This window comes from Phaenicophaeus curvirostris, chromosome 23 (assembly GCF_032191515.1).
Source record: "Phaenicophaeus curvirostris isolate KB17595 chromosome 23, BPBGC_Pcur_1.0, whole genome shotgun sequence".
Classification (NCBI taxonomy): Eukaryota; Metazoa; Chordata; class Aves; order Cuculiformes; family Cuculidae; genus Phaenicophaeus; species Phaenicophaeus curvirostris.
The window spans coordinates 2,936,193-3,072,466 of record NC_091414.1 but is presented as its reverse complement, the minus strand read 5'-3'; the positions used below and the strand labels follow the sequence as shown (position 1 = coordinate 3,072,466).

Below are 136,274 nucleotides of genomic sequence, written 5' to 3'. Positions count from 1 at the left end.
GCGCTGCAGCTGAGCTTCAAGAACATGTGCAAGCTCAAGCCCCTGCTCAACAAGTGGCTGGAGGAGACGGACTCCTCCACGGGCAGCCCCACCAACCTGGACAAGATCGCGGCGCAGGGGAGGAAGCGCAAGAAGCGCACCTCCATCGAGGTGGGCGTCAAGGGCGCCCTGGAGAGCCACTTCCTCAAGTGCCCCAAGCCCTCGGCCCACGAGATCACCTCCCTGGCGGACTCCCTGCAGCTGGAGAAGGAGGTGGTGCGGGTCTGGTTCTGCAACCGGCGGCAGAAGGAGAAGCGCATGACCCCCGCGGGGGTCCCGCACCCGCCCATGGACGACGTTTACGGACAGGCGGACGCGTCCCCGCTGCACCACGCGCTCCCCGTGCAGTGACCGCCCGGCCCCGACGGCCCCCGGGGGCCCCGGCGGAGCGGAGCGAGCAGCGGCGGGCGCGGAGCCTCCGCGCTTTAATTTATTCCTCCAGACTCGGGTCCCCCCCACCCCGCTCCGCCCGCGGCCGCAGCAGCACTAGCCAAAGGTTTGCCAGCTCTAATTTATTCCCTTCCTCGCGGGGCCCGCGGGGCAGCGGCTCCTCCGGCCCCGGGTCCGCCTGGAGGATGCTCCGGGGTCCCCCACTCCTCCATCCCCGGGTCCGCCTGGAGGATGCTCCGGGGTCCCTCCCCTTCTCCATCCCCGGGCCCGCCTGGAGGATGCTCCGGGGTCCCCCCCACTCCTCCATCCCCGGGTCCGCCTGGAGGATGCTCCGGGGTCCCCCCTTCTCCATCCCCAGGCCCTCCTGGAGGATGCTCCGGGGTCCCCCCCCTCTCCATCCCCGGGCCCGCCTGGAGGATGCTCCGGGGTCCCCCCCCTGCACCCCCCGGCCCGTCTCTATTTATTTTCTAACCGTGCGCGGAGCTCTGTCCCTCCCGTTTGGTGGGTTCGGTCCGGTCCCATCCCCTCCTTGGGGTTTTTCGGTTTTTTTTTTCGTTTTTTTTTTTTTTTTGTTTGTATCTTAATCGCAAAACCACTGTAGACTTGCGAGGGTTCGTTTCTATTTATGTTATAGTAAATATTTTATTACTTGCATAAAACCATTTACCCAGGAACCGGTCTCGTGTCGTCTTTGCGGGCGGCGGCGCCCGGCGGGAGCGGGACCGGGGCTGGAGCCGTCGGGGAGCGCGGCCGGGACCGGGATTATTAACGCTGGGAGCTCAGAAGGGACCGGAGCCGGTACCAGGGTTGTTAACGCCAAGAGCTCAGCAGGGACCGGGGCTGGAGCCGGTATCGGGATTGTTAACGCTGGGACTTAAGCAGGGACCGGGGCTGGAGCCGTCGGGGAGCGCAGCCGGTACCGGGAGCGGAGCCGGGACCAGGGTTGTTAACGATGGGAGCTCAGCAGGGACCGGGAGCGGAGCCGGTACCGGGGTTGTTAACGATGGGGAGCTCAGCAGGGACTGGGAGCGGAGCTGGAGCCGTCGGGGGGCGCAGCCGGTACCGGGAGCGGAGCCGGGACCAGGGTTGTTAACGATGGGACTTTAGCAGGGACCGGGAGCGGAGCCGGTACTGGGATTGTTAACGCCGGGACCTCAGCAGGTACCGGGACTGGGGTTGGCACCGTCGGGGAGCTCAGCCGGGACCGGAGTCGTTACCGGGGTTGTTAACGGTGGGAGCTCAGCAGGAACCGGGAGCGGAGCCGGTACCAGGATTGTTAACGATGGGAGCTCAGCAGGTACCGGGGTTGTTAACGATGGGAGCTCTGCAGGGACCAGGAGCGGAGTCGGTACCGGGATTGTAAACGATGGGAGCTCAGCAGGGACTGAGACCGGGGCTGGAGCCGTCGGGGAGCAGAGCCGGTACCAGGACCTAAGCTGGGACCGGAGCCGGTACCGGGGTTGTTAACGCTGGGAGCTCAGCGGGGACCGGGAGCAGAGCCGGTACCGGGATTGTTAATGATGGGAACTCGGCAGGGACTGGGAACGGAGCCGGTACCGGGATTGCTAACGATGGGAGCTCTACCGGGAGTGAGACCGCGGTTGGCACCGTCGGGCAGCTCTGTCGGGAGCGGGACCGGGGTTGTTAACACCGGGAGCAGAGCTGGGACCGGGGTTATTAACGCAGCCAGGACCGGCTCCATCCCCCGGCCGCCCCGTCGGTGCCGGCACCTCGGGGACCCCCGCGTGTCTCTGGGCTCGGCCGGAACCCGCAGCCAATTTTACCGCTTTTAACCCAACTTTGTGCGGTGGGAGCGGAAACCCTTCCTGACACAACTTTCTTATCGCAGAGGTAATTAATAAACGCGCTAACGCAGCCGAGGAGATCCCTTCTTTCCACTCGAACCACACTCTTGGGTTTTCTGATATCCCCAGTTTTCCCTTTCGTGGTTTCATCCCCAAATATTTTGTGGCGATGCCGAGAAAGGCTGAAAATTCTCTTGTTGCCGTCTCTATTTCTAGAAGAACCGGTTGCATCTCTGCTTTAAACCTCTTATTTTCCAGTGAGCATCAAGAAGAGCCGCATTTAAGGGTTGTGTTTGCAGGTCCTTTGGTGTTTTTCGTGTCGGGAGAACTTCTGAAACGTGTGTTTACACAGAGCTCTTGCGGGGATGAAACACCGGGTCAAAATCTAGTAGGAAAGCACCAAATTCTTTCTTTTTATTTGGCAGGGACCTTGCCGATGGTCCTGAACATCTGGCACTTGCTGCTTTCCCAACGTCGCTCTTGGTACGAGTTAAATGCTGTGAAAACAGCAGGCTGGAAAGGGATTTTTATAGCGGTAGCACTGCATCCTGCATAGGAATCCATATATTTATATTTATATATAAATGTTTAGCGTATCAAATATAACTTACGCTTTAATTTGTGCCTGAAAATTCTTATCTTCGCTGCGGTTTGATTTGGTTGCATTTTGTGCCGTTGGGGGGTGTGGAAAGTACTTGCCTAAGCAACAATGTGATAGATCATGTTATAAATTATCACATTCTCCACGTCTCTTAAAATGCAGCTATTCTGCATCATTGGATATGGAGCTATTCAGTTCTCACTCAAAATTCTAGTGAAGGGGGGGGTAAGGTTTTAAAATAAAGTCCCTTTGAGCAGTTATTTTGTTAAATACTGTGTTTTAAACTCGTAAGTATGTAAAGAAATGGTACAAACGCTGCGGTTTGGTGGATTAATAACTTTCCTTGGCATGCAGAGGAAAAATAAGGAATCTCACTTAAAGGTTTCAGCGCGTATTGTGTGTTTTGTTCAGCTTTTGTTGCAGACTTTGCCTCCTTTTCTGTGACGTGATTGGTGTTGCTACAAAAGCACAGAATCGGGCTGTCGTAGGGGTCCTGAATTCCTAAAGTTTCGCTGTTTTTACTGAATATTTACTCATTTCTAAGTAGTTGAGCGTATGCTGGAGCTGAGATGGTGCAAACCAGTAAGGAAGCAAAGGAGCGTGGTGATCCGAGGCTTTGACTCGATGTATCAGTAAAGCTTATAAATTAATTTTCAACTCTGCTATTCTTCTAGGCATTTCACACGCCACGTACCGTTGTGGTTAATGTTTGGTAACGCTGGAACTCTGCAGCCTTTACTTACGAATAATTTCTGTGCCACAGCCAGGCTTGAAGGGAAGAAGAAAAAATCAGAAATGAACAAAAGAGGTTTTATTTTATAAAGGAAACAGACTCTTGTTTGCATCGAAGGATTAATTGTACTGCTTTTCTCTCCCAGGAGGGATTTCGGTAGCCTCTTCGTTCTGGAGTAACCTGGCTGGCAAGCAGCGTTTCTCCTGATACTTGGATGGGAAGGGTCAGTTTTCACATCGCGTTCTCGTAACGGATGAGATGCGCCGCGAGTGCCGGGGAGCTCGAGCACCCTTGGGTTGTTCGCTTTGTCAGATTCTATAAGGCGCCGGCAGCCCCACCGCATTAGCTCTTTCATGCTAAAACCTAAAATACGCTTTATCTCTCTTATTTCTGCAGCGCTCAGCCGTTCTAAAAACCAAACGCCCCCAAGGTTTCCCACTCTTAGAAGAACGTGTTAGTTATCTTGGTCAAGGATTAAGTAGCAATTACTGGGGGGAGGCTGGAGGGGGTTTGTGTTTTTATTTATTTGGTGGTGGTTTCTCGCTGAAGTGACCACACGAGTTCGAAGCGCACCAGGCGGAAAGCAGGGTTGTGATGGTGCGTGAAAGAAAAGAAGGGGTGCAAACAGCTATTTAGCGGTGCACGAAGTGAATAGTGCGATATGCAAAGTAAGAAGTGGAGATGTGGAAAGGATTCGTGTGCATGGCCAGCGTTAGAGGGGTTTGTGCTGGCGCGGGAGCCGTATTTGGGACCCAGGGAAGAGGGAGCTGCTGCTGCTGGGCTGGGCTCGGGGTACTCGAGGGGCAGCTGCGCCTTCCAAGTGCTGCGATCTTTATGAATTGATTATCAGCACTGTTAGGAAATGCTTTTTTTTTTTCCTATAACTCAGCAGAGCATCACTTACTTTTTCTTTCTATGTTTAAAAAGGTGGATGCTGGCTGCTCGGCTTCCTTGTGTGCTCGGGAAAAGGCTGTGATGCTCCAGTATCCAACTTTCTTTTCAGATTTCTCCGAATATTATCGCAGCCACTTGCGAGAGCGGGGAGCGCTTGCTCTGTCACGACTGCTGAAGTGACTCCAGCGCAGCAGTTTTCCTCACTCGTAATTCTCGATGCCGTATTCATCTTCTGCTTCTGACAGACCCTGGTTTCATCTGCGAACTGCTGTCTGCTCGGAGCCCGATCCCAGCGTCCCGGCTGTTCCCGACTGGCTGGAGAAACGCTATAATAACCTCTTTTCATGTAAATTTGGAGCGCTGCTGGTAACACCTTGGAATCTCGTTCCTGCCTCTGCCCACCCTGCTTGCTCTCTCTCCCACAGGGAGCGATTTCAGACCGTCTGGCTGAGCCTATATTCTAATGCTACGCTAACGTTGTTTGCATATATTTTAATGTTATGCTAATGATATCGCTGGTCGGTTGGAGCTGGATCAGCTCGGGGAAAGCTCAGGGTTGTTATTTCGCAGGTATTGGAAACGGGCTTGGGTCATGCCCTTGGGGCAGGAGTCCACAGCTGGGGAATCGCTTCTCCTTAGCTGCCTTGTATTGTTTCTTACAGTTGAGTTGTTGAAAATGAGCACAGCCTGGCCAAGCAACTCCAAGCTCGCAGCTTGTCGCGTGTGCTCCGCGTTCGCTGCCTGCAGAGCCGCTGCCATCCTGGGAGCCACTCTGCTCATGCAGGGCAGGAGAAAGCTGAGATGTGGTGGGGCTGGTTTAATTTGGTTTTCAGATGCTGAAGTTCCGTAGATAAACAGGTCTGGTCTCACTAATATTGAAACTCTGCTACCTGAGGAGCGGCTGAGAGAGCTGGGGGTGTTCAGCCTGGAGAAGAGGAGGCTGAGGGGAGACCTCATTGCTCTCTCCAACTCCCTGAAAGGAGGTTGTGGAGAGGAGGGAGCTGGGCTCTTCTCCCAAGGGACAGGGGACAGGACGAGGGGGAATGGCCTCAAGCTCCACCAGGGGAGGTTCAGGCTGGACATCAGGAAAAAATATTTCACAGAAAGGGTCATTGGGCAGTGGCAGAGGCTGCCCAGGGAGGGGGTTGAGTCCCCTTCCCTGGAGGGGTTTAAGGGACGGGTGGACGAGGTGCTGAGGGACATGGGTTAGTGATTGATGGGAATGGTTGGACTCGATGATCCAGTGGGTCTCTTCCAACCTGGTGATTCTATGATTCTATAGAGAGACCTGGCCCAACAGACCCTCTTGAAACGGGCAGCTCCAAAGGACAGGGCTTCTCCAGCCTGACTACAACGTGGGCTCTGATCAGCGTCATCCCTCTGTTGCACACGTGTGTCGGAAGCCCACAGAAAAGGAGCTCATTAAGTCTCGTGTGAGCTCCCACTGCGCCTTGCAGAACTGATTTATGGGCGCTCAGCATCTCTCCCACTTGTTATTCGTTGGGGAGTGGAACCGTGCACGTGTGCACAGAGCTCTCACCTGGGCACGAAGGCAGAAATAGAATCGTAGGGGGGTTCTTCTGTCAAGCCACATAAATCTGACCCATGGAAGGTCCCCCCTGATTTCAGTTTGAACCAATAAGACCAGGCTTCTCCGCGGAACCCTCCTTCTCCCAAGTGACGGGGGACAGGACAAGAGGGAATGGCCTCAAGCTCCACCAGGGGAGGGTCAGGCTGGACATTAGGAAAAAATTCTTCACTGAAAGGGTCATTGGTCCCTGGCAGAGGCTGCCCAGGGAGGGGGTTGAGTCCCCTTCCCTGGAGGGGTTTAAGGGCCGGGTGGACGAGGTGCTGAGGGACATGGGTTAGTGATTGATGGGAATGGTTGGACTCGATGATCCGGTGGGTCTCTTCCAACCTGGTGATTCTATGACTCTATGATTCTATGCCACACATGGCAGTGACAAGGTTTTGAAGGCAGCGTTAAACCATAGGATGTTGTACACAGGATATAACATGCATGTTAGATCAGACCACATGAATATTTCATGTTCCTCGCTATCGCATTCTTTTCGGTGTTGCTTAAAATGAGCATTATTTCTTGTAAGCCTTGCAAAGGTGTTTTAGTTACACAGGTGCCCTGACTCGTAGGCTGCTGACGGCGCTTGCTGCAGAGGAGAATGCTGTCCGTGCCAAACTTTAAAGACGTTTTACATTTATTTTCCTCTTTACGACTCTTTTTTTCTGGAGGATTCTGCCCGATGAAGGCATCTGCATGACATCTCCAGCACCCGGATCGCGTTGCCTTGTGGACACGTTGACTTTTGCAGCTCCACCGAGGGCAACCGGCGTTTGATCGCTGTGCCAGATGATCGTTCTTCCCACTCTTCTTGCTGTTTATTCCCTCCAGCAGCTGCTTTAGGGCCAAAACAGACGGCAGGCACCACAGCCAGGGTAGAGTTTCTTCTATAATATTTCCAGGCTGGCTTTTCTGTCGCTCGGCTCCCCGGCTCAGGAGCTCTATGCAAGTGCCTTGGAAGTAAAGGAATGACCAAGAGCACAGAAATCATCATGTGGATGTCCTGTGTATGAACAACAGTTCTCAGATGCCCCGTGGAAGTGCCTGCTCCTCACCAGGGGATCGATGAAAGGTAGGAGAAAGCCAATGGGCACTTTGCTGTTTTTCTCTAGACATTTGTCCTGTGGTTTTTCATTCCGTGGTGTGTGTCAGAGCCTCTTGCTCTGAGATTACACTGGATTTTTTTTTGTAGCCAGCCTAAACTCTGAGAAATGAACTGGATTTTTATGTTTGCATCTTTTGCAGGGCTGCTTTGAAAGAGTCAGGCCATCGCTTCAGATCTCTTTATGTGTTTTTTTTTAATATATAATTAGCTTTAAGTTGGAGAAGCTTTTTGCAGTTGTGTCAAAGGCTCATCTGGAGACAGGCAAAAGCAGTGATGGCTTTTAAAATAAATAACAGGAGTATGAGCAGTGAGCGAGCTCTAGTACAGAAGAGCAGTTATCAGATTTACTGCAGTGGAGACTTTCCTCTAAAACATTATTGGACCTCCTGGATTTTGCTCCCCGATCTCCTGTTAAGTTTCTTGAGGACCATGATGAATGCTTTGGTTTTTCTTTCCAGCCTTTTTCCTTCTCATGAAGGGATGGAATCAGTCTTTCCTTAGGGTGGCAAGGGTTAATTTCTATGGAATGCTGGGAGGAACTCAGCAAAAAGAGCTACAGCTTGTGAGGTGCTCGCTGGCTTGAGATGCTCCCTGGCTAGAGGTTGAACCACTTTGGGCTTGGAGAGGGCCAGCTGGGTCTTGGAGAGGGCCAGTTTGGGCTTGGAGAGGGCCAGTTTGGGCTTGGAGAGGGCCAGTTTGGGCTTGGAGAGGGCTTGCTTGGTAACTCCAGTGGAAAGAATAATTCCATGGGCTGGACTCCAAGGCACAGAGCAGGCAGAGCCGTACTGCAGAGGTGCAAGAGCTGCTCTCCCGTTTCCCCCTCTCTCACCAAGCTGCATGTGGGGGTTTTCCTGGGCTGGGCACCGTGTTCCTGACCCTGCTGCCCCAGAGCAGTGGACAGCAGGACAGGCTTGCTGTGTGCTGTGCTTTGAGGTTAAGTGCTGTGGAAGGGCATCAGCCACTGCTGAAACGTCAGCCCAGGAGCCCCGTGGAGCTCCGGCTCGTGATGACAAGCGCAGCCGAGCGCTGGCTCTCCAGCTCCTGGCTGACTTGCATCAGCAGAGTGTTATTTTTACTTACGTTGCCTGTGGTGTGGATCTGTCTAGAGGAGCTCAGACGTGCCGTGGTGGCTGGTCCTTGTCCTCTGCCCCCTCCCAGCCAGGTGGGCATCGAGGTGCCAAATTTTGAATGTTCCTTCCTCAGGACCAAGAGCCGTGTCCCTTACACCTTTGTGTCCTCTGCAGAGCTCCCAAGTGCCAGGAGCTTGGGAATCCTTAGTGCTCAAAACAGCTTTAATCTCATGCCTTAGCGCCATCTCAGGTGTCGGAGCATTGTTCAGGAGTAAAGGGATGTGAACTGTTGCCAAGCCTGACCTTGCTGTCCCTCCACGGTGCTCTCCTGAGTGAGTCCAGAGCCTCGCAGGGTCCACTCGAGCGGTGAGGTCCAAGGGTCTGCTCCTCGGTCGCCTCAGAGAAGCTTGAGGAGCCTGTTAGAAGGTGCAGAATTGCAGGAGGTGTGGGAACGATCTAACTTCATCATCACAGAAGAGCCTTAGATCTTGTGGTTCTGGCTCCAAGTCACCACAGGGCCTGGGTTTTTTTGGTTTTTTTTCTTTCTTTAAACATTATAACTTCAGAGAATGGAGCTGGACTCATCTACAGCCATCTCGTTGGAGGAATGAGGGGTTTGCTGAGCCTCATGAAGAAGCAGCCTGCGTGTCAGCCAAACTTCGCAGTGAAGGACGTTGATTCTTCAGCGGATACGAGCAAGGAAAAAGCAGCAGCAGGTGGCCGTGGCGCTGGATTCATCCTGTCCTGTACTGCTCTCAGGTACGTGTGAGAATCCTCCTCTGCATTATAAGAGGGTTGTGGCACAAACAGGATTTGCTCCCGACAGGAGGACTCTTAGCTCTTTGTTTCTCTAAAGTGACTCCTTTGGCTCTCAGCAGCAACGTGCAATTTTATTTTCAAATGAGAATATATTTGCTCGTCGGAGCTTGCCATTTCCATGATAGCTTTTCTTCAACAAGCCTCTTACTGGTGTATCAAAGCAGAGGGTTTTCTCACCTTTGGAAGCATCCCACACCCTCAGCCTTACTGTTTCCTGCATTGTTCCGCTGCTTGCGTGGCACCAGGTGCTTTCCAGCCCCTGGGTTGTGAAGATCAGCGCAGGGCTGAGCCGTGGTGTTGTCCCACCCCTATCCCCTCTGCTCAAGGTGCCCAGTGGAAGCCTCTGCTGCAACCCCAGAAACGGCTGTGCACTCCAGAAATAAAACCCCTCAAACTGTCCCTGCAGAAACTGAGATGCTTTTCATAGAATCATAGAATAACCAGGTTGGAAGAGACCCAACGGATCATCAAGTCCAACCATTCCTATCAAACACAAGCTTTTGCTTGTCTCATGGAGTGTTCGCCTTAAATATGCTTTTAAAGTAAAAGAGAAATAGGCAGTATTTGATAGGAATGGTTGGACTTGATGATCCAATGGGTCTCTTCCAACCTGGTTATTCTATGATTCTATGATTCCATGATAGGTTTTCGCGGGCTTTGTGAGCCAGGGCACGGTGATCTAATGGGTTGCACAGTGGGTATCTGCACCCTGACACTTGCCCTTGCCTTTTCTGTCTTATCACTATTCATTTTCAGCTGTTTCTTGCTCGTGTAGATGGCAAACCCAAACCATTTGGCCATACTTTGAACGTGCTTGTTATCCAGCGTGCTCCCTGTCTGTGGGTCATAGAATCATGGAATGGTTTGGGCTGGAAGGGACCTTAAAACCCGTTCAGTTCCAACTCCTGCCGTGAGCAGGGACACCTCCCACTGGATCAGGGGCTCCAAGCCCCATCCAGCCTGGCCTTGAACCCCTCCAAGGATGGGGCAGCCACCGCTTCTTGGGACAACAAGTTCCAGTGCCCCTGGGACTGGCCAGCGTGGCCACATCTGTGAGCCGGGCTGGCTTTGATCAGCTTCTGGGAAGAAAGAGGTTGGAACCAGTAGCTTCCAGAGACCTTGGTGGTTCCGTTGCCCGGGCAAGGGCTGGCAGTGCCGGGGGAGCAGCCTGGCCCAGCCTCGTTGGTGCTGGGGACAAGCACAGGTCAGTGTCATTAAGAGGGAGAGCGTTGAATCGATAGCTGGAGTGTTTGATATTCTGCTTAGTGGAATGCTCGTTATGTCTTTAATTACTATTTCTAAAAGCACCACGGGATGGGAAGCAAAAGGCAGAAATAAATAGCAAGGGGTGATCAATTGGGCATGAAACCCTTGTTATTGATCACCTTTAACCTCTGCTTAAGCTAATGACAGAGCTACCATTTAACTGTCCCCAGGCGCAAAGAGCATCAATTGTACAAGTGCCACATAAATCACTGTGGGCTGTGGAGCATTGGGAGCCGTCCTGAGCCAGCCTGCCCAGCGGGGAGGGAGAGGGTCCCCTGGCTGTGCTGCTGGAGCACCCTCAGCCGCATTTCTCTGAGAAGCTGCTGCTCCGTGAACTGATACTTCACCCAGAGAGGCTCCCACGAGCAAAGCTGTGTCGCAACTCTGACTGCTGGGCTGCAGAAATAACAGTATTTCCCCTGCCTGTCTCTTTCCCCAAAGGGCTACAGTGAGATTTATGCTATTAACGATCCCATCGATGCCTGCTCCTGGCCTCCAGATGCAGGAGAAAGGACAGACAGGACTTAAATGCAACAATCATCCTGTATCTGAGCACACTTGATGATCTGATGGGTCTTTTCCAACCTGGTGATTCTATGATTCTCTGATTCTATATCCCATCCCATATCCTATCAAAGCAGCAGAGTTTGAGGAGGGAGTGACAAAGGCTGGACACAGGAAGGATGCCCTTTTCCCAAATGCCTTCCTTTGGTTTTCTGAATCATCAGCTGTGCTGGAATTGCCCTTTCTGTTTAGTACAGGGCTTAAAAAAAATTAAGATGTGCAATTGGCAGTGGAGCAAAGTCAGCGCAGCCTTTCCAGATAACAATAATATTCATTAACATTCAATCTACAAATTATCCCTTGAAACCCCAGCCTGGAGCTTTGCCAGTTCCCGACACAAAACGATGTTGTCTGTTAGGTTTCCAGCGTGGCAGCATTTCCAGGGCTGTGTCTGACATATGGCATCTCGGAGGGATCCGTCTGCCCTGCCAGGTAGAGCGCGAGGGGGGCACCCCGCCTTCTGAAGGGGATGTTGATGTTGCATTAAAACAGGAGGACTCTTCTGTAAATTCACTTCCCCAAAGAATTAGAATCGTGGAACAGTTTGGGTTGGAAGAGACCTCAAAGCCCATCCAGTCCCACCCCTGCCATGGGCAGGGACACCTCCCACTGGCTCAGGGGCTCCAAGCCCCATCCAACCTGGCCTTGAACCCCTCCAGGGATGGAGATCTTTTCCTTGATGGCCCCTACTCTTAGCTTTTAAAGCTGTGGGCTTTTGTGGCAGCTTTTGGAAAGCTATTTGTTTCCAGAAACTTTTATCAGCCTTCACCCTGAGCCCTGTTCAGGGAGGGTGAGGAAAAAAAACTCTGCTATTTGTAGAGTCCTGTTGGGCGTCTGGGTGCTCATCCCTCTCAGGATTCCTCCTGTCTCCATGGGGACAAGGAAAAAGGTCCCTTCTTGTCTGCTATTAAATGGGCCATCACAGCATGATGCTGAGCACATCCTCTGCCTGCGGCTGGCGTTGCTTTGCGCCTCCCTGGAGGGCTCCCTTCAGAGCCCCTGGATTAATTCACACTTTGCCTTTGTGTCGCCATTCAGAAGGTTTCTAGCGAAACCTTAAAAATCATTTGGGTGTCCTCATCCATCAGCTATTGGAAACATTATTGATAATACAATCATTCCTCCTTCGGTCCCCCCTGTTTCCCTTTTTTTCTCCGCTGCAGATGCTGTAATTTGTCACTGCTCGTCCCCCTGAAACGTTGGGAGATTGGAATCTGCCCAGATGCAGCGCGGGAGCATTGCAAATGCAGCTCAGCGAGGCTGCCTGCGTCTCTCACCACCCACATATACGAGCAGGGCTGCAGCGCACCTCTCCGCAGCTGAGGGAGAGTCTGAGATGGTCTTGGGGAGACCAGGCAGCCGTGTGTGCTCCAGTTGCTCTGTGCAAGTGGGACCCCACGCCAGGGTGTCACGGGTTTGGCTCTCTGAAGTGCCTTATCCTCTTGGCTCTGGGTGTTCCACAAGGATGTGGAAGGGATCTCAAAGCCCATCCAGTTCCACCCCTGCCATGGGCACCTCCCACTGGATCAGGGGCTCCAAGCCCCATCCAACCAGACCTTGAACATCTCCAGGGATGTGGCAGCTACAGCTTCTCTGAGCAACTTGTTCCAGTGCCTCACCCTGCTGCCTTTTTCCGTGAGGGTTGGTGTCGTGTCTAGCATGGATGTAGCCCTCACAGACCTGCTGCAGGTGCCTCCCTCCCCTGGGAAATCCTCCAGCTGGGCTGACGTTGCACCTTAGCGGTTGCTTGTGATGGATCTGAGGCTGCAGAGGCCCCTTTACTCAGTGTTTTGCTTTCTGGTTTTCCAGTAGTCATCCCTGGAAATATTCAGGATCAGGCTGGATGGGACTCTGAGCAACCTTATCGAGTTGAAGAGGTCCCTGCTCACTGCAGAGGGAGTAGACTAGATGACTTTTAAAGGTCCCCTCCAACCCAAACTCTTCTATGAAGCTGTCAGGGTTGGCTTGGAGGCATCACTGCCCTCTTGCTCGAGGCCCAGGGCTGCCCTCAGTGGGTGCTGGGAGGTCACCCTGGGGGCTGCTCCAGGTTCCCCAGAGCATCCCTGTTCTCTGCTGCTCTAATCACTGCAAACAGCTGTTGATACAGGCAGTGCTGCTGCTTCTCTTAGGGTCAGTGAAGGAATAAGCTGCAGGTGTCCTTAGCTTTGAGCAAGTACTTATTTTTACCCTCTATGGGCTTCTAAAGCCTGGGCATCTCAAAGCAGAGGGGCAGCCAGTGCCGTCCCGCTGCCAGGGAGGATTCATAGAATCATAGAATCACCAGGTTGGAAAAGACCCATCGGATCATTGCGTCCAACCATTCTTATCCCGTTTGCCTGTGGATGGCAGATGTGGACCACAGGGGACACCAGTGGCCGCGATCCCCGTGCAGCCAGCGGCTGCTGCTCTGGCAGAGGGAGCATCTCGGTGCACGATAAAATCTTCTTACATGTCAGTCCGGGGAGGGGGCAGAGCTCCCTGCTGACAGCAGCCGCACCGAGAGAGCTTGGCATGGATTTGCATAGATGAAATGATTTCTCCTGCCATTCATTCAGGCTTTCTGTCTGCTGGCTTCCCTGCTTCTCTGTGGAATCCGGGGTCCACACAGGGCGCATTCAGCTGGCCGCGAGCTCTTTGCTGCGCGTTGCTTTGCACAGATGTCCCCGAGCAATTCCATGAATTGTTGCTCTATAGTCACTAAGCTGTTTGGGAAAACATTTCAGATAACTGTCCTACGCACTGGGGTGACTGAATTAATGGCATTTGAATGGTCAAAAAAGATAGTGTGAAACGGAAACAATGCTGGCCCTGTAATGAGCGGCAGGAGAATTCCAGCTGGTATTTTCATTGTTAAGGAGCAAAGCCAGGGCGCTGAGCGGCCTCGCTACCTTGGAAGGGGCTGGAGAAATGCACAAACCAGCCCGTCACTTCCCCTTCTGAACTTCTTAAATGCCAGGGAAGGAATTTGCTTTTCAAATTGGTTTTTAGAGCGTCACAAGTGAGACCCTTTACCTCAGCCGTGAGAGGGAAGGGCTGTGGTGGTGGCTGCTCAGGTGTGTGCTGCCAGCACACTGTGCGGTGCCCTGAGCCTTGGTGAGAACCGAGACTGGGAGTTCCTCTGCCCCTGGGTGCCAAGGTAGCACCTCAGAAATAGCACATCGACCACAATCATTATTTGGAATCATGGAATCTTGGAATGGTTTGGTTGGAAGGGACACTAAAGCTCATCCAGTTCCAACCCCTTGCCATAAGCAGGGACACCTCCCGCTGGATCAGGGGCTCCAAGCCCCAGCCAACCTGGACTTGAACCCCTCCAGGGTTGAACCCCTCCAGAGCAGCCACCACTGCTCTGGGCAACCTGTTCCAGTGTCTCACTGCTCTCGTAGGAAAACTTTTCTTCCTAAGATCCCATCTCTATCTCCCCTCATTCAGCTGAAAACTATTCCCCCTCCTCCTCTCCTTGCCCTCCTTGAGCAAGAGCCCCTCCCCAGCTTTCCTGGAGCCCCTTTCCGTACTGGAAGGTTGCTCTAAGGTCTCCTGGGAGCCTTCTCTTCTCCAGGCTGAACAAGCCCAACTCTCTCAGCCTGTCCTCACACTGGACTTGCTCTGAGATATACACTGCACAGTCCCCAAACCAGTTTTTGCTGCATGAGATGATTGTCAGCGATGGGAAGTTCCCCAGAGCATCAACAGATGTTCTTTGTGGCAGGAGGAGGGGTGAACCCACCTGCAGCCGCCCAGTGCATCCCGTGCGGTGACAGGTACTGCTCCGAGGAGGGTGTTTGGCAGTCGGGAGAGCTTTGTTGCATCTGGGCTCGGCGGAGCGCAGTGATCCCAGCCATAGATCATCGGGAAGAACGTGCGCTTGGGTAACACATTAGAATAATACATTATTAGAGCCCTGTTGCTATGGTGATGTATTGGGGCAATATATCATGAGGTACCTTCCATCGATGATGTACGACTCCAAACGTGGCTCCTGCCAGCACCAGCACGAGGGGAAGGCCGGGCTGTTTTGCAGGAGCTCTACCCCTTCCCTAAGGAAAAATCCAAGTGTAATGGCTTCATTAAAGGGGATCTGCGCAGGACCTGGCCTGGGGCTCCTCTTTCTCTCTCCTGAGGCCCTTTCCCTGTTGCCCGGGGACCTGGTATCTCTCTTTTAGTGTGTTTGGACAAATGGACCTGCCTGTGCCTGCCAGGCAGAGGGACCAGGTCTGCCTGGGGCTTGTGCTGAGCTGCAGGAGTTGAGGCACTAGCAGGTGCTTCCCCGGGACCGTAGGGTCCTGTTGGACACAACACGTGCTGCTCCAGGTCCTGCGCTCCCTGTATCGGTCACATCGCGCTCACACGAGGGCCAGATCTACGTGGGGCTGGACCACGCTCCAAGGAACCTTGTCTTCTGGTCCCCGGGTGGCCAGACACACTGGTGGCATCTGCTGGTGCCCAGGCCTTTGGAAAAAGAGACGGATGGACCCAAAGTGGAGCCCAAGGCACGGGTGACTGCTGCTGCTCACCTTCCCAGGGGCTGCACCGCTTGCTGTCAGCTGGGCTCGCTTCCCTTGGGCTCACTCTTCCCATGCACACGCGGCTGGGTGAGCTGCACCTTGCTGGACTCTCCCCTGGCACGGGGCGTGGGTGGATGCTTCCCCGAGGCAAGAGGGATGGGAGCTGCAGGCAGCGTGCCGTTTGCAGCCCTCCCTGGCCAGGGGCTTGACACTTGCTGGAAGAAGGAGCTGATGGCGACGCTGCGAGCGCTGCGACACCAACAGCAACGCGCACCAACATGGGCTTTGCGCTCACAAGGCTCTGTCCCATTCAGAGCACAGAATCGTAGAATCACCAGGTTGGAAGAGACCCACCGGATCATCGAGTCCAACCATTCCCATCAATCACTAACCCATGTCCCTCAGCACCTTGTCCACCCGTCCCTTAAACCCCTCCAGGGAAGGTGACTCAACCCCCTCCCTGGGCAGCCTCTGCCACTGCCCAATGATCCTTTCCAGGAAAAATTTCCTCCTAATGTCCAGCCTGACCCTCCCCTGGCGGAGCTTGAGGCCATTCCCTCTCGTCCTGTCCCCTGTCCCTTGGGAGAAGAGCCCAGCTCCCTCCTCTCCACAACCTGCTTTCAGGGAGTTGGAGAGAGCAATGAGGTCTCCCCTCAGCCTCCTCTTCTCCAGCCTAAACACCCCCAGCTCTCTCAGCCGCTCCTCTTGTTCTCCAGCCCCTTCCCCAGCTTCGTTGCTCTTCTCTGGACTCGCTCCAGAGCCTCAACATCCTTCTTGTGGTGAGGGGCCCAGAACTGACCCCAGGATTTGAGGTGCGGTCTCACCAGGATGGAGTGGAGAAGGTTTAATGAAGAGCTCAGAGGGTGGTGGTGCAGGGGAGGCCCCTCTCCTCTCTCCTCTGTGCCCCCAGGTCCCGTGGGGCAGGCTGGCATTGGCTGGAGATTTGCGTGAGCACTCGAAGCCCTTCACAGCCTCCTCTTAACACCAATCATCACCTTCCCCTGCTGCTGGCAAGACTCCCCTCCGTGCCAGCTTGGCATGATGCTGTTCAGATGCTGCACTGATGCTCTTCCCTGTGGGAAACAACAACCTCAGCCTGCCCCAAACCCGAGAAGCTGAGCCCAGGAGATGCTCCAGGCAGCTGGGTCCTTGGGCTCCACTGTGGTCTCTGCAGGGCTGCACTCCTTTCAGCTCAGCGGGCTAAATAAATTGCTTCAGTGACGAAGGCTCCAGAGAGCAGGTTGCTTTCGCTGCAAAGAATGCAGCGTGCATCAGATATAATTTGATTTTAATTAGCGGAGAAGAAAGAGCGGAGTTAATAAAGGATGCGCTGCCTTTTGCAGGGATGTCAGTGCTGAGTGCCTGAAAAAATGCAACCAAATCACAAAAACAAGTGCAAGGTGAGTAAAGGCTGAGCGTGGCATTGTAAACAGAGCGCCAGGAGAGAATCCCCGGCCCCCGGGAGGTGCCACAGTCAGACTGGCTGCAAAGAAACTGTTTGTGGAGCACGTGTTGTTGCTTGGTGTGAGGATGCCGAGCTCTGCAGCCCCAGACAGCGCTTGGGCAGCTGCACTCAGGGGTTTCTCAACCAGCTGCTCGGGAAGCGCTGGCTCCCCTGTTCATCTCTCATCTCAGGATTACGCAAAGCAAAGGCTGTGCAGGTGCTCATCGCTTCCCTCCCCATCTTCTCCTGGTGCCTGGGGAGACCTCATTGCTCTCTCCAACTCCCTGAAAGGAGGTTGTGGAGAGGAGGGAGCTGGGCTCTTCTCCCAAGGGACAGGACGAGAGGGAATGGCCTCAAGCTCCACCAGGGGAGGTTTAGGCTGAACATTAGGAAAAAATATTTCACGGAAAGGGTCATTGGGCAGTGGCAGAGGCTGCCCAGGGAGGGGGTTGAGTCCCCTTCCCTGGAGGGGTTTAAGGGACGGGTGGACGAGGTGCTGAGGGACATGGGTTAGTGATTGATGGGAATGGTTGGACTCGATGATCCGATGGGTGTTTTCCAACCTGCTGATTCTATGGTTTCCTTTCCCCCATGCCTTGAGGGACCTCAATGTCTGTCCCCCCTTCCCTTGTGGAGGATAGTGGTGGTAGGGCTGCTCCTGGGTCTCCACCACTGCTTGGGGGCCACAGATTCACCAGCAGCGAACCTGCCCTGGATGCGGCTGCTCACACGCAGAAGCTGGTGGTTGGGCAGCAGGGCTTCTGGGCTCCGTTCCCACCAGTGTGGGCTGGTGGTTAGACCACTTAAGAGCCAGGCTGCCCCCACATCACCCCGCAGATGCACACTTCCTTCCCTTGAAATCTCTGTGGGAGCAACGCCTGCCCACGGAGGGCAGAGAGGGCAAGAATAAGAGGCTGTTTGTGCCGGCTTCAAGTCTGATAAATAATATTCCCCTGGAACTGCCCTGCTGCTGCTGGTTCCCGGTCACAATGATGATGTGCGAGACGCTTTCAGAGAGCAAGGCTGTGTCTGCCCTTGATGCCAATGCTTTTAAGGGTTCAGCACGCTGCCCTGCTCCCAGGCACCACCTGCAATGCTTTAAGCCAGGGCTGCTTTTAGCTCCTGAATCAATTGGCTTCAATTAAGCGATAATGTGAGCCTGTGGGTAGAGACGTGATTGCTTATCCCTTCATCAGCAAATTCTCCCCAGGTAGGGCAGAGCCGTTTGCCACCCAGTGTCTGTGTGGATTTAGTGCAGACGTTCTCCAGTTGGGAATGAGCTTCCCACTCAGCCTTTCGGGAATCCTGACCCCTAGCTGGTTCCTTCTGCCGGGCTGGTGGTGGGAATGGGGTGATCCTGCACCCACAGACCTACCTGTCCCTGTGAGGACACCAGGTCTGGGCTCTGAGGATGAACCCTTTGCTGCTGGGATTGCTGGTCTGTGCTCCCCAGGAGAGAGAACCAGCAGCACAGAGCTGGGGATGCTCAGCACAGACGGAATCAGCTGCCTCGGGAAGCAGAGGTACTGCTTTTATTTATTTAAAGCATTCTCGTTTTGTTTCTTTTTTTTTTTTTTCCCTGCTCTCAATGCCACGTTCCCACCGGGAGATGCCTCCAGCATCCACCCTGACACATCTGGGAGCGAGTGCATCAGGGAGCCTGTGAGCATCTTGGCTCTGCCTCTCTCTCTGCTCGCGGTCCGTGGCCCTGGGATGCGCGGGGCACCTCGGCTCGCTGAGGCCAGACCTGGCTGTGAGGGATTTGAGCCATCAATAAACATCAGTGTCAAAAAGGACAGGAAAAGGTTATTTATCAGAAAAGAGGCCGAGCGGCGGGATTGCGGCGGGGGCGACATGTGCTCTCGCCACGCTGGCAGGGCCACATCCCTTGGTGGCTTCAGAGGGGTCAGAGCCAACGCTCCAGCGCCGCTCGCGTCCCCGCACCAGCTGATAACCGCGGCTTGGCTGTGCCGGCGGCTGGGCTGGTGCCACCAGCTATGACAGTATTTCTCTCGCTTCCTCTGCTGTAATTAGGGCTTGGTAGGAGTGACAGCCTCCTCCGAGCAAGGCTGGTGCCCCGCGGGGCTCTCCGGGCTGCTGGGCTCCTCAGGACTGGAGACTGGGGGCTCTTCGGCTGCCAGGGAGCTGCAGAAAACTCTTTGTGGGTGCCTGCCTGAGTGTGTGTGTGAGTAACAGTGGAGATTTAAGAGCCTTGAGGAGAGGATTTAGCCTGGAGGAGGCTGAGGGGGGACCTTGGTGCTCTCTCCAACTACCTGAAAGGAGGTTGTGGAGAGGAGGGAGCTGGGCTCTTCTCCCAAGTGACAAGGGGGACCTCAAGCTGCACCAGGGAAGGTTCAGACTGGAAAAATTTTACACCGCAAGGGTCATTGGGCACGAGCAGAGGCTGCCCAGAGAGGTGGTGGAGTCCCCATCCCTGGAGCTGTTTAAAAGACAGGTAGATGATGTGCTGAGGGACATGGTTTAGTGGCAGAGAGGAATGGTTTGACTCGACGATCCAAGAGGTCTTTTCCCAACCTGGTGATTCTGTGTTGCACAAAACAAGAACGGAAGAGGTTATTGATTTTCAAGAGAACACCAACAAGCAGAGAACGTTGGGTTGCTATTGTAGCATTGATGGCTTTCTGGTGACCAGCTAGTGAAGACCCTTGTGTGCCACGTGGGCTCATGTTTCTCCTCCACCACCCTAGGGGACACACGGCTGTGCCGGTGCCGTGCGTGGGGCTGAGAGCAGCCTCGCTGGCTGCAGCTGGGCTGAAGGTCTCCTGAGATGCACGGTGCAGCAGAACTTGGCTCACCAGCAGTGCAGGGATGAGTGCGAGGTGTCTGGTGGTACCAGGGCTGTTCCTGCAGGAGCACATAACACACCGAGGCCTCAGGGATGCTGTCAGCACATCGCTGCAACAGCTGGGAGGTTCTGCATCCTTCAAGCCTGTCCTGACGCTGCAGTTCAAGGTGCAGCTGAGTGCTGTACCCTCCCTCCTCTCCATCACCCACCTCTGATTAGAGCCCTCGGAACAAACCTGCCAATGCCTTTCCCAAGCTCTCGCCCCCACACTTTTTGCCATATAAATCACTATAATTAACGTGTTTGGAAAACGCTTTGGGAGCCCAGACAAGCATCCCCACATGCTACACACCCAGCTGGGCGAGCCTGGCTTCCTGCTGCACCCACCCCGCTGCCCCGGGCGCTGCATCCCTTCCCTCCCAAACACCCAGCAGGACAGGAGAGAGGACCGTTCCCAGGCTGCGCTCGCCCCAGGCTGTGGGACTGCCTACAACCCAGCTCCTGGGGACACGGGGCTGTGGGTAGCCTCCCCCAGCAGAGAGAAGCTGGAGAGATGGAGCAGGAACCACCCCCCCCAGGACCCTGGCACTGTGAGCAAATCTTGGACCAGGCATCCCATGAGCGGGGACAAGGGTGCAGGGAAATTGCTGCTGCTCACGTCTTTCTGCTCGAAGCTCGGAGAATTGGTGCTCTTGGCTGGCTTCTGGCACCTGGATGCAGAGGAAGCTGGTGAGAAAACCCCATGGAGAGGGCGCAGCACAGAATCTTAGGCTGGAGAAGGCTTTTGAGATCCTTGAGCTCCACCCTGCACTGGCCTTTCTGCTAATTACAGGGAATGCGCCCTAACAGCCCATCCATGGCCACTTTCTCGTGACATAGAGGTGAGACCTGGCACCTCTGCTGGGCTCGGCCACAGCTCCCCTCAGCCTGGCTCTGTGGGCAAGAGGGGGGCCCATCCTGCCCTGAACCAAGGCAGCAGGAGCCCAAGAGGTTTTTGTCCCCATCTGTTTGGCTCAGAGCAGAGCAGTCCTTCAGGAGTTGGTGCGAGCTGCTACCTGAGGGGAGAAAAGCCATTTTTCAAGCCCTGGGCAGCAACATCCATGAAACATTAATTTTTAACAGTGAACCCCTGGAGTGAAGATCAAAGCAATTACGTGAGGAGGCGAAGGCGAAGGGAAGAAGCGGGGAGGCAGGCGAGGAGATGAGAGCTGCCTGGGTGGGAGAGGTGGGGGGGGCTCTCCAGGAGCTCCTGAAGTGATGCTGAGCAGGACTGGCTCACACGGAGTGGGGCTGAGTGGAATCGGCTCGCGTGCTGGCCAGGACATGGTGCCCCGTACAGAGCAGCTCCTGGCACGGGGTCAACCTCTCGGGATGCTGGTGTCCATGCGCTGGGAGGTGGCTTTCTGGGGCTCAAAAAAGTGTTGTAAATGCACACACGCGTGGCTGGGGGTCAGGATGAATTGGGGATGGAGCCCTAGCATTTGCCAGGGTAGTAGGGAGCATCTGCCAGCAAGATGATCCCTGACTCCAGGGCAGAACGCTGCATCCTGGGAGCTCTTCACTTGCTAAGCTTTCCACGGGTGTTCCCAGGCCCCTCATCCCCGTTTCTGAGCCCCACGGTCCTCTGCTCAGGTCCCTCCAGCTGGTCCCTGCCCGTTTGTCCTGCTCTCTCGCGCTGTGCTGTGCTCCGCCGGCACCAGCGATGCCCCGTGCCAGGAATCTTTGAGTCACCCAGACTTTCCTGTTCCGTTCCCAAGAGCCCCACCAGCGCTGCTGGTCCTGCCGTGGCAGCCCAGGTGCCAACCCTACAGCCAAGGCATCTTCCCACCCAGCGCTCCAGCTGGTCTTGAGGATGGGGAGCCAGACACCTTGGCCTTTTCCCTTGGGTTTTGCTCCAGAAATGGGAGCTGATTCCCTTCCAGACCCTGTGTGCTGACTGGCGATAGCAGGCACGCTGCTGGCATCACCTTCTAGGTCAGCAGACACCGTACGAGTGGTCCGGTCCGGAGCAGCTCACAGCCTCCCCCCTGCCCTAGGCTTGCTGTGCATGGGCACTCCTACATCCCTTCACCTTGACGCTCATCATCCCCAGCCACCCGGTGAGACTCAGACCCGTGTGCGAGGGTCTAAGGGCTGTCCAGGAAAATTAAGGGCTGTTTCCCAGGCTGATGAGGGCTGTGTCTGTCTTCTCTGCCACCTTCCCCGTGCGGCAGCCCCACTCTCCGCGCAGCCAGAGCTCCGCTCTGCTCTCAGCTCCTGCTCAGCGTGTATTTTTCACCTTTTAATGAAAGCAGCTGAACTGTCTGAAGTTGCCTCTCAACTCTTCTCTGGGGCTCGGATTGCCAAGGAATGATTGACGCATTTAATCGAGGCAGTGGTTGCGGAGGAATTTGGCAGGACTCCAGCCTCATGATACACAAAGGACACTGTCGTTCCTGCTCAGGTTTTCCAAGCTCTTGCTTTCTCTCGGAACAAGCTATCCTGTGCGGAGATGTTTCACACTGGTGGAGAGCTCTGTGAGCTCAGGAGCCCTGGCAATGGGGCATGGTCTCCGCCATGGGGATGGTGTGGGGCGTCCGCGTGTGCAGATGTTTCGGGCAGGCAGCACAGGCAGTACCTTTCTGTTCTTTCCCTTCTCTCTTCCTCTCCACTTTTGCTCCTCTCCCCTCTTTCTCTCTCGTCGTCTCCCCTCTTTCTCTCTCGTCGTCTCCCCTCTTTCTCTCTCGTCGTCTCCCCTCTTTCTCTCTCGTCGTCTCCCCTCTTTCTCTCTCGTCGTCTCCCCTCTTTCTCTCTCCTCGCCTCCCCTCTTTCTCTCTCCTCGCCTCCCCTCTTCTTCTCTCCTCCTCTCCCCTCTTCTTCTCTCCTCCTCTCCCCTCTTCTTCTCTCCTCCTCTCCCCTCTCTTTCTCTCCTCCTCTCCCCTCTCTTTCTCTCCTCCTCTCCCCTCTCTTTCTCTCCTCCTCTCCCCTCTCTTTCTCTCCTCCTCTCCCCTCTTCCTCTCCTCCTCCCCTCGTTTCCTCTCCTCCTCTCCACTATAATTCTGCCTTTCTGTCTTCCCTTCTCTCCTCTGTCTCTCTTTCTGTCTTTCTTGAGCAATCCCATCCCCATACCACGTGTCAATCTCTCTGGTGGGTGCCAGCCTGTTTTCTCCTGTGTGTGAACCCGCATATCATGGGGGATTTTATTCCATTCCCTAGAGAGAACCCCCTGCCATCCATAGACCGATTCGGGGACATCCCCACAGCTCGTGTTCACCTGTGGTGCGCGTGCTCCTAAAACAGTTGCCTGCATACGCGTGTGCTCACGTCTCCGAGCTCCATTCCCCTGCGGCCCGAGCGGCTGCCGTACGCTGCGTGACACTTGCAGGCGATGCAAATACCCGTCTGAGCCAGCCCATCGCTTAGCAGTAAATAACAGCCCTTCCTTGAGCCAGACAGGCTCCCCTCAGCGCAGGAACACGCTGGCAGCCAGCTCCAAGGTTCAGGCTTTCATCTCCCCAGCCTTCCTGGGAGGTATCGGCGAGTGACCCTGAGCCGTTCCTTAAGCTGAGGAGCAGAGTTAGGAACAAAGCCGCCTGTCAGCGCCTGACCGCACGATCTGACCTCGGCTCAGCTTGATCCCATTGAAAGGCACCACGAAGCCAGCGCTGGGGTTACAAACCTCTCTCTCTCCAGCAGAGTGAGCTCCCTTGGGGGTTTTCAGAGGGGCACCCATTTCAGATATCCCCAGAGGGTGACTTCCAAGAGCGGATTAGAATCATAGAATAACCAGGTTGGAAGAGACCCACTGGATCATCGAGTCCAAACGTTCCCATCAAACACTAACCCATGTCCCTCAGCACCTCATCCACCTGTCCCTTAAACCCCTCCAGGGAAGGGGACTCAACCCCCTCCCTGGGCAGCCTGTTCCAGAGCCCAATGACCCTTTCCATGAAAATTTTTTTCCTAATGTTCAGCCTAAACCTCCCCTGGTGGAGCTTGAGGCCATTCTTGTGCATTCAGTGTCTATATTTCTCATCCCCTGGAGCTTCCCATCACCCTCAGAGATGAGAATTTGTGGGCAATTTGTGAGGCTTATTAAAATATCATTGTGGAAGGGTAACCTAAGTACTTGAACAGAGAAGACTAGAAAAGATTTGTCACGTTAACCAGAGACTTATAAGTCTTGTTTCCTCTTCCTTGTGTCTCCTTCCCATAGGAGTATAACGGTCATTTGTTATTCATGGAAAAAAAAAAAAAAAGCCTCTTTGGATGTTGTGCTGGTTTCTTGCAGGAGAGCGAAGCCGCTGTATCTGACTTAGGATCTGACGCAGGCTGGCTTGGTGCTCAGATGCCTGGCACATTCTTTCAAATAATTCCAAATGAGCAGCATTATCCTGCGAGCGGCGCGGCCTGAACCTTGTTTGTGTGGCCAGGGGAGTGTGGGCTGGAATACAGCTCGGGCCATTATCATGTCATGAGCACAATTACTCTGTAAGGGGGAGAAAGGGGTTTGAGCCAGATAGGGGCTCAAGAATAAAGGCTTGTTTGGGAGAATTATTCACTGGGTCCCTGCTGTAGGTGGACGGCAGCAGATTAGAAGGAAACATTATCTCTCAGGGCAAGTTCAGAAGGACAAATGAAGCCAAACTGGCACGGGCTGAGAGTCTCCATACATTATTCTCTTTGCTCTACAAATCTGTGAGAACAAAGTGCTCAGTGTAAACGCTCACCAGGGCCTTTTTTCCCCCTGCGGGACCACAAAAGTTCAGCGTGAGACGAAGGGCCACGTGTTGGCTATTAGTCCACTACAAAGGGCGTTTGAGTTTAGAATTTAGAGTCTCATAAAAACATTATTGTCTGCATCCTGGGACATTTGTTTGTTAGGGCAACACGGGCTGAAAAAATGTGACCCTCCGCGCAGCTGTGTGCCTCGCCGCTCTTGTCATCGCCGGCCCACCTAGGGGGGTACCACAAGCCGGACCCCAGCTTGGCTTCATCCCACAAACAGCCCCTGCACCCCCCCTGCCCTCAATGCACCCCCAGAACCTCCCCAGGCACCAGCCGCCTCCCTCCCCTGGGCTCCATCACCTTGGCTGGGTTAGAAAGGAGCAGGGAGGTTTGGATTGTGATGCTTGCCCCTTAGGCTTAAAATCAGGTCTGCTGCTTTGAGGCTGGGGCATCCCTGGAGGTGAAGAAGGATTTTTGCCTCAATGAACAGTCAGGCTGGTGTATTTTATTGAGGCAGGAGGGTGCATCTTTCACACTACGTGGAGCGAGGCACAGGACGTGCTGGGGAGCAGTAGTTGGAAGCCTCTGCGGACATTTCTGGCTGTGTCCTGCTCATATATATAGAATCATGGAATCACAGCATGGTTCGGGTTGGAAGGGACCTCAAAGCCCAGTAAGTCCCACCCCTGCCATGGGCAGGGACCCCTCCCACTGGATCAGGGGCTCCAAGCCCCATCCAACTTGGCCTTGAACCCCTCCAGGGATGGGGCAGCCACCACTGCTCTGGGCAACCTGAGCCAGGGCCTCCCTGCCTTCTTTTTCCTGATATCTGATCAAAATCTCCCCTCTTTCATCTGAAAACGGTTCCTCCTCATCCTGTCCCTGCACTCCCTGATAAAGACCCCCTCCCAGGCTTTCCTGTAGCCCCCTTTCATATACTGACAGGTTTATGGTTTATATATTTGTGGTATCTACGTCTGTGGTTTATATGTTCACCAGGTTTGAGGCAAGGATGAAGTTTATGTCCAAGTGAAAATGCCAAGACTTTAGAGGTCTTGCCTTCCTTTGCCCCATGGTCACAATTTTGCTCTCGGGAGCACCCAGGCACCTTTGCTCTCAGTATTTCTTTGTTGTCACTGAAGCCCTGGGCGGGTGTGAACCTCCTGCTCGAACCATGTCCCTCAGCACCTCGTCCACCTGTCCCTTAAACCCCTCCAGGGAAGGGGACTCAACCCCCTCCCTGGGCAGCCTCTGCCAGTGCCCAATGACCCTTTCTGTGAAAAATTTTTTCCTAATGTCCAGCCTGAACCTCCCCTGGTGGAGCTTGAGGCCATTCCCTCTCGTCCTGTCCCCTGTCCCTTGGGAGAAGAGCCCAGCTCCCTCCTCTCCACAACCTCCTTTCAGGGAGTTGTAGAGAGCAATGAGGTCTCCCCTCAGCCTCCTCTTCTCCAGGCTGAACACCCCCAGCTCATAAGGCCTGGAAAATGCAGTGGATGGCAGCATGCAGGCGATCAGAACACAGGATCTGACAATCCCTCCTGGACGCGGAGTCTGGAATCAACAAAATTATGGACAAACCCTTGCAAGTACATCTATGACACTTCTGGGTTGCAAGCTGCTTGCTGCCTTCCTGGATTAGAACACTTTTGACCACAAGAATCTGCATGGTTTTGATGTAGCGAAGCCCATGGCCAGGCTTTGAGATGCTTAGTAAGCTATGGGACAGTTTTTCGTAGCATTTTGGTTTGCATTTGGATTGTCTTCCAGCTGATCAGCTTTGGGCTTAGTCAGCACGGGGAGGAAGGGTTTAACGACTGGCTCTGTTTTGCAGCGGAGGGTGTGGGACTCAGCAGGAGAACTCCAGGTTTGTGGCTGCCCCGGGATGCTGTGACGGTGCCGTGAGCTGCGGGCAAGCAAACCAGTGAGGTTGAGAGCAATCTGCATTCTCTCTTTGTCCTTCTCACCTTCCAAGGCAGCCTGCATGCAGCAGCCACCGCTCCCTCCGACTTCGCTACGAGAAGGAGCGTGTGCTTTTAAAAGGCTAAAAAAAAAAGGTGGAATATATTATCTGCTCACAAAGCCAGTGTAAATATTAAAGAGCTTGTGAGGGGAAATGTCTCTGATGATGTCTTTTCAGGAGTGTGGGAGAAAAATCCATCCAAAGGCTCCATTGAGGGGAATGGCCAAGAGGCAAGTGATGCTTTGAACTTGTTCAAAGCCCCAGGTCAACAGCCTTTCTGGGGCTGCAATGGGAAGCAGCTGCCCACCTCTCCTTGGAGTCAGCGAAAAGGTCACTTCAGCAGATTCGCAATTTAAATAAAAGAAAGCGAATCCCGGAGAGAGCCATTTGAAAATGAAAGGCATCAAATGTGAAGATAGCTATGGTACGTCCAGGTGGCAGAGGACCTGGAAAGCTCTGGGTCAGAGCTCGAGTGTCTGTGTTATGCTAGGAGAGGACAAGGACCCTGGATGCTTCCGAGCGCTCACAATGCAGGGATGGCAGGTGAGACTCCTTCCCTGTGTTCACAGGGCAGCCTGGGACCTGGGAGACCCTCCTGCCCTGCCCCACCAATGCACTCTGGCTGGAGAACCTCCCCATGGGCTGGTATCACAGCCAGGGTGAAAAAGGTGGCTCAGGAGAAGCTGAGAACCGAGCCCTGGCTTTGGGGGTGCTCATCTTGGACGAGGCGCTGAGGGACATGGGTTAGTGATTGATGGGAATGGTTGGACTCAACGATCCGGTGGGTCTCTTCCAACCTGGTGATTCTATGATTCTATGATCTCCTGCACTCCCGAGCTGCCCAGGGGAAGAAGGACAGCAGATTGTTAAAGACATCGAGGAGATACTTTGATGGATAAAGGCAGGGAAAACAGTCCGTGGGGTTATGTAACACAGCTCTGTTGAAACAATGCAGGAAAGTTGCCTTGTGCCAATAAATCAGGCAGCAGCCACGGAGGAGCAGATGTGAATCACACCTTGCTTCATATGCCCCGCAGTGTTTTCACTTATTGTTCCAGTTTTAAAGATTAATGGCACTCAGAGACGAGTATTATCTACGCTTCCATTTCAGACTCGTTATCAGAAGGGTTGTTTTTTTTTTCCAGCGTAATTAGCATGGATCAAATTTTCCAAGTGGCGCAGCAGACTTGCTGCTGCACCTCGGCTACCCAGGGTCCCTGGGACATTTAGCTGCTGCAGGACCCTGACTTCCCACAGCAACCTGACCCTGTGCCGAGAGGAAAGCTGGGGCTAGGGGCACTCAACTAAACTGGGTGGTTGAGCCCCCAGTCCATGCGTCTTGCTCCTCCAGGATGCACATCCTCATCGGATGGCAGGTCAGGGTGGTTAACGGTCCCCTCTGCCTCGCTCAGTGAAGATCCAGGGGGGATGCAGCAGCTCCATCGGTGCATGCACAGCTCTGCGTCCTCCACCGCTGTGGGTCCTGAGGGATGAAACCTGGTGGCACATCTTGCCTCGGGTCCAAGTAGGGTTTGTAGCCTTTAAACACGGAGAGAGAGAGAGAGGTCACTGCCATCTCCTGCGTTGAGCAGAGGTGCAGCAACCCAGAAGCCAAGGGTTTCCTGCCATGGGCTGCAAGGAGCCTTCATATTCTGATGCGACATCCCTGCAGAGCACAGAGCTGCCAAGGGCTGGTGGCTTCTGTGTCTTTAAACAGGAGGAGAAAATGTTCTGGCTGTGGTGGGTAGACCTGAGCTGGATGCTGGTACTCACCCAGCACGAGCCAAGGCAGCAGCAGCCCTAAAGCCCCTGCCAGGGTGCTCTTTGTTATCATCTATCGGTGCGTTAAGTGCTCAAGAGAAGATTAGAGCACGGGGTATTTGATGCCTGGAGGAGTTAACGGAGGTGGGTTCCTCGTCTTGGGAACTGGGGCTGGGCTGTGGGGCAGGAGGGTCGGAAGAGGGTGGAGGTGACTGGGGAAGAGCAGCCTGCTGGCATCTTCCACCAGGCTTATCTAGGTCTGCCAGCACGTGGTTAGGGTTGGTGTGCGCTGCGCCTCGCAGGGAGGTGTGTGAGAGCTGCAGGGGCGTGGGACGGGGCGCCCGCCTGCATCTGGAGGTGTCGGCGGAGCTTTGGGGAGCAGCCGGGCTGTGGGGCGCTTGTGTGGGGCTGGAGGAGCCCAGGGAGCGCAGCGCTGAGCTCTCTGCTATGTACAATCGAGCCGTGATCGTTTCTATCATGAAGATAAACTGGCCATTGTTGCCAAAAATAAATGTTAGTGTTCCAAATCCACACTTCAATAGCACCAGCTCATTAGAGATGCATATCATTTGGCTCCAGTCCCACACCTTCCAGCTCGTTATAAATATGCAGTTGCTGCTGGCTCTACCCCAATCATCTCTGCAATCAGAGCTTTTAATTAGGTTAATTAAATTGTATCAAACCTCGCAGGGACGCAGTTCACTGATGCTGATGAGGCAGCCAAAACAGACCTTAACTCTAGCTCTAATGAAGGCCCTGCTGCCTGCTGCAGCTAATGACAATGCATAATAAATTAGAGCTTCCCTAGAAAGGTGCATAAGGGCTCGTGCTTCAGTAAATGATGATCTATGTGCACTAACTTACTCTTTCAATCCGTAGGTTTTGCCAAGCCAGGGACATCCTGGGAATTCGTTCTGGCTAAATAATGGGCTCCTACCTGCTCAAAGCGACGCTGCTCACCTTGGGTCTCTCTGAAAGCTTCGGGCACGCAACTGTTGAGATGGCAAAGTAAATATCTGCTGCTTTCACCTTGCACACAGCACTTGGTCTGTGCCTGCTTTTCCCAACAGGTATTTATTTATTATAATTGAATGTGGACAGGAACATCCAGTCTGGAGGGAAATGGGAGCCGTGTCCAAGTGTGCAGCAGTGGGAATGGGGATGACGCCCTGTGCCCAGGCTGCTCCTGGCTGTTAGCAGCCCCCGTACTCCTTTCAGTCAGGTGGGGAAAGGTCCTCGTGGCCAAGGAGCCCCTGGAAAAGAGGTTTAGGGCAGCCTCGTCAAGCAGCAATTAGTCACTCCTGATTTACATCTTGCTCTTTCAACTCCTTGCTGTGAAGCTGCTCAGGCTTGAGTGGAGGAACTCCACCACCCTCTTCTCCTTGGTGCCCTTGGGCAAGTCACCTCAGCTGAACCTGGCTGTGAGGGCAGCAGGGTCTTAGCGACAGTGGGAATCCTGCCGGCTGGAGATGCCGATGAGTCCAAACCCAGACCCCCATCCTGCTGGCGACCACGGGACAGCAGGTCTTTTTCTCAGCTGCCTGACTGCTGGGGACAAGTGGTGGGATGGGTGGGATCACAACTTCCCTGCCCTGCTCTGCTGAAAGAGGAGGGTTCTGAAGGTTCCAGGTGTCCCTCTGGTGTGCTCTGGAGCCTCCTCAACACATCAGCTTCTGCCTTTGTCGCTGTGGCCCGGGGATGGGGTGAGAGATTCCCTCTGTGCTGCTCTCCAGCCTGGTTGAGGCTCGGACAATGGGACCTAGAGGAAACCACCCATGAAACCCAAAGGCTGGTGATGGTTCTCCTGCTGTCTATTTATCATTGTGGTTGCCTAGATATAATCCTGCAAGGCTTTTGATGTAGCCTGCTATGTAACTTTTATAGATGGTCATTATCAATTGAGTTCTTTAGCTTGAACAAGGAATTATGTGAAATTATTATACAGCACGATATTACTCTGAGCCACCTGAAACCTGAGCTGTGAATCTGTGAGGTATTTTGATATCTGTATCTTGCCAGCTGCAGGGAATCTCCTTGCTAAAGAACCTGTTGGTTCAGCCTTTGATACTGTAATTATCACAAGCAGAAAATAGCTGTGGGCTGTTTCTCTCTGTCCTTCCCCATGAGGACCCAGATAGAGGATGGCACCAATGTCTCGCTTCACATCTTCGCTGTGGTGGGGTGTTTTGTTTGTTAGAAGGTATTGACTCTTCTCAGACCCTTGCAGAAACTCTTTCCAGCCCAAACTCTTTCCTGGGCAGTTTGGACACAGTTGTGCCTGTGCCAGCACTTTGCTGTTTTTCATGTATTTTCATGCTGGTTTCTGTCTGTAAGATTTCCAAGGCACTTATAGAGCCTTTATCTTGCTAGACTGAAAGAGCTGAGCCCTAAGTTAGTTTGTAAGATGCTTTCAGTTCCCTTTTGCACCTTAGAGGCTCTTTCAGCTGTTCTGCTGTGAATGAATCTTTCTTGAATCTTGGTGACCTGCTGTTCCAGCTATGACCATCCCATAAGGTATTCCCAGATACTTCCCATATTACCTCCCTGATATATTGTTTTTTTTAACTTTGGCAGCCTGAGTCATTCTGTTATTACACCTACAAATTTTCCTTTTTTTTTTAAAACGTGGAATTAGCATTAATGAGGATTTGTGCACACAGATAGCTGCTACATGAAGAAGAATCCAGCTTCCTTACTAATTGTGAAGCTGAGCAAGAGTCCAGTGCTCTCCATAACCCCCTCCTTGTCCGTCTTAATTGCCATAATTCTTTAGTAGTTGTGGAGTGTTGTGTTGGATGTGGGGAACTGTTTTCAGAGAGCCCAGCTTCTTTCATCAATGATGATCCAAGGGCTGGAGCTCCTCTCATATGAGAACAGACTGAAAGAGTTGGGGTTGTGCAGCTTGGAGAAGAGAAGGCTCCAAGGAGACCTTAGATACTTAGACCAAAGAGAACCTGGACACTATTTTTGCTCCCTACAGTGTTTCTTCCCCCTTGTCTGCCCAGGAAAGTCGGAACAGATTCTCCCTAGCAAGCAGCTGGTTCCCATTCATCTGCGCTGTCGGAAGTCTTGGCACCAGAAGATGCTGTTTAACCTGTGATGGTATTTTTGCTATTAACTGCCGAGCATTTCTCTGGACACGCAGCCACGGTAACGCTGTGGAGCGCACCTGTGGGTGTTGGTTAGATAATGTTGTTTGCTTCTACACTTTGAGACTGTGTGGGTTTTTTTTGCTGAGAGCTGCTGGAGCTCCGCAGGGCTGCTGCCGTGAGTCAGACCTGCCGGCCAAGTGGGGCTTCCGTGATCAGCAGCCACCAAATCCTTGAATGTTGCAGGTAGGAGCAAGTGGAACGTGTTTGTGCAGGAGAGCTGGCACCTCCACTCAGCCTGTTGTGGTCACGAGATGATAAATCAACCCACAGCTGACTGGATTTGTACCCAGGCTTCTGTGGTCAGCGTCCAGGAGGACATCTGGGTGGTGGAACACCACAGCTGTAGCAGTGCTTCAGTTTCCCTTTAAGTCCTTTGTGGGTTCCCAGGGAAAAGTTACTTGGAAAAGGCATTGCTTTTGCTCCTCATGACCCATAGAGCAAACGTGAAACTCATTTCTTCTCTGAATTTTTTCTCTGAAGGTGAGAAATCCCACCTGGAGCATTAGTGGCACACCTGCAGTTCTCCACTGTGAGAGCACTGACCACTCACAGCCTTGCAGGTACCTACTGCATCCCATAATATCTTGCTCCTTCACTGGGGAGGGGTGGCTCTCTTCCAGGGGTTAGGTTATTTGTGCCCATTGCAACACGTTCATGACGGGTATTTCAGCAGCCGGCTCATGAGCTGCTCTGGTTTGGGTTGTTACTATCCAGCCCCTGCCAGACAGGAATTCTTCCTGTGCCTTCCAGTGGAATTGCTGTTTTCTTTCTCATTCTTTTCAGTAATGATGCAGATAGAATTAATCAAGGCTAAAGCTCAAATATTTATCCATTCAAATCTCCATCTAAAAGAGATTTCACTTCAGAGATGCTCAGCCAGCATTGTGGGGACCTGGATGCGTGCTCTAAAACCAATTAAAAGGTCCCCAAAGACACAGGTAAACTCGATAGCTCTCTTAAAATCGAGCTTGCTTTTCACGCTCCTTGCTTTTTGTGCTTCTCTAAACATCACCAATTGATGTTTTCCAAATCATGCTTATAAAATCCCCAGGTTTTGTTCCAAACAATCCTGATGGAAAGGAAGGCTGCTCTCTGGGAAGGGGTCACGAGCCTCCAGAACTAGAGACAGTAAAACTGGATGCTTGGATGTTCTCCCTCAGCTTCAGGCACTCGGAGTTTGGACACTGCCAGACTTGCAGACATTCTGTGTTGGCAGCAGCGGGGAGCAGGGCTGAGTGGTATGACCAGAACCAGCTGGAACGCTTTCTCTGTAGCCCAGGAGCACACGTGGCATCATCCTACGTCCTGCATCCCAGGTAGCATCCCGACTCCTGTAGCCTGGCTGACTGCAACACCCCCACTCCTGGTGGCATCCCCTCTCCCTGGCAGCATCCCCGGTGGCATCTCAGCATCCCCAGTTCCCTGCAGCATCCCCTCTCCTGCTTCCCAGCTCCTGCTAGCATCCTGACTGCTGTAGCAATATCAGCGCATCCCAGACCCCCATCCTGCATCCTGGCTCCCTGGTCCCCATCCCCGCATCCAAGCATCCCTGCTTCCCCAGTCCCCATCCTGCATCCCCGCACCCCTGCTTCCCACACCCCTCCATCCCTGCATCCCCGGTCCCCATCCCCGCATCCCCGCATCCCCGGTCCCCATCCCCGCCGCGGCGCGTTGCTGTCCCCTGCCGGCCGGCCCCGGCTAACCGGGAATCTCCCCCCACGCCTTTTCCCTCGGGAAGCGACTTCCACGAGGAAGCAGCTTTGAGTCGTGTTTTTATTCCCGTGCTGGATCCCCGGAGCTGAGCGGGGCCAGCGGGCTGCAAACAGCGACATCCCAGCACTTCACCTTCCCTGCAGGAGCATCTTCGCTGCCAGGACCACCCGCAGTTCTTCCCAGAAAAGCCTCACCCGACGATTGTTGCTACTTGGGAATCTTTGCAATGGCAGAAACAGTGTCTAAAGTTGCATTTTATCGTGTAAAGAAGTCGCGTTTCACCAGAGAGCAGCCAGGAAAATTCCCAACGTGGGAAGAGCATCTTCCCTTTCACCATCTTGCATGGGCATGTGCTGCTTACTGGCAGACACAGCACAGGGAAGAGAGATAAGAGAAGGAATGTTTACGCCCAGGCTCTATTTAACTTGCCCCAACAGCTCCAGGACACTCAAGGATGTGGCCTCATTGTTCTCGCGGTTGAAACCCCTTCCAACAAGGATAACAAAGAGAGGACAAACTCCTGTCCCGCAGCCAGCATCGCCTCTCTTCAAACAGCACAGGCGACCCTGGGAATCCAGCGAGGCACAGGGACTCCTATTACACAAGAGATGATGGAATCATAGACCCATTAAGGTTGGAAAAGACCTCTAAGATCATCCTGTCCAACTGCCAACAGCTTCTCAGCCCTGGAAATCGTTCATAAAGGTCAAGTTCTTCTTCCTCTCAGTATAGTGGAAGAAACAATCCCATTGCCAGCACCATCCCAGACAAGCCTGGCTAAAGAGGTGCCTGGATTTAGCAACGCGCCCTCAGCGATGCCTTTCAGCTCTTGCGTGTGAAAGGCTTTGTGCAGATAAAGCCCAATTTGGGAGTGGTGAGTGATTAAAAAGATAACGATTCAACTTTAACCTGCTTGAAAAAGCCGCTGAAAAAGCTGACCTAACACCTCTTCCAGTCTGGGACGTGTCGTAGTCTCCTGGTCCACAATCCCAGAGTTCCTCTTCCATCCATTCCTGCAGGTGATCAAGCTCCCGGCCTCTTAATTCTGACCTTGACTTTTCAAGGATCGTTTCTGGCATGTACGAGGAGGATGTTCAGGCACCCCTTGTGGCTTCCCGCTGGAAACACCCAGAGAACAAACTCACTGATTTATTAATCAATTAATTAGATACAATGTATCTATGGCTACCACAGGCTCACAGTAATTTGTTTTAATGAAGTGGCAAGCTGCAGTGAAAACCAAGTGGATCCAGCGTACCAGTCCTTTGCATGATGAATTCTTTCTTTCCAAGCGAAGACAGTAACAATTATTTAAAGGAATGGTCAACGTTTCCGCTGAAATTTGAATTTGTAAATAGCTGGTCTGTTTGTTGTCTCTTTCTTCACCTTTATTTTATGAGTTTTGTCCTGGAAAAAAGAACAAGGAAAAAAATATTTGCTTGTGTGTAAGAAGGAAGAAAACCCCACGCTTGCATAAATACAAAATTCCCTGTCAGGGACCAACAAGCCATTGGTGAGAATGGTTATTTTCCACTCTTTAGGCCAGAATTCTGTTTCCATCTACTCCTTCCACCTCGAGGTTGTCAGGTGCAATCTGTGTTGCTCACAAGCACCCGTGAAGGGCGAATCCCACCGAAACAAATGATTTTTCTGGTCATGGGATCTTTAAGGTCTTCTAATAACCTATGGAAACAGTTCCCTGCCTCTGTTGCTTGAAGGGATTAATTTAGTACCTGAGAGGTGGCAACAGGGCTGGAGGAAAGACTGTGAGCATCATTTCAAAGTTGAGACTTTGTCCTTGCTAACAGGACTGGACTAGATGGACTAGCAGGTATGATTTACTGGCCATGGCACACCTAGAATGCTTAATCTTCTCGCCTCTTTCCATACTGAAAGAGGATTACTTATTTTGAGGAGTTATCTGGATTTGAAGTGTCATCTGGAAGCGTCGGTATAAAACCAAAGTGAAGAAATTCATATATACAACACAAGACCTAATGACCTCAACAAAACAGACTACAAGAACCAGAACTAAACCCCTCACCAGCAGATCTTTACGAGTCTGAATTTTCTGTGCAATGACAAACATGGCCTTTTCCCTTTCAATGCGCTGCTTCAGGAGGTCATATTGGTTCTTCCTTTGCTGGGCTAATTTCTGCAGGAAAGAAAAAAAAAAAAGAAGCATTTTTAAGACTGAGAAACAAGGAAGACATCGTGGTCTATAACTGACCATTCTGAGGCATCTGGACCTCACAAATGGTTTTTAGACTTCTAAATCATAATCGTATCAGGGAACACCAGGTCTGTGGCAGGATTCCACAGAACCTTTTTAACCTCTTGTTTCTCATAATAGAGGTTTACTAGCTAGGAATTAATTCTTTGTGCTTGTTTTCATCTCCTAAATCCATACACAACCCCCCAAGCCTCCTCTAACATAATTTAGATGCTGTGTCATGGTCAGCAAGTGGCTGAAATTTCATTTCTCTCAATGCTCTGAACTTCAATGTCGACTGCAAGATAACATTTAACTCCCTAATGAAACCTCAGTTTATCCAGAAGAGGGGGAGAAAAGAAAAAGACCAGAGACCAATTCCTGAAGTGCTTAGAAATTGTACAGATGCCTCCCAAAATGCTACTTGTTTGGTCATGTTTACCTGCTCAGAGCAGATAGCTTTCCCAGCACAAAAATGGTGTTACTGCAGGTGTGATTTCAGTAATTAAATTAAGGAGAACAGATCCCAACATGCTTAAAATATGACTCAGACATTTAGAGAAGAGAACTTGTCAGTCTACGACTTGTCCCACTGCTTTCCTGACAAGCCAAACTAAGAAAGCTGGCAAGAAGCAAGGGACCACAGGGCGTTTGTTATCTGACATCTGCTTCAGAACATAACAGGTTACAAATCTACCTATCAGCAATTTTAGACGACTTTATTTTTACCTGACAGTAACAAACTCAAGCTACAGGACTGCCCGATACACCTGAATTAATTACGTGGTGTCTGCAGCGCTAAAGCTGAGCGTAACTACTGCTGGGACAGAAGTGCTGTGATATTAAAACTGCAGAATCAACATTGATTGCACAAGGAATTCATCCTAAAGCATCATGAAACACTTTAAATTAGGAAAGCCAGGAAAGGAGACTGTAGCTTTAACATCTTTAAGAAGAAAAGAGGGGAGACAAATCCTCTGCTTCAGGCTCAGAACCTAACTGAAAAGCACCAGGTGATCAGAAACACAGTAACAGGTACATTTATGTTGGGAATAAGTTTCTCCACATCCCTCTTTAGGGGTGTAAGGGTTTGGGAGAAGGTGTGAGGAGAAGCTTAAGAGTGGATGCTGCACAAATCACTCTTAAAACTGCAGCAATCTAATGCAAAGATAGTTTCATAGGTGTATGATGAGTAATGGAGGAGAAATTCATCAATTTTGCCAAGGAAAGGGCCTAATTGGCTCTAAACTGTTCCCTTCTGGTCCAGAGAACACAACTCTTGATTTATAACCCCCAGTGGACTGGGGTACAGGGGAACAAGCTCTCCTATGTCAGTCCAGGAGAGGATTTGACTCCAGGCTTGATGATGAAGTGACATCCACTACAGCCTCGTGTCACCAATACAAATTCTAAGAGAACAGAACCACTTCGAACTCTTCCACAATGATCCAACAAATCCTCTTCCACACTCACGATACCAAAGAAGTACAACACTACAGGAACTTTAATACAAGTTTCTGTAGCGTTCTGTTCTGCAGTGCAAGCTACCTTGAGGTGGACAGGATCAGTAGCTCCTTTCAGGGTCTCCTTCTGCAACGTTGCGATGGTTGGTCGGTTGTACACTCGGTCTACAAGCTCTGGAACAGTATCCAGGTGAGTTGCGATATCAAACTCCTTAACTGTAAACAGAAAGAAATTGGGAATAAACTCACGTGGACTTCTTGGAGTAATGGTCAGCAAACCTTCAAACATGTAGCTTAAGTACAGTCAGCAGCAAAGCCCCAGCAATGCTGCTCCGGCAGAACTGAGCTCTTATCTAGCAATCAAGAGAACTTTCTAGAGCACCTGTATTATTATTCCTGAAAAGAAATAGTTTTTTTACAGTTAACAGCATAAAGCAAGCACTGTAATTCTTGCCATTGAAATCCTACCTTCTTTTTTGGTATCAAAAAAGAACACGTGCTTGTTGGGCTTCTTCCCCTCAGCATCCAGGAGATGGAGCTCTGACTTCAGCCTCTCGATTTTCTGCAGGAAAGAAGAGTTAATCGGCTTGTCCCAGCATCCCTAGCAAGGCAAATATGTTTCCCTGAAGCAAATTCCTGTTTGTTTCTCAAGCATGCGAACTCTTCCTTCCTTTTTAATTGTTGAACATATTTCTAGTCTATATGTCATGCCTGCATTACCTCCTCGAGAAGAGGTCACGAATAGTTTTTTGTATTATCCAGTCAAGCATGTAGAAATCAATTTTCAAAGCAGTAAGTTAAAGCAGTAACGATTCCCACGGCATCGCTAGCAAAAGCAGGAAGGAAAACTCAAAGCTGACTTTCTTTTATTTTCTCTCTGCAGTGACAGTGTGTGGATCCACATCGGGGCGTAAAACATCTTCCAAGGTGGGTCATATTTCTGTTGAATCCCTGCCTACCACATTCAAACCACCCACCTCAGTAACCACAACCCTCAATTCATTATAAATATGAGAAGCAAAAGCATGTTTTGTGTCTGAAATCTAAATAAGAACTTGCCACGTTTTATCGTGACGTGCAATACAGTTTTTATGACTCCATACACTTGCCAGCTCTGCTGACATTGCCGTCTATCATTTCCAGGATTAAACAAATCAGGTTTTGTGAAACACAAACACAACTGCCAACCGCAGATCACAGTAAAAAGAACAACACTGAAAGGTGAGACACTAAAATGGTGAAGTTCTACCTTGGCTTCTGCCACTCTCTTCATCTCCACGTATTTAATATCCTGTGTCCTCATCAGCTTCACCTGCTCAGGGGTCACTTCATCCTTTGGCTGCTTTATTACATGGACTCCATCCTAAAACCAGATGGAACACAGCGCTTAGACAGACACCTCTCCAACCGTGGTGCACTCTGTGTCCTAATGATAAAAGCAAAAGACCTTTCTTGTCCTTTGCCCCTTGCTTTCTTCCACGGGCACCAACACCAGGTCTGCTAAGTTATTTACTAATTCATAAATCAGAAACAAAACAAGGTAGGAAAAAGAATTATGTTACTTAGAGCAACACAGTGCAACCCTGCTTGAAGGCAGTTCAGCTTCTCACCTGGAGCTCTGAACGTATCATTTTAAAGTAGAACTCATCAGGATTCTTGTCCAGAGCTTTCTTCTGAAGCACTCTGAGGGCATTCTGTTTCTTGTGGTAGTCACTGGGGAAAAAAATAACCCAAACAGAAGTTGGTCAGTGGTTTCTCTGTGTTCGCAGCCCCTGACATGATGCAGAGACCTCAGAGTGGCGCTTGTAACTCCAAGGCAGCACACAAGGCTCCACATACAGAGCAGGGCACCAACAAACGGTGTAATCATTACAGAGCTGGAAATGAACAGTGTCCAGCAGTGTTAGAGGAATAATACAAACATGTTCACCCATTCGGAAACGGTGACCGAGCTGCTGAGGACTCTGACATCTTCCAAAGAATCAGCCATTAAGGATGGAAGATAGTGCTTAAAAGTTTTGTACTAACCACAATAATCATGATTTTGGGAGGCTTTTGCCCTCCCTATTCCCCATCCCTCCAGCTCTGCCTCGGGGACGTTGAGCCCTCTGTCCATGCTGTGCTCATCTCTGTGAAGGTGCCCGCTGGGTGGGAGAGGGTGTCCCACACTGCTCCATGGGGATGAGACACCCCACCGCTTGATCAGAAGGAGCATCCCACTGCAGGGCACCCAATGTCTCCATGGAACGGAGCTCTCCACGTCTCCATAGAACAGGGCACTGCCTCTGAGACCGTGCAGTGCTCACTCCGTGCCTGCTGAGCCCCATCAGCGCCCTGATCGCACCCTTCCCTGCTCCCATCCACCCCCTCCCGGAGCCCGACTCACTCAGCGCGAAGCCTGTAGTCCTTCTTCTTCTCCAGCAACCCCAGCTTCTTCCGTGAGGCAGGCTAGGAGGAAAGACAGACATCAGCATGGGCACTTGCTGCCACCGGTCCCCATCCCGATCCCGGTCCCGTCGCTGCGCACAGACCTGGGCCCGCTCCCGGTGCGGGCGCTGCCCTGACTTGGCGGCTTTCCTGAAGGCGGAGGACATGGTGGCGTGTGGTGGCTTCTCCTTGCCTCACTCGGTCTGCCCCGGTTCGGTCCCACTGCGGCGGCCCAGCCTGTCCCGATCCAATCCTGGCTCTGCTGCGGTGCTGGTGTCCCTCCCGGTGCCGGTGTCCCTCCCGGTGCCGGTGCCTGGCCCAGTGGGATCCTAGTCAGGTCCTGCCCTGCCTGTCCCGTTCCAATCCCGGTGAGGTCTCACCCCACCGTGGTGCTGGTGCCCCGACCTGTCCTGGTCCCGTCTCAGTTGTTCCTCCTGGTGCCTCCGCCCCGCGGAGCCGCTCGCTGCCCCTCTTAGTCCCGATCCAATACCGGGCTGGTCCCTCCCAGTGCTGGTGCCGGTACCGGTGCCAACGCCTGTCCCGACCCAATCCTGACCTGGTCCCTCTCGCTCCTGCTCCGCCGCGGTGCCAGTGCCCTCACCTGCCCTGATCCAGCCCCTCCCGGTGCCAGTGCCCCGGCCTGTCCCGATCTGGTGTCCCTCACCCCGGTCCCGGGGCGCTCACCTACTCCAATCCGGTCCCTCCCGGTCTCGGTGCCGCCACCTGGGCCTCCTGGCCACCCCTGGCCCCAGTATCCGCACCTGTCCCGATCTAGTCCTTCCCGGTCCCCACGGTACCGGTGCCCCGGCCTGTCCCTCACGATCCCCGCCAGTACCGGTGCCCCGGCCTGTCCCTCACGGTCTCCCCCGGTGCCGGTGTCCCGACCTGTCCCCTCCTGATTCCGCTGTGCCTACCAATCTCCCCCACTCCTCCTCATACCAGTGTCCTCCCCTGTCCCGATCCGCTCTCTCCCGGCCCCTCCCGTACCGGTGCCGCCGCGTGAGGCGCCCCGCTCCGTCCCCGCACCGGAAGGGGCGGTACTTCCGGCCCCCCGCGGTACTTCCGGTCCCGCCGGGCGGTGCTGCCCCCATGGCCGCGGCGGGGTCGCTCTGCCCGCCCGGTGCCCCCAGGGCCCCCCACACCCCCTGGCTCTGCCGGTTTCGGGCACCTCCCGGTCCCGGGAGGGGCGGCACGAGTCCTAGTCGGGGGGGGGGGGACCGGGGACAGCATCCGCGGGGCTTGGGGGAGCGGGAGGACCGGGGGATCCGGTGACCCCGGGGCTGTGACCGCAGGGACGGGGGGAAACGGGGAGCGGAGGCTACAGGGAGTCTGGGGGCCCCGGGGTCCAGACTCTGGGTGACCGCGGGGCTGGGACTGCAGAGACCGGGGGAAACGGGGAGCGGGGGATGTGACCCCCGGGCTGTGACCGGGGACACCGGAGACGGGGGCTGGGGGCAGCAGAGGCCGGGGAGTCCGGTGATCCTGGAACTGGGGGCGCTGGGAGGACCAGGGCTGTGACCCAGGGGAGCAAGGACCGGGGGATCCGGTCACCGCGGGGCTGGGACCGCCGAGACCACGGGAAACGGGGACCCGGGGCGGGGGCGTGACGCTGGGCCTGGGGGAAACGGGGACCGGGGGGAGCGGAGGCTGCGGGGAGCCTGGTGCCCCCGGGGCTGTGACCGGGAGGAGCCGGGGGATGCGGTGACCCGAGGGCTGTGACCACGGGGACCGTAGGAAACGGGGACCGGGGGGGTCCGGTAACCTCGGGACCGGAGCGGAGACCGCGGGGAGTCCAGTGACCCCAGGGCTGTGACTGCAGGGACAGGGGGGGAGGCGGCGGGGAGTCTAGTGGCCCCGGGGCTAGCGGGGAGGGGGGGATGCGGTGACCCCGGGGCTGGGAGCGGGGCTGTGCCCGGGGAGCGGGGGCGGTGCCTCCCTCCGTCGGGGCGGTCCCGGTGCCGCCCCGAGCCCAGCCCAGCCCCGCCCGCCCCATCCTTCCCATCGCCCGGCGAGCAGCGAGCGGCCCCGGCGCCGCGGGCAGGTGGGTCGGGACCGGGGTGCACGGGGGGAGCGGGGCGGGATGCGATGGGATGCGGTGCGGCCACCGGGAGGGAGCATCCTCCCCGGGATGCGGCTCGCCCCGCTCCGGGAGCGCCGTTCCAGCCCTTCCCCGCGGTGGAAAAGCCCCGTTCGCGGCTCTCCCGGTGGTGAAGCCGCTCTCTGCTCGGGCTTTGCCTCCTTCGCAAAGCTGCGAAGCTTCCTCCGCTGATAAACTCGGGATTAAACTTAACCGGAGTGCTCGAGCGCGGCTAAACTTGCAGCGACGCATCCCAAACGGCTTCGGTGCTCCCGGAGGGTTCGGGGATCGCTGCCCCCTCCGAGCCTTGTCTCTGTGTGTCGAACAAAGGCTCCAAGCCACAGCTGGATCCTGGCCCTCAAACCCAGCTCCGCACAGAACCTTGTGTACACAACACGGTTTTGTTGCCGCTTGTTGAGTTTTGTCCCGGGAAAGTTTTCTTTTTTTTGGTTTCCAGCTTTGTCGGCGTTTTGTGCGTGTGGTTGCATGAACCGCTTTTCCTTACGAGGAGAGGCTGAGAGAGCTGGGGGTGTTCAGCCTGGAGAAGAGGAGGCTGAGGGGAGACCTCATTGCTCTCTCCAACTCCCTGAGAGGAGGTTGTGGAGAGGAGGGAGCTGGGCTCTTCTCCCAAGGGACAGGGGACTGGACGAGAGGGAATGGCCTCAAGCTCCACCAGGGGAGGGTCAGGCTGGATATTAGGAAAAAAATTTTCACAGAAAGGGTCATTGGGCAGTGGCAGAGGCTGCCCAGGGAGGGGGTTGAGTCCCCTTCCCTGGAGGGGTTTAAGGGACGTGTGGATGAGGTGCTGAGGGACGTGGGTTAGTGATTGATGGGAATGGTTGGACTCGGTGATCCGGTGGGTCTCTTCCAACCTGGTGATTCTGTGATTCTTTTGTGGAAGCGTTGGATGTAGTTTACAATCAGCCTGGGTGAAGCATGTTAGCAGCTATTGCTCCCTGTGGACTCGCAGCCAGAGTGGGTGCATTCTGTGGTATTTGCAGTGATCCAGAGGTATCTCGCATCCTGAGTTCTCTGGGCTTTGATTTGAATTTCATACATCCCGTTTCCCAGCTCTGAAAATCATAAATCTTTCCAGAGTGGGAAACCCATTGCTGGAGCAGACCGAGGGTTGTCCTGCTCCTGAGGATCCAACGCACACGAGAAGAGTGTGAGCAGATTCCCTTTGCTTTTCCAACTCCTCTCCCAAGCGTGAGACGTCTGTGGCTTTTGTAACTGCTGCGAATGTGGGATTGCCGGCTATGCCTTTGCTGTTCATTTTTGAGAAGCGGTTTCTTGGCTATTTCCTCAGGAGTCTCTCAGATTTCAATGCCTTTGGCAGAAGTGGTATTTTGCTGGTGTTCACGCAGGCGTTAAAGCTGCCTCGTCTCCCTAATTCGCTCTGTCAGAATGCGGTTCAGCTCCCTGACAGGCAGGGAACGGCTGACGCTCTCTTGTCTCACAGTTGTGCCATTGTCTTTTCTTTTCCTAGGATGCAGACCCTATGGTTCTCTGGCTGGCTGCTTCCTTAGGGCATGAAGCTGTGCGCTGTAGTTTAATTCTTACCCAGCCGGGTCTGTAATTTTGCGTAGTTTAAAGCCCAGGAGACGAAAATACAGGCAACATCGTCAGTGGTGGGGGCACTAATTATAGTGGATGCTCTACAGCTAAAAGTGTGCTTTGGAATAAGAGCTCCTTCAACCTGCATGCAGGGAGTGCTGGGGACACACCAAAGGCAGAGGGTGGTGGTTGGAAATATTCCGAATTCCCTAGCAGAAAGCCTTGTGAGCAGGTTCGTGGCCTCAGCTTTTGGAGCACCACCGTGTTTGATGTTTTGGATGAAAACTGATGCCTCTTCCCATGCCTGCAGAATGATACCCAAAACGCTGAGTGGTGATGAACGTGCTGAGGGTCAGGCTGGCTCCGTGCTCTCCGAGGAGGACGGTGGGTCTGCTGTCAGCCCTCCATCCTATTTACACCACTGTTTGCTCTGGAAAAGCCGTGCTGTCCGAGGAGATCGTTGCGGGGTAGGAAGGCAGGAGGCTTCTCCTAGCCCCCATCCTTGTGTTTGGCCTGATCCCGCGTGCCTCGCTGTCCCCTGGAGAACTGGCCTTGGGCAGCTGGAGGCAGCGTTCACAGGTAAAGGGATTGCAGAGGGGCGTGAGCTCACTGATATTCTCTTGGGGTTTGGACACAGAGGTGAATCCTTAACTGATAGAGCCTGGAAAAAAATCTCTGCAGGCAGATTACTGAAATTCCCAGAGCACCAGCTTTAGAAGCACCCGGTTCTGTTCAAAGCCAGGACTTACTCGCTCTGTTGCTGGTCCTGTGAGGTGAGGTGCTTTCTATTGTGTTCCTCAGCCTGTGCTGTTACAATCCCTGCTTGTTTTTTGAGCAAGAAAATGGAATAAACAGATTACTCATAGTGCTCAGGTGATCTCCACCCCCTCTTTCTGGAAAAGGACTTTTATGGTAGTCACAAGGTTTCCTTGGTGGCCCATCAGTGTCCTCATCTGCATCTTTTAGGCTGGACATTAGGAAAAAAAGTTTCACAGAAAGGGTGATTGGGCACAGAGGCTGCCCAGGGAGGGGGTTGAGTCACCTTCCCTGGAGGGGTTTAAGGGACGGGTGGACGAGGTGCTGAGGGACATGGGTTAGTGATTGATGGGAATGGTTGGACTCGATCTGGTGGGTGTCTCCTAACCTGGTGATTCTATGATTCTGTGATCCGTGGGGTTTTCACTGTCTTCAGCTTGCTTGAGGAGCCTGAATTGTAGCAGCAGCTTCCAGAGAGAGACGCAAGCGTAAATATTTTTGCCTCAACTTCCATGTGAGAAAGTTTCTGCAGACACAGAAGGTGCTTGTGGAAAACTGGGGGCTGGCTGGTCTGAGCAAAAGCCAACTGGGCAAATAGCTTCATAATTTTTTGTAACTGCTCAACTAAGGACACTGTTTCTTCTCTGGTGTTCAGTATTTAGTGTCCCTGCTCAGCATCCTCTCTTCCATGCCCACGACAGAGCATCCGGCTTGGTCTGCAAGGAGGTGCCACCAATGACGTCTGCAGCTTTGCTCAGTATTTGACTCTGGAACGCAAGCTGTCACACCACATTCCTAAGGGGACTTGCTCTATTTCTGCTGAAATAGGTGCAATTTCAGTGGCCAAACTGGAAAAATTCGGAGAGAACCTGACAGCGTTTTGCCTAGTGATGCCATAAAAACAAATGCAAAGGGTCACCTTCCCTGGAGGGGTTTAAGGGCCGGGTGGATGAGGTGCTGAGGGACATGGTTTAGTGATTGATGGGAATGGTTGGACTTGATGATCCGGTGGGTCTCTTCCAGCCTGGTTATTCTATGATTCTACTCTGTTTAAAAAAGAAAAGACTGTAACAATAGACACCAGCTGCATCCGGGAAGGGGAAAAGACCCATTGTTGGGGGCGCAGAGAATATCTATCAGCACTGTACAATCTTCAGATTACTACCAGGAGTTTAGGATTCCTTTAGAAGAGTAGGGTGCTCAAGTTTGAAGGCTGAGAATTTGCAAGCAGAGGTGTTCGGCTGCATTTGTGTTGCTGGTTTCAGTGGGACTCGGGTTCCAAAACCAGATTTGACACCTCTAACCGCTCCCTGCAAAGCTGCTGCAGCGTTCTCTGTTCTGCAGTGGCTCGACACCAAAGAGGTGGCATTTCCCACGGAGGCTGGTGTGTAGCTACCCGACTTGGTCCAGGAGGAAGCGGTGGGTCTGTAGCTGCGGCTGGAAAGCAAAGGGCTCTGGTCTGCAGAGATGCAGTTCCTGAGAAAAGCCCTCGGTCTTTGTTTCTTCTCTTCCTTCCGCTTCGTGCTGGTTTTGCCAGGTGTGAAACCCGATTGTCAGCAGTTTTGGGGCCGGGGAGGGGAGGAGAGAGCGTTGGTTTTCCTGTCGAGGAAAATAGCAAGGGGCTGATTGTGAAAGGAAAGGGGAAATTGAAGAATGCCACATGGCTTCTACCTTCCTGTCTTTCATCCTGGCAGAGCTGCCTCTGCAGCGACTTCCTTTGTGTCTGTTGATATTTGCTAAATGGAAAAGAGTTTTAACAAACCATTCTACTCTTCTCAACTAGAGCCCAGGGAGAGGATAATACTCCTCTTGGAAGAATCAAAGATATCCATTAGCGTTGAGTTAATAGTTAATCAAGACTCATTTAGAAATGTGTTAACGCAGAATCCAAATATCAACGGAATAAAAATCCTGAAATTATGATCTTGTTCTCAGTGCAGTCTCGCTTTGGCTTTATTTGGCATCAGACTGTTCACATCAACTCATACTTTTTTATTTGCCTCTGAATATATTCCTGCAGATTGTCCTAGGCTGCAAGTTGTCGAGTTCTTTTATAGAATCATAGAATCATTTAGAACTTCTCAAGTACAAACAAAGCAGTTTCTGAGATCGGTCCCCCAGATAAATATGAACTCCAGACCCTTCTGATTGGTGCTGTCGCTGGGTGGAAGTTTGTTGATATTTATACCCAACTTGCCCAGGGCTGGTTCGGTTCAGGAATATAAATTATCTTCCAGCGCCAACGTGGTGGCTGGTGCCAAGGACATAATCTTCACTGCTTCCTAACTTAGTCTTGAATGTCTGAGCTGTGAGCTGGAGGGCTGTGCCGTATCTAACCTGGAGCTGCTAGCAGCTTTCAGCATCATAAATCCAGGGAGTGGAGGAGCCAGTGCAGGTGACGGGACAGCTGGAGCTGTTTTCTCTACACTCGAGGGGGAAAGGGCCCTCTGAATAGCTCAAGGAAACGCTCAGTGTTGTTGGAACAGCCATGGATCTGCTTCCCTAGTGCTTCCTTCAGCACATGTTGCACTTGACCCTGCCAGTACTCAACGCCAATAGGAGTCAAGTCATTGTCCCCAGTGGCAGATTAAACTGCTCGACCATTGTTGAGAGTCCAAGATTTTCCTCTCTCACCCTGTTTAAATGACTGCTTGGATGTGCAGCCAAAATAAACATGAGCTAATAAAAAACGCAGAGATAACAGATACAGGCTGGCTGTTGTGGACTGAAGGGGCATGCTGCAGCACAGAGATGTGTGGGTTTGCTTGCACCTTTTCTGCTTTAGTTCTGACGTTGAATTACCCGAAACAAAGGTGATATGGATCGAGTACAACTGCCTTTCTGTTCTTATAGGGAACCGTATGTACGTGTAGCCTTTGAATGAGAAAGGGAACTGTTAGGCTGCCGAGAAGCCAACACTTCCCTGTATTTCCCCGCAGTCCATTTCCTTGTTGGCAATAAATGCATTTTGAGTTGACTTTTTACTTGTTGATGTACCCGCTACGCAGGCTGTGAAGGCCACTGCTGGAAGATAAGGCTGCGATCAGCAGTCTGGGGGCTATAAGGAGGTGGGCAACCTGTGTGGCTATTGCGAGTGCCTAAACTTATGGTAAAGGAGACGAGGAGATCAGGAGAGGCTCAAAAACCTGTGGGATAACACTATGGAGTGATAGGGGCTGGATTGTGTTTGTATTCCCATTGTGCAGTGTTGTTGAGTGCCGTGTTAGGTTATAAAAGGCGAATAGCCGGAGAGGTTCTGTAATTGCTTGGCTCTACAACTGGTTTAAGTGCTTGTATGTCGCTCGCATCCATAATCACTTTGTGCTTGAAGATGGGTAGCCTGCCAGTGTCCTTTTGCAGTGGTTTTCTTTGCTTTCCTCTTCCCGAGGCTCGGGTGGGATGCTGTGGTCTTGCACTCCATCTTCTTCTGTAGCCAATTGGCAAGCAGTGATGAAGATGTTCTTGAGAAACAGGACCGAGAGCATGATGTGACACTGAAGGCTTAAAGGCTGCTGGGCAATAATTACCATAAATGATGCAGACAAGTCCAGATCTAGGAACAGTTTCTCCTCTTTCATCCCGAGCCAACCATGGCTCATGCTGACAGCACACCTGGAAATGAGGTAGCTGAATGCTCTGCCCACATTGTTGAGATTCGCTGGCGCTTGGGCACAGGCAGAGAGGGTGTTTTCTCTGCTCCTGGGCAACCTTTGTTCTCCTGCAGCCAGGAAGGCTTCCTGATGAAATGAGACAAGACGGTGTGCTTCCCTTCCTTCCTCGGGGAGGATGTTCCTAAACCACCTGGGGTGTAACTTCCCTGAGAAATGCACTGTCCAGCCGCGGAGATCCTGCTCCTGTTGAGGTAGGAGGTGGAAATACTTCCAGTGCTGCCCGAACATGTTATTTAGGTCAGTCACAAGGAGGATGGCAGCATGAATCAGAAAAGGAGTTCGAAGAGGAGGAGGTAAGTCATTAGAGAGCACCTTGATACTCCCTGCCAGTGCAGGTGTTTTCTCTGACAGCGCAGAAGCACAGTTAGAGATCATGTTCGTTGTCTTCTGTGCTCTCTGTACTCTCCTGTAACTATGAGTAGCTGGGCTGGAAGTGAAAAACAAGACTGCAAACAAAAGCTCTGTCTTTATCGCTCTTTGTTGGTGTACATACTCCCTAGTGTATTAACTAATCTCTCTGAAACAGAGAGATAAAGCAAGGTCTTCCTTATCCCTCTGGAAAACAAGATACATCATAATAATTACTCTAACTGTGTCCATTTGAGGTGAATGAGTCTCCAGAAGATGCTTTTGTGGGGGCAGAGTCATCACATTCTTGTGGCAACTGCTCGCTGGTGGGTTGCTGGCTGGAATAACTCAGCAGAGTTTCCCACCAGGTGAGGGATGGGCTGTGCCTGCTGCGTGTATGGGGAGGAAAGCCCAGCCGAGCATGCTGGGCTGCACGTTGGGCGGATGGGATGTCGGCGATGGTGGGAAACCTCCTCAAAACCTCCTGCTGGGCAGGGCTTTGCCGAGCGCTCTTGTTTCCCTTCCCAGAGGAAGCCGCCTGAATTTACCCGTTGCTCTGTAGAGACCTGTAGGCTAAAACAAATTATTCTTCTGCAGTAGAAAACATTGGGACCAACCTTAACTGATGAAGCAATTTGCCAGCTTTTAGCCTCAAGGACCCCGGTCCCTCGGGGCTTTCCAACGTAATGACTTGGGTTGGCTTCCCAGAAAGATTCTCTTGGATATGTGCTGTTGGCAATACTCTGGCTCATTACTGGCTGCTTTATTTTTCCAAGAGCCAGCTCTTGTAAGCTTCGTTCTCACAGCATTTTTTTCTTTCTAGAAGAAGCTTTTGCTGGCTCTCCTGAACTATCGCATGGGAATTGCTTACTAGCTTAGATTTATTTTTTTTTGTTTTGACCCAAAGCTGCGCTTCGCTCCCCCCTGTAACACTGCCAACATAATTTCCAGTCTCTTTTAAGCATATGTTTTGCAATAATATCTAAGCTCTTGGCTCCAAATAGCTGCCTTACAGAGAGATTAGTATCTTTTAACAAAGGAATTGAGAAGCAAATAGTGAGAACAAAAGCAGTTATCTTGAGAGCCTGTATGACTGTCTTGACCTTTCCCAAAAGCCTCAGCCCAGGCTTCAGCGTGGAGCTAGCAGATGGCAGCGACTGGGGTGGACTTGAGTTTGTGGAGTCTTCTTCCTAGTCCCTGTGTTCACTGGAAATACTAACTCTGCACGTTGTTGCCATCTGGGCTTGACTGTTCTATTCTGATACTCTCCAGGGAGCCTTCGCTAGCAGAGCTCATCTCCGATGGAGCCCTCTTTGGCTGACCTCGTGCTCAGGCTAGTATTAGCAGTGTGGATTTTTGAGATTTGACAGCAGCATTCTTCCTAGGAAGAAAACTGGCTTGGGAAATGGTTTGGGAAAGAAGGTACGCCACTCACCGGCTGCGTTCTCCAGGTGTCCAGCTGGGTACGTGGTGTTAAACTAGAGAGTGAGGGGGGTCAATATTAACATTTTTAAAAATTCAAGAGAAGGTGCTACAGGAACCCAAAGGCTTTCGGAAAACTAACTGAAAAATTGCTGTTGCTTTCGATGGGAGAGCTGGGTGCGCAGGTAGGGAGGAAGATGTACAACGCCGTTCACGAAATTAGCAGTGGTGGCACAATACCCCAGATCTTCTGGTATTAAAAACCTCCTTGGTTTTCATCAGTACGTGTCTGTGAGCCTGAGTCGTTGGCACAGGAAGGATGTGGATCTATTAGAGTGAGTCCAGAGGAGGCCATGGAGGTGATCCAAGGGCTGGAGCACCTACCATACAAGGATAGGTTGTTCATCCTGGAGAAAAGAAGGCTCCAGATAGACCTTAGAGCAGCTTCCAGTGCTGAAAGGGGCTCCAGGAAAGCTGGGGAGGGGCTCTTGGTCAGGGAGGGCAGGGATAGGATGAGAGAGAATGGTTTTCAGCTGAAAGAGGGAGATTGAGATGAGATCTTAGGGAGAAATGTTTTGCTGTGAGGGTGGGGAGGCCCTGGCCCAGGCTGCCCAGAGCAGTGGTGGCTGCCCCATCCCTGGAGGGGTTCAAGGCCAGGTTGGATGGGGCTTGGAGCCCCTGATCCAGTGGGAGGTGTCCCTGCCCATGGCAGGGGTGGGACTGGATGGGCTTTGAGGTCCCTTCCAACCCAACCCATTCTGTGATTCTATGGTTACAGAACTGGTGTCTTTGGAAGTGCACTTTCTCTTGAGTAGCGCGTTGCTCAATTTGCATTGCAGGTGAGTTGAGTTCCAGTTGCTCCATGTGTTTTGACAAGTTTGTTGTTGGTTGTGCATATGACTAACATAAGATTTCAGCGTCTCCCTAGGACTAAGTAGCACCAAGGTTAAATGTATTTCCTTCTGTTAAGGCTTTGCCTGCAAAGTTTTGTGTTGAAATAGCAAATGTGTGTAAAGTTGACGTGTTGGTGAATGTGAAATAGGACTTTCTGCCCTTAGTCTTCTATCCACATTGGTTCTTACTTTGTATTGCAGTGGTGTCATTAATCTGGAGGCTGTGAATGTCAATTAAATTTGTGTAAAATGTCTTTGGGGCACTTTCTGTTTGCAATTTTTGTTGTTGTCCTTGTAAATGCAAAACCTGATGCACGGAACTAAAATAATGCAATCTCAATGCGTTTTCTAGCAATGCTTTTTGATTCTAATACGTATTGCAAGGTCTTCTGTCACGCAGGCAGAACGAGGGCTCCAAGTGGTATGAGTAACTGCTCTTGGCAGCACTGTTTACCAAAGCAGTAGCTAAGCTTTGGATCCTCTATGCGCTGACCTGCCCGAGTCACAGGTCGCCCCGTTGCACCAGCTGCTGCAGCGCCCCAGAAAATTTCCTGCATTGCTTGTTAGAGATTTATATATGCAGGGACAAAAACAGATTGGAAGAGTCTGATAGCCCATGGAGATCCTTTCCTGATATTCCATGCTGTGTGGCCACCTCTTCGTCCAAGCTCTTTCCAGCTGGCCTCATCTCTCTGGAGTATTCCAAGGGTTTTGCCTTCGTTTGCATGATGAGCTTGGGGTTGTGGTGTTCTCTTTCGCTCGTCCTTTGGCAGGGCAGGTGGCTGAGGTGTGTTGAGACTCAGCTCCAGGTTTGGGATTCCAAGGAGGGGAGCGTTGGGTGTGGGAGACCCAACAGGAGGCAGAATCCTCTTCTGAATCTAAAAGAATGGTTTGCTTCTCAAGGGAACCGAGCTGACTTCACCTGGGATTGAAAGAATAGATAGGTGCTCAGCATCTCTGGAATTGAGAGACAGAGATACAGGCTGCCAAATGCTCAGAACAAAACCTCAAGCCCTCCCGACCTCTGTTCTGAGGCTGTATCTATTTTGGCTTAAGTACGCGGCATTCCAGGGGTGGAAGGGCATATCCAGTCCCATGAGCTGTGCTCTCCTCTGGGGAGCAGGGTGTCTCACAGACCTCTCTTCACTTCTATGTTGTGCTGCTCCGTATTTCATAGAATCATAGAATCACCAGGTTGGAAGAGACCCACTGGATCATCGAGTCCAACCGTTCCCATCAATCACTAACCCATGTCCCTCAGCACCTCGTCCACCCGTCCCTTAAACCCCTCCAGGGAAGGTGACTCAACCCCCTCCCTGGGCAGCCTCTGCCAGTGCCCAATGACCCTTTCCGTGAAAAATTTTTTCCTAATGTCCAGCCTGAGCCTCCCCTGGTGGAGCTTGAGGCCATTCCCTCTCGTCCAGTCCCCTGTCCCTTGGGAGAAGAGCCCAGCTCCCTCCTCTCCACAACCTCCTTTCAGGGAGTTGGAGAGAGCAATGAGGTCTCCCCTCAGCCTCCTCTTCTCCAGGATAAACCCCCCCAGCTCTCTCAGCTGCTCCTCGTAAGGCCTGTTCGATACAACTCGCAGGAGAATGTGCACGATGGTCCCTAAGAAGCTTCTCTACCCTCTAGAGCTTCATCCCTTTGTGTCCCGGGCTCAGGGGAAGCCTTTCGCAGCCCTCTCCGGCGTCCAACCCTCCTCCAGCCGCGTTCTTGAGAAATCCTAGTGGAGAGTTCGACCTGGCAGCTGGAGGCTGTTACCTCATGCCACAAAAATGCTTTGTTATTGAGAAAATGGAAACTGTCTGAGGTTTGGGAGCTGAATAGAGTCATTGGTGTCTGTTTTAACCGCAGTTTGGTGGTGACTGCTCAAAGTTCCCCTCTGGGAGCGTTCCCTTTTCCCGCACCCATAATCTTCAAGTCACCGGAGAGCGGCAGCGATTTAACTCGTTAGCGGAGCAAATGCTGGATGCCGTTGCTTCTACTCTGCAGAAACTTCACTAAAACCTCAGCATCTTCCAGCAAAAAGAAAACCAGCCAGCCAATAAATAACCCTTTGCAAGCTGTTGGCCAGAAAAGCGATCCCTGTGGATCTGAAGCCAAACTCAACTCTTTTTACAATCTCAGCTGCGCTTCTTGTTTACTTGGTTTTCAAAAAGCTGTGTTAAGATTAGGCAGGAACCTCTTGGAGAGAAAAGGCATGCTTGGAGGCTTGTGTTTTTTTATAATTCTTTCACTCGGGTATCTGAATCGCAGTCCTGAAGAGAAATTTCTTTTCATCAGTGACTTTTAAAAGTAGGTTTGGGAACGCAGGAGAAAATTCAATCCCTTGTTTTATTATTTTTATTCTGTTTGCAAGCTGGTTTTCATATCGCTGTGAATAATGACCTGAGTTAGTACAGAAGAGCGTTACCCTGAATACACGACTTGTTTTAGTGAAGATATATTTGTCTGCATTTGTGAAACTGTGGCCTCTGGTACCTCCTGCTGAGAACGTTGCATAAGCGTTACTCACCAAGCACCCTCACGGAGCTGAACGCAGCAGTGTTAGCTTGTTGGAAAGAGAACGAGCGCTTTATTTATATATATTTAAACTAATGAATCTTAGCAGGCCAAATAAATGTCTTCCAGCTGCTACAGATGGTTTATACATGACTAAGTATTTTAGTGCATCGAAAAACCTAGAATACTAGAACCACACGGTATTTAATATTTAATTATTACCCCGGAATGTAAATATGGCCTTGATATTTTGAATTTGTTTACCCAGATTTCAAGTGTTCCCTTAGAAACTTATCAGTTAATATGGTTCTGATCTTGTTGTCTGGAGAGAAGAGGGACTCCTCAGCATCTTCTCTAAACTTCTTCGAATATCAGAGTGGGTTTCAGTAATGGGAATTTCCTTAACTGGAGAAATGACCCCAGCTGTTTCAGGCAGGATGATGTTTGGGATGGGGAGGTGGTGGAGAAAGAACAGTGGTCAAAACTGTGGACCTTGAGCTGTCTCGGAGCACAAAGACTGATTTTGTCGGCGCCGGGATCTCGTGTACTAACCTAAACTGCTGACTTTGACAGGCTTTTGACCTCACCTTGGGATTCCGTTGCCCTTATTTAAGGAAAACGTGGTTTTTTCTGTTCTTCTTTGAACCAGTGCCCAGCTTCTGGTGCTGCAGTGCCTTCTTCCAGCTCCGTACGCTCACTTATAAAGCCCAAGGTTTAAATAGAAGGAGTGACCAGCAAAGGCACGGCATTACTTTATCAAAAGATCTAGAGTGTGGATTAACTGTACTTTGGAACCGCACAGTGCTGTGTCTTTCTCTCATGGACTGGTTTGTGTTGAAAGGGACCTCAAAGATCATGTCCTTGTCATCCATCTCTTTTTTTTCCTTTTTCCCCTGCTTCTCACCAAGAGTTCAGCTTGTGGAATCTATTTGGATAACGTGCATTAGTGTCACAGTTTCCAGGCTGACAGGGATATGTGCAGCATCTCAGAAGGAGAAGAGAGATTGACGGGGACTTGGATCTTGGTTCCATTTTTAGTTCTACCAGGCTTGCCCTGTGCCAAAACCCTCCGAGGTGCAAATCCCAGGAGAGAGATAAAATAACTCCCTCCCCTGCAGGTATTATAAGGGTAAATAATGTTTTTGCCGGTGACAGCTGTTAGGAAATCGAGGAAGCAACAATCCGATGAGAGGTACAGGGTGTCAGACCTGTGGAAGCTGAGCTCTTGCAGTTATGGTCTTGAACTGGATCATCACATATATTTGTGTTATTTGCAGCAGAGAGTCAGGGAGCTAAACTGCTTTCCAAGTAAAGAAATTATTCTTTAGTTTGTGTTCCTGAATGAGGATTAGTTATTCTTACCTGCCTCTTTCCTCAGCACATGGAAATGTTCAAATAGGTTCATTGGGCACTGGCAGAAGCTGCCCAGGGAGGGGGTTGAGTCACCTTCCCTGGAGGGGTTTAAGGGACGGATGGACGAGGTGCTGAGGGACATGGGTTAGTGATTGATGGGAATGGTTGGAGTCGATGATCCAGTGGGTCTCTTCCAACCTGGTGATTCTATGATTCTGTGAAGGTCAGTGTTTAAATCTGAAGGCATTTCAGTGGCTGCCTTTAACTCAGTGAACACTTCATATCAAGCCAATTATCGTCATGCCTGGCTTGGAGGGGTCTGGAATCTGGAGAGAAATAGTGGTACCTGCGAAAGAGTCATTAATGCAAAAACTATGCAGTCTGTGTGTGTAACTCAGCCAAAAGGAGTTTTATTTCTGGTATTTCTCAACCCTATGCAAGCATCGTGTAACTCACAGGAAGATTAAATCTGGCCCGCTGGGCTTGTAGAGAGGTCTTGGTTGTGTTGCTTTTGGAGAGCCTGAAGAGCCGTGTGTGGAAAATCACAAATGCACGTCAGGTTGGTGAAGGTGTTGGACCATGTGCACAGGCTGTGTCACGCTTCGTGCTCTACGGAACAGTCACTCAGCTGGGGAATGGTGAAGTAAGTGCTTTCAGATCCTCGATAGCTTTGAGGCTGGAGTTCAGAGAAAGACGCAGAGCAGAATTTTGGGAAGAGTGGAAGAGGGCAATCCAGAGATCTTGAGAAACCGGGCTCCGAGCAGATCGTGCTCATGATCTCTTGACCCTTTCCAGTAGAAATCAAGGAGTTGTGGCTGCCCACCTTGTTAGCACTTGGTAAGTCAGGCTGAAAATGATGTTAATTGGCTTTTCACTTTCTATTAGGAGTTTCGCTTGTTCTTTTATTTCTGTCCTCGTGCCATTGAGAAATAGAAAGGATTTGCAAGTGGAATCTATCTACACAAAATTAGAATCGGAATTCTTATGTCTCCGAAAATTTAGAGTAAGTATCCGATTTCCAGTCACAAGTAATGACATTTGAACCTCAGTAGGAAATGCAATCCCTGTGCTGATGTCACCCTCTGGTTTATGATGCGAGTGCTTTGGTTTCTGGGTGAGCACTGAAGCGCTTTACTAGTGGGGCGCCGGTTTACTGGTGAGAATCTCCTGCTGGTTGCTCCTGCTCCCACTGTCTGTGGGGCGAGTCTCAGCAGAGCCACCCGCGTCCTGCGTGGCACAGCACTGCCACCCTTCAGCCTGGTGTTTTGACGCTGCCCCATCGCGTTCAGCAATGCAAGGTAATGGAGAACTGGTCTGAGTTATTGTTCCTAGGGATTTACCGGTTCAGGAGACGTAGAGCAAGTTTGCTGTGGTCGGTTAGGAGAACAGAGGGAGGGCTATTAGGGCATGGTTGGTGCCTTGTTGCAGTGAAGCCAACAATCCCTGCACTGCCCGAGCGTGCAAACAGCTTTGGAAAGTCTTCCAGTCTGATCAGAGAGCAGGTCCTGTTCCTTCCATCAGTGAAAGAGCGTGGAGCATCTTCTCTGCAGCAAAGAAACGGGGCATTGCTTTGTTATCCACTGCTTCAGGGGCTGCAACGTCAGCTCTCTTCAGTCTTTACCCGAGTGTTGTCACGAGAAGAGCCTCTGTTAGTTAAAATTCTGTCTGTTGGGTTCATTTTTAATCAGTGGCAAACTTGTTCCCTTGTGAATCTCAGATGTGAATGAGGGAATGAGGTTCTGTAAATGCACTGGATCAGCAACTCTTTAATAATTATTATTTCTTTTTTCTTCATGGCCTCAAGCTCCACCAGAGGAGGTTCAGGCTGAGCATTAGGGAAAAAATTTTCATGGAAAGGGTCATTGGGCAGTGGCAGAGGCTGCCCAGCGAGGGGGTTCAGTCACCTTCCCTGGAGGGGTTTAAGGGGTGGGTGGACGAGATGCTGAGGGACATGGGTTAGTGATTGATGGGAATGGTTGGACTCAATGATCTGATGGGTCTTTTCCAACCTGGTGATTCTGTGTGCTTGGTTTTGGTTTTTTTCTGCTGACAGCGATGCTCCGTGTTGCCCAGACAGAAGTGCTGGTTCAGAGATGGACACCTCCAGCGGGCAAGGCCATGGATGTTGGATGCTCAGTGTGTAGCTTTGTGATATAAAGGCATTCATCAATTTTGTGAGCATTTGTGCCCCTTAAAATAGCTGTTTCCACTTAGTCTTCTGGATGTGGCAGCTGTTTTCCCTTCCTTAGGTTCCACCAAAGACTCGCTGCCTCCAAGGATGGCAGCAGAGCACGTGGCATCTTATAAATATCTTTTTAATGCTTGCAAGGAGTTATTTCTTAGAGATTTTATGTAAAAATGTGACAATAACAGGTGATGGCTTCTGTTATTTAAAATATGTAAGATTTAAGAGTAATTTTTGAAGTTGCCAGTGAGAAATGCTTTTAAAAGGAGGTTGATTTGAAGGTAGCCAGCTCTGTCCAGTAAAAGTAAATGACCTGATGACCAGATCATCTAGAAAAGAAATCTTCAGCCATAGAAGATGGAAAAATCATTCACTTCTACCTTAGCAAGGCAGTGGCTGAAAGCAGAGGTGATCTTCATGGTCCGGTCCATCCCGTTCTGTACTTTCTTGTGCTCTGGGGGTTCAGCTGTGCTGCCCTTGCCGAGCGCTCCCCTATTCCCGAGGGTTGCAGCTGGTGCATTCAGCATCTCCCAGGCAACAAAGATCGTAGTTTTGTTTCGGACCACAGGCAAGCGGTTCTCGGGATGGTAACCTGAGACACTTTGTCTTTGCCAGCATTCAGTCCTTCCCCAGATTTAGAAGCTGTTCACATGGCGCGGGCTACAGGGCTGTAATTGCCTTTGCTTGCAGGGGACACCAGCAGCTGGGAAAAGTTCATTGGATGGAGGCTTGTCCTTGCTCCTCATGCAAATCGCCAGCGCAGGTGGAGGAGAGGGACCTGGGGGTGTTGGTTGACAGCGACTGAACATGAGCCAGCAGTGGCCCAGGTGGCCAAGAAGGCCAATGGCATCTTGGCTTGGATCAGAAACAGCGTGGCCAGCAGGGCCAGGGAGGTTCTTCTCCCTCTGTAGTCGGCACTGGTGAGACCGCTCCTTGAATCCTGGGGTCAGTTGTGGGCCCCTCACCACAAGAAGGATGTTGAGGCTCTGGAGCGAGTCCAGAGAAGAGCAACGAAGGTGGTGAGGGGGCTGGAGAACAAGAGGAGCGTCTGAGAGAGCTGGGGGTGTTTAGCCTGGAGAAGAGGAGGCTGAGGGGAGACCTCATTGCTCTCTCCAACTCCCTGAAAGGAGGTTGTGGAGAGGAGGGAGCTGGGCTCTTCTCCCAAGGGACAGGGGACAGGACGAGAGGGAATGGCCTCAAGCTCCGCCAGGGGAGGTTTAGGCTGAATGTTAGGAAAAAAATTTTCCCGGAAAGGGTCATTGGTCCCTGGCAGAGGCTGCCCAGGGAGGGGGTTGAGTCCCCTTCCCTGGAGGAGGGGTTTAAGGGACGGGTGGACGAGGTGCTGGGGGACATGGGTTAGTGATTGATGGGAATGGTCGGACCCGATGATCTGGTGGGTCTTTTCCAACCTGGTAATTCTGTGATTCTATGAAAGTGACTGCTGGGCACGAGCTTGTGTGCACGAGTCACTGCAGCATCTTCCTGTCACCTTCCTGTTCGCTCTGCTCACCTTGCCCGCAGGTGGAGAGCCCCGAGAGGCACAAAACAGCCAGGGCTCCAACACAGGTTCCCTTTCTCAGTCAGGAGATCTGTTTCCATGCAAGAAACCAACTACAGATGCTCATGTGTGGGAGACAAAGAATCAGCTTGGGAAAAGGGAATATTTTGACCAAATTTGGTGAAAATACTCGCTTTGCCCTTTAAGTAATAGGCATGCATGAAATAAAACTTGTCTAGTTTGTATGTCTTTTCTTGCTACTGTGAGTCAAAGTTGCTTTGTTTATTTAAAAAAACCTGATGTTGTGTAGAGCCTCCATCAGCAAAAGAGCTGCAAGGCTTTCTGGAGAAGGGAGTTACTAAGGGTTTGGGCTCAGACCATGCAGGTTTGGTGTTTGACGTGTGAGCACAGAACCTGGGCAGTAGGTCTGTCCCCTGCAGCCTGGCCACAAGCTCATAGGCATGGAAGGACTCCTTGATTATTGCCTTTATGTGCAAAATAGAGGCATAATCTCATAAATACCTTTTATTCCAGAACTACAAAAAGCCTTGTGAATGCTAACTTAAATTACACATCACCTGAGAAATGAGGCTTCATCTTCTATTTAAAAACTAGCTGCCTTTAAGGGAAGGAAAAGAATGCTCGAATTGTGAGAGAACTTCAGGGAAATAGAGCGGAATTCCTTTATTTTGCAGTGATATCTGTACTGAGAGGCACAGACCCCGAGAAGGAGAACTAGAGCAGTCAAGTTGGTTTTTTTCTGCGTATCAGCTGAGCTGTCTGTTTGAGTTGCAAGATTCTTGTGCGCTGAGCAGATCTCAGATGAAGGTGAATTGGCCCCAGTGTGCAGTTAGTCATTTCCTGTCATGCTTTCGTGTTTGAGTTCTGGTGGAGTGGCTGTGGCCTTTATTTCGTGAGGCAAAGGGATTTTGAACCATTATTGCTGGAGTCCTGGGTTTGTGCCGTTGGAGAAGCCGTTAGGCATTTAGATGGCTCAGGGCCAGCTCTGCTGGGTTACAGGGGTATAAATCAATCCAGTCCAAAATTAAACTTTCATTACTAGATTATAATCCTCACAACATCCTTATTCTTCGGGACTCCGTTTTTTTCTTTCTGTAATAGTCCAGGCGTTATAAAGATCTTGCTGGGCTTCTGCATTTGGAAGGTTTAGGACATCCAAGGTGCTGTGCAACGGAGCTCTGCTGTTTGAGTTTGGGGCATGGATGCGTTTTCTCGTTTGGTTTTGTTTCTGGAGGATGCAAGGCGGTGATTGAAGTGATGTGTGGTGTTACAGGGCTGTGAGAAGCTTGAGATGAGCCAGCAATGTGTGCTCGCAGCCCAGAAGGCCAGGGGTGTCCTGGGCTGCATCCAAAGCAGCGTGGCCAGCAGGTCAAGGGAGGGGATTCTGCCCCTCTGTTCCTCCCTTGTGAGACCTCATCTGGAGCATAGTGTCCAGTTCTGGAATCCTCAACATGAGAAGGAGATGGAGCTGTTGGAACGGGTGGAGAGGAGGCTACAAAGATGATCTGAGGGCTGGAGCACCTCCCGTATGAGGACAGGCTGAGAGAGTTGGGGTTGTTCAGCTTGGAGAAGAGAAGGCTCCAAGGAGACCTTGGAGTGACCTTCCAGTACCTGAACGGGCTACAAGAAGGCTGGGGAGGGACTGTTTACAAAGATTTGTAGTGATGGGACAAGGGGCAATGGGGATAAACGGGAGAGGGGCAGATTTAGAGTGGCCATAAGGAGGAATTTCTTCACTATGAGAGTGGTGAGGCCCTGGAACAGGTTGTCCAGGGCAGTGGTGGCTGCCCCATCCCTGGAGGTGTCCAAGGCCAGGTTGGATGGGGCTTGGAGCCCCTGATCCAGTGGGAGGTGCAGGGGTTGGAACTGGATGACCTTTGAGGTCCCTTCCAACCCAAACTGATGTGATTCTATGAAAACAGATGCTACGACAGGCAGGGAGCATGAAGTGCTGTATGCACCAAGGCGTAGCCTCATACCCATTTATATATATTCTCTCTTTGTGACTTTCTTGATGAAACCTTCTTGATGATGCCTTCCCTCCACCTTTTCTTGTCCATCACTTCATAAGGACAGAGAAATAGAAGGTTCAGAGATAAGTTATAGCACTTCTGAGCAACAGGCATTTCACTGTCCAGACCAGCTTCTGCCTAAACCTGGTGTGAAACCCAGGGCCTGGAGGCCAGATGCTGCCAATTAATTTGTTTTATATGGTTGATGACTATCTTCAGGGTTTGTTTGGTGTTCTTGCATTACTCTTTGTTGTCATTAGGGTGATGGTTAGTGTACAGTGCACTCAGTGAAAGGCCTGTTCAGCTCTGCATAAGCAATTCCTCATCCTTGCCCAGTTTTCTAGTTGGAAGTGGAAATTTAAGGAAATTTGTGGATTTGACGTTGGCAGACTCTCACGGTGTGATTTGTCAAACACCAATTAGCTGATGGTGTTTTTGCCAGGGCGGTTGAGGCCGAGACACCGCGAGCAGATGGGAATCGTGTGTGTTGCTGTGTTGGGGATGCAGCGTGGCCTGATGGTGTGGTCCAGCGGTGGCACTGGAAGAGCTGGTGCGGAGCTGGTGCTGAGCCTGCTGGCTCTCACGGACAAGGAGAGCCTGAGGATTGTGTGCTCTCCAATGTTTTTGTTATCACCATTACCATAATAGAACGGGAGCGTGTCCTTCTCTCTCTCGAATTGGATGACTAACGTGCTTCAGAGGAGAAGGGAGCAGTTCAGAAAGCTTATTCCTTGCTCCTTTTTAAGAACTAATACAAGCAGCCGTTTCCCTGGACGGTGACTCGTGCTCCTCCCATCACACCGAAGCTCCTGGGATCAGCGTGACACCCCCTGAAACTTGGCTCCAGTGTCTTTCTTCCTATTATGGTCACCCTGGCCATGTCCCCAGCTGCCGTCCTGCACCCGTTACGGGCTCTGCCACCAGCCGGGCTTGGCCCAGGCTCCTGTTGGCTCTGGCGGTTGGTGTTGCACGTGGCAGGGAAGGCACCTGCGATGTACGATATGATACGAGCTTGTCTCTCTTCTCCCAAACCTCTCAAACACCAGCCAGAGTCTCTTCTGGCTGAGAGAGCTGGGGGTGTTTAGCCTGGAGAAGAGGAGGCTGAGGGGAGACCTCATTGCTCTCTCCAACTCCCTGAAAGGAGGTTGTGGAGAGGAGGGAGCTGGGCTCTTCTCCCAAGGGACAGGGGACAGGACGAGAGGGAATGGCCTCAAGCTCCACCAGGGGAGGGTCAGGCTGGACATTAGGAAGAAATTTTTCACAGAAAGGGTCATTGGGCAGTGGCAGAGGCTGCCCAGGGAGGGGGTTGAGTCCCCTTCCCTGGAGGGGTTTAAGGGACGTGTGGACGAGGTGCTGAGGGACATGGGTTAGTGATTGATGGGAATGGTTGGACTCGATGATCCTGTGTGTCTCTTCCAACCTGGTGATTCTATGGTTTTTAAGCCGCAGGCTTCTTAACCATCTGGTAAAAGGGATTTTATTCAGCTGCGAGAAGTTTCTGATGGGTTCATATCGTGCTCCTCTGCTCTTGCACTTCCTCTTCAGTCAAGTCGTCTGTTTGAACTGTGACAGGTCCAAGCTGCCCAAATGGTTTCAATTCTTGACTTCCTGTTGACTGTGCAGAATTTGCTTGCTTCGTATACATTTTTGAATAAGATTAACAGCTGCTCTGTTGCGCAAAACTTCCATTTTAATGTCAGCAGAATGACACAGGCTGCTTGTTCTGAGTGTGTCCCAACATCTCTGCTGCTCGTGGCTCTGCCCTGGGTCCCAGCTGCCCTCTGAAGGAGGAAGATTTTGTTCAGAACCTGAAATAGTTAATTTACCCTTATGAGCATTTAATTATAAGTTTTTAACTCATTCCCTCCTTTCTTCTAGGTCAGAATTTCACTTTTTACAGTTGCATACTAGTGATTCCCAATCTTCTTTCTCTGAGCCTAGTAGAATTAACTTTCTCTAAAGAAAATAAGCCTAGAGCAAGAGCTGAACTGTTTGCTGCCATTCTCCTTGTCAGTGTGCGCTCTGCTGTCCCTCTCTTGGGTTTTGGAAGGTGGGTGGATTTGGTGAAGAAGGGGAACATGGTGTTTGAATAAATCTCCTGTTTCTCTTCTTCCAAGCCACGTATCTTCATGCTTACCATGTGGAGCCTTCACCTCACAGCAGGATCCAGGGGACCTGCTTGGGTAGGAAGGTATGTGGGGAGGAAAGGGACAGCAGTAGCTGAAAACCAAATGTAAAGCGAGGTCTTGGTGACCAGAAATTACAATTTGAGTCTCAGATGGGCAAACGCTCCTGGTTTTCCACTGCAGCATGGAAAATTGGATTCTCATGCAACTGCAGCCTCAATAAAAGAAGATTCTTTCTTTAGACACTAGAGAAGGGTCAAAAGTCCCAGGGTGCACAAATACTGCCTCAGAGCTTTGTCTCGTTATCTCGCATGGGGATGATGTCTTGTGAGAGCCTGACTTCTTAGCAGCAGGTTTTCCTTTCACATAGGAAAACTTTTGGTTTATGTTTCCTTACCTTAGGAGAAAGAAGGAGGGATTTGGTGCTAGGGGAGATAAGATCTATGAACTCATTAGTGATTTGAAACCAGAGCAGGGTTTTGGAGTTCCTTAGGTCCCAGAACTTCGTGACAGCCACATGTCCCTGCTGCAGAGGGACAACAGCTCACAGCCTGGGTGTGTCAGGATTTCTTGCACACCCAACCATGTCTGTAAGAACATGAAAAACAACATATAGAAAGTAAATATTAGCATACGCATTGTACCGTGTCACTAGTGTATAAAGTGATAAAGATGCTTCCTGTCTCTCATCCGGTGTGTCAGCCTGTTGTTGGAGGCAAAGGGCACCTTTAACTGCCCTAACCAGGGCCGGATTTGTCTCTATTAGGTCTTCCAGTGCCCTCACTGCACTTGTAGCTTCACTTTTCAGCCTCTCCTCTGTGTGGGAAGCTGCTTTTGCATAGGACTGGGCTCCCTATATGCTCTCCTGGAACCCTCTTGCTCCATGCAGGCAGTGCTGGGTGTGAAGACGCTGCTGGGCTTTGGCGTGCCCGCACCTTTCCCTGCGTTGCTGGGACCTCAGGTGAGGTTTGCTCTTGCTCACCTGGGACTGGGTGTGCTGTGCAAGCAGCGCAGTGCTTCTGGGGGACTCCTCTGGACAGCCTGTGGGATAGCACCAGGGCACATCTTCTTGGTTTAAGGGTAAGATCAGACATTTGTGGGACAGTTGTGCTTTTAGCACTTTTTTTAGTGCTTGTATTTGATAGGAATGGTTGGACTCGATGATCCGGTGGGTCTTTTCCAACCTGGTGGTTCTATGATTCTATCTTTATCTCTACCTAGAACTGTTGGGAGGAGTCCCTCTGGTGTGGTTTTGCACTCTGGGTAGAGGGCACCTCAGAGATCTCCTCTGAACATTAGGAAACCTTCAATTTGCCGTTCTAAGACCGTATGAAAATCCTGCAGCAATTTAGATATACCTCGTGAATTGTCACAAGCTTTAGCAGTTTCTGCTCCTTCTTCCTCTCAAAGTCGTGCTCGTTTGAAGCCGCCTGTTTTGCTGAACAAGGGTGATTCTGACGGCGCTTATTTCACTTAAAATACAGGGTGTTTCCTCACAACTGTGCCAGCCATTTCGTTAAATCTATTGCAGATCTAGGAGCAGCCCATGACTGCTCTGGGCAGGACGATGCTCTGCCCGTGCTTGGGGAGACGATTGCGGTGCAGCTTGCTCAGCAGAGCTTGGTGTGCGCACACGCAAAGCGCAGCAACCCGGCGCTGCAAGTGGGTCTGTGTGGCCTTACACCCAGCTGATTCATTTCTCCTCTGCCTCCTCCTCCTGTGGGGCCAGCTGCTGGAGCCAAATCTGCCCTATGTGTTGGAGGAATCATAGGATAACCAGGTTGGAAAAGACCCCCAGGATCATCGAGTCCAACCATTCCTATCAAACACTAACCCATGTCCCTCAGCACCTCATCCACCCGTCCCTTAAACCCCTCCAGGGAAGGGGACTCAACCCCCTCCCTGGGCAGCCTCTGCCAGTGCCCAATGACCCTTTCCGTGAAAATTTTTTCCCTGATGTCCAGCCTGAGCCTCCCCTGGTGGAGCTTGAGGCCATTCCCTCTCGTCCTGTCCCCTGTCACTTGGGAGAAGAGCCCAGCTCCCTCCTCTCCACAACCTCCTCTCAGGGAGTTGGAGAGAGCAATGAGGTCTCCCCTCAGCCTCCTCTTCCAATGACCTGTAGCATCCTCCCATCGTGCCGGGAGCTGCCAGGTGAGTCCTGGAGCTGCGCTGGTGGTCGCTGCAAGGACTCAGCTCCTCGCTGTGTGACACTCCCCAGAGCAGCCCTTCATACTTTAGATTTCCGAGCTGTCCGTGGGGAGGCTCAGGCTGAAAGGCGGCTCGGAGATGAGATTGGAGGGCAGGAAGTGACTCAGTGGTGCTAGGAGCCGGCGGGTGAAGGCTTGATGCAAGACGGCTCCTGCGGGTGCTCCGTGCAGGCTGGGTCTGGCTGAGTTACCCTCACGAAACACTCAGCTCCCTGCTGGCAAGCTGCCTCCAGCCTCTCACCTGAAAGCAGGATCTTTAACAGCAGATTGGGGATGTTGTTCCCACTATGTCGGGTCGAGAGCCACTTTCATGGATTTGGGGAGCAGAGCATGAGGGTACAGAGTCAGCAGCATGATGAGAAACCAGCTCAGCGCCCCTGCCACCGGCCCAGTTCACAGAAATATGGACTGAAAACGTTTCTAGCCTAATGGAGGGGCTGGAGCTGCTTCTCAGAGCAAGCAGATGGTTTCCCTTTTAGGGTTGGAGGCAGGCAGAAACAATTTCACACCGATTCCAGGGCCCATAATGGTTCTGGAAAGCCAACGGGAATAAAAAAGTGTGCTTCTCCTCTTCTGACCTTGGAGTGCGTTGAGGACTGTCTTCCAAAGCCTCGTCCCTGGCTGTTTTCATCCTTACAAGGGGAATGCTTGCCTGGCCCAGCGAGGTTGTGCTTTTCCTTCTGCGTGTGTGTTTAGGTGTGAACTGCAGCTGGACGAGCTGTGCTCCGAGCAGCCCTGGGACGATGGGAATAGGCAGGAACCTGACAGACAGTCAAAGGCAGGTCTATTCCTGTATCCTGGAAGGATTAAGTGTTTCCCTAGGAATAGCCTTCTGGGTTGCTCTAGGATCACTTTGTGGAGCAGCTGGTTGTGACCTGACAACCAACAACAAACTGGTGTGAAGTTACATGGGGTTAGAGGTTCACTGTGTACATGAGACCTCTCGCCAGAGCAGTTCATTGCGGCAGGAATCATCTCAAAAAGCCGGATAAACTCTTCTGTGACTGCGTGTAGCAGAAAGCCTGGCCCTGGAGAGCCTGTCCTGCCTCCTTTGCACAATAGTCCCTGGTTTATAGACACTAAAATTAATGTAATAGTCTCCTGGGGCTGCGGCTAAGCCGTTGGCTGCCTTGCTGTGGACAATGACACTGGGGTGGTGTTAGGTGCACCGTACGCTCTAATTAGAAAGTGGACTCTGCTGTGCGTCCTTGACAAATTGCTGACCTTTCTCATACGTGGAGCTATTCTCAGCTCTGTTCCAGACCGATCGGATTTGCATCCTGAGGCATTTTAAATGTTGTTTGCGAGAGGAGCTCTTGTTCCCAAAGCTGTTTGTTCTTGAGAACCTGGGAGGAACGGAGCTTCCTTTTCTCTGTGAGCACAACTCTACCTGTCAGGGAAGGGACAGGCAGCTGGTGGGTGCATCTCTGCTGGTTTTTGCCCTCAGCCAGCCAGCAAGACAGTTGAGAGAGTGCCTCGCAGCCTGCTCCACCGTCCCCATGCATGAGGAACCTGCTCCAGCAAGCCTTGTCCCTCAGCGACTGCAGCCAACCTGGGGATGGATGAGCAAGCGCTCTCTTCCCAGCTTAAATCCCATCATTTTAGAGCTACGCCGTGGTTGGTGTTTGAAGGCGTTTCTTACATCAGCTGATGTTTACAGGGTGGTGCAGACAGCAGAGTGTGAGCGTGTGCTAATTAACACGTGTGGGGACTGCCTGTCTTGTGCCTTCTAAATCTGAGCCTCAAATCAAAAGGGTTTTAATTTTAAAACTCTACCTCTTTTTTTTTTTTTTAATGAATGGAGACAATTTCCAGATTCCTTGTTACAATCACAGTAAGAATTGTGTCCTTTTGTACTGTTTCTTTTACTCTTTTCCTTTCTGTCCCACCTTCCTCTTCTCCATGAATTTGCTCTCCGGCAGCACCATGTCCTCAGGGGTGAAGATGTAGAGTTTGCTTTGGCGTTACGTAGGGCTCTGACAGCCCTGCCCGGCACTGCATGCTAGACCAGAACAAAGGGAGCAAACAGCTTATCTAATACAAATAACCCTGAGCAAACTTCCCGGGCCAGTTCTCTTTTTTTTTTTTTCTTTTCCGTGGAAAAGGCAGCGCGGAGTCTGATCCCGTACGCTCAAAGCAGTCTCAGCCACGTGATGCTCTGCTGGCAGCCTCTGCATCTGCCAGCCTGGATGAGAACTACTCCAAGCAGAAAAAAGGGACACCTCCCACTGGATCAGGGGCTCCAAGCCCCATCCAACCTGGCCTTGAACATCTCCAGGGATGGGGCAGCCACCACTGCTCTGGGCAACCTGTTCCAGGTCCTCCCCAACCTCCCAGGAAAACATTTCTTTCGAAGATCTCATCTCAATCTCCCTTCTTTCAGCTTAAATTTATCCTGTCCCCCTGTGCGCCTGCAGTGCGGGGAGCTCTCTCCTTTGTTTTGAGTCTGGGAACCGCGGACAGAGTCCGTGCCACCAGTAAAACCCAAGATTTCTCCATCCCAGTTGTTTTTCCTTCCCTCGTGTTTCCTGCTGTCCTCTGACCCAGGATTACAGGACCACAGGGACAAAGCCCATTGAGCAAACACGGCAGCTCCCTGCTCCAGCAGCTCCCAGGGCAGGAGTGCTCATTAGAAGCCCTTTAATTACAGACACACCTTGGAAAGTTCCCTTCACAACAGAACTGGGAGGAGGGTTATTAATTTGATTTTCATTTTCATTCTTTGCCGAAGAGAATGGTCCCGGGTGGCTTTCAGGAGTGAAGGCAGGTGGGTAAAGGAGGAGGAGGTGGTGGGTGAGAAGCAGCTAGAAGCTGTGCGAGGTGTTGGGGGAGCAGGAGCTGCTGCCTGGCTGGGTGAGTTCCTCTCAAGATGCTCCAGAGGGTCCAGAGCTGGAGGAACGGGTCCAGATCTGTCCCTGGGCACCCATCTGGCTTCCCTGGGGAAACCACCCTAAGTGCCTGCCCCATCTCCGGGAACAGGCTGGAAATCACCCAGCCCAGGCTGCCTTGTTCCACGCGTCTGGAGCTCTGGAGTTTGGGCTTGGTGGCCCCAAGCCCTTGCTGCTCGCAGGGACACGCCGGGGAGCTGCTTCCACGGCCACGCGCACCAGCACGGAGGGCACGGGAGCGGTCAGCGGAGCAGGCGATGGCCGTGGCAGCAGCTGAGTAAGGAGAGCATCTGAAAAGGGACTTTGTTCCCCTTCTTTTGGTCACGTAGCCATGTGGGAACAGTAGATTTATTCACCGGCAGTGCTATCAGCACATACCAGGCTCGACAACAGCTGGGAGCTGTGTGGTTTGACCAAGAATAGCCCTGGGGAGCTCGCTGCCCTGAGTCAGAGCTGTCTGGATCAGCTCCTGCCCTGGAGGCCCTCCCAGCGTAAGGGAGACGGCTGGTGGGGCTGGGAGCCGGCGAGCTCCCTGCCCCATTAAGTGCTAAATTGTAGATTGAGCCATAATAGCTCTTTCTGAAGTGGGTGAGTTCATGAAGAAACTGCAGCGTGTGGCACTCTGCAGCTGACTGCTCAGATGTAATTCCATGGGCTTGTCTACACTTGAGAGCAACCTGTATTTAAGGAGGGTGTGTGATTTTGCAAGTGGAAAACTCCATATTTGGGAATAACCAGGTTAAACTAGAAGGTGGATACTCTTGGTCTGGAGTTAATGCTCCAAAGGAAGTGAAATAGTTCCCCAAACCACTTGTTTGAGGGGGAGACGAGGGTCAACGAGAGATGTCTGATCTGCTTGCAAACCCCAGCACCTCTGCTGCTTGTAAAACAACCCACCCTCCCCAACGCTTCCCGGCTGTGGAGTGTTTGTAGTTGGAGCAACATGTGCAAATGGGTTTGCTGGGATGTGGCTTCGTAGCCAGGCGCAGCGTGGGGTGCCTGGTTTCTGCTTCCCTGTGGAGCAGCTGCTTTAAAGTTCTGGAGAGCTTCCAGAATTTGAAACATTGGCAGAGCATCAGCTCGCAAGCTGTCAGGAGGAATCCTGCTGTCGAGCCAGGGCTGTGCTGGTGGCTGAGCACAGGGCTGCTTGGTAGATGGGTGTCCCTCGAGGTGGCTGGCGCTCCAGCGTGTGCGTGGTCCTGTTTTCGATGCCAAATCAAAACTTTTCATGCCAAAACATTCTCTCTTTTGAGCATCATTTACGCTTTGCTTCTCAGCGAGGAGGCAGGCACTGAGAAACTCGCTTGCGTGCTTACGTGTTTGGGTTTCTGCCTTGTGCCTAAGTGCTTCCACTGTTGCACTTGGGTATAAATCTGAAGCAAGGTTCATCTCCGAATGCGCGTGGGGTTTTTTGGAAGTGTGTACGGGCACAGAGCAGGTGCAGCAGCTCGTGTCCGTGTCCTGTCTGGAGAGCAGCTGCTTGTGGCTCAGCGCAAGGATCTAGAGCGAGACCAGAGAAGAGCAACGAAGCTGGGGAAGGGGCTGGAGAACAAGAGGAGCAGCTGAGAGAGCTGGGGGTGTTTAGGCTGGAGAAGAGGAGGCTGAGGGGAGACCTCATTGCTCTCTCCACTCCCTGAAAGGAGGTTGTGGAGAGGAGGGAGCTGGGCTCTTCTCCCAAGGGACAGGGGACAGGACAAGAGGGAATGGCCTCAAGCTCCACCAGGGGAGGTTCAGGCTGGACATTAGGAAAAAATTTTCACAGAAATGGTCATTGGGCAGTGGCAGAGGCTGCCCAGGGAGGGGGTTGAGTCCCCTTCCCTGGAGGGGTTTAAGGGACGGGTGGATGAGGTGCTGAGGGACATGGGTTAGTGATTGATAGGAATGGTTGGACTCGATGATCCGGTGGGTCTCTTCCAACCTGGTTATTCCATGATTCTATGATCTGTGGCTCTCGTGCTCTAGAGATGATTGCAGGACCGTGCAGGGATGTGTTGGGCAGCGTAAGCTGATCCTGACCCGGCCTTTTGCTGGTCTCTCAGCAGGGGAAGGAGGCCCTCAAACTAGCACCATGACAGAGTGTTTCGACTGCGACAACTGCAAGGAGTCCTTGTATGGGCGCAAGTACATCCAGATGGACAATGGTCCCTACTGCATCCCCTGCTACGACGCCCACTTTGCCAACACCTGCGATGAGTGCAAGGAGCTGATCGGCCACGACTGCAGAGTGAGTATGGGACCCGCAGCCAGGCAGGGTCCGTTCCCTGGTGCGATGGGTCCCCTCCTCACCTTGGCTGTCCTCTCCAGGAGCTGTACTACGAGGATCGTCATTACCACGAGCACTGCTTCCGTTGCTTCCGCTGTGACCGGTCTCTGGCCGATGAGCCCTTTACCTGCCAAGGAGAGGAGCTGCTGTGCAATGACTGCTACTGCAGCGAGTTCTCCTCCAAATGCGTTGCCTGCGAGAAGACCGTCATGCCAGGTAGGAACAGGGAGATTTGAGCACTGCAGTTTGGTCCTGGTCCCGGCAGCTTCACCTGGGGTTGCAGGGTCCAACAGGGCAGCAAGGAAAAGAGCTGAATTCCTGCTCCACTATCAGCAGGCTGGGCACTTTACTTGTTTGGCGAGGCAGGAGGATCCTGAGCTGCCGTCACTGCAGCAGCCCTAGCTGCCTCTTCCACTTCGTCATGGGGAATTGAGCTGGGGAGGAGATAACAAAGAGTTTCCTGGGCATTTTCTGCTGTGTGCTGACGAGAAGAGAAGGAATGACTGGAGGTGTGTGAGCGGCTCTGGAGAGGGCCTGAGGCGAGGGAGTGTCTTTGTTTGGCCATTCTGGCACCATCTGGAGAACAGGCCTCATGAGGAGCAGCTGAGAGAGCTGGGAGTGTTTAGCCTGGAGAAGAGGAGGCTGAGGGGAGACCTCATTGCTCTCTCCAACTCCCTGAAAGGAGGTTGTGGAGAGGAGGGAGCTGGGCTCTTCTCCTAAGTGGCAGGGGATGGGACGAGAGGGAATGGCCTCAAGCTCCACCAGGGGAGGTTTAGGCTGGACATTATGAAAAAACAATTCACAGAAAAGGTCATTGGGCACTGGCAGAGGAGGGCAGACATCGAGCTGGGTGTGCAGGGCCACAGTTTATCCTGCACAGCCTCCTGGGTGGGTGTGTGCTGCTCCCTCCTGTCACTGAACGACTTTCTCTGCAGGATCCCGTAAGCTGGAGTACAACGGACAAACCTGGCACGAGCATTGCTTCATCTGCAGCAGCTGCCAGCAGCCCATCGGGTCCCGCTCCTTCATCCCAGACCAGAAGGATTATTACTGTGTCCCTTGTTATGAGAACAAGTTCGCTCCTCGCTGCACTCGTTGCAAAAAGGTACGTTTGGCCCTACCGCCCCGCGTTCTCTGATCCAGGGACGTGCTCCCCATTCCTGTCTGGCCCCACCAGAGAAGGGTTCAGGCGCCGGCACCCTGGCTAACCTCTGGTCCTGCCCTGTGGCCCGTTTCCCCGTGTCCGTGTGTCACCAGGGTGCTTTCTTTCCTCACAGACCCTGACCAAGGGAGGAGTGACTTACCGGGATGAGCCGTGGCACAAGGAGTGTTTCGTCTGCACAGGCTGCAAGACGCCCCTGGCTGGGCAGCAGTTCACCTCCCAGGATGACAACCCCTACTGCATCAAGTGCTTCGGGAACCTCTACGCCAAGAAGTGCAGCGCCTGCACGAAGCCCATCACAGGTGAGGACGACAGCCCTGGTTACTGGGTGCTTCTGCAGAGCAGGCATGACCAGCCTCCCGTGTTTCCAGACATGAGAGGACTCCTCTGGGAGAAGCTGCCCTCTCCAGTGCACGCGTGACCCATGTCTCACCATGCAGGTATGCTCAGGTGTCTCCAGGTGCTTCAGGCCTCCTGGGAACAAGTGCAGGGGAGTGCAAGGTGCTTTCAGGCGCGTTCCCCACAGAAACAACTGCAGCTGCTTTCTGAGGAACTCCTTGAGAGAGGATCTCTTTGTTGCTGTGGTCCTAGGGCTGCTTGTGTCCCTTCATCTGCACTTTTCAAAGCAGGGAACCGCGTCCCTTGGGAGGAATTCCTTCTGCCCGGGGGTAAAGGCTCCCAAAATAACCCCTCACAGCATGACCTCGTGTCTCCAGCTTGCCTGGTTTGAGGCTGGTTGCCACATCCTGTGGAAAGATTGCCACACAGGCAGGGAAAGCCAGAGACTTCCAGCTAGAGCCGGAGCAACAGCTGCAGCAGGGGAGTCTGGACCTGTCCTACCTGCCTAAGACAGGGAAAGCGGGGGGCTCTTTTCTGCAGAAACCCCTGAGAGGGTCTGCCTCCCTTCCTGTCCTCCTCGCCTTGACCTTTCCCTTTGCAACTCGTGTCTCTTGCTGCTGGGAAGGCGAGCAAAGCCGTGAATCAGCTGGTGACTCAGAGGACGACTCTGGCTGAGGACAAGGCAGTTCCTGGGCACCCCGCTTCCCGTCTGCTCCTTATCAGTTTGCCGCAGTCCTGGGGAGAAGGGGGTCACAACCCCTCAGTCTGACACTGCTGGCAGAGGAAGGAAGCTGCCTGTGGAGCCTCTGCAGAAGCTTGGGCTTGAGCTGGTGGTAGGGAGGGCTTTTCCCAGGGTTTTACTGTCCTTGGAAGGCGCTGCTCCAAGCAGTGCTCCCAGGAGTTCCTGACAGCCACCTCATTTGCTGTGATGGTGCAACTCCGCTCCCTCTGGGGAGAAAATGGTGATTCTGGTCTAAGGTGGACGAGGCGCTGAGGGACATTGTTTGGTGTTTGATAGAAATGGTTGGACTTGATGATCCGGTGGGTCTCTTCCATCCTGGTGATTCTATGATTTTATGATTCTATGATAAGGATCTCAGTGCTCCAAAATCTGGCGTGAAATCATTTTGGTCCTCTTCACCCCAAGAGTGGAGATTTGTGTATGCATTCAATACTGGGGAGTGTTTAGGTACCATGGCGCAGCGCTGCGTGTGGAGACCTGACGTGGAGATGAACAGACCAGGACCTGGTCTGTGTGGGAAGCTCCTTCCAGTTTCCCCAGGGTTTCTAACACTACCCTCTGTCCCTCCTGCAGGCTTCGGCGGTGGTAAATACGTCTCCTTTGAGGACCGTCACTGGCATCATAATTGCTTTAACTGCGCCCGCTGCAACACCTCGCTGGTTGGGAAAGGCTTCATCCCTGACAACGATGAGATCCTGTGCCGCGACTGCAGCAGCGACCTATGAGCCTCTGAGGCCACCGTGGGGCAGGGGCTTTCTCCATTCTTCAGGGTCTTTGTGCCAGACAGCCCAGCAGTATTTGGGGGCAGGGCACAAGGTGCAGGAGATGGGGGCTGACTCTGAACCGCAGTGCCTTCTGGGGCTTCCCGTGCCCCTCCTTGAAGGCTAGAGTACGCTATGCTATGGCTCTGGGCAGAGCCAAAGCTAAATAAAGTTGAAAAAGGAGCTTCAAGATCCCCCATTATTTACTCTTTCCTTTTGCTTCTCGTCTGACCAGGCACGAGCCAAGCCCAGGACCCCGGCTGAGCAAGGGGCAGCAGCAGCAGCTTCAGTGCTGGGCCGCTGGGTCTGCACGCTGGCAGCGTGTGTTTGCTCCCCCCGGCACTTTTCTCTTTTCCTCATGTGTTTCCCTTGCTCTGTGTGATACGAGGCAGCAGCTCCTGGTTTCCGTGCGGCCCGGGTTGCGTAGCGGATGGCTTTGCAGCACAGCCTTTCTGCAGACGTGGCTGCCCTGTGGTGAGGCAGGTGTGAAGGACACTCTCTGCCCTGTTTGGGAGGCTTGGAGACACCAGGCTGGAGTGTGTGTCCTGCCAGGTGAGATCCCTGTAGCCACCTCACTGTTTGCGGGCCAGACCTTTCCCTCTGCACGTCTCCATGGAGGTGCTCTCACTCAAATAAGGATGAGGAGCTCAAATCGCTTGCAGGTACGAGGCGTTCTGCCCCCTTCACCTCCCTGCCCCGTTCCTGTCCATCTGTGCTGGGGTCTCCCACGGCTTCCTCTGAGCTGGAGCTGGTGGGTATTGGTCCCTGTGGAGATGCACCTGGCTGAGCCACGGAGAAGGGCGTGCTGAAGGCTGAGAGCACCGAGGGCTTTAGTCCTGCTCTGTCCCTCTCTGCCAGGGGCACTGGTAACGCTGGAGACTTTCTGTTAGTTTGGGGAGAGGAGCATTGCCCGCAGGCTGTGGCTGCGCTTGGCTGCAGGGAGTGTCTGCAGGATTGCAAAGGTCAGCCGAGGTGCCCATCGAGGTGCCCCCAACCTGCTCCTGCCAGGGCTGTGTGCCCCATCACAGGGCAGAGAGGCAGCTCCTCCTTTGTTGGGATGCAAAGCAAAGCCAAGGTGGCACCTGGGCTGCCCTAAGGGGAGAGGCTTTGCATCTCGCAGTTCCCTGTGTTTGCCCTAACGGTGCAAAATAGCACATTTTGAACCATCCTGGACTGGCACAAAGGCTTGAACGGTCCTTTCCTGAGGGCAGAGCTGGCCCTGCGCCCCTCTGCAGTGGGATGCTCGTGCCCACCTTGTCTCTCCACCTTCTCGCTTCAGTCTTGCTGGGGCACTTACGCTGACTCTGCTTTCCTGCTTAGACACCCGCCTGCTTTTCTGAAAGCATCTTCTTGTGGATTTTTTTTTTTTCCCCTTTTGTACTCTTTTGTTATGAATATCTGTCATTTTGTAACCAACTGCAGGATGAAGGGGCTAGTCCCCCCCGCTCCCCGGCTTCACTTAGGAACAGAAAATGTTATGCATGTTGAAATGTTATTCACTCTGTATTCAGCCCTTTGTTGAACCCTTGTTTGAAAGCTTTGATGCAGGCAAATCAGAGTTTGTGTGGTTGCTATTCTGAGGAGCTTGGAGCAGTCTCTAGAAGGAAGTGTCCAAAACCCCAGCCTCCTGTGTATTTCCTACGGCTTTATATAAATAAACCGTTTCAGTGATGCTTGCTCTCCTGTGTTTCTCAAACAGCGGCGGAGGCAGAGTGCTGTTGGAATCGGTGTTACAGCTCTTGTTCTCAGCCCAGCTCCTGCAGCTCTTTTTCTCCTCCCAGCCCTACACTGGGGGGCAGCTGATGGCATCCCCCCTTCCCAAAGCATCAGCTCTACCAGCCCCTGGGTTAGCGTAGAGGAACCACAGCTTCTTCCCCCAGCTGTGGAGCTGCAAGTTGGACTCGATGATCCGATGGGTCTTTTCCAACCTGGTGATTCTGTGATTCTCTGAAGTGGGTTCTGGCCGCTGGGGCTGCCTGTCTGTCCGTGCCTGCTGTCAGTCTGTCTGTCTGGACAGGCTGTTCGGCAGGACGGGCCCCAGCAGGACTCAGCGGGTGTCGGGTTGGGCTCGGGGATGTTGCCCTGCTGCGGGAGCTGGGCTGGATCGCTGCGATACCAAATCGTATCCGTCTGTGCGGACGAGCTTCCTTCCCCCTGCATCCCCTCCGCACACACGGGCTCCCGGGAGGAGGTTTGGTGGGGAGGTTGCTGGGCTCTCCAGTCGTCTCCTGGCAGCCTTCCCCAAAGCGGCGTGTGCTCATTACTCACTTTTATCAGCCAGGGAGCCATTTATTCCCCTAACATCTGAAACTATTTTACCGCAGATTCCTTTACATTTACTAACAGCGGCCACGACTTCCTCTGGGATCGCTGGCCCCCAGCACCCCAATAAGTTCCCCCTGCACTGGGGTTCAGCTCCTGAACGTGCTGCTCCGGCAGGCACAGCCTTGGACCACAGCTCTGGCTCTCCGCATCCACGTTCCTGGCTTCTTCCGAGGCTCCTGCTTTGGCAGCTAGTGGGGTTTTGAAAGTAAGATTTTTGTTGCTGTTCTTGCTGCCCCGTGACCTGCGCCAGGCTCTGGTTTTGCTGCCGCTTGGCCTCAAAGTGTGAGCGAGCGAGCAGCTTCCAGCCCGGGAGGTTTCCAGCTGAGCTCGTCCTCCTCCAGCAGCACCGCAAACCCTTGTTTCTGCTGCACTGTTTCCAGGGATTAACCACAAACGGTTTCTGTACAAAAGGGCCCCCGGGCTCCTCTTTCAGTCAGCCTCGAGAGCCTCACGTTTTTAGCCAAAAAAGGAAATGACCCAGCTGCACGTAGCGCTGGAACATCTGGATTTTATCCCTGTCATGAATGGGTCACGGCTGTGCGCGGTCCAGAGCCTGATTTACGGGAGGGGGAGGCTGATGTCATGCACAAACCTCCCCGGAGGCTCCCAGAGCCCCGCTCTAAAACAGTCATGAAAATATTATTAAGCCCAGGCGAGCAGTGCAGGGGGAGGGCAGAGCTGGGGCTGCTGCACAGGGTGAGCTGGGAGCAGAGAACCTCGCTGGGAGCCCGCGGCAGCACTGGGGGCGCAGAAAGAGCCCCCAGCATTAACCAAACTCGAGGATCTCAAAGGTCTTTTCCAACCAAACAATTTTTTATGATTCAAATGCGCTCAAGCCGAGCTTTCCCTGCGCTGCCCGCAGCTGCCACGGCTCAGAGTGGGATCTAGGGCTGCCTTTGCCACCCCGGTGGGTAGAGCCAGATCCGAGCCGCTGCTCTAGTCCTGGTGAGGTGACCCCAAAGGGTCACTTGCTCTGGGCCAGGGTGAAGTGGGAGTGAGAGCAGATCCCTGCTGGCTGGTGTGGCTGCAGGGATGGGGGCAAAGAGAGGGATGGGATGTTCCCCGGTGCCTGGAAGCCACCGTGCATCAGAAGCAGCTCAGCTCAGCAGGGACGGCAGTCGCTCGCTGCTGGCCACGCAGCGGTGGCCGTGCTGGGCACTTGCCAGCTGCGTTCTTCTTCCTCTGGAAGTGGTGGTGGTGTAGCTGCTGGCTGTGGGGAGTGCTTTCACTTCCCAGGGGTTTGTTCTCTTTCCAGCCAGAGTTTCCCTGGGAGGAGAGCTGAACCGCTGGTGCGTCGGGCACAGTTTGCGCAGCAGCGACGAGTGCTGGTGTTCCTGAGCCAACAGGAGCTGCATGGCTGCAGAGTGAGCTCTGCTTCTCCTGCCTGAGGCTGGGCTAATTTCAGCTCCCAGCTGCCTGCTGGCATTTGCCCTTTTCCAGCTAGAGCCACATGCAGGTTCAGACAACGCGTCAGCTTTCTGTGCCGGTAACACCTTGTCTGAACTCCCAAACTGAGCTTGGACCTGCCTTGGATGCTCCTGCTCCTCTCCAGGTGACCAGTCAGGAGGCTGCAACAGTGCTGGAAGCTCAGGCTTGGCCGCAAGTGGTGACAAGCAGGTCCCCAGGGCAAGCACTGCTGGTCCCAGGGCTGGTGGGAGAGCTGGTGTTAGAGGGCAGGCAGCTCACCTTTGCCTCTTGCGTTAGGAGGCAGGGATGCTGAACCCTGTGAGCATCCTGCACATGCTCCCCTAGATCTTTTTTGGTCCTCACCCTGCTAGGGCAGCGCCCAGTGGAGGTCCTGGGGAGGTGGGGAAAGAATTGGGGTAGGTTTGCTCCCATCATCCCAGGGCACAGATGCTGCTGTGGCATCTCCCAGAGCACCATCTCTCACCAGAATAAACCTTCTCCAGGTGCTCTGCCAGGTGTGGGGCAGGTCTCATCCCACCCTGACCCTCCCTGTGCCAAAAGTCCAAACCAGAGAGTCCCCAAGGCTGGATGTGACGCTGCTGGATTTCAACTCCTTCCCAGGGATAAAGTTTCATACAAAGGGAAATGGGAGAACGCGAGGTTCTGAATCTTATCTCTGTTTTTATTTTTAGGCAGGCATTTATGAGGAAGAAGTGACGCGCTTTGGGGCAGCCTGGAGTGCCAGAGCGTAATTACAGAGAATATTCCTACCCTCGGCATCCCTCTCGCCCCAGCGATTCAGCTTTTCCCAGGGCTGTTTGCCTGCCATCATTAAGCCCGATTTTTTGCTGTTGTTGCTTTTGGCTTCAAGAAATTTCTCACGCACGGTAGAAGAAAAAATAGCAGTAATTCATTTGTGAGTTAAATTTAATTATAGCTTTGTGTTTGGCAGAGCAGGGGCAAAGCACTGGCAGGAGCTCTCCTTGGCGCTCAGGGCGGATCCGAAGGCGGCGAGCGAAATCCAAGCGAAAGTGGGAGGCTGCAGCCACGGCTTCTGCGGGAAGACTCCTGCCAGGATGGTGCTGTCGGAAGCCTGGAAAAAAAGAAAATTCCCAGAAAGGGTCATTGGGCCCTGGCAGAGGCTGCCCAGGGAGGGGGTTGAGTCACCTTCCCTGGAGGGGTTTAAGGGACGGGTGGATGAGGTGCTGAGGGACATGGGTTAGTGATTGATGGGAATGGTTGGACTCGATGATCCGGTGGGTGTTTTCCAACCTACTGATTCTGTGATTCTGTGACTAGTTTGGGTTGGAAGGGACCTCAAAGATCATCTAGTTCCAACCCGCTGCCACGAGCAGGGCCGTGACCCGTCTCTCCCCAGCAAAAGGAGGACTCCAGCAGCTGCCCTCCCCATGGGAACACCTTCTCCTGCTGCCCTGGGCACTGGGATGTCTCTCCTGCTGCCGTGGGGCCCTGCTGCTGCTCTCTGGGTTGGACAAATGGAACCAAGAGCAGCTCTGGGCTGCAGGGCGGGGTGGGGCACAGGGAGGACGCGGACCCTTTTTGCAGGGCACAAGGAGGACCCGGACCCTTTTAGCAGGGCACAGCCCGGCCGGAGCTTCTGCGGCGCGCTTGGCGGGACCGGAAGCGGAAGCAGGCGCAGCGGCAGCGGCGTCGGTGGCAGCGGCGGCGCGGGCCATGGAGACGATCCTGGAGCAGCAGCGGCGCTACCATGAGGAGCGGGAGCGGCTCATGGACGTCATGGTGAAGGAGATGCTCACCAAGAAGTCCACGGTGCGGGCGGGACGGCCCGGGCCCGCGTTTACCCGGCCAACCCGGAGTTCACCCCTCGTTAACCCCGCTCCTCTCCCTCTTAACCCCCCTCACCACCTTAACCCCCTTCTCCCCGCTCCTCTCTCCGTTCCCCCTGTTCTGTTCCTCTTTCCCTCCGCTCACCCTGCTCTTCTCCCCGCAGCTCCGTGACCAGATCAACTCGGATCACCGGACGCGGGCCATGCAGGACGTGAGTGCGCTGGCCCCGGGGGGTGGGCTGGGGGTCTTGGCCTGGGACTGGTGGCAAGGGCGAGCTTGGGGCCTTGTCCTGGTAGCAGAGCAGGGAGCAGGGGGGGCCTTGTCCCTGTACTGGGGAAGGGGGGTGGCTGGTCCCAATACTGGTGGTGGGGGAAGTTGGGTGTCCAGGTCTGGAATCCTCAGCGTAAGAAGGAGATGGAGCTGTTGGAATGGGTGCAGAGGAAGCTATAAAGATGATCTGAGGGCTGGAGCACCTCCTGGACAAGGACAGGCTGAGAGAGTTGGGGTTGTTCAGCCTGGAGAAGAGAAGGCTCCAAGGAGAACTTATAGCGACCTTCCAGTACCTGAAGGGGCTACAAGAAAGCTGGGGAGGGGCTGTTTACAAAGCCTTGGAGTGATAGGATGAGGGGCAATGGGGATAAACTGGAGAGGGGCAGATTTAGACTAGACATAAGAAGGAATTTCTTCACAATGACAGTGGTGAGGCCCTGGAACATGTTGCCCAGGGAGGTTGTGGCTGCCCCATCCCTGGAGATGTTCAAGGCCAGGTTGGATGGGGCTTTGGGCAGCCTGATCCAGTGGGAGGTGTCCCTGCCCATGGCAGGGGGTGGAACTGGATGATCATATAATCCCTGAGTCGTTTGGGTTGGAAGAGACCTTAAAGATCATCTGGGTCGTGATCTTTAAGGTCCCTTCCAACCCAAACGATTCTTTGGTTCGATGATTCTATCATCCCGATACTGGTGGAGGTGGGCGGAGGGGCCTGGTCCCAGCATCGGCGCTGGCAGCATCAGGGCTCGCTTTTGCTTTTCAGAGGTACATGGAGGTGAGCGGCAACCTGCGAGACCTGTACGACGACAAGGACGGGTGAGTGCCTGCACAGATATCTCGCCAGGGTGGGCGCAGCGGAGTATCCACGTGTTTGGCAACAGGAGAGCCCAGGGCTTTTGGAATCAGTTGTGGATACAGCATGAATAATGCTGGTCTGAGCGGGAATCAGGCTGTGAAGATTGCACTGGCTCGCAGGACCCAGGTTGCACACGTTGTGCTGGATGTGTTGGTTTTGAGGGCTTCTGGGTTTGAGGCCTGGAGTTGACTGGGAGCTGCCTTGGGGGTTGGAGACTAGATATAAGGAAGTATTTCTTCACTGTGAAGGCGATGAGGCACTGGAACAGGTTGCCCAGGGAAGTTGTGGCTGCCCCATCCCTGGAGGTGTTTGAGACCGGGCTGGATGGGCCTTGAGCAGCCTGATCTAGTGGGAAGTTTCCCTTCCCATGGCAGGGGAGTTGGAACTGGATGATGTTTAAGGTCCAACCAAACTATTTTATGATTCTGTGGAGCTGTGCAGTGGGACACGGGATCTGGAGCCTCACAGTGTGAGTTTGCAAGAGCTTTTGGGGGCCTTCCAGGATTTGCAGACGGTCTGGCCAGAGCTTTGTGTGTTCAACTGCAGTGCTAGACTTGGTACCGGTAGGAGCTTTTCCCAAGGTGTTTCCTTTCCCACTCGTAATCTGTCCCTCTTCATAAACTCACAGCTTGCGGAAGGAGGAACTCAGCGCCATTTCGGGGCCAAATGAATTTGCAGAATTCTACAACAGACTGAAACAAATCAAGGAGTTTCACCGGAAACATCCAAACGAGGTAACTGATGATCTGTCTCACGAGAACAGGCGACTTGTAGTCTGTTGGGCCTCATCCCTGCAATAAACAGTTGTTTTTTTTCCCAGTTTAATTGCCTTAATGTAAAAGTATTGACTCAGTCGAGAAAAGGAGGTGTTCAGGGTTAGGCTGCGCTTTGGAGGCAGGGGATGAGCTCCTGGGAGAGCAGCACGAAGAGGAGATACGGGATGCCGGCTGTGTTCTCCGCTTGCAATGCGCTCGCTCAGGAGTGTTCTGAGCTGAGCTAAAGTCATGGTGGAGAAACACTTCAACTGCCTGTTCCGTTAGCAGTCCTGTTGTGATTTCAATTTAATTATTCTGGGCCGTTAGCTGAAGGCATCATTTGTTCAGTAACTTCTCTGTGCTCCTGCAGATCTGCGTTCCGATGTCAGTGGAGTTCGAGGAGCTGCTGAAGGCCAGGGACAACCCGAGTGAAGAAGCTCAAAGTAAGTTTGTGGCTGCTCTGAGGCTGGTTGAAGTGAAAATGTGGGGCATTGCCTGGGAGCTGTTCTGCACTGAGGTGTTTGATCTGTTCTACACGTTTCAGAGTTCTGGAAAACTGTTCTTTTATCATTTAAATTCTCCTCCCCTGCAGCCCCTGGGATATTCTGGGGTAGCAGAGCTCCCGCGCAGCAGAGGGGTGTCTGGTCTGGGAATATCCTGCTCACATCCTAAACACCTTCCCTAGGCATAGCTCAGTCTACTCTTTGTCAAGTTCTAAAGCGCATAGATAATAATTAGGAAGATTGAGCTTGTAATAAAGCTTCTCATGATCCTCCCTGCAGATCTGGTGGAGTTTACAGACGAGGAAGGGTACGGGCGATACTTGGATCTGCACGACTGTTATCTCAAGTACATCAATCTGAAGTCGTCAGAGGTGAGTGGCTGCACGCACCTGGGTAGTTCAGTGCCAGAGACAGGGAGGATTTTCTGTGGTTGGTGCATGGTTGCTTGCTGAGTTTTTTCCTGGAGTAAATACGTGTGTTTCCAAACAGCCATTTCAGAGCCACTTTGCTGCACATGCAGCTTGGCCGCGTCTGAATCCTGAATGCTGCTTCGTGACTCCTTTTCTTTCCAGCTGATCTCTCTATATCATTAGAGTAATGACAGCCTTGTAAAAAGCTTCTGTTTTCTCTACTGCTGGGTGTCCAAGGCAGCGCATCAACACACAGGGAACCCCGGGCCGCTGCAGTGGCAGGAGCTGGTGCTTTTCTTCTGGTCTGGAAACTGGAGGTTGATTTCTTTAATTTGTGCAAAGTCTGACTCAAACTTTTTCATCTGTAGAAACTGGATTACATCACTTACTTATCCACATTTGACCAACTCTTCGATATTCCTAAGGAGAGAAAAAATGCTGAATATAAGAGGTGAGCCTTTCCCTACTGGCTTCATTTATGGCAGCTGATGAGAAGGAATTTGCTTCTGAAAGGTACAGCTGCTGGGAATGTAATTAAGTCAGGCTTAACTCATGTAAATTGGGTCATTGAGCTGTAACTCAGGCTGAGCCCTGAGGAAAAACACAGCATAGCAAAGATGTGGAAAGACACATTCTGCTCTGTGGAAGGATCTTACTTTATTCTGGGAACTGCTGCATGTAGAAATCCTGCGTGTTGTCATCGTCTTGGTGGCCTCCCTTTGAGTACAAAGGGTAATTACATTCCAAAATGTGTTAGAGGTTGGTGCTGAATTGCCTTTGCTTGCGATTACTTTGCCAGGTACCTGGAAATGCTTCTTGAGTACCTGCAGGATTACACAGACCGAGTGAAACCGTTACTGGACCAGAATGAACTGTTTGGGAAAATCCAGACTGAGTTTGAGAAGAAGTGGGAGAATGGGACGTTCCCTGGCTGGCCGGTGAGCAGGCGTTGCACCCGTGTGAACGTTCCTGTATTTGTGAGAGATTTTCTGGGTATCATTTCTGTTAAGCCTGATAGTGAGGTGTGTGGCTGTGATCACAAAAGTGCTGTTCAATACAGACTTGGATTCCAAAACCCACCAGTTTTAAATTAACCTTTTCCACGCTTTGCTTATTTCCTATCTTTTCTGTTGTTCCACTGCTCAGTTCAGTGAGAGAATTCTTCTCTGTGAAATGAGGTTAGAATATCCTGTTGCCTGAGGTGTGGGATGTCTCAAAGATCCTGCATGTGCTTTTTGTTGCAGAAAGAGACCAGCAGTGCCCTCACTCATGCCGGAGCCCACCTGGATCTCTCAGCATTCTCCTCCTGGGAGGTAAGTTCTCAGGGCTCTGCATTTGGTAGTGAAGTTTTGAGCAGGTGGGAACTGAAGTCGATTTGTTTCTTTTCATAATTTTCCTTGCTGCACTTTTGCCTCTGGCTCTGTGCTCTCCAAGTAAAACTTGGATTATGCTGATGAGTTAATTTCTCTCATAAGAGGGGTGTAACTTGAAAGATACAGTTGGATTTGTCACATTCCTTGTTTTTCAGTGAGGAGTTGTGCACCCTTGACTGTCCTTTCTTGCACGTTGTTCGTCTTTTGGGTTTTTGCTCTTTAATGAGTTAAAATGGGCACATGTCCATATTCTGTTTGTTCTCTAGCTTCTCTCTTACTGTGATTTATTTTAATTGAACAGGAATTGGCCTCCCTGGGACTGGACAGATTAAAATCAGCTTTGCTGGCCCTGGGACTAAAATGTGGCGGGTAAGATGCAGCCTTTTTTTATAGCTCCTTTCTGTTTTTTGAGGTCTTTCTGCCTTGCATTCCTTTGTGGGATGCTTGTTTGGATCTTCCTAATGTACAAGAATGACTTTAATGGTGTTTGAAAGACCAAACGTATAGAACCAGTCAGGGAAGGCCGTGATCTGATGTTTCAAAAAGTGTCCTGTACTGAAGCCTCCCATATAAGAGAATTTAGTTTAAGGAATGAAAACAAAGATAATGGGAAATCTCACAGTCTCTTAGTAGCTAAATGTAGGATTTTGCTGCATGAATTCAAGTATCTCTAGGGAAATGTCAAACTGTGGTTTGAACTTATCTCCTGTTTCTCCTTAGGACTCTGGAAGAGCGTGCTCAGAGACTTTTCAGCACTAAAGGCAAATCCCTGGAAGCGCTTGATCCTTCCTTGTTTGCCAAGAATCCAAAGACAAAAGGAAGCAAAAGGTGAGTTTCCTACAGCTGATGGGGCTCTGATCACTTGGATGAGAAGTGTTCTGTAGTTACCACTCTTGTATAGTTGTGGCAGAGCAATTCTTGAAGCTTTTCACATTGGACTGAATAGTCCTGAGACAAATGGAAGATACCAGAGCCGAATGATTTGTGTGTGGTCTGGTTTACATGAACTGTTTTGATGCTTGTGTGCATTTTCTTGCTGTGTACAAGCCTTAGGAATTTAGCATTCACCTGACGACCGCAGTTTGAAATGGACTTGATATCAAGTTCCTGTATCTATTTCCAGAGACACTGAAAGAAACAAAGATCTTGCATTCCTGGAAGCTCAGATTTATGAGTATGTGGAAGTTCTTGGGGTAAGCCTTTTATTTTGTCTTTGAGCTGTTTCTTTTGGACCCGTCCAGTAGTGACTGGAGGCTCACCTGGATCTTCACCCAGTGCTTTTGTAGACAGTGTGCCTGGAAGAGTTATTTTCATGTCCAGGGTCCTAATGCTTTAACGAGCATGTTAGCTTATAGCTTTTTCTGTCAATGAGTAAAATATAATGGCTTATGCTTGTATTTCCGTTAGCTAAATATTTGGCAGGCGTTTGTGAGCAGACCCAAGTACTGGACCTTGTCTTGTATTTCACACTGCGAGAGTATTGCTGCTGTTGCTTTGTGTGAACAACTGCTTCTTTTCTCCTGCTCCAGGAGCAGAGACACCTCACTCACGAGAATGTGCAGCGTAAGCAGGCACGGACAGGGGAGGAGAGGGAGGAGGAAGAGGAGGAGCAGATCAGCGAGAGTGAAAGCGAAGATGAAGAAAATGAAATCATTTATAATCCTAAAAATCTGCCTCTTGGTTGGGACGGCAAGGTAATGGTTGGGTCTGGGAAAAGAGGAGATGTCATGGGCCCCATACCTGCCTTGCCATTTGGCCTAATCTTTGTTTCTCTTCACTCATCAGCCGATCCCGTACTGGCTGTATAAGCTACATGGTTTAAACATCAACTACAACTGTGAGATTTGTGGTAATTACACCTACCGAGGGCCCAAAGCCTTTCAGCGTCACTTTGCAGTGAGTACTGCTTTCCTACAAGAATATCTGTACTGTTTTCAGATGATCTTTATAATAAGGAACTCTTAAATCCCTGACGGCTTCTCTCTTCTTCCCAGGAGTGGCGCCACGCTCACGGGATGAGGTGCCTGGGCATTCCCAACACGGCGCATTTTGCCAATGTCACACAGATCGAGGATGCAGTCTCATGTAAGTAGAGAATAGGGAACGTGCGGCGTAAGAACCGCTCGCATTGCCTCTTGCCAGGGATTTGTCCTTCCCTTTGGCCAGCAACTGGTGTCGGGAAGCACGATATGAACCTGGGTGCGTGTGGGATGATCCTTCCTTGGACCATCCCTGCCAGCGCTTAGGACTTTTATCCTTTTGTTGGGTACCTGCAGGAGTAAGTGAGTGCTGGGAATGCCAGCCTGGTGCACATTTGTTGCGGGCTCTTTCCTCTGTGGTGCTTTTGTTTATGAAATCTCAGCCATGTGGCACCGTTTCTTGAAGCAGAGTGTGGCTGCGTCATCCTGTGTAGCTCTGGGTTAACTGTTTTGTGCCAGCATCTTCCTGGGGAAGCCAGAAGACCCTGCAGAAATGAGAGAGCCTGCAGGTGGATTTCAGAAGCCTGCGGCATGTGGGAGTTAGTGATGGTGATTTAGTGCAGCTGAGCTGTGCTGGTGCTTTGAGGAGGCAGCTTCTTTGGGAGGGTGATTCCTGAACCATCCCACCTTGGATATGGGTCCTGGAAATCAATTGTTTCTTGCCTAGAAGCTTTGCTTTCCCAAAGAAACTGTCATTGCTTCGGAGCTGTGTCTCTGAGGTAGTGGGTTTGCACCGCTGTTGCATTCCATCTTGAATGATCATTTTGAAGCCTTCTTTGCTTTAATTTTATGCCTTTCAGTAAACCCTACAGGGGGTGGTTCGTTTGTGGTGGATGTTGGATAAATTCCTGGACTGCTGAGCTGTTGGTGTTTTAAAAGAGAGGCAAAACCCAGCTCGTTTGTATGTGTTACTGGATTAAACACTGGTGTATCAGGGAAACGGCATCAGATCCTGTCTGACTTTGTGTTTGCAGTGTGGGCAAAGCTGAAACAGCAGAAGGCTTCAGAGCGATGGCAGCCCGACACAGAGGTGAGATGTCACAGGGGTGTTGGGATGTCTCTGGTCCTGTCCATGCGGGAACCCCCGTTTACCTTGCGTGAACTGCTTGTATCCATCAGGATTCCTAAGGGAGTCGTGCTGAGAGGTTCCTGCTGGGGTGGCCGTGTCGTGGGTGCAGCATGAGCTGGAATTCAGATGCTGCAGTGCAGCCGAGTCAGGCTGTGTGCAGGGTCTGAACTGTCCCTTCCATTCTAGGAGGAATATGAGGATTCCAGTGGGAACGTGGTGAATAAAAAGACCTATGAAGACTTGAAACGTCAGGGGCTGCTGTAGCTGTTCCCAAGTGAAGGATTTCATATCCGAAAAGCAAGTGGAGACATGTCTGCAGCTCCAGCTCTTCTTCAGTTCCTGGATTTTCTATGTGCATGGATATAGATTTTAAGGATCCTTTATAGAATTGCTCTAGGAAGCCCCCTATGAAAGCAGATTTGTGATGTTTTGTATTAAAAATAACCCCCTTGAAAAATAAACCAGTTTTCATGTAGGAAGTGCCAAGAGCCTCATCTGCTTTCATGTGCCGTAAGGAAGAGGTTTCTTCGTGGTATTTTTCAAATGAATTATAGAATGCTGGATTGGAAGGGACCTCAAGGGTCATATTGTCCAACGTTTTAGATGATCTATAATTTATAAATGTTTTTTGTGCAGTTTGTTCCCTTTCTGATGGAACATTTATGGTGAGGGCTGGCTTTGTGTAGCCCAGGTGAACATCGTGTGCCAACGGTGCGGAACGGTCCTACCCCGCTCCCTGTTGTGTTTTTCTTTGCTCTGCTTTGCAAACCAAATGTATTTAGGTGGCGTTGCCACTGTTACTGCAGATTTGTCTCCCTGCAGAGCTTCACCCACTGGGATTTTGTCAAGGAATTGATCATTCTTTGAGCTGGGCTGTGTGGGCAACTGGTGGCAGTTTCTCCAGCACCTCGAGTGGGGCTTCGCTTTGGTGTAGAGTTGGTTTCTGCGGCCCCTCCACCCTCAGAGCTCTCTGTGTCCCTGTGCAGGGCTGTTTGCCTCGCTAGATGCGCAGAGCAGCAGGGACCAGGCGCTTCCCTGGGGTGATGGGTTACGCAGCAGCGGTTGGCAGGGGTGGGGCTGTTGCTGGCACCAGGGCGAGCCTGCAGCAGGCACCGAGCTTCTCTCGGAACCCAGAGGCTCTTCACCGCTGGAGCGGCTGCTGGCCTGCGCTGGGCATCGGGAGCAGACAACAGGGTGAGTCTGTGCCTTGGGGAAAGTCGTTCTTGGGATGAGGCTGTGGCTGGTGGGCGTTGATTCCTGTCCTGGAGCTGGGTTGGGTTGTGCTGGAGCAGCACCTCGCTCTGGGAGGTCCAAACCTGCCCAGGGTGTTGACTGCCCTGGTCCGGAAGGTAAGAGCCCCCACTGTCTTGCCTTTCACTCTGAACAAACAGCCTATAGTCTCCTCGCAAGCTTCAGCCACTGGGGAATGCTAACTGGGTGTAAATAATAGAATTATCATAGAATCACCAGGTTGGAAGAGACCCATCGGATCATCAAGTCCAACCATTTCTATCAAACACTAACCCATGTCCCTCAGCACCTCGTCCACCCGTCCCTTAAACCCCTCCAGGGAAGGTGACTCAACCCCCTCCCTGGGCAGCCTCTGCCAGGGACCAATGACCCTTTCTGTGAAAAATTTTTTCCTGATATCCAGCCTGAACCTCCCCTGGTGGAGCTTGAGGCCATTCCCTCTCGTCCTGTCCCCTGTCCCTTGGGAGAAGAGCCCAGCTCCCTTGTCTCCACAACCTCCTTTCAGGGAGTTGGAGAGAGCAATGAGGTCTCCCCTCAGCCTCCTCTTCACACCAGGCTCACTTTCTCCTTCAACAACAACTGCCTGGGGAGAGTCTCTCATGCTTCTCCTGGGGGCTGGTGGGCTCAGGTCCTCTAGTGATGGATGCTGCTGCCTGTGGGTCACAGCTTCTCTTGCAACAGCATTGCAAGCTGCTGCGTGGTGCCAAGCGTCACCTGTAACTACACTTCTCCATGCTCCTGGCAGCTCTGTGCCTTGCCATGAGCGCTGGGGGAGGGTTTCCACACCAACGGGCACACGTGACTTCCTGGGGGACTCCTGCTCGCTGGCAGCCGGGTTGTGTCCCTGGGGCCCGTCGGAGGCTGGTGGTTGTGGCAGCCTTGGAGGTTTTGGAGAGCCTCTCAGGAGGTGACAGGCTTGAGAAAGTTGGGGTCATTCAACCTGGAGAAGACAAGGCTCCAGGGAGACCTTAGAGCAGCTTCCAGCACAAAAAGGGGCTCCAAGAAACCTGGGAATGGCTCTTGATCAGGGAGTGCAGGGATGGGATGATGGGGAATGGTTTGAAACTAAGCGAAGGGAGATTTAGACTGGATGTAAGGCAGAATTTTTTACAATGAAGGTGGTGAGACCCTGGCCCAAGTTGCCCAGAGAAATCGTGGCTGCCCCATCCCTGGAGGTGCTCAAGGTTAGGTTGGATTGGGTCTGAGCAACCTGAAGTGGTTCAAGATGTCCCTGTTCCTGCAGGGGAGTTGGACTGGACGACCTGTACATGTCCCTTCGGCCCAAAGCATTCTATGATTCTCTTCTATGGTGCTCCAGGCAGAGTGACAAGGGTGCAGAACTGTTTGGTTATTGATCTGTGAGATGAGTTCTGAGCTGAGAGACAACCCGGATGGCAGTTTTCAGAGATACTGTTGGTGGGTGTTGTTGGCAGGTACTTATTCCTGCTTGAAAACCATGTCCTGCCACTACAGGAACCAACAAGAGTGCTGGGCAACTTGGATTTCCCATGGTGCCTGGAAAAAGGCTGTAGAACTTCTTAGGAGAAAGGTTTCATCAAAGGAAAACCCTCAACAGGAAAAGTCTCCTGATGTAACTTGTTCTGGTGTTGTTTCTGCCCCCTGACCCCGGGCAGGCTCTGGGAGAAGCCGTGATCCTTGATGTCCCGTTCTGCTGCCTGGTCTGACCATGCCTCTTCCTCCCAGGTACCAGGTGAGGCTGCTGGTGGATGAAGATGGCAGGTTGCCGGTGGCTTGTTCTCTCTGTTCGAGGTAAGGGGGGCACCATCCATCCTGGAGAGCCCAGGATGTCCATCCCTGCCCCAGCTGTCCCCTGGGGCTCTGGATGGGTCATCAAATCATGGAATGGTTTGGGTTGGAAGGGATCTCAAAGCCCATGCGGTTCCTCCCCATGCCATAGGCAGGGACGCTTCCCACTGGATCAGGTTGCTCCAAGCTTCATCCAACCTGGTCTTGAACAGATTGGGAGGGTCTTTCTGCAGCAGAGCTGGTCCCCTGTGGCCAGCACCGTTCCTGACCTCAAAGGTGTCTGTAAGGTTCCCCAGAACTGCCCACACCCTGCTCCAGGGAGGCTGGGGAGGGGCTGCACTTGGTGTTTCGAGGGTGAGCTGCACGCTGGGGAGGGAGATGTGATGGTCTCCATCGTCCCCCTCCATTCCAGGCCTGCTGCTCTGCATCTTGGCTCTGCACCTCTGCGCCCAGGACCCTCTTGTCATGGCAGGTAAGTTCTGCACCCCATGAGATACCTGGGGCTCCTGGGGGAAGCAGGGACTTATTCTGTAGGATGGAGCCTCTCTGAGGAACCTTTTTTCAAGGTTTTGGCCCCAGAAAAGCCCGTTCTTCACATGCAGCGAGGCTGGAAACGGGAAGAAGCTGTTATAAGTCCTGTCCCCAGTGCCTCTGTGTCACTCTGTGGTCTCTGACCTGTCAGGCTGTCCCGTTACTGGTTGCAAGTGACCTTGTTTGGGACCTCCTGTCCCTCACTGCCATCTCCCTCCCAACCACACCATGATGACGCTTCTCACAAGTGTCTTTGGACCATGCAGAGACTCAGGAGGGGATGCAGGGCTTGCAACCTTGCAAGGTTGGTGTTGCCTTCACTCAGGGGGAACTTTGTGTCTTCCAGAGCACAACGCAGTCACCAGCGCCTCGGTGGGGGCCTCCAACATCTCAGCGGTCAACAACACCGCCTTGGTGGCCACCCACAACACCTCGATGGGCACCAACAACACAACCTCCGTGGGCGCCAACAACGCCTCGATGGGCACCACCACCAAAAACTTGATGGCTGCTGCCAGCAACACCTCAGTGGGCACCCACAATTCCTCGGTGGGTGCCCAGAGCTCGTTGGTGGGCACCCACAATTCTTCAATGGGTGCCTACAGTTCATTGGTGGGTGCCCACAATGCTTCGGTTGGCACCAAGGATGCCTTAGTGGGTGCCCACAGCACCTCAGTCAGTGCCCACAACATCTCCGGGGGTGCCAATCACACCTCATTGGGCACTCGCAGCGCTTCAGTGGGTGCCCATAATGCTTCAGATGGCACCAAGAAGGCCTCGGTGGGTGCCCATACCATGTCAGTCAGTGCCTACAATGCCTCAGCTGGCACCAAGAACACCTTGGTGGGTGCTAACAGTGCCTCAATGGGCACCCATAATGCTTCAACTGGCAGCAAGAATGTCTCGTTGGGTGCCCACAGCACCTCAGTTGGTGCCCACAATACTTTAGTTGGCACCAAGGATGCCTTATTGGGTGCCCACAGCACCTCAGTGAGTGCCCACAATGCCTCAGCTGGCACCAAGAATGCCTCGTTGGGTGCCCACAATGCCTCAACTGGCACCAAGAATGCCTCCATGGATGCCCAGAGCACCTCAGTTGGTGCCCACCCCATCTCAGTGGGTGCCAATCACACCTCGGTGGGTGCCCACAGCACCTCAGTGGGTGCTAGCATTGCCTCAATGGGTGCCCATAATGCTTCAGCTGGCACCAAGAATGCCTCGGTGGGTGCCCACAGCACCTCAGTGGGCGCCCACAATGCCTCAGCTGGCACCAAGAATTCCTTAGTGGGTGCCCACATCTCAGTCGGTGCCAATCACACCTCGGTGGGCACCCACAGCACCTTGGTGGGTGGTACCAATGCCTCAATGGGTGCCCATAATGCTTCAGCTGGCAGCAAGAGTGCCTCGGTGAATACCCACAGCACCTCAGTCAGTGCCCTCACCGTCTCAGTGGGTGCCAATCACACCTTGGGGGGTGCTAACGACACCTCAATGGGCGCACACACTGCTTCAACTGGCACCAAGAATGCCTCGATGGGTGCCAAGAATGCATCAGTGGGTGCCCACAGCACCTTGGTGGGTGCTAACAATGCCTCAGTGGGCACCCACAACACCTTGGTGAGCACCCTTGACGCTTCAATGGACACCAACGATGCCTCGATGGGTGCCCGCAGCTCCTCAGTGGGTGCCCATATTGCCTCAACTGGTGCCCACAGCACCACGATGGGCATCCACAACGCCTCAGTGGGCACCAACAGCGCCTTGGTGGGTGCCCTAATTGGCTCCCGCAACACCTTGATGGGTGCCAACAACGCCTCTGTGAACAGTACAGAAGAAACACTGGTAAGAAATGGAAAGAGGGCTGTTGGCTGGGCTGTTTCAGCCCCGTGGGCAGGGTCTTTAGCCTAGTTTGTCCCTTGTAGGATCCAGGAGTCCCATGAAAGCATCTTCTGGGATGGAAGGGGACCCCTTGGGCACAGCGGGTGGGTGCGCAGAGCCAGTCCCTCCAGACGGTGAAGCTGTGGTTGGGGACAGCACGCGGTGTTGTGCAAGAAGCCTTTGCTGTGTGGTGACAACCTCCTCTGCTCTCCCTCCAGCTCACCTGCCAGAGCTTTCAGTGCTCTGGGGAGAGGTGTTACCAGGATGAAGCCCATGCCAACAAGACGATGACCTGCCATAACGAGACCTTCTGCGAGGTACGGTGCTTGCTGAGACTGAGGATCCTGTCAGCATCTTGTTTCCCTTCTTTCTCTCTGTTGCAGTCTTTCATAGAATCATAGACTCATAGAATCACCAGGTTGGAAGAGACCCATCGGATCATCGAGTCCAACCATTCCCATCAATCACTAAACCATGTCCCTCAGCACCTCGTCCACTTGTCCCTTAAACCCCTCCAGGGAAGGGGACTCAACCCCCTCTGCCAGTGCCCAATGACCCTTTCCATGAAAAATTTTTTCCTAATGTTCAGCCTGAACCTCCCCTGGTGGAGCTTGAGGCCATTCCCTCTCGTCCTGTCCCCTGTCCTTTGGGAGAAGAGCCCAGCTCCCTCCTCTCCACAACCTCCTTTCAGGTAGTTGTAGAGAGCAATGAGGTCTCCCCTCAGCCTCCTTCAGTTAATTATTATGATATTTTTATCATTTCTAGTGGGAGGCATCCCTACCCATGGCAGAGGTTGGAACTGGATGATCTTAGAAGTCCCTTCCCACCCAAACCGTTCTGTGATGCTCTTTGTGCTCCTTTGTAACGGCATCTTATCACGTTCTGAACATTTTTCCCTTTGGCTCTGCTTGCAGCTCTATCGCTTCTCCAGCACCAACTACACGACGCGGTGCAGCGGCGCCTGCGGCACCGAGATGTGCAGGACCAACAGCAGCGTGAGCACTCAACACTGCGTCCTGGACTGCTGCAAATCCCCCCTGTGCCTGCAGCTCAACGCCAGCTCCTACGGTAACGGCAGCGCTCTGGGAGTCTGAGCTTAATCCTGCTGGGCAGAAAGGAGATGGGTGGGCAACCCCCTTGGCCACGGTTGCATCGTCGCAGCTTCTCAACGCTAGGGTTTGCTCTCACGGGGCTCCTTGTGTGTCTGCAGGTGACCTGCCAGCCTCCACCACGCCGCCGACCATCACCACCCCTCGGCCTCCTGCCCGAAACGTAGGTACCAGGCAGGTTCTCTTGGGGGCTGAGCTCCCACTGAGCAGGAGGAGAGGGAAGGGTCCTTCCTGCAGCCGCTTTACAGGGTCAAAAGGCGTCTCTGGAAAGGGAACTAATTCCTAACAAGCTTTGAAAGGGGAGAGTCCGTAATGAGCCTCAAACCAAGCCCAGCACTGACATTGATTCAAGCAGCTTGAGCTGAAGGCAGGCTGAGCCTCCGAAGATGTGGGGACCCAAGGGGTGCTGCAGCCTTTCTTCTGAGCCTACGTGGAAGGGAAGGTTCTTATCTTTGCAGAGCCCTCTTAAGAGGAAGGAAAAGCAGGTTTCAAACTTGCTTGCTATGCTGCTTTTTCACTCAGGTTTCCCGTAGTTTCAGACGGGTGCTGTCAGTCTTTTATCTCTCCGTATCTCCAGCATCTGAGATCTACTGGCCACATACCAAGGGCAGAGGAGGACTTGGAGGGTTTCAGCTGGAAGAGGGGAGATTGAGATGAGATTTTAGGAAGAAATGTTTTGCTGTGAGGGTGGGGAGGCCCTGGAACAGGTTGTCCAGGGAAGTTGTGGCTGCCCCATCCCTGGAGGGGTTCAAGGCCAGGTTGGATGGGGCTTGGAGCCCCTGATCCAGTGGGAGGTGTCCCTGCCTGTGACAGGGGGTGGAACTGGATGGCCTTTGAGGTCCCTTCCAATCCAAACCATTCCATGATTCTATGATTAATCCTTGCATCCCTCAGGAAGGAAAGGCAGTCTGAAGCTCAGGTCTTGTCCCAGGAGTCCTCTCTCTGGACTAATGAATATTCATCATCTCCCTTGTCTTTCTCTTGTAGGGGAAGGTGTGCACAGCGTTCTCCTGTCATGGTGAAGGATGTTTCAAAGGCAAGAAGACTCTTGGTAGATGCATTGTTGGGCAGGACTTCTGTGAGGTAAGGCCTTGGAGCTGAAAGGCTTGAGGTGCTAAGGGGCATGGTTTAGTGTTTGATAGGAATGGTTGGACTCGATGATCCGGTGGGTCTCTTCCAACCTGGTTATTCTATGATTCTATGAAAATCAGGACCACTCATGAGCTGGGATGCATCCCTGTGATGTGAATACGAAAGGCTTGGAGGACCCTTGCGCTAACATCTCTCTCCTCCTTCCAGATGAAGAAAACGGGCGTGAATTATGTGGCGGGATGTAGCAAAGGCTGCAAAGCTGCCAAACCAGTCTGTGCCAGTGGGGTGAAGACTGCCTGTTACCAGGAGTGCTGCCGAGCGACCCCGAAAGCAAGCTGTCTGAAACTGGACGGCAAAGTTCACGTCAACGGTGCTGGGCAGCTGGCTGCAGCCCCTCTCCTGAAGCTCATTGCATGTGGGGTGGTCCTGCTCCTGAATTACAGGACCTCAGCTTCCCTCTGGGGGTAAGCAGCAGTCCAGGTGCTATTCAGCATTGCTCCGCAGCGCTCTTTAGGATCCCTGTCTCTCTCCGACTTCAGCCAAGGCTGCTATCAACTGCCCTCTCTCACATCCCTCTCCCAGGAACAAGGCGGCCCAGCCGCAGGTGCCCTCTTCTCCACCTCTGTTGGTGCCTCCAGCCCACAGGGTGACCCCAGATGCTGCACCGAATGCAGCAGCAACGCCTGCAGGCTGCTGATGGGCCCTGTGCCCTGCTCGTGTCGTCCTGCAGCACAGCATTCCTATTTTGAGAAGATGCTGTGGGCATCTGCTCAGATGCTCTTTCCATTTTTGAGCTGCTCAGGTCCTCACCATGTGTGGCTGCGGGATCCCTTGGCACAGTGAGAGTGCTCTGCTTCATCCCGCTGGCTGCTCACAGCGAGGACACTGGTTCTCTGTGTGAGCTCCTGCAGAGAAGGGGAGATCTGAGCAGCTTCCCTGTGGGATGCTCCCTCTATGGGATGTTCTCCCCTTTCCACCTGCTTCCCAGTCTCAGTTTGAGCCTCTTCTGGGTTACAACTGGACCGGACGAATTTCTGACGCAAAAGAGAGGCACTGGGGCTTCATAAGCCCAAATAGTGCATGCCAGGGACACTGAAGCACGTGGCAAAAGCCTTTTGTGCTCTTCTCCTGGGTGGCTGGTTAGGCAGAAAAGCCCTTCTGTTAGCACCCTGGAGCAGCAGCAGTTTTCCTCCTCATCTTTCCAGCAGCAGCTCCTGCGGTGGCATCAAGGGCTGGTGGGTGGACACTCCTGCCCAGCTAGCAGGGTACAAGTCACTGCCTGGCCAGCTGAGCTGCTGTAGATGTTCCTGAAGCCCACGCAAGGAAACCTTCTTCCTCCTGGGCTGCTCATGCAGCTCAGCAGCATAACCAGCCACCACCACCGCGTCTGGTTTGCTGCTGGGTAGCTCCGCTTGCCTGGATTCACTCCGCTTGGCTCCGTAGCTGCCCTGCACAGGACCCAAATCCCACCTCTCATCCCTAAGCTCCAATCTAAATCCTGCAGCTTCCCAGGGCCGGTGAGTCATGGCTCCTGTTCCGTGTCCTACTTTTCAGTGAATTTGAAATACTTCTAATCGAGGCTCCCCCAGCGTAGCTGCAGGAAAAACACCTGATCCATGCACCACAGAAGCTACGCAGGCGTATTCCACCCTGCCCCAAACCTGTCTCCTTCTGAGATAGGTACGATTTCTGAGAGCTGCTGCAGCGTGTGCCCCTGCGCTGCTTGCGGATACTGGGATTGGGAACAAGAGGGTGTTAAGCCTGCTTAAAACCCCAAAAATTCTGCCTTGGCTGAAGGCACAGCGTCTGCTGTAATCAGTGAGCTGCTTGTAGCACAGCCCGTCTGGGCACCCTCTTGCTTGGGAGCTTAAAACTGTGTTGGTATTGAAATATCTCTTGCCTGGGTAGGGAAAACTCTATGCTTTGTAGAACAGGATCATAGAATAGTTTGGGTTGGAAGAGATCTTAATGATCATCTAGTTCCAACACCCTGTGATGGGCAGGGACACCTCCCACTGGATCAGGGGCTCCAAGCCCCATCCAACCTGCCCTTGAACCCCTCCAGGGATGGAGCAGCCACAACCTCCCTGGGCAACCTGTTTCATCTTTCATTCTTAGGCAGGAAAATGGGATTAATCTAAAAAGTGTCTCGTGTTTTGGACGATCCTGTATCGCAGCTGTGAATCTTTACTGCTAGGGGTAGAGCAGAGCTGTGAGCGTTGTAATGTGAACCCACCTGGGTGCTTCCCTTGCATCCCAAGGAGCTGATATGTAGGATTTGCCGTCATGGATGCGCCGTTGAGCGTGCAAACCCCGTGCTGTCCCCTGCCACTGCCGCCTCTTCAAGAAATACTTGCAAAAATACCAAAGCTGTGGGTTGTCACCCTGGTCAGGGGGGAGGGCAAGCGTGGTGGGACATGATGGGACCCGTGGGAGGGTCTGGATTCGTGCTTTTCATGCTTTCCCCAGTCCTCCTGGGGTGCTGGAGGTTGGGAAGTTCTGCACGGGGGATGTAGGATTGGATGGGAAGAGCCTGGCTGAAAGGACTTTGTGTCAGAACAAGGGGTCAGTGTTTATAGCAGAGGTCCCAGACCGTTCTCCTCTCGTTTCCTTGCTCATCCTGGGTGGCTGCAGGAGCGGAAAAGCTGACGGCAGAGCAGTTACTTTAGCAGAAACTGCTTGCGGTTTTCCCAATCCTAGATCCTGGCTGTCGCTCCTGCAGCTGCAGAAGGGGCTGCCTTGGGGCAAACTCCCCATCTCTGCTAGGAGAAGGACTCTGGCTGGTGATGGTTTCCAGCAGCATCCGACACATCTCACTGGGAAAACAACCCTCCCAGCTCCCCAGTGCCTTCTCTTGGCCTGGTGTCGCGGTGTGGGGGTGTGTTTTGGGGTGCTCCTGGCCCCAGCTTGGTGGGAGAGGGGGTTTTGGGGCTCTCCCGGTCCCAGTCTGATGGGAGACGGGGGTCTTGGGGTACTCCTGGTCCCAGTTTGGTGGGAGAGGGGGGTCTTGGGGCTCTCCTGGTCCTAGTTTGGTGGGAGAGGGGATCTCAAGGTACTCCTAGTCCCAGCTTGGTGGGAGAGGGAGGCCTTCGGGTACTCCTGGTCCCAGTTTGGTGGGAGACGGGGGTCTTGGGGCTCTCCTGGTCCCAGTTTGGTGGGAGAGGGGGCTCTTGGGGTACTTCTGGTTCCAGTTTGGTGGGAGAGAGGGGGTCTTGGGACTCGACTGGCCCCAGCTTGGTGGGAGACGGGGGTCTTGGGGTATTCCTGGTCCCACTTTGGTGGGAGAGGGGTGTCTTAGGGCTCTCCTGGTCCCAGTTTATTGGGAGAGGGGGGTCTTGGGGCTCAACTGACCCCAGCTTAGTGGGAGAGGGGGTCTTGGGGCTCTCCAGGTCCCAGTTTGGTGGGAGAGGGGGTCTCGAGGTACTCCTGGTCCCAGCTTGGTGGGAGAGGGAGGCCTTCGGGTATTCCTGGTCCCAGTTTGTTGGGAGAGAGAGGTCTTGGGGGCTCGCCTGGTCCCAGTTTGGTGGCGGGGGGGGTGGGGGGGTGGGTGTCTGGGGCCTCTCGCAGTCCCGCCGCTGCCCTGCGGCCTCCGGCCCCGCTGCCCTGCGGCCTCCGGCCCCGCCGCGTCACCCAGCGGAGCCCCGCCCGGGGCCGGGGAGGAGCCGGGGCTGGAGCGGAGGAACAGCCGGTACCGGGGAGGGGAGGTGGGGGAGCTGTCAGTGCCGTTACCCGTGCCAGAGACGGGGAGCAGGACTGGGGGAGCCACTGGGACCAGTACCAGGGACTGGGGCTGGGGGAGCCACCGGTACCGGTGCCGGGGAGGGGGAGCAGGACCAAGGGAGCCACTGGGACCAGTGTCAGGGACTGCGGGAGCCACTGGTAGTGGTGCTGGGGAGGGGGAACAGGACCAGGGGAGCCACTGGGACCAGTACCAGGGACTGGGGGAGCCACTGGTGCTGGGGAGGGGGAGCAGGACCACAGGAGCCACTGGGACCAGTGCTGGGAATGTGACCAGGAAAGCTGCTGGTATTAGTACCAGAGGGCGGGAGCAGGACTAGGGGTGACGCCGGTGCCAGGGAGTGGGGCTGGGGGACCCTCTGGTGCCGGCCCTGCTGCTGGTCCCAGTGCCAAGCCAAGGATGGACCAGTCGGTCGCCATCCAGGAGAGCCTGGGCGACGCGGCAACCTGCCGGATCGTATCCTTTGCCCCGGGTGGGATTTGCAGGGAGGCTTGTGGGGGGAAACTGGGTTCCCGCTGGACCCACTTTTCCTTGACCCCCATCCGCAGGCGGTGCAGGGCGTCCTGGCTGGTGGGGAGCGCGGCGGGAGCCGGCTGCTGGGCTTGGTGCAGAGCGATGGAGAGCATGCGTAGGTGCTGAGGGCATCGTGGGGTGATGCTGGAGGGTCCTGGTGGGGAAAGGGTCTGCGGGAAAGCCAGGCGCTTGGCAGGTGTCCTGCTGGCTTTGGAAACCACCTGGAAAGCTGTTCCCATCCAAAAGACTTTGTACTGGGGTGGAGTCCAGTCGGGTAGCAATGTGAAGGCCTTGGCATTTCTCTTCCCATTTGTTGTGGATGGTGATGAGGAAAGCCCAGTGCAAGGTCCTGTGCTTGGGGCACAACAACCCTGTGCAGCTCCAGACTAGGAGAAGTCTGGCTGAAGAGCTGCCTGGAGGAGAGGGACCTGGGGGTGTTGGTTGACAGCAACTGAACATGAGCCAGCAGGGGCCCAGGTGGCCAAGAAGGCCAATGGCATCTTGGCTTAGATCAGACACGGCGTGACCAGCAGGGCCAGGGAGGTTATTCTCCCTCTGGACTCGGCACTGGTGAGACCGCTCCTCGAATCCTGTGTTCAGTTCTGGGCCCCTCACCACCAGAAGGATGTTGAGGCTCTGGAGCGAGTCCAGAGAAGAGCAACGAAGCTGGTGAGGGGGCTGGAGAACAAGAGGAGCGGCTGAGAGAGCTGGGGGTGTTTAGCCTGGAGAAGAGGAGGCTGAGGGGAGACCTCATTGCTCTCTCCAACTCCCTGAAAGGAGGTTGTGGAGAGGAGGGAGCTGGGCTCTTCTCCCAAGGGACAGGGGACAGGACGAGAGGGAATGGCCTCAAGCTCCACCAGGGGAGGTTCAGGCTGGACTTTAGGAAAAAAAATTCCCAGAAAGGGTCACCGGGCACTGTCAGAGGCTGCCCAGGGAGGGGGTTGAGTCACCTTCCCTGGAGGGGTTTAAGGGACGGGTGGATGAGGTGCTGAGGGACATGGGTTAGTGATTGATGGGAATGGTTGGACTCAATGATCTGGTGGGTCTCTTCCAACCTGGTGGTTCTATGATTTTAAGGGGCTGTCGTGTTTTGCCAGTAACACAAATAAAGCCGTATTTCAACAATGGGGTAAGTGGGCAGGTGGGCACGTGGTGGAGAACTTGCTCTGGGCTTCGTGCTAGCAGGCACTGCGGGCTGGGCTGGGGTCCATACCACCAGAGGTGCCAGAATCGAGGAGGTGCTGCCTCCGTGTCTGCTTCGTGCTTGCAGGATCTATGTGTACACTCACCGGCGAATGGCCATCACGGCTGAGGATGTCTGGCTGGAGAAGGTCATCCCAATCACAGAAGGGTTTGCAGTGGAAGAAGGTACTGACACACTTCATCCTTCCCCCTGTACTCAGGATTGGTGAGGCTGTGCCTCTAATCTCGGGTTCAGTTTTGGGCCCCTCACTACAAGAAAGACATTGAGGGGCTGGAGTGTGTCTAGAGAGGTGGAATGGAGATGAGGAAGGGGTTGGAGAACAAGGGTTATGAGGAGCGGCTGAGGGAACTGGGGCTGTTTAGCCTGGAGAAGGAAAGGCTGAGGGGAGACCTCATTGATCTCTGCAGCTCCTCAAAGGAGGTTGGAGCTAAGTGGGTGCTGGTCTGGTGTCAGTGTGGTCTGCAAGCCCCGTTACTCAGCTTTGTGACTGAACTCTGTTTCACTTTCACAGTTGTGCTTGACAGTGACCTTCATGTTGTCGGTGAGTTGGGTTGTTGCTCAGTGCCTAGCGGGTGGGCATTCCTGCTCTCAGTGGGGCTGTTGACCCAGGAAGCTGCTGTTGGGACCTCAGTGTGCTGTTTGCCTTGATTGTGTTCATGCTAATGAGCATTGCCACCAAGTTCAACTGAAGGAACAGTTCTTTCAAATGCTTTTAAACTGCTACTGGAAGATTCATTATTGTCACTGAAGAGAATCATAGAGTAGCTTGAGTTGGAAAGGACCTTAAAGATAATCCAATTCCAACCCCTCTGCCATGGGCAGGGACACCTCCCAGTGGATCAGGCTGACCAAGCCCCATCCAACCTGGCCTTGAACACCTCCAGGGATGGGGCAGCCACGACTTCCCTGGGTAACCTCTTCCAGGTCTTCCCCACTCTCATTGTGAAGAAATTTCTCCTTAGTCCAGTCTAAATCTGCCTCTCTCCAGTTTATCCCCATTGGCCCTTGTCCTGTCGCTACAAGCCTTTGTAAATGGTCCCTCCCCAGCTTTCTTGTAGGCTCCTTACAAGAACAGAAAAAAATTATTGTAAATGCTGGTTTTATGTTTTGAAATGGTATTCTGTGAAACGTGAGAAAGGACCACGATAAGAAAGCACGGGGAGCCTTGTTGCTGAGGTCTGTGTGCAGGCACCAGCAGTTGTAGGGTGGAGAAGGAGCTTGGTGCCTGAAGGCTCATCCGCACTGACCACAAGAGCTTTCCTTCTCCCAACATCTTTAGGCTCCGATGTGACCATCCAGATAAGTTCCGAAGACGATCGGCTCATGGTGCGGTTGCCGTTTGGTTCCCACACGCGCACGTTCCTGCAGGAGGTCGCTCGGTGCAGCCCAGGTACGAGCAATCCGCACTCCGTGGCCGCGGGACTGGGGCTGGAGCAGGTGGCATTTGGTGTCCTGGTGGAAGAGTGGCGTCGGCCTCACTGCTGATGTGGGAGTGTGATGATTCCGTGTCGTCCGACGGCTCTGGAGCGGGGATCTGTGTGCTGACTGAGTGGTTGCAAGCGCTGCAATAAGCAGTTGGCTGCTTGCATGATCATAGAATAGTTTGTGTTGGAAGGGACCTTAAAGATCATCCAGTTCCAGCCCTCTACCATGGGCAGGGCCACCTCCCACTGGATCAGGGGCTCCAAGCCCCATCCAACCTGGCCTTGAACCCCTCCAGGGATGGGGCAGCCACCACTGCTCTGGGCAACCTGTTCCAGGGCCTCCCCACCCTCATAGTGAGGAAATTCCTCCTTATGTCTAGTCTAAATCTGCCCTACAGATCCTATCACTACAAACCTTTGTGAACAGCCCCTCCCCAGCTTTCTTGTAGCCCCTTCAGGTACTGGAAGGTCGCTCTAAGGTCTCCTTGGAGCCTTCTCTTCTCCAGGCTGAACAACCCCAACTCTCTCAGCCTGTCCTTGTACGGGAGGTGCTCCAGCCCTTGGCTCATCTTTGTAGCCTCCTCTGGACCCTTCCAACAGCTCCATCTCCTCCTTATGTTGAGGATTCCAGACCTAGACACAATTGAGGTCTCACTGGAAGGGTTGGACGTGGCCAGCACAGGGGGCGGAGCCAAAACGAGGGGCGGGGCCAGAGCAGAAGACAGTGTTGTGATTGGTGGAACCACGAAGGGGGCGTGGCCAGAGCTTGGAGGGCGTGGCCAACACAGGAGTCTGTATCATGATTGGCTGAGCACGTGCTGTGGGGGCGTGGCCAACGCGGAAGGGAGTGTCTGAACCGGTGGGGTTGGGAAGGGGGCGTGGCCAGAGCTTGGGGGGCGTGGCCAACACAGGAGTCTGTATCATGATTGGCTGAGCACGTGCTGTGGGGGCGTGGCCAACGCGGAAGGGAGTGTCTGAATCGGTGGGTTGGGAAGGGGGCGTGGCCAGAGCGGGAGGGGCGTGACCAGCACAGGGTTCTATTAGGTGATTGGTGGAGGCGGTGCGAGGGGGCGTGGCCTGGATGGGCGGGGCGAGCGGTGGCGCCGAGCGGCGGCGATGTCCGCGGGCGGGCGGCCGCGCCGAGGTGAGCGCGGGGCCGGGAGGGGCTGGGGGGGCAGCTGCGGGGGCCCTTCCCGCGGGCAGGACGGGGCAGGACGGGCTTGGGACACTGGGGATCGCGGCCTCGCCCGCCCGGAGCGCCGCAGCCCGCGGGGGCTCCGCGGGTTCGCTGCCCGCGTCCCTCCTCGCGCCCCGGGAAGCAGCCGCTTCCCCGCGGGGTCCGTGCGGCGGGACCTGCCTTGTCCCTCCGCGTCCCGTGTCCCCGTCCCACCTCCTTCCGTGCCCCCGTCCCTCCCCGTCCCGTGTCCCCATCCCTCCCCGTCCCTCCCCATCCCATTCCATCCCATTCCATCTCTCCCCGTCCTTCCCCATCCCATTCCATCCCATTCCATCCCTCCCCATCCCTTTCCATCCCATTCCATCCCATCCCTCCCCATCTCGTGTCCCCATCCCATTCCATTCCATTCCGTCCCTCCCCATCTCGTGCCCCCATCCCATTCCATCCCATTCCGTCCCTCCTCATCCCATTCCATTTCTCCCCGTCCCTTGTCCCCATTCCTCCCCATCCCATTCCATCCAATTCCATCCCTCCCCATCCCTCCCCATCCCATTCCATCCCTCCCCATCCCGTGCCCCCATCCCTCCCCATCCCATTCCGTCCCTCCTCATCCCATTCCTTTTCTCCCCGTCCCTTGTCCCCATCCCTCCCCATCCCATTCCATCCTTCCCATCCCATTCCATCCCATGCCTCCATCCTATTCCAACCCTCCCCATCTCTCCCTATCCCTCCCCATCCCATCCCATCTCTCCCCATCCCGTGCCCCCATCTCTTCCCGTCCCATTCCATCCCTCCCCATCCTATGCCCTCCGCTGTCTCCCTCTGTGCACCTGGAAGGGACTTGGAGAGCTGGAGCAACCCCTGGAAGTCAGGGTGGGATGCAGAATCCCACCTGCACCGCCCTGAGCTCACCTGCCTTCTTTTGCAAGGCTGGGCTCCTCTCCGTTCAGGAAGGCGCCGTTCGGTATCGCTGACAGTCCTTCGCTTTATTTCCGTGTTTATCGGTAATTAAAAAAGAGATGAACTTTGTCTTGGAGGCCGCGGTGCGGGAGGGGTCTCCGGGGCACCCTTTGGGGTTGGGGTCAGCTCGTGCCTTGGTGCTGAGTGGGACACGTGGGCACCTCTGCGAGCATGGGAGTGAAACGCAGCCTGGCTCCTTCAGCTGGGTGGTTGGTTCTACCTGGAGCATTTTGAACGACGAATCCCTTGGGAAGTCCTACTCCTATCAGATCCTACCTTTGAGCTTTGGCAAGGCTGCCCTTCCAAGGCATCATTGTGTTTTCTTAGAGGAGCCTAGGGACCTCTCTCTTTCCCCCTCCCTTGTATTAGCAGAAGAAAACTCTCTCTGCTGTCACCTGGGGCCTTTTGGAACGCAAACTGATAGAGAGTGAGGTTATCCAGGCAAAGCTCTAACTCGTTCTGTCCTTAAATGAATGTGGATACGCAGTTAACAACTTTCATATGGTGTAAATGCTACCGTTTGCTAGCAGAGGGATATGAGTTCGTTGGACCTTCTGAGAATTAAGGCTGGCTAACGAATGAGAGCATCTGTCAAGTCTTCTTTCAGGGTGCTTTGCCCTGTGTGGTTTTTGTTCACAGTTTTGGTTGTGGCCCCTGCCTAGCATCCTGCCAGTGTGCACACGCGTGCAGTCGCCTCCCCAGCTGCAGCCTTGCTTCGTGTGGAACAGCAAACGCCACAAAATTACTTCCCTCCAGCCTGGAGCAGCCCAGTCCCCCATGGACAGTGCTTAGATGTTCGTTAAGGGGTTGAGGGGCATGGTTTGGTGATTGATTGGTTGTTTAGCCTGGAGAAGAGAAGGCTGAGGGGAGACCTCATTGCTCTCTACAACTACCTGAAAGGAGGTTGTGGAGAGGAGGGAGCTGGGCTCTTCTCCCAAGGGACAGGGGACAGGACAAGAGGGAATGGCCTCAAGCTCCACCAGGAGAGGTTTAGGCTGAATATTAGGAAACAAAATTTCACGGAAAGGGTCATTGGGCAGTGGCAGAGGCTGCCCAGGGAGGTGGTTGAGTCCCCTTCCCTGGAGGGGTTTAAGGGACGGGTGGACGAGGTGCTGAGGGACATGGGTTAGTGATTGATGGGAATGGTTGGACTCGATGATCCAGTGGGTCCTTTCCAACCTGGTGATTCTATGATTCTAAGTAAGGAGCAGGCTGGCTGAGACTCGTATAACTAATGACAAGGCTAATTGAATTCTCCCTTTTGAACACTGCGCCTGGATCCTACTTTACCAGAATGCTGCTGTGTGACTGCACATTTCTAACAAGAAGGTCTTTATTACTGCTTAAATCTCATTTAATTGCAAATCCTGTCGAATTCGGGCCGTGCATATTATGCTGTTCCCTAATTACTGCACACAGCTCTTAATTTCTGTGCCCAGTTCAATTATGGAATGAGGGCATGATCTGCTGAAACATTCTACACGAGGTCACTAACATATGATCCTTTTGGTTCAAGCAGGCTGCATCCAGGTAGAATCATAGAATCACAGAATCACCAGGTTGGAAGAGACCCACCAGATCATCGAGTCCAACCATTCCCATCAATCACTAAACCATGTCCCTCAGCACCTCATCCACCCGTCCCTTAAACCCCTCCAGGGAAGGGGACTCAACCCCCTCCCTGGGCAGCCTGTGTACCTTCGTCTGAAGGAAACAACCCTTTTCCAGGGCTAATCTTGCAGGAGAATCCTAGCTAAAACTGATTTCTGCTAAAGAGGTTAGAATGCAAAAGTGTGAATTCCAATCTCTGGATTCTGTAGCAGCACAGAGTGGGGGACATCATCCTTCTGTCTGGGTAACAAAGCCTGAGCTGTTTCTCCCTCCCTGTTGAAACAGAAATAGTTGTTAAAGTGAAAATTGAGTAGGTTCTTGTCACTGTCTTGATGAAATCCATTCTTCCTTGGGAAAATGTGCAGATGTTCAGGTAGCACTGATTACTTAACGCCTGTGGAGCTCCAGCTTGGTGAGAATCCGCATCCCAGAGCTGCCCCTGCTCCTGCACAATTCTCCATGGCTTTGGCTGTGTGGGTTGCAGTGAGCTTGGAGTGACGCATTCCTCTGATAAATCCTCTTACACCATCTCTATTCACAGAGGAGAGGTTCTCCAAGCCCAGAATAAGGCCACTTCTTGTCAGCTTGTTTATATCGCAGCGCTTAGGTTAAAGCACTTCAAGTTCTGTTTCTGGCTTGTGCTTTTGTCCTGGAGAATGTACTCGGGGAGCAACAACATCTTAGCTATTCTGGATTGTGCTCTCTCAAGGAGAAGCTCAGCTAAATAAATAGAAGCTTATCATCTTAAGAACAGTTTCTTTAGAGCCATTAGATTTGTGTGTTCAGTGGTGTAGGCTGAGACTGCTGTTTGTGTGTCTTACACACAGAGATTCCCACGTAGAAACCTCTTTTTTTAACTGCTGTTTTGCCCCTTGTAGGAGCTGAATGTTGTAACTGAAACAAAATGCGGAAAGACTGGTCAAGTTTCACTAACATAGTGTGATGTGCTCTGTCTCACCCGTATTTGGTTATATTTGCATGGTAGCAGCCCTGTTATTTTGTTAGGAATGAGCAATTTGCATTGAAGCACTTGTTTCTGCCAGGGTACGATGGGTTTGTGTGGTGACTCTATGCTCACCCTTTATTCCCAAGTTGGTAGAAGACCTTTAAATGAGAGGATTTTAGTTCATCCACCTGCTTTTTCTTTCTTTCTTTGTACACTGTCTTCCTTCAGAAAGGCAAACCCTGTTATTAACATACATGTTTTGGATTCCTAGGAAAGAAACAACTGGATTTTGTGCTACTTAAGTCCTGGTTTGGCTTAGCCAGGAGGGAGAGTCAGCAGCGAGCAGACAGGCAGCACCAGTAGCTTTTCCTCTGGAGGGGAAACCGCATCACCACGGAACTGTCAAAATAAGCTCAGTCTATCAGATAACTGAAAGAGAGCCTGTGGGCACTTTGTTTTTCTGCACAAAGCTAAATTGTATTCTGCTCACAGGTTTCTGCCAGTATTTGCATGCAGACGCCGATAAACTAAAGACGACTTTGTGTTTAATATGAAACTTTGTTGTTTTTTTTATTTTCCAGAAGCGGTTGACTCTGATGGCATCAAACAGAATGGAAAAAAGCTTGCAGGTAGTCAGAACCGGAGCCACGACAGCACTGATAAAAGTGCTTCCAGGTAGGGGGTTTCTCGCAGCTCATGTGGAGTTGGTGAATCATAGAATCACCAAATCATAGAATCACCAGGTTGGAAGAGACCCACCGGATCGTCAAGTCCAACCATTCCTGTCAAACACTAAACAGCAGCTGAAGGGAGCGTTGTGCCCATCAGCTCTTTGAGGAAGGTCTAGAGAGGAGTGTAAGTGGTGAGAATGTTTCTTTGTTGGTTTAGCGATGCAGAGCTTCTCCGTGTAGTGACAGTAAATAGAGGTAGCAGCGAAGTTCTGGTACCTCTAGATTGGGTGAAATGCAGTAGGCAAATTCTTGATGCTTTGGTGTCCAGAAGAATTAAAAGAAAGCGTAGAGAGCTTTCTCCTTGTCCGAGCTTCCTGGTTTTCAGCTGGAAACCGACTGGGGAAGTTGGTCTCTGGTGCCAGCGTGAGGTCTGTGCACGCAGCGGTGCTCGAGCAATCTTGTGGCTGCGTTATCTCGTTCAATCTGCCAAGCCACCGTGTCGGTTGCAGACCCAGAGGCGGTGGGGTCTGGAGCAGAAGTTGGCAGCTTCTAGAGAAGAAGATCTGCAGATGCTAGGTAGGAGATAAAAGGTTCTACATAAGCTGCCAAGACTCAGAGACGGCCCTGCTCAGCCCCTATTTGGGCACATTCTTGCTGTTCAGCAGGACGGGACCTGCTGGCATTGTTTATTTTGAATTCAGAGAGCTCTGGCTCAGGGCCACCCGGTCTCATAGATACTCTTCCAACGTTACAGTTTCTTTTTCCAGTTCCCAGGACCCTGCTGCACATCCTTCAGAGCCTGCCTGCCTTCTCTCCTTGGCACTGGTGCGCAGGTTGTTGACCTCAGATTTGTATCGTCCACTTGCTCGTGGGAACTCCCAAGCTGTGGCACTATTCCTGTTTCAAAGGGAGTTTGCAGAGCCACCAGGTGCTCCTCGAATCCACCTCCACCCACTCTGCAGCCTCCTTTCTAGGCAAAGCTGGGAGTTTTCCCCCAGGAGGTTTTGTAAACACACGCTTTTTTTTTCATTCTTCTGCTGAGGCCAGAAGGGCTGAGCAGAGGCAGCCAGAGATGAGATTTGCATCTCCTTTCTCCAGTAAGCAGGAGAGATGTAGGCAAGTGAGGCCGTGGCCCAGGTTGCCCAAAGAAGTGGTGGCTGTGCCATCCCTGGAGGTGTTTGAGGCCAGGTTGGATGGGACTAGGGGCTCCTGTTCCAGTGGGAGGTGTCCCTGCCCACGGCAGAGGGGTTAGAACTGGATGGGCTTTAAGGTCCCTTCCAACCCAGACCATTCCATGATTCGATGATCAGCATCTAGGTGGGTGTGAGGCCAAGCTCCAAATCAGCTGCACCAGTTTAGTGAGAACCACTGGAGATTTAGATTACGCTGGTTTTATCTAGAGATCTGAGCTGCTCTAAGAAATACTCATTTCAGCCTTGTTTGCTGATCCCAAACCTTGATGATCTGTCTTTAGTGTAGCAGGCAGATGAATGTGAATCGAGCCCTCGGTGGCAGAAATAAGCTGGTTAGGGTGTGGGTGTCTCCTGGATTCCATCACACAGTTTTGCTTTCGTTTGCAGGCAAAACAAACTCAAAGCTGAAGTGACAAGTGAGATGGTGCGGTCTTCCAGCGTCATGTCTTCAAACAAGGCTTCAATCTTAGCAGAACCAAAGTTTGGACTGAGAGATACTATTGTTAAATCTCAGCTTGTACAGATGGAGGATTCCTACACACACCTCCAGAGCTTCAGGTAACAGTCATTCCTGCTCTTCTCTTTGTAGGGAGTGAGTTATTTAGCATCAGCTGTCAAAGTAACCCATGTTTGCTATTTCATTCAGTGTCCCAGCAAATAGGAACGTTTATAGAAAAGTATGGTTCGTACTTTCCTGAATACATTTCTTTCCTTGTTTGGGAGTTAGCAGGGAAGAATTTCATTCATGTCTCTGTCAAGGCTTGCCTCGTGGTTCTTGTTGAGAAAATGGCCTGATCTAGTGGGAGGTGTCCCTGCCCAGGGCAGGGGGGTAGGAACTGGATGATCTTTAAGGTCCCTTCCAACCCCAACTATTCTATGATTCTGTAATACTGTAATGAAATCATTTTAGGGATTTAAACTTTGTCGCGTTTTCCTATTTCCCCCCGGGAACAGTTGGAATCTGTATCACGTACATGGGTTAATATGAGTGGTATTTCTGCCTGCTCTGCAGTCTGCAGCTCTGGGATGGAGTTGATTTCCTTGCAGGTTTTTTGTTGGGACGTACAACGTGAACGGTCAGTCCCCCAGGGAAAGCCTCCAGCCGTGGCTGAGATGCGATGCTGAGCCTCCAGACGTTTACTGTGTGGGGTGAGTGTCTCTTTCTGGCCTGTCCTTCCAAACCTCGACTCTGGGCTGCTTGCTTGTGACTCCACAGCCTGAGGGTGTTCAGCCAGGACGCTGCAGCTGAGGGATGTTTGCTTTGCCTTGTCCCGTCACCCTTCAGAGCTCGTGTTTGCATCACCTAAAAGGGCTGATATTCTGGTAGCGTTTGGCCTCCGATACTGCAGCGTTACAGAATCTTTAATGCTATTCAATTTAATACTAGCACTAATTCAGTTTTACACCTAACAAACCTCTAAAATCAACATAACTGAGTTCTGAGTTATAAATTTAGTTCTTTCCCAGAGGGGAGGGCTGCGGAGCTCTAAACAAGTGCATGCATCCATGGGTTCCTTCCTCTAACTCAGTTTCCAGGAGCTTGATCTGAGTAAAGAAGCCTTCTTTTTCAATGACACGCCGAAGGAAGAAGAGTGGTTTAAAGCTGTAACTGATAGTCTTCACCCAGATGCTAAATATGCAAAGGTAAATGTCTTTTTTGGGGTTGTTTGGTTGTGGAATCATTTTCCACTTGGGCCTCTTCTTCCCTCTGCTCTTTTTTGTCCTCAGCTGCTGTGTCTTCCAGAGGCTCATTGTCTGCAGGCTTTTTGCTTGCTCAGAAGTGCTCTAGGGGTGCCAAAGGTAGTTCTGCTGCGCAGGCTGTGGGACTGGAGATGAGAGCTAAGCATCTACTCATCTGGATGAGGGGATTGAGTCAGTTTGCAGATGACACCAAACTGGGTGGGAGTGTGGATCTGCTGGAGAGCAGGAAGGTTCTAAAGAGGGACCTGGCCAGGCTGGATCGATGGGCCAAAGCCAATGGGATGGGGGTCAACAAGGCTCAGCATCAGGTCCTGCACTTGGGCTACAACAACCCCAGGCTTGGGGAAGAGCAGATGGAAAGCTGCGTGGTGGAAAAGGACCTGGAGGTGCTGGTCGGCAGCAGCTGAACATGAGCCAGCAGTGTGTCCAGTCTGTGTCCACAATGCCTGCTGGAATGAGTTGGGAAGGAATCTTGGCAGGGATACTGCTCATGTTTGGCTCCTGCTCCTGAGCTCTGCCTTGTCTCTTGTCGCTGTTGTTGAAGGGAAGCTTTTTCCATGGACTTTGTCTGTGCTGTAGGGTTTGCTTTGGGCTTCAGCTTCATTTACTGGGGTGCTGATCCTTGGCTCCTCCCTGCTGCATGCTGAGGGATGTTTGCTTTGCCATGTCCCATTCAAGCCTGTGTAGGGTGAGCCCATTGGATGAGCCAAGAACTCTCTTTTTCTTCATCTGTGTTTTGGTGGCCCGTGTTCTGGGCTGGGGTGACGTGCCTTCTCTCATCAAACCCCTCCCATCCTGGGATTTAACGGAACGGGATCTGTTTTTCAGGTGAAACTTGTGCGGCTGGTGGGAATCATGCTCCTGTTGTATGTGAAAGCAGAGCTTGCTTTGAACATCTCCGAGGTAGAAATCGAGACTGTAGGAACTGGAATCATGGGGAGGATGGTAAGAAGGGGTGAGATTTGGAAGAGCCCTGGAGAGCCCCTCTCCTTGGATATACTGATTATTCCTCCAGCTGCCTTTAACAACACACAGTCCTGTCCCTGTGCCCGCTCGGGGCGCTGATGGGGGGATCAGCCGTGTGCTCACAAAGGCTCAAGGACCTGCTGGGAGAGCTTCCTCCACAGGCTTTTCTTTCCCACTCTACGTGGAGCTGTGTATGGCTCTGTTCTCATGTGATTTTGGTGCTGGCTCTGTGCAAATAACACAAGGAAACATGAGTAGAAGAAACATGTCCATCTAGATTAGTTTTCCTGATGAGGACTTCCTGGCCTCCTGCCATTCCACGTCATTGGAATGGAGCCTGTGCCTTTTGAATGTAGTTCTGTGAACATTTTTGATCAGCTGAGCCACGTGCTTCCTCTCCCATTTATGATTTTGTTATGCTTTGTGTTGAAAGATCCATTACCGATTTTAATTTCCATCTGGATTAGTTAATTCCTGAATTACAAACTGAGTTCCATGTGCTTGCTTGCTGTGTGCAATCATCACATGAATTAACTGACATGAATCCATGAAGCTGTTATCACTAATTAGCGTTTTCAGCCTTTTCCTTCCTCTGCAATTAAATAGTCTGCCTGAAGGTCTTCTGGCTTGTCCACTGCTAGTGACTCATTTGCGGATTCATCTGTTGTGTAGAAGCTTCTGACCAACGTCTTTGTCTTTATCTTCCAGGGGAACAAAGGTGGTGTTGCCATAAGATTTAAATTCCACAACACCAGCGTCTGCATTGTGAATTCTCACCTTGCAGCTCACACGGAGGAATATGAGCGGAGGAACCAGGACTTCAAAGACATCTGCTCTCGGATGCAGTTCTGCCAGTCGGATCCAAACTTGCCCCCTCTCACTATTGGCAAACACGAGTATGAGTTACATCTGACTCTCTGAATCGCTGCATGTGGCAAGGAAGAACCTTCTGAGTGGACTGGGGTGTGAGGTTCTCTCAGTGGAGGTGGGAGAAAGGGTGCTCAGTGTTCAAATTGTCAGCTTAGAAGGTCCAGGAGAGTTTTACCGTAGAGCAGACATTAGGAAAAAATGTTTTGCTGTGAGGGTGGGGAGGCCCTGGCCCAGGTTGCCCAGAGCAGGGGTGGCTTCCCATCCCTGGAGGGGTTCAAGGCCAGGTTGGATGGGGCTTGGAGCAACCAGATCCAGTGGGAGGTGTCCCTGCCCATGGCAGGGATGGAACTGGATGGGCTTTAAGGTCCCTTCCAACCCAAACCATTCTGTGATAGCATTGTGACTTCCACCTTGTGCTCCTCCAGGCTTTGCTTAATGTTCAAGTATGAAGTGGGAATGCATCGATAATCCATGTTGATTCCCCAGATGGGTTGTGAGTTTTGGCCAGTGTGAACTATTAAAAGTACCAGTTACTAAGAGGTAGCAACAAACATGCAGAACAGGAATTCAAACCAGCAAAGGTAGAAAAGGTCGCTTCTTTTTTCAAGTTTTCACTCTTGTTTTCTGATGGGGCAGCAGACACAGCATCCACCTGGTCCTGTTGAGATAAGAGGAGCTGATGGGTGGTCAAAGTGCTTCCTGGCCAATGTGCTTTCCAGATGTCTCCAAGCCTCGTCGCAGACTTGTGCTGTGCGTTCTCTTTCAGTGTGATCTTATGGCTGGGTGACCTCAACTATCGGCTGGAGGAACTGGATGTAGCAAAAGTGAAGCAGCTGGTAGATAAGAGAGAGTTTCTAGAGCTTTGCCGATACGACCAGGTACTGATGTCTCTCCCTGCCTGCTGGTGGTGCTGAGGGTGTTGGTCCTTGGCTTCCTCAGGGCTGGGCATCTCCCTTTTGGCCCAGATGGGAATTGTGCTTAGTGAAAATTATTATTGTCTCGATTTCTTTCACAGCTAAAGAGGCAAATGAATGCAAACGCAGTCTTTGAAGGCTTTACAGAGGGAGAGATTTCTTTCCAGCCAACATACAAATACGATGCTGGCTGTGATGACTGGGACACAAGGTACCATGATTGTCTCCTGTGATGTGTGATGCTACTCACATCTGATGTTATCATTGAGGGCAGTGAAAACAAAGCTAAAAGGAATTGCAGCTCTGAGCTTATTGTGATTCCTCTCTGGCTCCAAAAAATGCTTTTAGTTTACAGCCATTTATATTGCTTTTCTTCCACTGCTGTTTGTCACACATTCCTAATCTTTTTCTCAAGAGGAATCGATTGAGTTTCTTCTTAGAGGTGACAAAATTCAGGAGTCATTTTAGTTTCATTCCTTTCTGGCCCAGGTTGCCCAGAGCAGTGGTGGCTGCCCCTTCCCTGGAGGTGTTCAAGGACAGGTTGGATGGGGCTTGGAGCCCCTGATCCAGTGGGAGGTGTCCCTGCCCATGGCAGAGGTGGAACTGGGTGGGCTTTGAGATCCCTTCCAACCCAAACTATGCCATGATTCTTTAAATGTGGAGCCCAAGTTCTTATCCTTCATGGTTCTTATGGTCAAAAATGTCTCTGAGTATTGTTTTATATATTAGTTTTGTCAAAAGAACGAAACAATTGCATCTCTGAAGCAGTAGGAAGCGTGTAGAGATGCAGGTAGAGACCCAACAGCAGATACAGAAGATACAGAGGCACCTAAGAGCAATCAAACTTGGTATAAGCACTCAAAGAAGCTGTGGAAAATACAGCTTTGATAGACCCAGCTCCAGGCAACACTGTGTCTCTGGGAGAGCAGGATTCTGCCTCGTGTCGTTCCTCTGCTTGAACTGCTGTTTCTACCTCTCTTTTTAGTGAGAAGTGCCGCGTTCCAGCCTGGTGTGACCGGATCCTCTGGAAAGGGCAGAACGTTGCTCAGCTGAGCTACCGCAGCCATATGGCTCTGAAGATCAGTGACCATAAGCCAGTTAGCTCTGTGTTTGATATTGGGGTAAGTGCGTCAGTGCTGAAGGAAATCACTCTGCTGACCTCCTCCTGCACAGGGTGGGGAAGGAGGTGGAGGGTTTCCCTCTGCTCCTGCTTTTGTGGCATCCACAGAGAACAATGGCTTAAAAAGTGGGCTCGATAAGATGTGACAGGGATGTTGTTCACACTATGGGTTGTGTTGGTGCCTCAGTTAAGCAGAATAACAAACATCTGCAGAGGTGTTTTCAGAAGTGTTCTTTTTTTTTTTTCTCTTATTTTCTTAATAATTTGCACAGAATCCTGCAGTGATCCTACATTAGATGGATTTAAGACCCAGGGGTCTGGTCCAAAAAAGTGGAATATTTTGTCTTTATGGCTTCAGGCTGCTCCAGGGGAGGTTCAGATGGGGCAACAGGAAAAAATTCTTCACCCTAAAGGGTTATCAAGCCCAGGAAGAGGCTGCTAAGGGAGGTATTTAAAAGATGGGTAGATAAAGTGCTTAGAGATACGATTTAGTCATGGGCTGGACTTGAACTTAAAGGTCTTTTCCAACCTAGAGATTCAGGACAAAAATTCTTCACCTAAAGGGTTATCAAGCCCAGGAACAGGCTGCTAAGGGAGGTGATTGAGGTATCCCGGGAGGTATTTAAAAGATGGGTAGATAAAGTGCTTAGAGATGTGATTTGGTCGCGGGCAGGTATGGCTGGACTTGATCTTAAAGGTCTTTTCCAACCTAGTGCTGTATCACTGACAACACACTGGAGCCTGTGGTCAGCTTCTTCTGATCATGAGCTGATCTCATGCTAAGGGGGTGATTCCCTTGCTCATTCTGGATCCTGTTGGATCCCGAGGAGGTCTTGTAGTGTTCCAAATGGCTCCCTTCGTTTCCTTTGTTGTCTACGCTGATGCAATCAAACGGCCTCATGGGTGTCGGGCTGGGTTACAGAATGCTGGTAGGTGCAGCGCGTGTCCTTTTCAGGTGAAGGTTGTGAACGAGGAGCTCTACCGAAAAGCCTTTGAGGAAATAGTCCGCTCCCTGGATAAGCTGGAGAATGCCAACATCCCCTCGGTGACCCTCTCCCAGAGAGAGGTAGGAAATGTTCCTATGCAGTGACCGCTGGAGAAACCGGGCAAGCGTGAACCCAGAAGGGTATTCCATCAGCAGAAGTACATTAGATGGATTTGGAACCCATGGGTCTGGTCCAAAAAAGTGGAATGTTTTGACTTTACGGCTTCACACTGCTGCAGGGGAGGTTCAGATGGGGCAACAGGAAAAAATTCTTCACCCTAAAGGGTTATCAAGCCCAGGAACAGGCTGCTAAGGGAGGTATTTAAAAGATGGGTAGATAAAGTGCTTAGAGATACGATTTAGTCATGGGCTGGACTTGAACTTAAAGGTCTTTTCCAACCTAGAGATTCTATGATTTCCAGATGTACTCTGTTTACAAGCCCCAGAAATATCTGGTTTTGTTCAGCTGGAGATAAATTGCGTTCCCAGTACCAGGACGAAGCGTGTTAGTCCCTGAGGAGAGAGGGAGCAGAGGGGTGCTTTGTGGCCTTGTCTTCTTGGAACATAAAATGCAACATCTGAAGGATTTGGAGAAGGTCACAAACCAGCGTTTGCTTTGTGTGTCGGGGATTCCAGAAGATAAGCAAAGGAGACACTTGAGGCTACAGCTTCCTTGTTCTTAGCTGTCATTGGGTTCTTTGAGGGCAGCGTTTGCTTTAAAGGGCTCACTGATGCAAACAGCTCCAGCGTGCAGAGTAAGCAAATGTAATCCCCGTAATCCTAGAAGAGACGGGGTGTGGGAGCCAAGAGGGTTGGTCTGGGCATCGTGCTGCTTAATGATTAAACCGTGGGACAGGAGTTGCTGCTGGTGCTTGGTGAGGTGGAACCGGCTGCTGATGCTGACTGCTGTTTTTTTCCAGTTCCATTTTGAGGATGTTAAATACATGCAGCTGCAGGTGGAGAAGTTTACAATCCGCAATGGACAAGTGCCTTGCCAGTTCGAATTTGTCAGTAAACCAGACGAGGAAACCTACTGCAAGGAGTGGCTGATTGCTAACCCCAGTAAGGGCTTTCTGCCGTCAGGTGAGCTCTTATTGTTCATCTCCTGTTAACGAGCTAAAATTGTCACCTTCTGCCTTAGTTCTCGCTGTTGTTTTGCGAATGCTGTGTCTGAGTTGTGCCAGGGGAGGTTTAGATTGGATGTTAGAAAGAAAATCTTCACTGAAAGAGTGGTGAAGCATTGGATGAGGGTGCCCAGGGCCTTGGTGGAGTCTCCATCCCTGGAGGGGTTCAAAAACCATGTAGCTGTGGTGTTTGGAACGTGGTTTAGTAGACATAGTGGTGTTGGGCTGATGATTGGGCTGGATGATCTTAGAGGTGTTTTTCAACCTTAATGACTCTATGATTTGCAGTCTTATTGGTTTACTGCCTTTTTTTTTACTGAGCATGGGTTTTTAATCATCTTTCGGCAGATGCTGAGATCACAATTGACTTGGAGGTGTTTGTTAATAAATCAACAGCGACGCGCTTAAACTCTGGAGAGGAGAAACTTGAGGATATCTTGGTCTTGCGTCTTATCAGGGGGAAGGATTATTTTCTCTCTGTAACAGGCGACTACCTGCCAAGTTGCTTTGGATCTCCCATTCATACGCTGTGTTACATGAGGGAGCCGATCCAGGACATGTCGGCAGAATCCATTTGGAAACTTGTGAGTTAAAGACAAGATTATCTTCTGAACCCATGAGAACCCATAAAATTAGACATTAAGTCCTGTTTCTTGCTGAGGAGCTTTCCTCTACTTCCTGATCCCTAGCCTGAGAACGCTGATAGAGCTCATGCAGCATCTTCAGCTTTTTCAGAGCTGAGTAAGAACTTGGCTAGCTGCCTTTTATTTTTTTTTCTTTCCCCATCCCACTTCTCCCTCTCTCAGACCCTGATGCCACTAGAAATGAGTGAGGATGATGTTGAAGCTGAAAAGCCCATGGACATTCCCAAGGAGCTGTGGATGATGGTGGATCACTTGTACCGCAATGCTTCCCAGCAGGTTGGCAGTGCTCGTACTGGAAACCCAGAACGGTTTTGTTTGCGTTAGGTTTAGTTTTGAAGAAGATAATGGCAGTCAATAATGGTACCGGTAGTGACAGTCAGCACTAACTGTGGATGTTTAGGCAGTGGCAGAGAGAGAGTAAGTGATCCTGGTACCCCAGGTTGCACTGTTCCGTGATGACGCACAACAACCCTGTGCAGCTCCAGACTAGGAGAAGTCTGGCTGAAGAGCTGCCTGGAGGAGAAGGACCTGGGGGTGTTGGTTGACAGCGACTGAACAGGAGCCAGCAGGGGCCCAGGTGGCCAAGAAGGCCAATGGCATCTTGGCTTGGATCAGAAACGGCGTGGCCAGCAGGGCCAGGGAGGTTATTCTCCCTCTGGACTCGGCACTGGTGAGACCGCTCCTCGAATCCTGTGTTCAGTTCTGGGCCCCTCACCACAAGAAGGATGTTGAGGCTCTGGAGAGTCCAGAGAAGAGCAACGAAGCTGGTGAGGGGGCTGGAGAAGAAGAGGAGGCTGAGGGGAGACCTCATTGCTCTCTCCAACTCCCTGAAAGGAGGTTGTGGAGAGGAGGGAGCTGGGCTCTTCTCCCAAGGGGCAGGGGACAGGATGAGAGGGAATGGCCTCAAGCTCTGCCAGGGGAGGGTCAGGCTGAGCATTAGAAAAAATTTTTTCACGGAAAGGGTCATTGGTCCCTGTCCGAGGCTGCCCAGGGATGGGGTTGAGTCACCTTCCCTGGAGGTTTTTAAGGGACGGGTGGACGAGGTGCTGAGGGACATGGGTTAGTGATTGATGGGAATGGTTGAACCCGATGATCCAGTGGGTCTTTTCCAACCTGGTTATTCTATGATTCTATGATGCCTCATGTGCGTGTGCATCAGCCGCTGTCCTTCCACACTGGTCTCTGCTGCCTTGCCACAGCCTTTTAGAGCTGATCATGGTGGGATTTGTGCTAGAACCTACCAGTTTAGAGAGATTTGTCCAGCCAGATGATAACAACATTGCTCTATTTACTCAATTCTCTTTCCCTTGAGAGTGACTCATGGTCTGTTCTGCAGGAGGATCTGTTTCAGCAACCGGGCCTCAGATCTGAATTTGAGCAAATTCGAGATTGTTTGGATAAAGGAATGCACGACACCCTCCGTATCCTTTCCAACTGATGTTCGGATGGCTCATTGTGCCTTAGTGATCAAAGCTGGAAAGATTTTATCAGTCCTTTATACTCCACCGTGGTTTTAAATCCCCATCTCTGTGGGGTAACCGAGGTCGGCAGTTCCTCCTAGTTACTCCTGGTACGAATGCACCCACCGAGTCCTTGCGATGCCGATGAGTTACGCAAGAGTCCGACTGCCAACGGAAACAGCTTTCCATGTGGCGTCAAGTGATTTAATTCAAAGCTGTGAACAGTAGGAGGAGCGCTCGGAGTCTGAAACCGAGATGAATGTACTAGCAAAATAGATGACGCTGTGCTTGCCTCTTCCTTAACCATCTGTGGGTCAGTTGGCAGCAACCACTCGGTAGCAGAAGCCCTGCTGCTCTTCCTGGAAAGCCTACCAGAGCCTGTCATCTGCTCCAGGTTCTACAGCAGCTGTTTGGAGAATGCAGACAACTACATGCTAAGCAGCCAGGTACTGCGGGCTTTCTGTCCCTTCTGGATTTGCTCTCAGAAATTCAATAATCTAATAATAGAAAGGATCTAGAACTGCTGCTTCTTGGTTATTAAGAGCTGATTCTGTTTGCAGACAGGGCAGATGTTGGTGGTAGATAAATTGAAGACATTGCTAGATCTTCAGCATAAATGTTGGGTTTTCTCTCCCTCCTCAGATTCTTTCTAACCTGCCATGGTGCCATAAAAATGTGTTTGAGTATCTGATGGCTTTTCTTCGAGAACTACTGAAAAATTCAGGGAAGAACCATTTGGATGTGAATATTCTTGGTAAGGCGAGTAAAATAACCATTCTGTTCAGAGGGGCTTTGCAGGTTGAGTCCCCTTCCCTGGAGGTGTTTAAGGGACGAGTGGACGAGGTGCTAAGGGACATGGTTTGTGTTTGATGGGAATGGTTGGACTTGATGATCTGGTGGGTCTCTTCCAACCTGGTTATTCTATGATTCTATGAAATGCAGTCTTGGCCCCTGCTGCTTGGAAGCAGTTAATAACAAGCAAACAGCCCACAGAAAACCAGTCCCTACAGTAGCCTGAATGAAGTTGTGAAGGGGTGTGGAGATGCCAGGGTCGTCTGGAACAGGTCCAGAGGAGGCTACGAGGATGTTCTGAGGGCTGGAGAACCGCCCATAAGAGGACAGGCTGAGAGAGTTGGGGAAAAGAAGAGAAGGCTCCCAGGAGATGTTACAGCGACCTTCTAGTACCTGAAAGGGCTACAAGAAAGCTGGGGAGGGACTGTTTACAAAAGTTTTTAGTGACAGGATGAGGGGCCATGGGGATAAACTGGAGAGGGGCATATTTAGACTAGACTTTTCTTCTCTTGCAGCCAGCATATTTGGTGGTTTGTTACTCCGACCTCCTCTTGGACGTCCTGCGCCTGATATAACTGAGAAGAGGAAAGCTCAGCAGTTTATCCAGCAGTTCCTCTTGAGAGAAGACAATTTACCATGAAGTTCAGACACAGCTAATCTGTTTTTTAGACATGAAATTACTGTAAAACTAGTTTTTTTGTACAGTATACTGGTTTCTTTTTAAAAATATCACAGTATTTTATACAATCTGTTGCTTTTGAGGGTACAGATCAGGCAGCTTGGACCAGGCGTCACCCTTTAAGCTGCACGCCGTGTCAGATTTCTAAATAAGCTGTATGTAGACAAGCTAAACTATAAAAGCTGATATTTACAGTGTATTTTATTTAACTTGTATTAAAATCCAGAATTTTTAAGTCTTTGTTATTTAAATTAAAAAGGATCCTGGTCCCTATTTTCAGCCTGTGTTTGGTGAGGGTGGGTTTAGGCTCTTGGTTCACGGGCCCAGGGGAGACCTCATTGTGGGAGGAGGAGGGAGGGAGGGAGGAGAGAGGAGGAGGAGGAGGGAGGGAGGAGGGAGGGAGGAGGAGGAGGGAGGGAGGAGGGAGGGAGGAGGAGGAGGAGGGAGGGAGGGAGGAGGAGGAGGAGGAGGGAGGGAGGAGGAGGAGGAGGAGGGAGGGAGGAGGAGGAGGAGGAGGGAGGGAGGGAGGAAGGAGGAGGAGGGAGGGAGGAAGGAGGAGGAGGAGGGAGGGAGGAAGGAGGAGGAGGAGGGAGGGAGGAGGGAGGAGGAGGAGGAGGGAGGAGGAGGAGGGAGGAGGAGGGGGAGGGAGGAGGAGGAGGGAGGAAGAGGAGGAGGGGGAGGAAGGGAGAGGGAGGGAGGAAGGGAGAGAGAGGGAGGGAGGAAGGGAGAGAGAGGGAGGAAAGAGGAGGAGGAGGGAGGGGGGAAGGAGGACAGAGGAAGAGGGATGAAGGAGGAATGAGGAGGGGCCGCGAGTGCGCATGCGCGAAGCCGCGCCCGGATCACGTGACCACGCCCACGGCGCACTCAAACCACGCCCATTTCCCTGTTGGCCACGCCCACCACACGCTTACTGCTGATTGGCCACGCCCACCGCGGTGTAGGCCACGCCCACAGACATCTGGGTCCCGCCTCACTTCTCTCCCCCCCCGCCTCTTCCCGCCATGCCCCGCGGCGGGGCGCGGCGCTCCCGTGGTGCCTCGCGCAGCCGGAAGCGGAAGTGAGTGCGCTGGTAATCATGGTGCCGCCGGGGCGGGGAAGGAGGTGCCGCCGCTGCCGGGATCTCGGTGAGCGCGGCGGGGCCGGCGGGAGGGGAGGGGAAGCCGAGGTTAGGCGTGGCTGGGAGGCCCCGCCCTGCCTTAGGGCCCCGGCGGCGGCGGTGCGGGGCCGCGCCGGGCGGGGACAGCGCCGCGCTCGGGGAGGGGAGCGGCCGGCGGGCGGCGGCTGAGGCGACGGGCTCGGCCCCGGCCCCGCCACCGCGGCCCCGCGGGGCAGAGGCGCCTGACCCCGCTCCTCTCCGTCCCTCCCGCTGTTACAGATGCGTTTGAGGTGAGGGAATCGCTGTGAGCGGCTGCAACCATGGGGGAGAACAGCCCCGAGGGCAACGTCATCTACTACGAGGTGGAGGACGACGACTTGGCCCAGGATGAGAACATGCTGAGGTTCACGGAGAAGAACGGGCTGGTTTCTTCGTCACCGGGGACGGTGTATGACAGGACGACCGTGCTGATCGAGCAGGACCACAGCGTGCTGGAGGATGAGGAGGATGAGGGACAGTGTGCTGATCACTTGCCTTTCCTGCCAGAGGGTCACGAAGAAGGATTTCATTTGATAGAAGATCCTGAAGGAATGTCCCAGGGTTACGTGCAACATATTATTTCTCCAGATCAGATTCACCTGACAATAAATCCTGGTTCAACTCCTATGCCGAGAAACATTGAAGGAGCGACGCTCACTTTGCAGTCTGAATGCCCAGAAACAAAACTGAAAGAAGTAAGTGGCTACACGCCGTTCTGCGTCTTATCCTTATTGCGAGCACTTTTCACCTCGTGACCTTAAGTCCCTGGGGAATGTGTTTTCCTAAAGCTGTTTGACAAGAGGCAGGCAGAAGCTTTTTCATCCCTTAAGGCTTCGTGGATAGCAAAGTGGATTGCACTCCATTAAATCGGATGTGGCTTCCAGGGATTGCAATGTTCTGTGCCAATAACGGCTCAGCCGTCTCCTGCAGTTGCGTGGTGGGACAGCAGCGAGGCTGCGACTGTCACCAGTTTGCACTCTTGCTGCTTTCTCGGGAAGCGAGTGGGAGAATGCGGTACGGGAAGTGTGTTTGTCTTACAATCATTTATGTGGTTTTAGTGGTCTTTTTCTTTTGGATTGGGCAATTCTGTGTTGAGGCCGGAGAGAACTGAAAGGAAAATGAACTCAGTTCTTGTGTGGTTAACTGCGTTGTTGGGGAAAGCGCATCCAGGTTACGGGTTAAACTCCTGTTGGCAGGAGCCCAAATATGAAACTGAAGTTGCCAAGCTCACAATTACTTGTAGTTTTATTGTGTCACTCACCTGGGAACTGCAAGAAGAAAAGAAGGGAAACTGGGGGTCATGTTCCGCTGTACTTTAACAGCTTAAGTCAGCTCACATGTGTAAATTGGTGATTACTTTTAGTTTTGTTTCCCTAATGAATTCTCCCAGCACCCCAGGTGGTGAGGGATTGTATGGGCTGACTCAGGGCTCTCAGTGCTTATAGCAATGCAGAGTTGACTGAAATAGTAATGCAGTGACACCTTTGTGCTCCTCTTTTGGCCCTTCCAGTTCCAATAGGGATGATCTGTATAGATGCTTGTGCTGGTTTCAGTGGCACTGGTGTAACTGATATTCTGTGTTGAAGAGCGTGGTGGGAGTGAGCCCTGGCTGAGGAAGGAAGCTGGGTTTGAGTGCTGAATAATTCAGGTTAGCAAAGAGTCTTTGTTTCTGCGTGCTCGGCAGCTCTGCAGTTGGCTGTGAAAGATCTAGGTGAGGTTTGTTCGAGAAGGCCAGTCGAGGCTAAGGAGCTCCTTTCGCTCAATGTTTACTCAGATTGGCAGCTGTCATGTCCTGCCTTTGTGGCTGCTAAAATATTTAACTGTTGTGTGTCAGTCGTTTCAGTAATTTCTGCTCTCTCTGTTGGGTACTCAGCTTGCGCTCCACAGTGTCCGAGAAGTGTGCACCGGCTGAACAGGCCTTGATGGCCGCACATGCGGTTAAGCTGGTTTTCTCTCTTCACCTCTTGCTTTTGGAAAAGGCTTGTCAGACCTGGAATCTCCTAATGCAATCATTTACCTAAATTTATTTTCTCTCTCTTGAATTACTTGTGTGGGGCGGAGGAGTTACAGTACGACCTGAGCGCGGTGGCAGTAAGCCCCATGTGTACGTGACACTTGCATCTTGTAAAACCCGTTTTGTTCTGCTGTTCCAAGGACTCGGGGAGTTGTGTGGAGATAGGGAGGGGAGAGCTCTAAGAGCCTCAGATATTTGGTCTATCTCTAAAAGTCAGCAGCCCAGTTCTTTGGTACTTCCACGCCATCTGTAGCAGTTTTAACATTAGAGAATTGTTTTAAAGTCTTAAATTTTCAGGTCAGTCTTAGACATTTATGAAGCGGAACAGGATTTTACACTTCACTAATTACCTTTAACTTCCTTTTATTTTATTTTACTTCTCTCACTGTAATTCTGTCTGTAAGAATAAACGTGGCTTCCATCTTTGATTTTGTATTTTTTTTTTTTGTTTGTTCAATGATGACATAGAAAAAATAGCAAACTAAGGGGAATCTCTAACTCAAGATGAATTAGAGGCAAACTGAGTAGTTTAAATAGCCTTTAGCACAGTGTCGAGTTCAGCTTTAGCCGGTGTTGTTGATCATTGCACAATTAGTTCCTACTTGTAACGTAGATGCTTCATTAAGGCTCTCTTTGCTCCCACTCGGAGCATCTCCCTGGGACAGACAGTCTTTGTCCTTCACAAACAACACAAGCGGTGCAGCCGCAGCCTCCGTCCTCAAAGCCACTTGTTTCTGCATGCATGGTGTCCTCGCCCCCTGCCCAGCCTCTCCTGCTGCTGCCTTGTTTTGTGGTGGTGTTGCTTGCTTCTGGCAGTGGTTTTGAATTCTTGCTGCTGTAACTGCCGGTCTTGCTGGAGTCCTAAGTTCAGTTCTGGAGTCGTCAGCACAGGAAGGACAGGGATCTGTTGGAGCGAGTCCAGAGGAGGCCACGGAGATGATCTGAGGGCTGGAGCACCTCCCATATGAGGACAGACTGGGAGGGCTGGGGTTGTTCAGCCTGGAGAAGAGAAGGTTCTGGGGAGACCTTAGAGCAGCTTCCAGTACTGGGAGGAGCTCCAGGAAAGCTGGAGAGGAGCTCTGGATCAGGGAGTGCAGGGAAAGGATGCGGGGAATGGTTTTACAGCTGAAAGAGGGGAGATTGAGATGAGATTTTAGGAAGAAATGTTTTGCTGTGAGGGTGGGGAGGCCCTGGCCCAGGCTGCCTGAAGCAGGGGTGGCTGCCCCATCCCTGGAGGGGTTCAAGGCCAGGTTGGATGGGGCTTGCAGTGACCTGATCCAGTGAGTCAGGTCACAATGAACTTTAAGGTTCAGGTTTCTCCCTGGATTAATTGAGAAGCAGGATGAGTGTTGATAATAAATAGCTTGGAATACTCCTCTCTGTTTAGCAATATGGGATTAACATCGAGTCTGTTCCAGGAATGGAATACCCTGCTAGTCAAGATGGAAGCTGCTGCTATTTATGTTATAGGTGTCTTATGTCTCTCTAGCTTTACAGTTAGGATATTTAGAATCATAGAATCATGGAATGATTTATGTTGGAAGGGACCTTAAAGCCCAATGCACAAACATTAATCTAATCAGCTGTTATATCGAAGGATTAAAAAGTATTCAGTTCTTAACTAGGCACACAAAGAATGCTGTGGATTTGGTGTTACTCCTACCTAACACATGTACCTGAATTCCTCTTGTTCTGAGAGGAACGTGCTTCAAATAAAGTGATTCCGTACTTGCCTGGCAATAGGTCAAGGGGTCCCACATTATTTTGTTCTCAGCTTCTGAGCTGTGTTAGTAAAACCCACGATTATCAAATGCTCATGTCTGATGGGTGAACATAAAGAAAAATGAATGACTATCGAGTACTGGAACGGTCAGAAACACAGGAATGTCACACACTGGTTATGTGTGGGTTCATCCAATTCTTCTCTTATCAACCTCCAGCTCTGTACCTGTTTTTTTGAGGGTAGCCTGGAGCCTTTTCCAAGCAGTGATGCTGGATACTGCGAGAGGTGCTTTGTGCCTTGGAAAAGAGGAAAAATGCTGGCTTATGTCCTACTATATTAATTCCGGACTAGCTGTTAGAACACAGCTAGTTCCTGCCTCTCTGAGGTTTGCCTTCCTAAACATTTTCAAACTAGCATTTTTCAGAATACTCTGCTTCTTGCCTGTCAACCATCAAGTCCTCTCTTGGGCTCTGCAATTGCTTTTAGATGTTAAGCTTTCTCAGCTGCAACAGTCAAATGAAAGTCAAATTAATGTTTAAGATAAATTTATTTAAACGTATCAGAGGGCTTGTTCCTTCTCCTTCGCAAGAGAGAATGGGGTTTAATGAAGTGTTATGACTTGTACACTGGACACTTCTACGTGGTCTCTTTCTGCCTGTTGTAGAAGCTGGGAGGGCATCCAAATCTTGTTCCGTATGAAATTTGTTTCCTGCTGATCTAGGGTAGCTGACTGAGGAACGATCTAGATGATCTTTGAGGTCCCTTCCAACCCCAACCATTCTGTGAAATCGATAACACATGCCTTGTTTGATTTGTTACGCTTCAGGCATTGACTGTGTAAGTAAACACAGGAGAGAAGAACAAAGCACAATGAAAGCTGCTGTTGAGATGAAATGAAGGAATAAGTGGTTAGACCATAGGAAATGCTGAAAACTATAGTTCTCGTTCAAGAGAACCGGGGATTTTCGCTTGTCTTCCTCCTTCACAAGCAGGTAGCTCTGCTGGAAGCACCCAAGTGAAATGTAGGTGCTGCAGATGGGAGGAGCGGGTGGGTTTGAGAGCCTCTTTTCCAACTTCTCCTCCCTTCCAGCTATTTTATGACATTTTTAGCTAGAAACATTGCTTTTCCTTTTTTCTTTTTCTGTTAGATTATTTGTCTTCTCTAAGGTCAGCCTACTTTCATGCTTTGCACTGTGTGCAGCAGAAATATCTGATCATTAACGGCAATTCTTGTTTTATATGCCTTTGGGGTAAAAATCCGTTCTGTTGTCTTTGATGTTTAAATGCAGTTCTACCCTGTCTGGATTCCAAAAAATGCTTAAAAATAAAGCGTGCGGCGTTTTGTCTCTTAGGTTAAGAGATACCAGTGCACCTTTGAGGGCTGTCCACGCACCTATAGCACTGCCGGCAACCTGCGCACTCACCAAAAGACACATCGTGGGGAATACACGTTTGTCTGCAATCAAGAAGGCTGTGGCAAGGCCTTTCTTACCTCCTACAGCCTCAAAATCCATGTTCGAGTGCACACTAAGGAGAAGCCATTTGAGTGTGATGTGCAGGGCTGTGAAAAGGCGTTCAATACGTTGTACAGGTAGGGAGTCTCTGCCTGTTTCTCTTGTAGATGCGGCTGTTGCTGTTTTGCAAGTCACATTTGTGCCTGAATATGATTGTTGTGCTTCTTCCAGGTATGGGTGTGATCATAAACCCCCAAAATATGGAAATGCTATACCAGGAGTAGGGTGACAGAGCTTATAATGATGTATTTAGCTTATTTTTATTACAATAATATTGAAGATGCTGCACAAACACAAGGAATTCTCAGACTTCAGAAGTGGTATCGGTTACTTCCATAAGCTAATTCCCTTCAGTTCAGAACGTGTTAAGCCTTTGATCCTGTTCTGCAGGTTGGAATGAATGGCTTGCTTGCCTGAATTAGGCCCTGTCTCGTACTACAGGTGATAAGAGGGATTGTTTTGGGCATGATTTTTAGGTTGAAAGCACATCAGAGGCTTCACACAGGGAAAACGTTTAACTGTGAATCGGAAGGCTGCAGTAAATACTTCACAACGCACAGTGACCTGAGGAAGCACATTCGGACACACACAGGAGAAAAGCCATTTCGGTAAGTTGCTGGGTGGCGATTTTTGCTTCTATGGGGTTTCTGCAACTGGCTGCTTGTGCCAAGAGGAGAAAAGCTGTTCTCGTGAGAAGAATATGAAGGTGGCTAGCACACGGGCACGTTTGTTGTAGAGTTGCCTGTAGAAGGGGGTGAAATGACTGTCTTCAAAGACAAGAATAGTCAAGCTATTTTTTTAAACATAGTTGGGTGCCACGATGAGCATGTTTTTAACACATCTTGCTGCTTTTCTGCTGTGCTGGAATCTTCATTCCACAAAGGAAGCCCTCCCAAAATGCTGACTCCACGCTTGCATTTTCAAGTTCTATTGAGAGCCCTGTGTGGCATGCAGAGCAGCTGTCAAGAGGTACTTGATTGGTGACAGAGATTAGCGTTAGGCCAGCTTTTCGGAATCCTGGGAAAAGGGTGTGCTAGGGTTGTAACTAATGCCTCGAGGAAGCCTGATGCTAACTCTGCTGTGATGCCTCATTCAGGTGTGAGCATGACGGCTGTGGAAAGGCTTTTGCTGCAAGCCACCACCTTAAAACACATGTTAGGACACACACTGGTAAGTCCCAAAGGTTTGCTTTTTCTTTAATTGAGCTTATTCAGGTCGTACTAACTCAAAATCCTTCTGTGTATTTTTACTTATCTATAATGTGTGGGTGACACCAACTTGAGGGATGGGATGCCAACCAGAGGAACCTTGAGGGGCTGGAAGAGGGGCCCCATGCGAATGTTATGGAGTCCAGCAAAGCCAGATGCCAACTCCTGCACCTGAGCGAATCCCTTGTATTCCATTTGTGCACTTCTATGTGTGCTGGAAGTCCATCAGCATGTTTCACATGTATCTGTAATAATGTATATAAGGTTAATATTGTGTTCTGGTGTTGGTTCCTGTGGTCAAGTTTGTTACGTGTGTTTTGTGCTGCCTGTAGGGGAGAAACCCTTCTTCTGCCCCAGTAACGGCTGCGAGAAGACTTTCAGTACGCAGTATAGTCTCAAGAGCCACATGAAAGGTCATGAGAAAGGACATTCCTACAATGCACTTCCCAATAACAACGTGTCTGAGGTGAGGAGCGCTTCTTCCCACTGCTGCTGTGTTAGGTGGAGATTAAACCTCAGGGAAGGAATGATTTGGTCTGCAGTGTGTTCTGAAGGTTGTTCCTGTGCTAATGTAAAAGTTTAGGTTATTTGAAATTTTGGAAGTAATGTAGAATCCTTGATAGCTACTAAACATCCTTTGCCTGGTAGTATTGCTTCTTTGATTTTAGAACAGAAACTTGGGTATAGATGCAAAAAATTCTGCATAGACACAACTGTATGGACTCCAGAAAGTAATTTAAAACATTTCTGGCACTTTTTTTAATAAAGAACTCAATTTCTTTTTCTTCTTTACAGGATACGAGCCACTCACTTTGTTTGAGCGACTTGAGCCTCATATCAACAGACTCAGAATTGCGGGAGAACTCTAATCCAGTGAGTGGCTGTCCTTGAATCACCTCCTGTGGTTTGAGTTTTACTTTTCTCTGGCAGTGTGCCTGTCCTGTCAGCTGGGACACAGCAGATGAGATTTGCGTGGCTGGTTGCTTCTGTTTCAGCCCTCCGGCGTGCTCTGCTCTAGGCTTTCATTTCACTTATCGAGATGTACTCATTTGCAGGATAAGTGACTGGAGAGAATTGTTTTGGATGTACTGAATGCTGCTTTTTTTGTGTGTCTTGTGGCAGTTTGCAGGAGTCTTTCTTGACAAAGAGCATGCCTGTTTCTTATACACCCTGTTGAGCCTGTAAATTCAACATGTTACTTGGAGAGGTATTTCTGACATTCGTACACTGCTTGACTAGGATTTGTTTATGGGGACCTGAAAGACAGCGTTATAGAATCATAGAATCACCAGGCTGGAAAAGACCTCTTGGATCATCGAGTCCAACCATTCCTTTCTGATGTCTTCCTCTTTATTTTCTGTTTGCCAGACACATGGACAAGACCTGAGCACAATCTCACCAGCAAGCATCTTCGAGTCGATGTTTCAGAGCCCAGACCATACTGCAAGCCAGGACGACTCCCAGCAGACAGGTACCGATTGTGTCCGTGGTATTTTGAGAGAGCTTATTGACAGTTTTCCCTGCTCTGCATGCATGTACTTAGCGTTTCAGACTGAAGGTTACTGCCCCACGTAACTCCAGGTAGCAAACAGAACTTTAACTTGTGTTGAAATCCTTTGTGTTGAAATGCATTGTACCACAGCCGTTGGAACTCAGGCAGCGAGAGGGGAACTGACTGAGTATTTACAGCGTGTGGTTGTACCGTGCTGACATGGATGCTCTTGGGCTTCCCACACGAGTGTTGTCATGATTCCTCTCTTTATGTAGCTGCACAAATGTGCTGATAAAAAGGCGTCTCGGAGAGAGCTAACGAGGCCGATCAGTTTGTGTTGTCAGTGTTACCAGCTTCCTGAATTTGGATCTACTCCTAGATTTGACTAAGTGTTACATGTTTTTGAGCAGTAGTCTGAAGATGTGGAAGTGGTAACGCTTCTCTTATGGTTGGACTCGATGATCCGATGGGTCTTTTCCAACCTGGTGATTCTGTGATTCTGAAAAATCCACCAGCTAGCTTGTAAGTTAGTTGAAAAAGTTGTTTATTCAGATCTTAGGAGAGCTGATGTGTTTGTATTTTTCCTCTGTTTCTTTTGGCAGCTGCCTTGATTGAAGGTTTTAACGGCGATGCAGACTCGGTCACCGCTGTTCCGCCTTCTGCAGGAGACTCAGCATCGTTGTCTCTTCCACTTGTACTGCAGCTTGGCATCTCTGAGCCTTCGCATCCAGCACTACAAGCCTCAGCAGCACCTGCTGCTCCCTCCTCTGTAGGACCCAGCTCACAGCAAGCTGCGTTTGGAAATCCTGCAACTGTTTTACAGTCCCCAGAAGTGCCTGTTCCTCACAGCACACAGTTTGCAGCCAGTCACCAAGACTTCCTGCAGCACACTCAGACACCACCACAGCCCATCGTTCAAGGACTTTCAGTGGTTGCTGGGGCACCAGCCCCGACAGCGTCGAGTGCCCCTGAGCCCCTGCCAGCGGTGGTTCAGACTGTGCCTGTTGGTGCGAACTCTGTTCTGACCAGTAACCCCACTATAACGATTACTCCATCTCAAAGCACCGCTATTCTGCAGTCCAGCATCGTCATGGGAGAGCAAAACTTGCAATGGATCTTAAATGGTGCCACTGGTTCTCCTCAAAGCCAAGAACAAATGGTTAGTATGTCCAGCACAGCTTCGAAACGGCTCGAACCATCCGTTTTGCTCCTAGAGTCCTTGCTTTTTGAAAAGGAAGAGGAACAAACCTGTAATTGTAAGATACAAACCAGGGTGCAGTGTTGTATAAAGCATATTGTGTTAATATGTATTAACACGTCGCAAAGGCAGCCCCTAAAATAGAGAAATAAACAGAAAACAGAGCAAGCCAGGGTGCAGAAGAATCTTGCTCTCCGCGTTTCCCCAGTGACAGACTTATCAATCTTGGTTTACCCAGCACATGGCCTGAGAATATTTGTGGTGTTTAAGCGATTACTTTTGACAACTAGAAGCACAAAACCCCTCTGTAATGGTTGCATTCAGGTGTTTTGTAATCTGTCTTTCCTTAATTTAGCCTGAGAAAGATGAAAAGCTTTCTGGGAGAACAGGATATTTCTAGTTTTCCAGTAAATCGAGATAGCTGGGACTGGTTTATCTCTTAAGAATACTGCTGCCACCTTTCGACTTTATCGGTTGCGAATGGTGGCGAGTGAACGGCAGGAGGTAGGAGCGGCTTGAGCAAGCACAGAATTCAGTCAGGCAGTTGTCAAAACCCACAGGCTGTGAGAACAAGCAGGGAGTGAGGAGTGAGATTCCTCCCCATCTGCAGGACTGCTGGAATAACACTCAGAGTTTTGAGATAGCCAGAACAGAGTCTAGGACCAAGCTAAGTGCTATGGATTTGTACGAGCTTTCCTGTGTGTTCTCTTTGGAATTGCAACTATTTTGAATTTGAGCAATAGAAATGTGATTGGAATCAACTCACACTTTTTTTTCTTGTTTTTTCTTCTTCCCTTTAAAGCCACAAGTTCCAAAAGTAGTAGAAAAGGTGTTTTTTACCACTGCGTTACCAGTAGCTGGCAACACAGGTAAGCTTGACACCCAGCTTTCCTATCTGTTTGCAGTACTGTTATTTCGAGCAGAATTTGTGGTGATTTTATTGCTTGCAGAGAAGTTGAAGGCCGTCCCTTCATATTTTATTTACCTTCCTGAGGTTGTAAGTGTGGTCTGCTGTAGGTTTGTGCTGAGATTCATCCTGCAGTAGCTTCTCTCACAGCTTGGAAGATAAATCAGGTACACAAATCGAATCCAGCATTCATAAAAATGGTATTTTAATGGAAACTTTATAGAAGAATAAAAGGCAGAAATGCAAGGATGTAATTTATTTCTTGCTGTTTTAAATGAAGACATGAAACAGGTAGTAAGTTAGTAAACTTAACCAGTTCCTTAGCAGTTGTTTTTGGTAAGCACCGTCTGTAAGATTCATTAAAATGATACGCAACTACAAAAGTTTTGCTCCATAAGATGCTTCTTACATGGCGTTGTTGTATTGCAAAGATGAATTAATCGCAGCCAAGAGGGATCAGGTAAGTTTAAAACCTGAATTTTCAAAAAGAAAGGAAGCCCAGCAAGTAGAGCAGCATAGGAAGAGCGAGGAGGAAGCATGAGAAGCAAGACAGGAGAGGAGAGCAGACTAGAGAAATGAGCAGGAGAAAACTCGTGTTGGTGTCAGACAGGAGCATTGCTGGTGGGATTTTGTGCCATCATCTTCAGTGATCGTTGCAGAGGGACAGGGGCAGCTGTAAAAATTACCGTGATCGTCAGAAGAGATGTCCCGTGCTGTGTAAAAAAAAAAAAAAAGCAGACCTGACTGATAATGTCTGGGTTCAACCTGGATGGGTTGGTTCCTTATCAACAGACAGGACCTGCCACTCTTCTCTTATTCATCATCTGCTGGAGGTGTTCATTGTGTTCAAACTCGGCAACGCATAATCTCTGCTGCAAGGTGCATCCAGTCTGATTTAACAGAGGTGATTTGTCTCTCCCTGCTGTGAAATGATGTCGTTCCATTGTGTTTTGTCTCCGTTTCACCTTCAGGAAGCCCTGTTCAGCAGATTGGTCTCAGTGTTCCTGTCATTATTATAAAGCAGGAGGAGGCCTGCCAGTGTCAGTGTGCCTGCCGAGACTCTGCCAAGGACAAAGCCACCATCAAGAAGGAATGTTCCTCACCTGATTCTAAAGCTGCGGAGCAGCCAGCTCCCCAGCTGCAGCCTCAGACCTTTCCTTCCTCTTCCCCTTCTTCCTGTGGGCAGAGCAGTCAGATAGTTAACCCTTCAGACTCACAGACTGAATCGTTAAGTGCCATGGATGTATCGGACTTCCTGTCCCTCCAAAGCCCTGAAACCCCATCCAATATAATTCCAATCGAAGCACTACTGCAAGGTGAGGAAGAAATGGGTTTGAATAGCAGCTTCTCTAAATGAAGATGTTCCAGATTTTCCTTTGCACCTGGAGGGTGAAACCCTTCTCCTTAGAAGCAGAAACTGAAGGATCGATTCTTTTTTTCCCCTTCCTCCTTGGAAGTTTCGTGGCTTATTTCTGCTTCACAGATGTCATCTTAGTCACGTCCCAGGTACATCCATCTTTGAGAATCTATCTAAAAAAAAAATGAAAAGGAAAACAAAAAAAAAAAAGAAAAAGCTAAGTTATATATGAACTGTTTTGGCTGCACTGTCTGTCACTTTTGCTTGTCATATGTGAACACAGAAATTAAGGTTACTCGTGTGCAAAAAGAGTTTTAAAAAGAAAAAGGGGGGTTGGTTTGTCTCCAGTTGCACATCGTGTTTGGGGTTAAGGTACTGGTGGCGAGTGGGTCTTTGTTACAACACCTTGGGTCTCTAATTTTCTGTCTCTGATGGCTGACACTAATCATGCACTATAAGGAGAGCCTGGGAAGGGAATTTGCTGTCGTAGAAAACGGCGTTGTTGTGGAACCGCAATATCGTGGCAATGCGATTGTCGCATCACTGAGTCGGGAGCTGATGCCTGGGTTTGCTTTGTACTAACGCTGTTACTAAAGCCTACGGAAGCTTTCGGGGGAGTTTGTTTCACTAGAGCACAAGTATCTCGTGCTCCCAGTAGATCTGTTCATTGAATTTCATTAGGATTTCAAAGCGTGGTGGCAGACACTGTTTCACAACGTGCGAATGCCATCGGAGCCCCTGCTTACTCAGGCTCGAGAGCTGTTTCTTTGCCTCTCTCTGGAGGACGCAGCGAGCCCCAGGTTGGTGCCTGCTGCCCTTCTGATCTGTTTGGCTCTGGTCAGGAACAAGTCCTCCTCCACCCCCCGCGACTGCTCAGTCGGGAGCACGGTGCCTTTGCTGGTTACTCTCATCTGTTGTCAAGAACAACTCTAGGAGAAATTCTCAGAATGATTCCACGTAAATTCAGTTTGAATCCAATGAGTTCTGTCCTTCAGCTGTCCGTAAACGCTTCCTTTGTTTCTGTTGAGCTCTAGAATTACTGCCTGAATCTGCCTCCAACCTACTGCAGTGCCAGCTTTTTGTGCACGGGGCTATTTCGTGGCTAAAAGATGTTACACAACGTAGTAGTTTTTCATATCAAACTGAAAGTCTCTATTCTAACCTACTCAGGGTAAATAAAACACAACCCCCCCCCTTCCACCAAAAAGCCTGTAATGTTGCAATAAATGCAGTCTCATTCTAAATGGTTTATTTATGCTGCATTATTTTAAAAGATGTAATTTTATAGTGTTTTATCCATCTTTCTGGCTTTGGCTGTCAGTCTTGAGTTGAAGGAAAGAATATTATGTAGTCTTTATTCAGTTTACAGTGTTGTCACAGTGAGATACAAAGGCTGTAAGCCAGTTAACGTGGAGTGTCTCTGCGTGCTAAATTTAGGAATGAAAACTTGTAGCGGCTAGAGATTTTCATTCTGTTGGAGAAGAGAGAGCTGCTCTGTCCCTGCTGGGGAAGGATGGTGTGAGGGCAGCTTCTGCTGGAGGGGAGTGGGTTTTAACCCCTGGTGATGTGCTCTGGGAAGCCTTATCGGTGCCACTTATGCAGTCCCAGCCCAGGCAGTGGCTTGAATAATCTCGTGTGTTTTTCCCTTGATGCAGCACAGGTGGAAATGGGCTGAAATGGGCTTTGTCGCCTCTCTGACAACTGGCTTCCAGTTGTTCAGTGCTAAAGGATAAAACTGCATCCTGTTCAGGTGAAGATGAGGGAGGAAAGGCTGTGCAAAGGGTGCGTTGTGCCTGGGAAGCATCGTGTCACCCTGTAGGAAAGAGGGCTTTGTTTTGGCAGGGGCAGCGATGAGCTGGGGACCCCAGCCGACCTGGAAATGGGCTGATGGTGGTTCCTCTGCGCTTGGTGCTGTGCTGTTGCAGTGGGATTTGCATCCACGAACCGTGGATTAACGAAGTGTTGTTTGATTCATTGTAATAACAGAGTGCAGTGAGGCGGCAGCCCTTTCGTTTCCTCCTACAGCTTCGTTTTGTGATGCAGGTTGGTTACAGGGCAGCAAGAATCGCTTTGAGCATGGAAGAAAAGGTCTCAGGCCTGCGTGGCTGGGACTGTCCTCACAGGGCTGTGTCTCCTGCCAGCTCTCTTGGTAGAGCTCCACTCTGGAGGCTTGCGAGGGGCGGCTGGGGCTGTGTGGGGAGCCTGGGGTCTCACTCCTGTGCCCCAGTGCAGTGTGGCAGGGCTGGTGGAGTGACAGCGAGTGCACACGAGTAAGTATGCTGCTGCAGGAGCAGGTAGACTTCCTGGGGGCTGCAGGGATTCTTCTGGTGGGATAAAGGTTCCAGATGTGGCCTGAAGTGTGGCAGCTGGGGGATTTAGCAACCTCTTCTGAGCCTTTCCATCCTTCAGGGAAGCATTTTTCCATGCTGCTTTTGCTACTTGTGACTTAATCCACCCGAAACGCACTTCTGGTTGGATCAGATAGCATCTTCAGAAACTCCTTTGTGACAGAAATGAGTAGAAGAATCTACCAAAGGCTTTGAAACGGGAAGTGAGTTAGACAAAACTAATTAGAGCTTGTAATGAGGCAGGAGTAGCGCGATTCTGTGAGTGCACGGGCCACTGCACCTTGACTGCGTTGTATGGGTGTGTGCTTTTGTTGTTTAATTGTTGGTCTGCTTCCCTGAGTGTTCCGTGCTGCCTGTATCTGCTCCGTTTCACCGTGGTCGTGTGCGTCATCCCCAGCGCTGTGAGAGCCAACATTGTGCTGCCAGGGTAGTCATCGACGCGCTTGGATGGGGGGAGATCGGGGAGCAGGAGAGGGCAGTTGCAGCGAAGCCCTGAGATTCCTCAGTGCCAGAGGATTTTCTGTCCTCATCCCCTTGCTGCCCCACAATAACATTTTTAATGAAGGGGGAAGTTTCTGCTGTTGTTGGGCTGGTGAGATGCTGCGTTCCCAGAAAGGGGCATGTTCTTTTGACAGGCTGGAGCCTCCAAGAGCAGCGTGTCCTCCCTCTGTGAATTCTGCAAGTCACCGACTCCTTTATCGGTCAGAGAGCAAAATCGTGCTGCTCCGGGTCGTTCCGTGTTAGAGGTTTTGCTGTTTTGGGGCTGGTGGGGATTTACTTGGTTACTTACTGTTTCTAGATGAATGCAGAAGCTTAAATATGTAGGATGGGTCTAACTGCCAACGCTGGCAGCTCCAGTCGCCAAGCAGCGACCCAAGCAGTGCACTTGGTGTGCAGGTGAAGGCTGCAGGACTTGCTTTTCCTGCTTGTGGTGGTGGAGGGATGGTAAATCAGCACTGTTTAAATGCTGGTACTGAATTATAATATAGAACAAAGTACGAATCGGGCACTTGTGTAATGCTGACTGTGTCCAGAAAGACGAGTTTGCAGAACCTCATACTGGTGTCTAAAATGCACTTTAGGTTATTTTATCTTTAACCCGATTGCTGCAATTTCTTTTGTATATACTTTCACAAAGTTTATTTTTGCTCTGAGTAAAAGTTAACAGGGGTGTGCAAAGATGAGCACTTACCTTGGTGCAATACTTGTAGCTGAAGATCGTTGTGTGGTCTGTCTGTCTGTGTCTAACGAGTCTGTGTAGTGATGAGCTCAGCGACATTCTGCTCTTCCCTGTCTGCGCCCAAGAGAAATGACGCATCACTGCAAACGTCCGATCTATGCAAATATTCCACGGAGAGCACTGTGCCTCGGCAGCCTTTTCTCTCCCGCTTTCTGCTGGGCTGCTTGTCACTTTGGTGGGACAGGGCTGTGTTCTGCGGCGGGTCCTTCCTCCCTGCCCCACGAGCGTGCGCAGAAGTGACAGGCAGCTCTGGAACAGGCATGGGGCACCTTCCCACTTTGTCTCTGCGGTCGTTTTTGATGTCGTTATCTGCCTTACACTGGAAGGTGGCGCTTCCGTGGCCATCCCCGAGATGGTTTCTGCAGCTGCAGCGACGGTATCGAGTTGCTCCCAGCGATCCTGTGCCAGCTATTGATGAGGCTGGGAGAAGGAATGAACGGTGGGTGGTGGGATGGCTAGGGAAGAGCAGTTCAGCGTCCTTGACCCTGGAGCCGACGAGCTGCTCCTGGCTGGAGGATGGGAGGCAGCTGGGCTCACAGTGCAGAGCAGCCAGGGCTTGATGTCCCATTCCTGGCTGACCTTGCTCTCCATCCTGTGTTTTTCTGCCTGGAATGAGGAAGATGAAACTTGTCCCTGTGAGAAGTCCTTGGCCGCTGGTGATGGGAGCTGGCTGGGCGGAACCGTTGGAGTCAGTTTGGACTGTAAGGCAAACAAAGCACGTCTTTACTAAACCCTAGGGATTTCTGATTGCGTAGTTTTTAATTGGTATATGATTTTTTTTTCCGTAACACATTTTAGAAACAACGTCAAGTTTTTATAAGCGTTACCTGTAGTCGATACTCATGGACAGGGCTGAACTTTTCCCTTTTCCGTGTCTTGTCTTGACCTGTATCCTATGTTCTAGGGTTGGGCTCTGTGTCTGCACTGAGAAATGCAAATCGAACTGGATATTTATGTAGGGGTGTGCGTAGTCCAAGTGTGCGTGTGCTCGGGACTGGTTTAAGATCCCACACCATGCTTTGGTGGTGTGCAAGCTGGCCAAAATTTGGTTCATTATGCAGTGTACACTTTCTCAAATAAATGCAGTTTCTACTTTTTCTTACAAGGAGGTTTTTTTGCTATGATCTTTTTCCAGCAAATCAAGGGTGTCTCTGCAGCACCGTAGTCGCAGTAGCTGGTGTTTCTTGCCGTGTAGCTTTGTGTCCTTCCACTCGCTTCCCGAACGGAGCGATCTGTCTGATCTTTGCTTTGGAGAGAGAGGGGTAGGTGCGGTTCTGTCTCACACAGAGCAGCATCAGCGCAGCGGGCAGGGATGCGCAAACCTCATACCCGCTCAGTTATCATGACGGCTTTCGGCATCAATATCTGCGCTGCCGGCAAACCAGGGAGGCCCGGAGAGCCACAGGCTGGTTGTTGTTCCGTTTGCCACAGGACAGGAGCCGGGCAGCGGCTTTAGAGATGGCAAAAACAAAAGAGCCCCAGTTTTTGAAGAGTGTGTGTATGGGATTAAAGGAATTTATTTAATTATGGAACATAGGAACAAATGTGCTTACATTGAGCAATGTGAAGGTGTTAGTTACAGGTACAGTACTTCCAAAGGAAGAGCATCTCCAAACCCCAAAAAAGAGTAAATATGAATTTGTATTTTTTGAAGAATGTAAAATGTGAAATAATGGTGTTTGCTTAATTGCTCATTTTGTATGAAGTTAATATTGTACTTTGAAATATCTGCAAAGAAGTGGAGATTAACTTTTTTGGAATTGAAAGCAATATTAATACTAATGGAATCCTAATTAAATGCTTATTTAAACATCGTGTGATAATTGTCTTTCCTTAGAGTATTTGAGTCATGTGGGAGGTGTGCGGTGACACAGGGTACCCAGAGCAGGGGTGGCTGCCCCATCCCTGGAGGGGTTCAAGGTCAGGCTGGATGGGGCTTGGAGCCCCTGATCCAGTGGGAGGTGTCCCTGCCCATGGCAGGGGGGGAACTGGATGGGCTTTGAGGTCCCTTCCAACCCAAACCATTCCCCGATTCTATGATGTGTGGATATTCTTCCCTTGCCAGCTCCGCCCAGGCTGGGACACGGAGGTGTTCCCAGATCCTGACAGGCATTTCCCTTGGCAGCAGCCTTCATCTCCTCCTGGGGCTCCTTCAGGTGTAGATAAGGGTTTGAGTGGATGCTGTGGTGACCACATCTTATCCTTCAGTTTTGAAAACGGGAGGTGCTTGTGCAGCTCCTTTCCTGTAAATGATGGCTGGTTCCGGGCAGGGATCACGCTGCTGAGCACTCATGAGGCTCCAAAACCATTGGACCATAGAATCACCAGGTTGGAAAAGACCTCTTGGATCACGGAGCGCAACCATTCCTATCTGCCACTAAGCCATGTCCCTGAGCACCTTGTCTACCTGTCCTTTAAATACCTCCAGGGACTGTGACTCAACCACCTCCCTAAATGCTACAGGGAAGGGGAAAAAGACAGCAGTGATAGTGGTGTAGATACTAAAACCCCATCCTCAACTTTCCAAGCAGGGATGCCAAGCAAAGAGGATCCCAAGGAAGAGAACAGGAACCTAGGGGAAAGCTAGTGGCAGTGAGGAAAACAGATGGAATCCCCACGCTGAATAAATCAGCCTGTTGGTGTAACAAAACGTTCCCTTGTTGCAAACCCTTCCCTGGCAGCTGAGGGGCATCTCTCGCCCCGGCTTCCAGGTCTGGCTGGCTGGTTTCTTTGTACCTCCTGGATTATGGATCTGCAGCTGCAGGGCTGGAGCTCCACCAGGGACACTGGTTCTCCACACCCCGCCAACCGTTCGTTGCTCCCAGCCCGTTCCGGGCGAGCTGCGGCTGGCACAGACGCTGCTGAACCCCACACCGGCCAGGGGCGGACACGCTGCGCTGATGCCAAGTGCACGTTTAATAAGAGCAGGCACCGGGGGGCTCGGCTCGGTCACGGCCGCGCTGGCTCTCCCAGGCACCGAGCGGGACCCCCGGCTCCCGACCCGCTTGCCCCGCTGCTCCCCGGTGCCGACAGTTCGGGGCTCGTGGCCGGCGGGGAGGCCCCGAGCGCGGCCTGCAGCGCGGCCATCTCCGCCGTCAGCTCCTCGCAGGCGGCGATGCGGGCCCTCAGCCGCCTCTGCCGCTCCTCCAGCAACGCCCACACCTGCGGCGGAGACACCGGTCACGGCGGCGCGGCCCGAGCCCCCCCCACCCCACCCCCGGGCCCCTCCCCAGCCCCTAAAACCCACCCAGGCCGCGCCGCCA

At 51.8% G+C, this 136,274-nt stretch overlaps 7 protein-coding genes across 14 annotated transcripts in view; 6 read left to right on the top strand and 1 right to left on the bottom strand.

Annotated features, from left to right (window-relative positions):
- Window positions 1-427, top strand: part of POU3F1 (POU class 3 homeobox 1) — a 1,183-nt gene extending 756 nt beyond the window's left edge. Inside the window, exon 1 of the mRNA XM_069875298.1 lies at window positions 1-427. This exon is cut by the window's left edge and continues 756 nt beyond it. Coding sequence (XP_069731399.1) covers window positions 1-390 — 390 coding nt within the window. The 3' untranslated portion in view covers window positions 391-427.
- A 33,619-nt stretch (window positions 428-34,046) lies between these two features.
- On the bottom strand, window positions 34,047-40,057 carry UTP11 (UTP11 small subunit processome component). Its single transcript, XM_069875300.1, has 9 exons — window positions 40,003-40,057; window positions 39,120-39,328; window positions 38,975-39,036; window positions 38,199-38,301; window positions 37,838-37,951; window positions 37,057-37,150; window positions 36,674-36,804; window positions 34,958-35,068; window positions 34,047-34,320 (listed from the first exon to the last, which is right to left on the bottom strand). Exons 2-9 carry the CDS (start codon window positions 39,180-39,182, stop codon window positions 34,237-34,239), a joined length of 762 nt encoding a protein of 253 aa, XP_069731401.1. The 5' UTR covers window positions 39,183-39,328; window positions 40,003-40,057; the 3' UTR covers window positions 34,047-34,236.
- A 976-nt stretch (window positions 40,058-41,033) lies between these two features.
- On the top strand, window positions 41,034-73,470 carry FHL3 (four and a half LIM domains 3). 5 transcript variants are annotated; one of them, XM_069875386.1, is made up of 6 exons: window positions 41,034-41,056; window positions 68,571-68,755; window positions 68,836-69,010; window positions 69,730-69,899; window positions 70,072-70,258; window positions 71,611-73,470. In XM_069875386.1, the coding sequence occupies exons 2-6, from the start codon at window positions 68,600-68,602 to the stop codon at window positions 71,760-71,762; spliced, it is 840 nt and encodes a 279-aa protein (XP_069731487.1). In that variant the 5' UTR covers window positions 41,034-41,056; window positions 68,571-68,599; the 3' UTR covers window positions 71,763-73,470. The 5 variants fall into 5 exon arrangements, with proteins under 5 accessions (XP_069731487.1, XP_069731485.1, XP_069731486.1 ...); XM_069875384.1 differs by lacking the exon at window positions 41,034-41,056 and adding an exon at window positions 54,788-54,892; XM_069875385.1 differs by lacking the exon at window positions 41,034-41,056 and adding an exon at window positions 54,870-54,892 and having other exon boundaries at window positions 68,574-68,755.
- A 3,699-nt stretch (window positions 73,471-77,169) lies between these two features.
- On the top strand, window positions 77,170-85,039 carry SF3A3 (splicing factor 3a subunit 3). Its single transcript, XM_069875369.1, has 17 exons — window positions 77,170-77,321; window positions 77,503-77,550; window positions 78,373-78,425; window positions 79,094-79,199; window positions 79,591-79,663; window positions 80,003-80,094; window positions 80,502-80,584; window positions 80,933-81,071; window positions 81,378-81,446; window positions 81,808-81,875; window positions 82,227-82,334; window positions 82,630-82,699; window positions 83,036-83,200; window positions 83,292-83,402; window positions 83,501-83,591; window positions 84,460-84,515; window positions 84,741-85,039. The coding sequence occupies exons 1-17, from the start codon at window positions 77,226-77,228 to the stop codon at window positions 84,816-84,818; spliced, it is 1,506 nt and encodes a 501-aa protein (XP_069731470.1). The 5' UTR covers window positions 77,170-77,225; the 3' UTR covers window positions 84,819-85,039.
- Window positions 85,040-85,656: 617 nt separating this feature from the next.
- On the top strand, window positions 85,657-92,957 carry LOC138730310 (uncharacterized). The gene is made up of 9 exons (XM_069875388.1): window positions 85,657-85,748; window positions 87,510-87,575; window positions 87,985-88,044; window positions 88,450-88,652; window positions 90,200-90,298; window positions 90,896-91,049; window positions 91,192-91,253; window positions 92,078-92,173; window positions 92,390-92,957. The coding sequence occupies exons 2-9, from the start codon at window positions 87,533-87,535 to the stop codon at window positions 92,648-92,650; spliced, it is 978 nt and encodes a 325-aa protein (XP_069731489.1). The 5' UTR covers window positions 85,657-85,748; window positions 87,510-87,532; the 3' UTR covers window positions 92,651-92,957.
- Window positions 92,958-96,230: 3,273 nt separating this feature from the next.
- INPP5B (inositol polyphosphate-5-phosphatase B) lies at window positions 96,231-117,110 on the top strand. 4 transcript variants are annotated; one of them, XM_069875341.1, is made up of 22 exons: window positions 96,231-96,377; window positions 96,470-96,549; window positions 97,705-97,802; window positions 98,150-98,179; window positions 98,918-99,028; window positions 104,338-104,431; window positions 106,008-106,178; window positions 106,668-106,769; window positions 107,150-107,264; window positions 108,150-108,266; window positions 108,996-109,183; window positions 109,924-110,035; window positions 110,173-110,282; window positions 111,057-111,192; window positions 112,147-112,257; window positions 113,097-113,259; window positions 113,649-113,884; window positions 114,107-114,220; window positions 115,281-115,365; window positions 115,723-115,850; window positions 116,047-116,158; window positions 116,712-117,110. In XM_069875341.1, exons 1-22 carry the CDS (start codon window positions 96,321-96,323, stop codon window positions 116,834-116,836), a joined length of 2,595 nt encoding a protein of 864 aa, XP_069731442.1. In that variant the 5' UTR covers window positions 96,231-96,320; the 3' UTR covers window positions 116,837-117,110. The 4 variants fall into 4 exon arrangements, with proteins under 4 accessions (XP_069731442.1, XP_069731443.1, XP_069731444.1 ...); XM_069875342.1 differs by having other exon boundaries at window positions 96,470-96,553; XM_069875343.1 differs by lacking the exons at window positions 96,231-96,377; window positions 96,470-96,549; window positions 97,705-97,802; window positions 98,150-98,179; window positions 98,918-99,028 and adding an exon at window positions 100,153-100,206.
- A 781-nt stretch (window positions 117,111-117,891) lies between these two features.
- MTF1 (metal regulatory transcription factor 1) lies at window positions 117,892-134,823 on the top strand. The gene is made up of 11 exons (XM_069875566.1): window positions 117,892-117,999; window positions 118,251-118,705; window positions 123,100-123,338; window positions 123,738-123,869; window positions 124,358-124,431; window positions 124,802-124,935; window positions 125,265-125,342; window positions 125,838-125,940; window positions 126,564-127,120; window positions 127,962-128,028; window positions 129,038-134,823. The coding sequence occupies exons 2-11, from the start codon at window positions 118,292-118,294 to the stop codon at window positions 129,421-129,423; spliced, it is 2,184 nt and encodes a 727-aa protein (XP_069731667.1). The 5' UTR covers window positions 117,892-117,999; window positions 118,251-118,291; the 3' UTR covers window positions 129,424-134,823.
- The last annotated feature ends 1,451 nt before the right edge of the window (window positions 134,824-136,274 follow it).

What these genes read in the sequence shown, in the direction of transcription:
- MTF1 (XM_069875566.1), top strand. Translation starts at nt 118,292, where the DNA reads ATGGGGGAGAACAGCCCCGAGGGCAACGTCATCTACTACGAGGTGGAG. An exon ending in GCGTTCAATACGTTGTACAG is followed by an intron (nt 123,339 to 123,737) that starts GTAGGGAGTCTC and finishes CATGATTTTTAG; the next exon opens with GTTGAAAGCACATCAGAGGC. An exon ending in ACCAGTAGCTGGCAACACAG is followed by an intron (nt 128,029 to 129,037) that starts GTAAGCTTGACA and finishes TTTCACCTTCAG; the next exon opens with GAAGCCCTGTTCAGCAGATT.
- SF3A3 (XM_069875369.1), top strand. Translation starts at nt 77,226, where the DNA reads ATGGAGACGATCCTGGAGCAGCAGCGGCGCTACCATGAGGAGCGGGAG. An exon ending in ACCGGAAACATCCAAACGAG is followed by an intron (nt 79,200 to 79,590) that starts GTAACTGATGAT and finishes GTGCTCCTGCAG; the next exon opens with ATCTGCGTTCCGATGTCAGT. An exon ending in CCCGAGTGAAGAAGCTCAAA is followed by an intron (nt 79,664 to 80,002) that starts GTAAGTTTGTGG and finishes TCCTCCCTGCAG; the next exon opens with ATCTGGTGGAGTTTACAGAC.
- UTP11 (XM_069875300.1), bottom strand. Translation starts at nt 39,182, where the DNA reads ATGTCCTCCGCCTTCAGGAAAGCCGCCAAGTCAGGGCAGCGCCCGCAC. An exon ending in CGCACCGGGAGCGGGCCCAG is followed by an intron (nt 39,037 to 39,119) that starts GTCTGTGCGCAG and finishes CTTTCCTCCTAG; the next exon opens with CCTGCCTCACGGAAGAAGCT. An exon ending in AGAGAGTGGCAGAAGCCAAG is followed by an intron (nt 37,151 to 37,837) that starts GTAGAACTTCAC and finishes TCTTTCCTGCAG; the next exon opens with AAAATCGAGAGGCTGAAGTC.
- LOC138730310 (XM_069875388.1), top strand. Translation starts at nt 87,533, where the DNA reads ATGAAGATGGCAGGTTGCCGGTGGCTTGTTCTCTCTGTTCGAG. An exon ending in GCTTGTTCTCTCTGTTCGAG is followed by an intron (nt 87,576 to 87,984) that starts GTAAGGGGGGCA and finishes CCTCCATTCCAG; the next exon opens with GCCTGCTGCTCTGCATCTTG. An exon ending in GGACCCTCTTGTCATGGCAG is followed by an intron (nt 88,045 to 88,449) that starts GTAAGTTCTGCA and finishes TGTGTCTTCCAG; the next exon opens with AGCACAACGCAGTCACCAGC.
- INPP5B (XM_069875341.1), top strand. Translation starts at nt 96,321, where the DNA reads ATGGACCAGTCGGTCGCCATCCAGGAGAGCCTGGGCGACGCGGCAACC. An exon ending in CTGGAATCATGGGGAGGATG is followed by an intron (nt 108,267 to 108,995) that starts GTAAGAAGGGGT and finishes TTTATCTTCCAG; the next exon opens with GGGAACAAAGGTGGTGTTGC. An exon ending in CTCACTATTGGCAAACACGA is followed by an intron (nt 109,184 to 109,923) that starts GTATGAGTTACA and finishes GTTCTCTTTCAG; the next exon opens with TGTGATCTTATGGCTGGGTG.
- FHL3 (XM_069875383.1), top strand. Translation starts at nt 67,483, where the DNA reads ATGGGTTTGCTGGGATGTGGCTTCGTAGCCAGGCGCAGCGTGGGGTGC. An exon ending in TGATCGGCCACGACTGCAGA is followed by an intron (nt 68,756 to 68,835) that starts GTGAGTATGGGA and finishes TGTCCTCTCCAG; the next exon opens with GAGCTGTACTACGAGGATCG. An exon ending in GCTGCACTCGTTGCAAAAAG is followed by an intron (nt 69,900 to 70,071) that starts GTACGTTTGGCC and finishes CTTTCCTCACAG; the next exon opens with ACCCTGACCAAGGGAGGAGT.